Here is a 144,179-nt window from a genome sequence, read left to right as displayed (position 1 = left end):
TTTTTTATATAATTTGGATACTAACCCCTTATCAGATATATCAGTTGCAAATATCTTTTCCCATTCAGTAGGATGCCTTTTTGTTTTGCCAGTGGTTTACTTCATTATGCAAAGATTTTTAGCCTGATGTGATCCCAATAGTTTATACTTGCTTTTGTTTCCCTTACCTCAGGAGACATATCTAGAAATTTTTTTCTATAACCAATGTCAAAGAAATTACTGCCTGGGTTATCTCCTAGGATTTTATGGTTTCAGGTCTCACATTTAGGTCTTTAATCCATTTTGAGTTTATTTTTGAGTATGATGTAAGAAAGTAGTCCAGTTATATTCTCTTGCATGTAGCTGAAGCATCATTTATTGAAGAGACTATCTTTTCCTCATTGTATATTCTTGCCTCCTTTGTCATAGATTAATTGTTCATATAATGGTGGGTTTATTTCTGGAGTCTCTATTCTGTTCTATTGATCTACATGTCTATTTTTGTGCCAGTACCATACTGTTTTGATTGCTTTAGCATTGTAGTAAATCTTGAAATCTGGCATTATAATACTTTGTCTTAGCTTTGTTTTCCTTTCTCAAAATGACTTTGGCTATTGAGGGTCTTTTATGGTTCCACAGAATATTTATCATTATTTGTTCTAGTTTTGTGAAAAATGTTATTGGTATTTTGATAGGGATCGCATAGAATCTGTAGATTGCTTTGGGTAATATGGACATTTTACGAATATTCATTCTTCCATTCCATAAACATATAATATCTTTCCAGTTTTTGGTGTTACCTTAAATTTCTTTCATTAGTGTTTTATAATTTTCAGAGTATAGGTCTTTCATCTTTTGGTTAAGTTTATTCTCAGATATCTTACTCTTTTTGGAGCTGCACCTATTTAAAATATAAAATTCTATAAGTAATTGTAGAAGAGATAAGGTAGAAAGTGAGGTGAGAGAGATCTGAAGTGTGAGAAGCATTTAACAGGCATGGCTGGTCTTGAAGATGAAGAAAAGGGTTACAAGCTCAGGAATGCAAGTGTCCTCTGGAAATTGAGAACGACCCCTGGTCAACAGCCAGCAAACAACAAGGTTGTGGAAATCCTTTCTCAAATATAAAGAATTAAGCAATACATCGCATAAGGGTAATGTATGTTCTCTTTCCCTTTTTCTGTCCTTTTAAAATGTCTATCCCTTCCTACTCATTTATAACAAAAAGTAAACAAGCAATTACAAAAGAAATGGCCAATGTGACTTAAGTCACTTCCTACTTAAATTCTCTAAGTTTGACTGTTTTACATTCTTAGTAAGAAAGTTTCATTAAATTTGTTCTATATTTTTTATATTTTTTACATATTTATATTTTTTAATGAAAATTAAAAAAAACTCTTATGAATAGCAACTCTAACCAAATTTTTTTTTAGTTATCACCAAGACACAGAAATAAAATAAATGATCATTTCCAAAGCCAGATCACATATGCATACATATTCCTTCAGTGTGAATTCTCAGCCAGATTAATTATTTAAACAGTTGTCAGAGTGAAGAAAAGAAGGCTTTATGGGAGTGTGTCTCCAGAAGATATGTTTTAATGCTGTGAGTCCCTCCTCTACCCCTGAGGGACAGGTGGGTTGCAGGGTGGTGGGAGTATTGCAGGGGTGTTACCTCCTTCACCTTAAACCTACTGAGAAGTTAGTTTTTAGTGTCAACAGGCACAAACTTACCCAATTGCCCTTTACCCTAGGGTTTTCTCTCTGGGAATTTTATCTGGAGGCTAGGAAGGAGAACTTGCCTTTTTTCACTTCATCAAGATGACAGTTGAAACAGAAAAATGATACTGAACAGAAATGATACTAAAAGGGGATGAGAAAAAAAGCAGCCACCTCAGTAGTGGTAGCCTATGAACCAAAGGCTCATAAAGTCACTTCTAGGAATTAAAGAGGAGAAAAGTATTAACAACCAATCATAGAGGTGTTACCGACTACTGTCCCGGGTGGGGGGGGGGGGGGCATCTATTGCCTAGAATCCAAGATGAGAAAGATGTCACTGGTGATCCAGAGAACCTCACTGAAGAGAACATGTGAACCTGCACGGAGGACTTCTTAAGCTAGCAGAACAATATGACAAAGACAGGAAGATGTTATTCTGTCACTCTGCTCTGGGAGAACACATATTCACAGTTATTGCAAAGCTTGATGATTAGATGTTGATCATGTCTTTCCAACTGAAAGATTTTTCTCCACCTGTCCCTTTCAAGTGAAAGCTTTAATTGATTAACATGCATTTAATAAGTGCCAAGTGATGAGCTAGATTCCTTGAGAGATCATAAGAAAAAGATAGCACATAATTAAGTTGAAATGGAGGAAATGAAAAGCCAAGAGAGGGCTTCTATGATTTACCCACAGTGAGGAAGGGCCAGGACTGAGTTCCTACCACCTGATCTTCAGTCCAGGTCCTTTCATGTCTGTTGATGATCTTCTACTAGAGATCATCTCAAGACCTCCACATCGTCAGGCCCAAGCTCACTGGTGCAGATGTTTTGTTATTGAGGAAATCCTTTTTCCCGCAGAGACTAAAATACATTCAGAGAGAGCCCACCAATCTGAGCATACATGGAGACCCCAAATAATGCCCATCTGCCCATGTTTCAGAATGACCAAGGGTCTCTCCTTGGATTGGACTTAACCCTATATTTTTAACAGATCCCTTGCACATACCTCAAATAGTCCTAAAAAGACCAAGACAAAAAATTTGATACATATTTCTACAAATTTAAATTGTTCAAAGGATTGTGTTATGTCTCTTCAGATATTCATTTGTTTTCCTGGTAGTAAGTACAAAAGTAAACATCTGAAATGAATATAAAAGATTCTTCAAATATTTTTCTTATAAATTCTCTAAAAAAGAAGTTTTCTTGGGGCCGCTGGGTGGCTCAGTTCATTGAGCGGCCGACTTTGGCTCAGGTCATGATCTCATGGTTTGTGAGTTCAAGCCCCGCGTGGGGCTCTGTGCTGACAGTTCAGAGCCTGGAGTCTGTTTGGGATTCTGTGTCTCCCTCTCTCTCTGCCCCTCCCCCACTTGAGCGCACGCGCTCGCTCTCTCTCTCTCTCTCTCTCAAAAATAAATAAACGTTAAAAATTAAAAAAAAAAAAAAAGAAGTTTCTTCCCTCATTCACTTCACTTCTCTGGGCCTTGGTTTTCTTATTAAATGGCAGAGATTAGATTAACAAGTTTCTGATGATCTTTTTAGCAATAAAAATGTAATGATTATAAACTGAAATATTTCTTCATCCCACTTGATCCCCACTGTTTTTGTTGTTTGTTTTTTGTACATTTTCTATTTTGGCTTCCTGAGAAACCTCTGTTTTTTTCTTATTTAACTCACATGCACAATGAATACTCACTTATCATGTGATCTTTTCCCCAGTAGAGTTCATTGAGATCAAGAATCTTACATTTTTAAAAAGTTTTAAGTATCATCCATTTGCCAGATTAAAAAACAAAACAAAACAAAACAAAAACCTGCAGCTAAACAATGAAGTAATCTTTCCAAGATTGTACAACTAGAATTGGAGGGACAGAACTAAATTTGAACATAGCACTTGGGATTCAGGACACTCTCCACTTATACCAGATTTTCCTTCTTTCTGTGAAGAAAACCCCATTCCTGCTCTCTCAAAATAGTTATTTTGAGTATGCGTTTTGTTGTTGATGGCAACAACAGTATCCACCTCTGTGTTTTTTGTAATGTGACCTTGACACCTCTCCCAGCCTATCTAGAAGTGGAGTCACTCTCTGCTTGAGGCAGGGCAAGCTTGTGAATGCTTCAATAAATAGAATACAGTGAAGTGATGCTCTGTAGCTACAGGGCTCAATCGTAACAGTGATATGCTTCTTCTGAGTTCACAGGAACACTTGGGCTTCAAGCCTTATGCTACCATTTAAGAAGTTTGGCCACGCTGAGAACGCCATACTCAGAGGAAGCCAGGCCACGTAGAGAGGCCATGGGTGGTGTTCTGGTCACCTTCCCTAGTCTTCGATCAACCCAAACCATAGATGTGAATAAGGGAGCCTCATGCTTCCAGCCTCTAACCATCAGGTCTTCCCAGCTAAGGTCCCAGACATTGTGGACAGGCATCATGTCATCCCACTATGTCCAAACTACTAAAGTTCTGACCTTCAGAATCCATAAGAATTATAAAATGTCATTGTTTTAAGCCACCACGTTTGTAAGAAATTTATTACACAGCATTAGAACCAGAAAAACCAAGAATAAACAGATTCACAGAACTCTTTCACTGTGGGATTTAATATCTTTAGAGTGATAACAAAGATGTTAACCTGATCATCCTCCAGATCAGCAATAATAATGCCCTCTCCTTATACCTCAGATGTAACTTTATGGAGGATGCCTGCTTTTCATTTTGAGGATCCCCGACGTGGGTTCAAAGTGAATTGCATGCACACCATTTAAGCTGTATTTCAAATCATGTCATGTCAAACATATCCTTCATATTTTAACCACTATGCCATGTAACCAAACCAAACTAGAAAAATTTTAAACCATTTATATTTGTTTTTGAAAATTAGTCTCATTTCTTCTCTTTTATTTGGCCCATGGACACTTACACCCCCTCTATATTCAGGAATGAGATTTTCCTAGACAGATTATTATGCCAGTCATTTACTTATTACCTTTGAGATCCAAATCTACTCTTTTATGCTCTACTCTAATATTGTGAGGCAAAGACTGAAAACTTCACTTCCAAACTGCCTTCTCATCTGCCTTCATTTGGGTCATGCTAAAGCAAGCTTTCTCAACCTCAGCACTGTTGACATTTTAGGCTAGATGATTCTTTTTTTTTTTAATCGAGTTTTATTGAGATATAATTGATATACAGTCCCATATGTTTAAGGTATACAGCATAATGAGTTGACTTACATATATTGTGAAATGATTACCACAATTGAGTTTAGTTAACATCCATCATCTCATATAGATACAAAAAAGAAAATAAAATGTTTGTCTCCTGTGATTAGAGCTCTTGGGACCTACTATCTTAACAATTTTTAAATATACCATACAATGGTGTCAACTGTAGTCATCATGTTGTAAATTATATTCCTAGTATTTATTTATCTTATTTATATCCCTAGTACTTATTTTTCTTACTTACTTGTAAGTTTGTACCATTCCCCCTTCCTCCATCCCCACCTCTGTTCTCTTTTTCTAGGAGTTTGGTTTGTTGTTGTTGTTGTTGTTGTTGCTTATTTGTTTGTTTTTATTCCACATGTGAGATAGTACAACATTTGTCTTGGCTGACTACTTAGCCTAATGCCCTCAAAGACCATCCATGTTGTCACAAAAGACAGGGTTTCCTTTTTTTTTATGGTGAATAATATTTCATTATACATATATATATATACACCACAACTTCTTTACCCACTGATCCATCAGTGGAAATTTAAGTTGTTTTCATGTCTTAGCTATTAAAAATAATGCTGCTATAGGGGTTCCTGGATGGCTCAGTCAGCTATCGGCCTTCAGCTCAGGTCATGATCTCATGGCCCGTGGGTTTGAGTGCCACCTTGGGCTCTGTGCTGACAGCTCAGAGCCTAGAGCCTGCTTTGCATTCTGCGTCTTCCTCTCTCCCTGTCCCTCCCCTGCTTGCGCCCTGTCTTCTCTCTTTCAAAAATAAATAAACATTTAAAAAAATGGTTTTTTTAATAATGCTGCTATAAACATGGGGATGCTTTTCTTTCAGATATGTTCTTAGAAGTAGAATTGCTAGATCATATGGTATTTCTATTTTTAATTTTTTGAGGAATGTTTGTTCATACAGTTTTCCATAGTAGCTGTAACGGTTTACATTTCCTCTAACAGTGCACAAGGATTCCGTTTTCTCCACATCCATGCCAGCATTTGTTATCTCTTATCTTTTTGATGATGGCCATTCTAAGTAATATGAGGTGATATCTCATTGTGGTTTAATTGACACTTCTCTAGAAATTACTGATGTTGAACACTTTTTCATGTACCTGTTGGTAATTTATAAATCTTTTGCAAATGTCTATTCAGGTCATCAGCCCATTTTAATTGGATTATTATTATTATTATTTGCTATTGAGTAGTATGAGTTCTTTATATATTTTGGATATTAGGCTCTTATCAGATATACAATTTGTAAATATTTTTTCCCATTCCATCGTCATTTCATTTTGTTGATTGTTTTGCTTTGCAGAAGCCTTTTTTGTTTGATGTGGTCACACTTATTTATTTCCAATTTTGTTGCTTGTGCTTTAGGTGTCATACCCAGAAAATCATTGCCACCACCCATGTCAAGGAGCTTTTTCCTATGTTTTATGATTTCCAGTTTTACAGTTAAGTCTAATCCATTTTTAGTTCATTTTTGTGGGTGCATAGTATAGGCGTTTAGTTTCATTACTTTACATGTCAGTATCCAATTTTCTCGGTACCATTTATTGAAAAGACTGCCTTTCTCCTTTGAGTATTCGTGGCTCCATTATCAAATATCATCTGACCATATATGGGCTCTCAATTCTCTTCCATTGGTCTGTGTATCAATTTTTATGTCAGTACAATAGTATTTGATTACCATAGCTTTATAATATCATTTGAAATCAGGAAGTGATGCCTCCCACTTTGTTCATCTTTCTCAGGATTTCTTTAGCTATTTGGGTCTTTTGTGGTTCCATATAAATTTTAAGGTTTTTTTTTCTTCTTCTTTCAAAAATACCATTGGACTCTTGATAGGAACTACATTGAATCTATAGATACCTTTGGTAGTATGCATATTTGAACAATATCAATTCTTCCAATCCATGAACACAGGATGCCTTTCCATTTATTTGTGTCTTCTTTGATATGTTTTATCAATGTCTTATAGATTTCAGTGTAGATATCTTTCACCTCTTTAGTTAGGTTTATGCCTAAGGATTTTATTACTTTCTGTAAACTTGTAAAAACATTTATTAAATATAATAAAACCTTGGATTGTGAGTAACTTGTTCTATAAGTGTTCTGCAAGATGAGCAAACATTTCTCTTTTTTTAAATTTTTTAAATTTTATTTTTTTAATTTACATCCAAATTAGATAGCATATAGTGCAACAATGATTTCAGGAGTAGATTCCTTAATGCCCCTTACCCATTTAGCCCACCCCCACCTCCCACAACTCCTCCAGTAACCCTCTGTTTGTTCTCTTTATTTAAGAGTCTGTTATGTTTTGTCCCCCTCCCTGTTTTTGTATTATTTTTGCTTCCCTTCCCTTATGTTCATCTGTTTTGTATCTTAAAGTCCACATATGAGTGAAGCCATATGATATTTGTCTTTCTCTGACTGACTAATTTTGTTAGTCACTTCCATCCACATAGTTGCAAATGGCAAGAATTCATTCTTTTTGATTGCCGAGTAATATGCCATTGTGTGTGTTTCTTCTTTATCCATTCATCCATCGATGGACATTTGGGCTCTTTCCATACTTTGGCTATTGTTGATAGTGCTGCTGTAAACATTGGGGTGCATGTGTCCCTTCAAAACAGCATACCCATATCCCTTGGGTAAATACCTAGCAGTGCAATTGCTAGGTCATAGGGTAGTTCTATTTTTAATTTTTTGAGGACCCTCCATATTGTTTTCCAGAGTGGCTGCACCAGCTTGTATTCTCACCAGCAGTGCAAAAAAGATCCTTTCTCCACATCCTCGCCAACATCTGTTGTTGCCTGGGTTGTTAATGTTTGCCATTCTGACAGGTGTAAGGTGGTATCTCATTGTGGTTTTGATTTGTATTTCCCTGATGATGAGTGAGGTTGAGCATTTTTTCATGTGCTGGTTGGCCATCTGGATGTCTTCTTTGGAAACGTGTCTCTTCATGTCTTTTGCCCATTTCTTCACTGGATTATTTATTTTTTGGGTGTTGAGTTTGATCAGTTCTTTATAGATTTTGGATACTAACCCTTTATTCAACATGTTGTTTGCAAATATCTTCTCCCATTCTGTCGGTTGCCTTTTACTTTTGTTGATTGTTGCCTTTGCACTGCAGGAGTTTTTATCTTGATGAGGTCCCAATAGTTCATTTTTGCTTTTGTTTCCCTTGCCTCCATGACATGTTGAGTAAGAAGTTGCTGCAGCCAAAATCAAAGAGGTGTTTGCCTGCTTTCTCCTCGAGGATTCTGATGGCTTCCTGTCTTACATTGAGGTCTTTCATCCATTTTGAGTTTATTTTTGTGTATGGTGTAAGCAAGTGGTCCAGGTTCATTCTTCTGCATGTCGCTGTCCAGTTTTCCCAGCACCACTTGCTGAAGAGACTGTCTTTATTCAATTGGATATTCTTTCCTGCTTTGTCAAAGATTAGTTAGCCATACATTTGTGGGTCCATTTCTGGGTTCTCTATTCTGTTCCATTGATCTGAGTGTCTGTTTTTGTGCCAAGGATTTTACTATTTTTGATGCTATTGTAAATGAGATCAGTTTATTTCTTTTCCAGAAAATTCATTGTTAGTGTATAGAAACACTACTGATTTTTGTGTATTAATTTTGTATTCTGCAAGTTAACTGAATTTATTGATTATATCTAACAGTTTTTTGGTGGAGTCCGGGATTTTCTATAAATAGTATCATGCCATCTGCAAATAGTGACAGTTTTACTTCTTCCTTTCCAATTCCGATGTCTTTTATTTCTTTTTCTTACCTGCTTGCTCTATCTAGAACTTTAGGTACTAGGTTAAATAAAAGTGGTGAGAGAGGACACCCTTGTGTTATTCCTGATCTTAGAGGTAAAGCTTTCAACCTTTCCCTACTGAGTATGGTTTTAGCTGTGGGCTTGTCATATATGGCCTTTATTATGTTGATGTACATTCCTTCTATACCTAATTTGTTATGAATTGTTATCATAAACAGATGTTGGATTTTGTCAAATGATTTTTCTATGTTTATTGAGCTAATCATATAAGTTTTATTTCATTCTATTAATGTGATATATCATAGTTATTGATTTAGGTATGTTGAACTGTTCTTGCATCCCAGGGATAAATACACCTGATTATGGTAAATTATTCTTTAAATTCACTGCTGAATTCAACTTGATAGTATTTTATTGAGAATTTTTGCATCTATATTCATCAGGAATATTGGCCTGTAGTTTTCTTTTCTTATAGTTGCCTTTTCTGGCTTTGGTATCAGAGTAATGCTGGCCTGGTAATGTGAGCTTGGGACTGTTCCTTCCTCTGATATTTTGGAGAAGTGTGAAAAGAATTGGTGTTAATTCTTTAAATGTTTGGTAAAATTCATCACTTGAGCCATCTGGTCCTGAGTTTTTCTTATTTGAAAGACTTTTGATTACTGATTCAATCTCCCTTCTAATAATTGGTCTGGTCAGATTTTCTATTTCTTCCCAATTCAGTCTTGGTAGGTTGTATTTTTTTTTTAAGAATTTTTCCATGTCTTCTAGTTTTCCAGTTTGATAGCATATAGTTGCTCGTAGTAGCCTCTTAATGATTTTTTGCTTTTATGCAGTATCAGTTGTAATGTCTCCTTTTTTATTTATAATTTTATTGATTTGGGTCTTCTCTTTTTCCTTTGGTTAGTCTAGCTACCGTTTGTCAGTTTTTAAAAATCTTTTCAAAGAACCAACTCTTTAGTTTTGTTAATCTTTTCTATTATTTTCCTATTCTTTCTTTCACTTATTTCTGCTTTAATCTTTATTACTTCCTTCCTTCTGCTAATTTGGGGCTCAGTTTGATCTTTTTTCTAGTTCCTTGAGTCATAGAGTTAGGTTGGTTATTTGAGATTTTTTTGATTCTTAAGATAGGTGTTAATTGCTATGAACTTCCCTCTTAGAACTGTTTTTGCTGCATTCCTTACGTTTTAGTATGTTGTATTTCCATTTTTGTTTGTTTCAAGATACTTTTTTATTTCCCCTTTAGGTGTCCAGGCCAAACTTTCTAGTCATACAGGGCCACGAACTACATTCAGGAGTGGGCATGGCTATTAATTAGCTCTCCTGCCTGGGCAAAATGGAAAGGCCAGTCCCAGTAGCCTCTCAAGGGTTCTCAGTCAGGTTTCCTGGTTTGAAGAAGCCCAGGAGCTGCATTCTGCAGTAGGAAGGACTATGAATTAGCTCTCTTGCCTGAGTGAAACATGAGGGTCAGCTTCAAGCAGCCTCCCAGGTGTTCCCAGTCAGGCTTTCTGGTTCAGAGGGGCTGAGAGCTGCACTCAGCAGTGGGTAGGGCTATCAATCAGCTTTTCTGCCTGAGTAAAACATGAGGACCAACTCCAAACAGCTTCCCAAATGTTTCCAATCAGGCTTTCTGGTTGGGAAGGGCTAGGAGCTGCACTCAGTAGTGGGTAGGGCTATAAATTAGTCCTTCTGCCTCGGTGGGACAAGCATACTAGTTCAAAGTTCTAAAAGGTTGTTTGTCATCTTAACTCAAGCCAACCTGCTCCTCCAGTTTCCTGACCAATCTATGTGACTGGGCTCTGCTCTGGGGACCTTTAGCTCTGCTTGCTGAACTCTTTAGCCAAGTGTTGCCGAACTACACAGCTTCTAGGTGTTCCAACCAGGCTTTTTGGTCAGTTAGGGCTGGGAGATGTACTCAGCAGTGGGCCAGACTATGACTATGCAGTTGGCCTATGTAGCTACCCTCAGCTGTGGGTCTAGGACTATGACTCAGCTCCCCTGCCTTAGCAGGAACAGACCAGGCTCCACAGCTATCAAGACTCTTCATCTGAGAACCCAAATCAGGCAGACCTGCACCTACCAAGTTTCCTGGTCATACTGCACCACCATCTTGTCTCTGCAGATGGACAAAACTGCTGATTGGGACTACTACTTGAACACTGCAGGTAGGAATTCTGTCTTCCATGATCTGAGTGCTGGTTATTGCAAACTCCTCTCCCTGTCTCCATCACAATGAGATTCCCAGTGGTCAAGCCCTACAGATTCCCCCACAAGCCCTGTCTAACAGGACCAGAGTTGGGGTCCCAATAAGTGACCCACAATGCTGAGGAAGCTGGATGTCCACCCTGGATTCTCTTTTCCCACTGGAGGAACATAGGCTCATGGGAGAATTATGTGGTTCTGCACCAGCCTATCTTTGCTTCTGTGGTGCCAGGATGGTGGGGGAGTGGAGGTACTTCAGCCTCACCCCTATGTTCTAGGATTTTCTGTGGTGTCTTTTCCATGGATAGTTGTTAGTTATGTTTCTTGTGAGGTGAGAGCAACGTCAGGAATGACCTATGTCACCATCTTGGTGACATCCTTCTCCTGTGTTGGGTAACATTGTGATAGGGGACTTCCACTGTCTGGCCAGAGCAGAGGAACTCCACATTGTTTACTTGAGGTTCACTTGTCTCTACCATTAGATGTCAATAACATTTTCCACCCCAGTGTGACAAGCAAAAACGTCTCCAGAAGTCGCAAATATCTTCTAGGAAATAAAATCATGCCTAATTGAAAAACACTGTACTCCAAGGAGACTGAAAGGAGGGGCAAATGGAGAAGAACACCTGTCAGCATTGCTTTAGTGGTAGTAGTTGCTCTCGTTTCCAGTTTCCTTTAACACTACCTGAGTCAGAGACACTCTTCAGCCCCTCTTTTGGTCCTCGGGGACTCTGCTGTGACCTGCAAGGTAACCCCAACTGTTACTCCAACTGTTAACCCCTAACCCGACTATTTCATCAGCTCCAGGGGGCAATGGTGGAATGGTTTCTTCCTGGAGCTATCATCTCCAGCTTACTTCAGCATCCCCTTGCTGTGCTTCCACCTTCTATCACTCATGTAAATATTTCTTTGTATTAAATCCCCTCTGTTTGAAATACCTTATATAGTTTCTGTTTTCTGAAATGGCCTCTGACTAATAGAGTGATAATGACTATAACTTTGACAAAGACCAACATTATAGGTGGCAGGAGCCTAGGATGTTTTTCTTTATTCGACCACCATTTATTAAACATCTATGATTTGACAGGCAGTGTACTCAACTTTGAGAATAAAAGGTAAGCAATATGCAGTCTCTGCTATCTGGGCAATAAAGAAAAGGCCTATCAAGAGCCAACTGTAGGTGAATTAAGTACCTCAAAATTGTTTTTAATCTATTACTTCATCTGGCAACCCACAGATTGGGGTCAAGAGGAGCACTGTATTTTTTTTTCTTTACTAGTTTTGATTATTTTGGGTACATGTCCTATTTCTTCAGCATGACTTTTCAATTGAAAATATACTTCTTCTGAAATATACATATTTATCTTTACTAAAGCTGAAAGTAATTCAAATATTTTGTAGTTACCAAATCATCCACAAAAGTGGAAGGAGCTTAAAAAATTATGTATTCTTTGTTCAAAAATCTTTGTTTGTTGCAACTTGAGGAAATAGGCCAGATTTATTGAAAGAAATTGATGGAGAATAAAAGATACAACAGAGAAACCAGTGATGTTAAATGTTTAAAATTTTACAAAATCAAAATTTGAGACTTCATAAGCTGAGTAGTGAAGAATTTGAAGACACACATTTTTTTGTATCTTCTAATTTTATAAGAATGAGTATCTGAAGTAAAAATTCAAATTCTCTCCTTTGCCTGAATATGCCTGGGAAGACCAGAAAAGGACCTTACTTAGTCACTGTCTTAAATGCTGTCTTGATCATTGTTTTGAGACTAGTAACAAATGGGTTTTTTTGTTTGTTTTTTGGGGGTATTTTTTTTCTTACCTTTTGTGATGTAGTAGCCCTGCCAGTGTCTTAAGTAGGACACTTGCTAGCAAGTAATAGAAGCTGAACTCAAGCCAACAAAAGCCTAAAGGAGAATGTATTATGAGGATGTTGGGGGATCACACCACCATGTTGGGTTTCAGGAATATTGGAACTGGACTCCTGAACTTCATTAGGAATTGATACTTACTCTCCTTGTACTTCTTTACCATTATTTTCTCTCCTTCTAGATCAGCTAACTAAGAAAAGCTTCCAAGTTGTATAGGGTCCACCTTCAGCCACCAGAGAGAAACTTGATATGATGTGTTCATTCTCAAGTCCAAAACTATGAGGGAAGAAGCTCAGGTTTTAACAGCTTGTGACCAATTCGGTCCACTTAAATTAATATAAGAATAATTATTTAAAAAAAAATATAGAGCCCACTTAATAGAGACAGTTAGTAATTGTACCTGAGGACATCAGGAAATGGTAACAGAGCATCTCACCTAAGCATTTAGGGATGCGTAGGAGTTCTCTCCAAAGAAAGGCACACCATACATACCTGACCAAAGAAACCACCTCTGCAAAAGTACTGAGGCCTACAAGGATCTGGAGTATTGATAGAGTGGTTTTCAGGGTGACTGGAACTTAAGATGCCTGGTACGTGGAAGCAGGAGATCAAGCTGCAAAGAGCTAGAAGCTACTTTGCAAAAGGCTTTATCTGCTGTAAAATTTCTCATATGACATTAAACTAGATTACACAAAAACAGGAGATAAGAGAGATCGCAGATAAAAGGCTACCACAATAGTCTCCAGGCTCTAGTCTAAGACAGGGACTCTTAAATGGGGGTAATATTGCCCTCCAACACCCCAGGACATTTTGTAACCAAACTAACATGAGTTTGCTCCTTGATGAGTTACAGGTAGAAACTATACCAGGTGGAGTTGTCACACAAAGGAAACTTTATTTGCAGCAAGTAAGATGATCTTAGGGAATAACAGCAAAGCTGTGAATCTCCTAGGCAGGATGAGTGGGTTCCTTTTATTTAGGGTTATGATGAATATTCAGAAAGGGAGATTTTGTCATCGTATGTAGAGGTGGTTATATGATCATGTATATATACTTAGGAAACATGCCTATACATGCATCACATATTATGTTAGTGAGGTTTGTGCTCCTTCTTGGGCAGAGATTTTAACATTATAATGAGTAGAGGTAACTGTTGGACACTTCATGGTCCATCTGTGCAGGTGTGAGCTGATGGTTGAACTTAAACTGGCCAGATGGAGCTTTTCCTGTTGTTTGCCTGTAAAAGATTAGATTAACGTTCCTGTGAAGAAGAGGAGTTGGGAGTGGGGGTCTTATTGGTGACAAAATGGCAATATCCAGAAACATTTTTCATTTACACTATGCAAGGAGTGATACTGACATCCAGTGAGTAGAGGCCAGGGATGCTGTTAAACCTCCTGCAATGCACTAGACAGCCCCCATGACAAAGAATCATCCAGTCCAGAATATCAATAGTGTCCAGGTTGAGATCATGACTGGTCTGAGATCATGGCTATGGGGACTAAATGCTTTTTGTAGAGATCCAAAAGTGAATTGAATGTGGGAGTAAGATCATGAGAAAGGTCCATAGTGACTCTGAGGTAGCTGTCTGAGGAGCTTGGGTGGTCATTGATGCCATTAACTGAGACCAAGTGAAGCAGCTTTTGGGGGATGATAATGAAGCATTCTGACAGGTTCCTGTCCCATTGCTATGATGATGCTACCAGCAAGATGGGGATGGATAATCAGCCAAAGGAGAAATTGTGTTATTTGATTATTTATCATCTCTGCTACAGTAATATAGGGATTAGTTCTTCAGTCTCTAAATTCTCATACAAGTAATGAATGAAGCCCACAGAATAGGGGTGACTAGGTGGCTTTGTTGTTTAAGCATCTGATTCTTGATCTCAGGGTTGTGAGTTCAAGCCCTGCACTGGGCTCCACACTGGATGTGGAGCCTACTTAAAAAAAATGTTTTAAGCCCACAGAATATTGGTCATCTTATGGCTAAAGGAAATACTCTTAATGTTACATTCAGGGAGATGATATTTAATACCACTAATATATATTAAAAGAAATAGTATGTATACTGTTTTTGCTCCTCTGGTTATTATCTCTTGGTTTCCAGACCTTTGGAATAAAGGTATAACAAGCAGGGATTTGAAATTGTTTTATTAACATGCTACTATATCCTTTATGGTATCATAAATATTACTTCTTTATACTGATTAGTGAAATATATTTAGGAATTGACAGGGACTCTCTTCTTGACTAACTTTAGTCAGGCTCCTCCAAGTTCCCTAGGCCTTGATCTTGATATTCATCTATGTCAGTCCTGCATCACTTAGTTGTAGAAAGAATCTTGCTAAGGCAGTTTATTATTTTTTTAATATGAAATTTGTTGTCAAATTTGTTTCCGTACAATACCCAGTGCTCATCCCAACTGGTGTCCTCCTCAATGCCCATCACTGACACTCCCCTCCCTCCCACCCCCCATCAAACCTCAGTTTATTCTCGGTTTTTAAGAGTCTCTTATGCTTTGGCTTCTTCCCTCTCTGTAACTTTTTTTTACCCCTTTCCCCTCCCCCATGGTCTTCTGTTAAGTTTCTCAGGATCCACATAAGAGTGAAAACATATGGTATCTGTCTTTCTCTGTATGGCTTATTTCACTTAGCATAACACTCTCCAGTTTCATCCACGTTGCTACAAAAGACCATATTTCATTCTTTCTCATTGACAAGTAGCATTCCATTGTGTATATAAACCACAACTTCTTTATCCATTCATAAGTTGATGGACAATTAGGCTCTTTCCATAATTTGGCTATTGTTGAAAGTGCTGCTATAAACATTGGGGTACAAGTGCCCCTATGCATCAGCACTCCTGTATCCTTTGGGTAAATTCCTAGCAGTGCTATTGCTGGTCATAGGGTAGGTCTATTTTTAATTTTTTGAGGAACCTCCACACTGTTTTCCAGAGAGGCTGTACCAGTTTGCATTCCCACCAACAGTGCAAGAGGGTTCCCGTTTCTCCACATCCTCTCCAGCATCTATAGTCTCCTGATTTGTTCATTTTAGCCACTCTGACTGACATGAGGTGGTATCTCAGTGTGGTTTTGATTTGTATTTCCCTGTTGAGGAGCGACGTTGAGCATCTTTTCATGTGCCCCTGGGCATCTGGATGCCTTCTTTAGAGAAGTGTCTATTCATGGCTTCTGCTGATTTCTTCACTGGATTGTTTTTCAGGTGCAGAGTTTGGTGAGTTCTTTATAGATTTTGGATACTAGCCCTTTGTCTGATATGTCATTTACAAATATCTTTCCCATTCTGTCAGTTGCCTTTTAGTTTTGTTGATTGTTTCCTTTGCAGTGCAGAAGCTTTTTATCTTGATGAGGTCCCAATAGTTAATTTTTGCTTTTAATTCCCTTGCCTTTGAAGATGTGTCAAGTAAGAAATTTCTGCAGCTGAGGTCAGAGAGGTTTTCTCCTGCTTTCTTCTCTAGGGTTTTGATGGTTTCCTGTCTCACATTCAGTTCCTTCATCCATTTTGAGTTTGTTTTTTGAATGGTGTAAGAATGATACTTCTGCATGTTGCCGTCCAGTTCTCCCAGCACCATTTGTTAAAGAGACTGTCTTTTTTTCATTGGATATTCTTTCCTGCTTTGTCAAAGATGAGTTGGCCATACTTTTGTGGGTCTAATTCTGGGGTTTCTATTCTATTCCATTGGTCTATGTGTCTGTTTTTGTGCCAATACCATGCTGTCTTGATGACTACAGCTTTGTAGTAGAGGCTAAATTCTGGGATTGTGATGCCTCCCGCTTTGGTCTTCTTCAATACTACTTTGGCTATTCGGGGTCTTTTGTGGTTCCATACAAATTTTAGGATTGCTTGTTCTAACTTTGAGAAGAATGCTGGTGCAATTTTGATTGGGATTACACTGAATGTGTACATTGCTTTGGGAAGTATTGACATTTTAACAATATTTATTCATCTAATCCATGGGCATGGAATGCTTTTCCATTTCTTTGTATCTTCTTCAATTTCCTTCATAAATTTTCTCTTTTTTTTTAATTGTTTTTTAATGTTTTTATTTATTTTTGAGACAGAGACAGAGCATGAGCAGGGGAGGGGTGGAGAGAGAGGGTGACACAAAATCCGAAGCAGGCTCTGGGCTCTGAGCTGTCAGCACAGAGCCCAACACGGGGCTCGAACTCACGGACAGCAAGATCATGACCTGAGCTGAAGTCGGACACTTAACCAACTGAGCCACCCAGGCACCCCTCCTTCATAAGCTTTCTATACTTTTCACCATACAGATCTTTTACATCTTTGGTTAGATTTATTTCTAGGTATTTTATGATTCTTGGTGCAATTGTGAATGGGATCAGTTTCTTTATTTGTCTTTCTGTTGCTTCATTAGTAGTGTATAAGAATGCAACTGATTTCTGTACATTGATTTTGTATCCTGTGACTTTGCTGAATTCATGTATCAGTTCTAGCAAACTTTTGGTGGAGTCTATCGGGTTTTCCATGTATAATATCATGTCATCTGCAAAAAGTGAAAGCTTGACTTCATCTTTGCCAATTTTGATGCCTTTGATTTCCTTTTGTTGTCTGATTGCTGAGGCTAGAACTTCCAACACTATGTTAAACAACAGCAGTGAGTGGACATCCCTGTCATTTTCCTGATCTCAGGGGGAAAGCTCTCAGTTTTTGCCCATTGAGGATGACATTAGCTGTGGGCTTTTCATAAAGGCTTTTTTGATGTTTAAGTATGTTCCTCCTATCCCGACTTTCTCGAGGGTTTTTATCAAGAAAGGATGCTGAATTTTGTCAAATGCTTTTTCTGTATAGATTGACAGGATCATATGGCTCTTATCTTTTCTTTTATTAATTTGATGTATCACATTGATTTGCAAATGTTGAACCAGCCCTGCATCCCAGGAATGAATCCCACTTGATCATGGTGAATAATTCGTTTTATATGCTGTTGAATTCGATTTGCTAGTATCTTATTGAGAATTTTTGCATCCATATTGATCAGGGATATTGGCCTGTAGTTCTCTTTTTTTACTGGGTCTCTGTCTGGGTTAGGAATCAAAGTAATACTGGCTTCATAGAATGAGTCTGGAAGTTTTCCTTACCTTTCTATTTTTTGTAACAGCTTAGAAGGATAGGTATCATCTCTGCTTTAAATGTCTGGTAGAATTCCCCTGGAAAGCAATCTGGTCCTGGACTCTTATTTGTTGGGAGATTTTTGATAACTGATTCAATTTTTTTGCTGATTATGGGTCTGTCCAAGTTTTCTATTTCTTCCTGTTTGAGTTGTGGAAGTGTGTGGGTGCTTAGGAATTTGTCCATTTCTTCCAGGTTGTCCAGTTTGTTGGCATATAATTTTTCATAGTATTCCCTGATAATTGCTTGTATCTCTGAGGGATTGGCTGTAATAATTCCATTTTCATTCATGATTTTATCTATTTAGGTCCTCTCCCTTTTCTTTTTGAGAAGCCTGGCTAGAGGCTTATCAATTTTATTTTTTCAAAAAACCAACTCTTGGTTTCATTGATCTGCTCTAGAGTGCTTTTAGATTCTGTATGTTTATTTCTGCTCTGATCTTTATTATTTCTCTTCTTCTGCTGGGTTTGGAGTGTCTTTGCTGTTCTGCTTTTATTTCCTTTAGGTGTGCTGTTAGATTTTTGTATTTGGGATATTTCTTGTTTCTGGAGATAGGCCTGGATTGCAATGTATTTTCCTCTCAGGACTGCTTTTGCTGCATCCCAAAGCATTTGGATTGTTGTATTTTCATTTTTGTTTGTTTCCATGTATTTTTTAATTTCTTCTCTAATACCTGGTTGACCCATTCATTCTTCAGTAGGGTGTTCTTTAACCTCCATGCTTTTGGAGGTTTTCCAGACTTTTTCCTGTGGTTGATTTCAAGCTTCATAGCGTTGTGGTCTGAAAGTGTGCATGGTATGATCTCAGTATTTTTATACTTATGAAGGGCTGTTTTGTGACCCAGTATGTGATCTATCTTGGAGAATGTTCCATGTGCACTTGAGAAGAAAGTATATTCTGTTGCTTTGGGATGCAGAGTTCTAAATATATCTGTCAAGTCCATCTGATCCAATGTATCATTCGGGTCCCTTGTTTCTTTATTGACCGTGTGTCTAGATGATCTATCCATTTCTGTAAGTGGAGTGTTAAAGTCCCCTGCAATTACCACATTCTTATCAATAAGGTTGCTTATGTTTCTGATTAATTGTTTTATATATTTGGGGGTTCCCGTATTTGGCACGTAGACATTTGTAATTGTTAGCTCTTCCTGATGGATAGACTCTGTAATTATTATATAATGCCCTTCTTCATCTCTTGTTACAGCCTTTAATTTAAAGTCTAGTTTGTCTGATATAAGTATGGCTACTCCAGCTTTCTTTTGACTTCCAGTATCATGATAAATAATTCTGCATCCCCTCACTTTCAATCTGAAGGTGTCCTCTGTGTAAAATGAGTCTCTTGTAGACAGCAAATAGATGGATCTTGTTTTTTTTTTTATATCTATTTTGATACCCTATGTCTTTTGGTTGGAGCATTTAGTCCATTTACATTCAGTGTTATTATAGAAAGATATGGGTTTAGAGTCGTTGTGATGCCTGTAGGTTTCATGCTTGCAGTTATGTCTCTGGTACTTTGTGGTCCTTGCAACATTTCACTCACAGAATCCCCCTTAGGATCTCTTGTAGGGCTGGTTTAGTGGTGATGAATTCCTTCAGTTTTTGTTTGTTTGGGAAGACCTTTATCTCTCCTTCTATTCTAAATGACAAACTTGCTGGATAAAGGATTCTTGGCTGAATGTTTTTTCTGTTCATCACATTGAAGAGTTGCTGCCATTCCTTTCTGTCCTGCCAAGTTTCAGTAGATAGGTCTGCCACTAGTCCTATTGGTCTCCCTTTATAAGTTAGAGCCTGTTTATCCCTAGCTGCTTTCCAAATTTTCTCTTTATCCTTGTATTTTGCCAGTTTCACAATGATATATCACGCAGAAGATCAATTCAAGTTATGTCTGAAGTGAGTTCTGTATGCCTCTTGGATTTCAATGGCTTTTCCTTCCCCAGATCAGAGAGGTTCTCAACTATAATTTGTTCAAGTACATCTTCAGCCCCTTTCTCTCTCTTCTTCTTCTTCTGGAATTCCTAGGATATGGATATTGTTCCATTTGATTGCATCACTTAGTTCTCTAATTCTCCCCTCATACTCCTGGATTTTTTTATCTCTTTTTCTCAGCTTCCTCTTTTTCCATAATTTTATGTTCTAATTCACCTATTCTCTCCTCTGCCTCTTCAATCTGAGCTGTGGTCACCTCCATTTTATTTTGCACCTCATTTATAGCAATTTTTAGCTCCTCACGACTATTTCTTAGTCCCTTGATCTCTGTAGCAATAGATTCTCTGCTGTCCTCTATGCTTTTTTCAAGCCCAGCGATTAATTTTATGACCATTATTCTAAATTCTTGTTCTGTTATATTGCTTAAATCATTTTTGATCAATTCGTTAGCTGTCGCTACTTCTTGGAGTTTCTTTTGAGGAGAATTCTTCCAATTCATCATTCATTCAGTCCCTGCGGTAGCTCCAAACTATAGGGCACTTCCCCTGTGCTGTCTGGAGTAACTTGTATTGGTGGGTGGGGCCGCAGTCAGACCGGATGTCTGCCCCTAGCCCACTGCTGGGACCACAGTCAGACTGGTGTGTACCTCTCCTAGGGGCAGGACTCACTGCGGAGTGGTGTGGCCCCTGTCTGGGCTACTTGCACACTTCTAGGCTTGTGATGCTGCTTTGATGGGATCTGGCCAAGAGCATATTAGCCGGGATGGATCCACAAGGTGCACAGGGGCGGGAGGGGCAGATTTAGCTAGCTTTGCTGTCGGTGGCCCCCCATGAGAGGGACCCTGCAGCATCGGGAGGGAGGCAGGCCCTTCAGAGGGACAGATCCACAGAAGCACAGCATTGGGCATTTGCATGGTGCAAGCAAGTTCAGTGAGGGAAACTGGTTCTCTTTGGAATTTCGGCTGGGGGATGGGAGAGGGAAATGGTGCTGGCCAGCACCTTTGTTCCCCTGCTGAACTGAGCTCTGTCTTCCGGGGCTCAACAACCCTCGCTCCCAGCGTCCTCTCACCCTCCCCACTCTGAGAGCAGAGCTGTTGACTTTTAACATTCCAGATGTTAAGTCCCACTGGTTGTCAGAACTCACAGAGTCCGGCCCTTCTGCTTTTTCCAGCCTGATTTTGGGGGCTCCACCTTGCTGGGCGGGCTGCCCCTCCACTGTCCCAGCTTCCTCCCACCAGTCCATGTAGCATGAACCGCCTCTCCACCCTTCCTACCCTCTTCTGTGGGTCTCTTGTCTACGTTTGGCTCTGAAGAGTCTGTTCTGCTAGTCTTCTGGTGGTTTTCTGGGTTATTTAGGCAGATGTGGATGGAATCTAAGTGATCAGCAGGACAAAGTGAGCCTAGCATCCTCCTACGCTGCCATCTTCCCAGGTGTCGCTAAGGCAGTTTATAGAGCTACTCCCCTCCCTTTCTTGATATCTGATCATCTTGATATCTGATGAAATTCCTCACCCCCAATCCTTGACGTCTGATTACTTTGTCTTGCCTTTAGCAAGAATCCTGTTAGGGTTCCCTCCTTCCTCCTGATATTTCCCTCTTAATTAATTTACATTCACTGATCCCTGCATTGCTCCTTGGGTATAAATCTCTACTGACAAGACTGTATTTGGAACTGACCCCAATTTTATGCTGAGGTCTCTTTTTCCCTACCCCAGTAGTTCCTGAATGGAATCTGTTTTTACTTTTTACCTGCTGTCCAGCTCTGGGTTTCTTTAGCAATCTCATCCTAAAGTACAAGTTTAAGCAATCTCAACAAAGCAAAGCAAATACTTAATATGTACCATTACAATGTTATGGGGTCATATCAGTTAGGGACTAAGCAGGAAACAGAGCCACCAGAACTTGTAAAAGATTTAATTTAATGCAGGGAATTGGCTACATGGGCACTGAAGAGCTGAGAAGGTAAACAGGGCATACTAAGGCAAGGCAGAGATTCCTAAAGCAAAAAAAAAAAAAAAAACAAAAAAAAAAACAAAAAACTAGGATTAATACTCATAGGCTAAGGGGAGAGAGAGGAGGTGGAATTACCAAATCCCAGGGGCCAGGGATCACATGGAAGAAGCTAACACCATGGTTTATCTAACCATCAGGAAATGGGGCAATGAAGGAGACAGAATGTACCAGATAATATCACCCAAGGCAGAGAAGACAGGGAAAATACCTTGGCTCCTCTCTTAGTATACCTCTGATCCCAAATCAGTGTTCCCCATTGGCTGATTTCCCGCTTGAATCTGGGAACCTAGGGAAATGCAGACTGCAGAACTCCACACACTTGCAACAGAAGAGCAAAGTGTGGGGAAGGCAAGAAATGGAACTGAGGCTGGAAACACTCCAGCCTGGTAGAGTGGTTCATTCAGTATTTAATTTGTGCAACACTCACTGAGGTATTGTTACCCACCTTACAGCTGTGAAACTGAAGTTCATTAAGAGAGAGACCCAGGGGGAGAAGTCAACATGGCAGAGAAGTAGGGGGACCTGAAGTTCCCTCTTCCCTCAAACACAGCAGTATTGAGGCCAGAAGTCTTGGAATTCCAGGAATCCAGGTTACAGAGTGACCAAAACATATCCAGGGGCCCATGGGGACAATTTGGTGAGCCATAGGTGCATTATTGTGAATTGGGAGAGACAAAACAGGTTGTGTAGGCACAGAGGGAAAGGATACCCTTCTGTGGAGAGACAAAAGGAAGAGGAAGAGAAGCTGTGGAAGTGTAGGACTGTATTTGGACAAGAATAAGACCTCCCCAGACCATGGACCAGGGTATGGGAAAAAAGAGAAAGAACCAATTTCTAACATGATCCAGAGTTGCAGGACTTTCTCTGGACTAGGGCCTGCCACCCTGTACATGCACCTGGGGAGGGAGGGAGCCAGCCCCAGTCTCGGGAGCAAGCTCAGAGAACAGTCCTCTTCCTTGAGTGCTCTGGGAAGAAGGTATATAGTGGCTCCAACGACAAAAGACCCTGTAGGTGCCTGTCAGTCAGAGGCCCTTTGTTGGCTGGGCAGAGTAGCAACACCCCTGAACCAGGGCACGTGGAATGGGATCCTTTAAGGCATAAGGGTTTGAAACCCAGACAAGTGCCTAGAGGGTGCGGGAGACTGGGGAGTAGAACAAACCAGCCAGCTTGTGCCCACACAGCACTGTGAGAACTGCCTGAACAGAGTGGTTTGGGACACTAGACCAGGGAGGAGAGACTGGGGTGTCACCATTTTTCTCCCCATCACCAACAGGGTGGGGCTTCTGGGAATGCACAAGGGAATCACAGTGGAGGCAGGACCCACCTACACCAAACCACACCTCTCCGTGCCTGGTAACTGCATATCTAACAAAGCAAGATTGACACTGACTGAACCAGACAGCCCCTCCTCCAGACCAGCACAGCCACTGGTTCCAAAGCACCATCAGATTTTTGGTCCAGCAGTTTTGCATTTTCTGATTTGATCCTTCTCTATTCTGGTTATTCTGGTTTTTGGTTTGTTTCAGCAGACATTTTAAATCTATTCTTTTATACTTCTTCTGTATCTCCTTCTTTATTTTCCTCTCTCTCTCTCTCTCTCTCTCTCTCTCTCTGTCTGGATTAAGCAGTATAGTTTCTCTGACTCTCTGCCTGGTCATTGTTTTTACCTTTTCTTTTTCCCTGCCCCTGTCATTTCTCTCTTTGTATGGGATAAGTCTTCTTCCACCCCACCATACCTTTTTAAAGTTTTTTCAGGGTTACTTCAACAAACAAATTAAAGCACACCTGGTGGAAGGTCCCAATCACCACTACAAGTAGGGAGAAAGAGCAACCAAAGTCACAACAGAGAGCACACAACATACTCCAAAAGCACCTTGTGAAGGAACAGACCCTGGACAGTATTTGACCCCTTTTTAAAATAGTAGTGATCACAGGTGTAGGACACATAGCAAGTTATTAAAAGATGTAAAAGACAGCCAGCAAAAATGATGAAACAGAAGAATTCACCTCAGAAGAAATTCCAGGAAGAAATGACAGCTAGAGAATTGCTCAAAATAGACGTAAACAATATATCTGATCAAGAATTTAGATTAATAGTCATAAAAAAGCTTGAAAAACATAGAAGACAGCAGAGAATCTATTGTTGCAGTGATCACAACAAATTAAGAAATGTTGTAAATAAAGTACAAAGTAAACTAGATGCAGTGATAGCAATGATGGAGGAAGCAGAGGGGAGAATAAGGAAAATAGAAGATAAAATTATGGAAAATGATGAAGCCGAGAAAAAGATAAGAAAATACTAGACCATGAAGGGAGAATTAGAGAACTAAGTGATTCAATGAAACATAATAATATCCATAACATAGGTTCCAGAAGAGTTCCAGAAGAAGAAGAGAGAGAGAAGGGGGTAAAAGGTTTACTTAAACAAATTATAGTTGAGATCTTCCCTAATCTGGGGAAGGAAAAGGACCTCCAAATCCAGGAGGCACAGAGAACTCCCTTCAGATTTAACAGGCGTAGATCTCCATGGCAGATCATAGGGAAACTAGCAAAATACAAAGATAAAGACAGAATTCTGAAAGCAGCTAGGGACAAACAGGCCTTAACCTACAAGGGTAGACACATAAGGGTAGTAGCAGACCTGTCCACTGAAACTTGGCAGGCCAGAAAGGAGTGGCAGGAAATATTCAATGTGCTGATTAGAAAAAATATGCAGCCAAGAATCTTTTATTCAGCAAGGCTGTCATTCAGAATAGAAGAGAGATAAAGGCTTTCCCAGACAAACAAAAACTGAGGCATTCATGACCACTAAACCAGCCTTTCAAGAATCTCTAAGGGGGACTCTGAGTGGAATGTTTAAAAGACTACAAAGGACCAGAGGCATCACCACAAGGATGAGAAGTACAGATAAACACAATGACACTAAATCCATATCTTTTAATAATAAATCTGAATGTAATGTGCTAAATGCCACAATCAAAAGACATAGGGTATCAGAACAGGTAAAAAACCAAGATCCATCTATATGCTATCTGCAAGAGACTCCTTTTAGACCTAAGGACACCTTCAGATTGAAAGGGGATCTATCATCTCTGGAAGATCTATCTGTCATGCTACTGTAAGTCAAAAGAAAGCTGGAGTAGCCATACTTATATCAGACAAACTAGATTTTAAACTAAAGGCTGTAACAAGAGATGAAGAATTACATTATATCATAATTATGGAGTCTATTTATCAAGAAGAGCTAACAAATGTAAATGTTTCTGCCCCCAACTTGAAAGCACAAGTATATAAATCAATTAATCACAAACCTAAGCAATCTTATTGATAAGAATATAGTAATTTCAGGGAATTTTAATACTCCACTTACAACAGCATCTAGGCAGAAAATCAATAAAGAAATAATGGCCTTGAATGATACACTGGACCAGATGGACTTGACAGATATATTCAGAATTTTTCATCCCAAAGCAACAGAATATACATTTTTCTTGAGTGTACATGGAATATTCCCTTAGATAGATCACATACTGAGTCACAAAACACCCCTCAATAAATATAAAAAATTTGAGATCATACCATGCATATTTGCAAATAACACACTATGAAACTTGAAATCAACAACAAGAAAAAATTTGGAAAGCCTCCAAATGCATGGAGGTTAAATAACATCCTACTAAAGAATGAATGGGTCAACCAGGCAATTGAAGAAGAAATTTAAAAATATGGAAGCAAATGAAAATAAAAACACAAGAGTTCAAATCCTTTGGGATGCAGCAAAAGCAGTCCTAAGAGGAAAATACATTGCAATCCAGACCTATCTCAAGAAATAAGAAAAATCCCAAATACAAAACATAACTTCACACCTAAAGGAATTGGAAACGGAGCAGCAAAGGAAACCCCAAAGCCAGCAGAAATAAACAATATAGAATTAAAAAAAAAACAACAACAGTAGAACAGATCAATGAATCTAAGAGCTGGTTTTTTGAAAGAATAAACAAAATTGATAAACTCCTAGCCAGACTTCTCAAAAAGAAAAGAGAGAGAATCCAAATTGATAAAATCACGAATGAAAGGCGAGAGGTCACAACCAACACCACAGAAATACAAACAATTAGAGAATGCTTTGAAAAATTATATGCCAACAAACTGGACAACCTGGAAGAAATGGACAAATTCCTAGACACCCACACACTACCAAAACTCAAATGAGAAGAAATAGAAAATTTTAACAGACCCATAACTATTGAAGAAATTGAAGCAGTTACCAAAATCTCCCAATAAATAGTAGTCCTGGGCCAGATGGCTTCCCAGGGGAATTCTATCAGACATTTAAAGCAGAGATAATACATACTTTTCTGAAGCTGTTCCAAAAAATAAAAAGGGAAGGAAAGCTTCCAGACTCATTCTATGAAGCCAGCATTACCTTGATTCCCAAACCAGAGACCCCACTAAAAAGGAGAATTATAGGCCAATATCCCTGATGAACATGGATGCAAAAATTCTCAACAAGATACTAGCAAATCAAATCCAACAGTATATTAAAAGAATTATTCACCATGATCAAGTGGGATTCATTCTTGGGATGTAGGGTGGTTCAATATTCGCAAATCAACCAATGTGATACATCATATTAATAGAAGAAAGGATAAGAACATGATCCTGTCAATAGATGCAGAAAAAGCATTTGACAAAATACAGCATCTTTTATTAATAAAAACCCTCAAGAAAGTTAGGATAGAAGGAACATACCTTAACATCACAAAAGCCATATATGAAAAGCCCACAGCTACTATCATCCTCAATGGAGAAAAACTGAGCTCTTTCCCTTTGAAATCAGGAAGATGGCAGGGATGTCCACTCTCACCACTGTTGTTTAACATAGTGTTGGAAGTTCTAGCCTCAGCAATCAGACAACAAAATGAAATACAAAGCATCAAAACTGGGAAAGAAGTCAAACTTTTACTTTTTGCAGATGATATGAAACTCTACATGGAAAACCTGAAAGACTCCACCAAAAAGCTGCTAGAACTCATATATGAGTTCAGCAAAGTTGCAAGATCTAAAACCAGTGTACAGAAATAGGTTGCATTTCCATACACTAATAATGAAGCAAAAGAAAGAGAAATCAAGAAATCAATCCCATTTACAATTGCACCAAGAACCATAATTTACCCAGGAATAAACCTAACCAAAGATGTAAAAGATATGTATGCTGAAAACTATACAAAACTTACGCAAGAACTAAAGAAGCCTCAAAGAAATGGAAAAACATTCCATGCTCATAGATAGGAAAAACAAATATTGTTAAAATGTCAATACTACCCAAAGCAAACTACACATTCAATGCAATCCAAATCAAAATTGCACCAGCATTCTTTTCAGAGCTAGAAAAAACAATCCTAAAATTTATATGGAACCACAGAAGACCCTGGAAGGCAAAGTAATGTTAAAAAAGAAAACCAAAATGGGAGGCATCACAATCCTGGACTTTAGCCTCTACTACAAAGCTGTAATCATCAAGACAGTATGGTATTGGCACAAAAACAGCCACATAGACCAATGGAATCAAATCAAACATCATCCAATGAAAAAAGGCAGTCTCTTTAGCAAATGGTGCTGGGAGAACTGGACAGCAACATGCAGAAGAATGAAACTGGACCATTCCTTACACCATACACAAAAATTAAAAAATGGGTGAAAGATCTAAATGTGAGGCAGGAAACCATCAAAACCCTAGTGGAGAAAACCGGCAACAACCTCCTTTACCTCAGCCACAGCCACTTCTTATTCAACACCTCTCCAAAGACAAGGGAAATAAACTTCTGCACTGCAAAGGAAACAATCAACAAATAAAAGGCAACTGACAGAATGGGAGAAGATATTTGTAAATGACATATGGGATAAAGGGTTAGTATCCAAAATCTATAAAGAACTTACCGGGGCGCCTGGGTGGCACAGTCGGTTAAGCGTCCGACTTCAGCCAGGTCACGATCTCGCGGTCCGTGAGTTCGAGCCCCGCGTCGGGCTCTGGGCTGATGGCTCAGAGCCTGGAACCTGTGTCCGATTCTGTGTCTCCCTCTCTCTCTGCCCCTCCCCCGTTCATGCTCTATCTCTCTCTGTCCCAAAAATAAATAAACGTTGAAAAAAAAAAAAAAAAGAACTTACCAAACTCAACACCCAAAAAACAATCAAGTGATGAAATAGGCAAAAGACATGAATAGACACTTTTCCAAAGAAGACACCCAGATGGCCAACAGACACGTGAAAAGATGATCAACATCACTCATCAGCAGGGAAATAAAAGTGAAAACCACACTGTGATACCACCTCACACCAGTCAGAGTGGCCAAAATAACAACTCAGGAAACAACAGATATTGGCAAGAATGTGGAGAAATGGGAACGCTTTTGCACTGTTGGTGGGAATGCAAACTGGGCAGCCACCCTGGAAAACAGTGTGGAGTTTTCTCAAAAAAATCAGAATTACCCTACGACCCAGCAATAGTACTACTAGGAATTTACCCAAGGGATACAGGAATGCTGATTCATAGGGGGCACATGTACCCCAATGTTTATAGCAGCACTTTCAACAATAGCCAAAGTATGGGGCGCCTGGGTGGCACAGTCGGTTGGGCGTCCGACTTCAGCCAGGTCGCGATCTCGCGGTCCGTGAGTTCGAGCCCCGCCTCGGGCTCTGTGCTGACGGCTCAGAGCCTGGAGCCTGTTTCCGATTCTGTGTCTCCCTCTCTCTCTGCCCCTCCCCCGTTCATGCTCTGTCTCTCTCTGTCCCAAAAATAAATAAACGTTGGGAAAAAAAAAATCTTTAAATAAAAAAAATAAATAAATAAATAAAATAAAAAAAAACAATAGCCAAAGTATGGAAAGAACCCAATGTCCATCAACTGATGAATGGATAAAGAAGATGTAGATTATATATACAATGGAATACTACTTAGCAATGAAAAAGAACGAAATCTTGTCATTTGCAACAACATGGATGGAACTGGAGGGTATTCTGCTGCGTGAAATAAGTCAGTCAAAGACAGATATCATACATGTTTACTTCTATGTGGAATTTGAGAACTTAACAGAAAACCATGGGGGAAGGGAAGGGGAAAAAATAGTGTCAAACAGAGATGGAAGCAAACCATAAGAGACTTAAATACAGAGAACAAACTGAGGGTGTTGGAGGAGGGGCGGGAGAGAGTGGGAAATGGGTGATGGGCACTGAGGAGAGCTCTTGTTGAAATGAGCATTGGGTGTTGTATGTAAGCAATGAATCATGGGAATCTACTCCTGAAGCCAAGCCCACACTGTATACATTGTATGTTAGCTAACTTGACAAAAACTTAAAAAAAAAAAATAATAGGGGCATCTGGGTGGCTCAGTTGATTAAGTGGCTAACTTCGGCTTGGGTCATGATCTGGCAGTTCATGGGTTTGAGACCCGCATTGGGCTCTGTGGTAACAGTTAGGAGCCTGGAACCTGCTTCGGATCCTGTGTCTCCTTCTCTCTCTGCTGTTCCCCCACTCACTTTCTATCTCTCTCTGTCTCTCAGGGGTGCATAGACATTTAAAAAAATTGTTTTGAAATAAAAATAATAATAATAATTTAAAAAGAAAAGAAAAAAGAGAGACAGACGCTAAGTCACAAGGCCCATAAAGGGGTAGATCTGGAAGTTTTATAAGGTGTCTCTCTCCTGATTCAAAGGCCCTGCAGCTTGCTAGGCAGAGACTTGAACATCACAGCCATGTTTTCTATGCTGTGAATTCTGATTAACAGTTCCACGGAGGGCTGATAGGCTTTTGGGAAACAAAATAGGGAGATCATCTAAGTCATAGAGTAACAATCTTACAATGCAAGGCTACAGGACCTAAGAACCCAGCAGCAGACCCGTGAACCTTTTTATTGAACAAAACAAAGATTCTGGCTTAACTGCTTACATAAATCATTATTGTTCTGCTTAATGGGGCTGCCATAAACCTAATAACCTGAAGGATTTGAAAGCAATTTAATGAAAAATACACTGGCATTTTAGAGGAAAGTAATTTGGCCCAGGGGGACGGTTTGGATACAAGGTAGATTTATCCTTTGTAGTCAACAATAAGCCCTGTTACCTGGGTGAAGTCACACATTAGCACAGATGAGTTTATCTGATAAGCTGCTGCCAGCAAAGAGCAAAACCCAAAGACATGTAGAAGGGCACAGGAGAAGTGGTTTTTATGGAGTCTGAGAAGAGGTAAGGGGGAAGGAAGGAAGATTAGCTGTCTTGCAGAGAGATAAGGACTCCCTCAAGAATTACGGAATTGCTAGGGAAGCTTATTGGTTTTGTTATTTGTTTTCTTGTTTATTTATTTAGGAGATTTCCCATGTACTTATTAAATGTGTATTACATGATCTTCTGGTTGTCAGTCCATATTAGAATGTGATCTCGTATGGATCTAAAGATTGAGTAATGTGGAAAACTGTTCTTGGATGATTGTACAACCGGCATCCACACATTCTGATCTTTGTAGCCCGAAGGGTTAGTAGGCCTCAGACAATCCATGGTTATAGCTATTTCCCCTGGAGCCATATGACAGTGTTAAAATTCCTGATTTACGGCTCTTTGTACTCTTTGTACTTGGGTGTTTTATTGCTTGCTTGTTTGTATTGTGGAGACCAGCTAGGCTCTGAATCCCCCTATGGGCTCTGTTTGGCCTCCTCTAATCTAGTATCAGGCCGAATCCCTACTCCACAACTGAACCATTAGAGAAACTTGCTCATTTGGCCACAGTGATTAATAAGAGATGATTGTGCACACACACACACACACACACACACACACACACACACACACACACACAAAGATGAGCACACAAATCAAGTCAAGCCCATCTGCACCATCAGCTGATTTTTTCCAACTTAAGCTAATCACAAAGCTGTTAGGATATAATACTGTAAAGTGTTGACCATCACATTATAGCAGATGGAGAAATTCAGTGAGCATCAGGAGAGAATGAAGCTGATACACTAGCAATAGAGAATCAATAAAGCATGTGCGTCAGTGGTGTTTAAGTTCTCCTTCAAGCTCCCAGGTCCCAGATTCATGCAGCTCAAACCCTTTAAACAAGTGCTTCTGTCACTTGCAATCAAATTCCTTGCTTAAAATAGTTTTTAATGTGGGTATAAAGCTAGTGACTCTAATGTGAGTGAAATTTCCTGACCACCCTCCAACTCTGTTCTGAACCCATCACTTATGAAAACCAAAACCATGCACAACCCCTCCAAAGACATTAGTCAATTCCTGCAAAGTTTACATTATCTCCACCACTCCTGCAATGGGGACCCAGCATTGATGGGGGCCCAACATCCTGCATATTTCATGTATCACTCCATGAACAAACCCCAGCACATGACAGCCTCTTCTATCAACAACCTCTCTAAAAATCACATTTGTGAGTTTAGAAGACTGCACTACAGGTTTGAAGAAGGCTGTGTCCTGAGGCACAGCCATGTTGCATATCTCATTGCCTTTTAACATCATTTCATTCTCTCCCATCTCCTACCCTTTTCTTTCTCCTTTTTCCCTTTCTCATTAGTAATACTAAGAAAATTAAATCCATTTCCCTGTACATGGAGATTTATTAATCACAATCTGTTGCCTTTACATCTCACTTATTCAACTTCACTTCGAATGTCTTTTTTTTTTTTAAATAAAACATGAACAAAACTTTATAACCCATAACAAGGGGATCTGGTGGTATAGTGTCAACATTCATTCATTTGTACATTTTTATTACTAATTTAATGTATACCAGACAATGGTAAAAAATTTCAGTGGTTCCTGTTGTCTGTTAGATCTGTGGTTTTCAACTGTAATTGATTCACCTAGAAACCTGTATTTGTCTTCCAAGATTTTATTTAAAGTTAGTTAACATAATGTAGTATTGGTTTTTATGGATAGAATTTAGTGATTCTTAACTTACACGTAACACCCAGTGCTCCTCACAAGTGCCCTCCTTAATACCCATCAACCATTCAGCCCATCCCCACCCACCTCCTCCCAGCAATCCTCAGTTTGTTCTCTATAGTTGAGCCTCTTATGGTTTGCCTCCCTTTCTGTTTTTATCTTATTTTTCTTCCCTTCCCCTATGTTCATCTTAGTGAACATATGAGTAATATCATATGTAATTGTCTTTCTCTGACTTATTTTGCTTAGCATAATATACTCTATTTCTGTCCATGTCATTGCAAATGACAAGATTTCATTCTTTTTGATGACTGAGCGATATTCCATCTTACATACATATCACATCTTCTTTATACATTCATCAGTCAGTGAACATTTGGGTTCTTTCCACAGTTTGGTTATTGTTGATAGTGCAGATAAAGATCAAGGTACATGTGTCCCATCAAAACAGTATTTTTGTAACCTTTGGATAAATACCTAGTAGTGCAATTGTTGGGTGGTGGGGTAGTCCTACTTTTAACTTTTTGAGAAAAACTCCATATTGTTTTCCAGAGGGGCTGCACCAGTTTGCACTCCCACCAACAGTGCAAGAGGATTCCTGTTTCTGCATTCTCACCAACATTTGTTGTTTCCCGAGTTGTTAATTTTAGCCATTCTGACGGGGGTGAGGTGGTATCTCATTGTGGTTTTGATTTGTATTTCCATGATGGTGAGTGATGTTGAGCATTTTTTCATGGTGTCTGTTAGCCATTTGTATGTCTTCTTTGGAGAAATGTCTGTTTATTTCTTCTGCCCATTTCTTAACCAGAATATTTATTTTTGTGGTGTTGAGTTTGATAAGTTATTTATAGATTTTGGACACTAACCCTTATGCAATATGCTATTTGCAAATATCTTCTGTCATTCTGTCAGTTGCCTTTTAGAGCTGTTGATTTTCTCCTTCATTGTGGAGAAGTTTTTTTATCTTGATGAAGACCCAGTCATTCATTTTTGCTTGTTTACCTTGCTTCAGGAGATGTGTCTAGTAAGAAGTTTCTCCAACTGAGGTCAGAGAATTTTTGCCTGCTTTCTCCTCTAGGATTTTCGTGGTTTCCTGTCTCACCTTTAGGTCTTTCATCCATTTTCAATTTATTTTTGTGCATGGTGTAAGAAAGTTGTCCAGTTTCATTCTTCTGCATGTTGGTGTACAGTTTTCCCAACATTTGTTGAGGAGACTGTCTTTTTTCCATTGGATATTCTTTTCTGCTTTGTTGAAGATTAGTTGGCCATACATTTGTGGGTCCAATGCTGAGTTCTCTATTCTATTCCATTGATCTATATGCCTGTTTTTATGCCAGTACCATAGTTTGTAATACAGCTTGAAGTCCAGAATTATAAGGACTCCTACTTTGCTTTTCCTTTTCAACATTACTTTGGCAATTTGGGGTCTTTTCTGGTTTCATAAAAATTTTAGAATTATTTGTTCTAGCTCCATGAAAACTGCTGGTGTTTCCAAATGTCTTATTAGGATAACTTCCTAATAAAATTCTCTTTCAAAGTCTGATGCCAGCTAGGATTTTAACATATTGTATAACATTTTCTGCTAATTTCTTTTTAAAAAGTAAAGTTTTGGATATTTGAGGTAATAAATCATACCCAATTTCATATTCTACCTTATTCACCTCACTTTAGACCATAAGCATTTTCCCATGTGAATAAAAGTTCTTCATAATAATATTTAATATCTTCATAGTATTTTATTGTATGAATATATGCTAGTGTACTTACAAAATTATTATTTCCATCTGAGTGAAGGTAAAAGCAGAATAATGATATCAATATATAATTGTTTTTAAAATATGATTTTAAATATAATTCTTAGAGAAAATTAAGGAGTACAGTTGCCAAAGCCTCTCTTTAAACCACTTACAATGCTTATGGCAATGTTGAATTTTCTTATTTATTAAAAGTTACATTTCTAACTCAACCCATTATATTTGGTTTTTGATGACAATGAACTGACTGCAGTTTCTAATTTCACATCAGTTTAAAAAGTTAGTATGCTTGCCTTCAGACCTAGGATCAATACTGGTTAACACCAAAGTGAGAACACTTGCTAAGGGACAGATGAGTTGTACTGCTTTCTTTAGCTACCTACAATGAGTCAATTCTTAGGAGTCATCATTCCAGAGTCCTACCAGGAATGCTGTAGAAACCACTAGTTAAATTGCTACAAAGAAGTTCACTCCTTTCAAAAATCTGTCACTGCCTCCGACTCTGCAGTGGGCAGATTTGACAAATAGGTCAACAGGCTCTCCTGCTTTCTTAATGACTCATGGATGCTGGGTAAATCTGGGGGCTTAGGTGGCTGCTATCTTTGTAAAACATGGTCTTTGGGTAATTAAATAAGTACCTTTAGCCCAGTATTCAACATAGATTGAAATTATTCCTTGAGAACTAAAATACTCAAGGTTAAAATAGGGGGGAGATGGGGAGCCAAAACCTGGAGAAAAGAGAATAAAAAAACTATGCAAGAAGGATTGCTTAATGAAGGTTTTTCAGAAACAGTTGGATAGTAGATTTCTTCTCATCATCCCAAACTTTAATAACCCTGTTAGGCCTCATTAGGAATTATCATACAGCTGGGGCTGGCCATTTGTCAGATCACTGGGGAAACCATTAAAAAGCATGCACCTGGAAGAAATTCAAAAGCAATGGTATGGAAACCACAATTGAAATTATCTAGACCCACTGCAACAAGCATGGGGTGAAATCATGAATTTCTAAAATCGTAAACCAAATTTTCTCATTGATTAAACATTTTTAATTTATTTTTTGACTTAAATATGTTTAATTACTCACTTTCCCAAAGCCTCTGTATCTGAAGATATTGAATACAGATACCCAAGAAAAGTTAACCAAGCAATAAAATAAAAGCAATAATTGAGAAATATAATTATGTCCAAAATTCCATCTGTTTAAAATCCTAGAGACTTGGGACATATATGACAAGAAGTCACCACCACCACCACCATCATCAAGAAGTATGTGGACAATTCACTACCTGTGCACGTAAAGCAGATTTAAAAAGTGGTTAAGAGCTCCCTAGAGTCCATACTGCCTTGGTTCAAATCCAGGCTCTGCCACTTACTGCTATATAACTAAGGCAGGTTACTTAAATTCCATGTCCTAGTTTCCTCTTTAGTAGAATAATAGGATTGTTATGAGAAAAGAGTTAATATGTAAAGTACTAGAACAATGGCTGGTACATAGTAGGTGCTATTTACGTATTAGCTGTAATATTGTTATTACCTTTAAGAAATAGATTTTTGAAATGCCTGTGGCTCCTATGTACTTTAAGGCAAAGATTCCAACCTGTAATTTAGATGAATGTGTAAATTTAACATAGTGTTGTTAGTCTATCTTCTATTTCAATATCCCAAGGGGTTTATTTGTTGTTTTTGAAAGAATTTTCTGTCCTTAACTTACAGAAAGTTTTCAAAGAAATTTAAAAGCTTGGACCTCTAGCACAGGATGTCCCAATTTAAAGACGATGTATTCCTTCTACAAGTTGCCCCTAATCCTGAGTGTATGAATCTAAGCAGTCTGGTTGCAGTAGCCAGGTGCTGAACCACTATATCATGATCTATTGCTGCTATTACTAACGTGCAAATATCTAGCCAACTTCATTCCATCTCCCCTCATCCCTGAGACTTTCAGAATCAAGCTTTCTGGTTTTACCAGTTGCCCCTGTGAGATAGTCTACCTTACTCTCATATAACTGCACCCACTTTGCAGCTGCTCTCAGATATAGTGCTTCAATGTCACGTACTGTGTCTGTCCTTGGAGAATCTCTGGCTTCCAATCTCATTGATTCTCTTTACTCCTAACACTAGTGCCTACAGCCATGAAGAGAACCTTTCTCCATGCCTCTTAGGCATCAGGAGCTCAGTTCAAGGTTCTTGTCCCTTTTCCTCACTGGTATCCCACCACTAAATCATCTGTCTACACTGCTCTTTACCCTGTTCCAGTAGCAAAGGACAGGTGGAAAACCCTGCTAGCTAAGCAGAAATCTGACTAAAAAACAAGTGCAATTATTCTTCTTTGATACCTCCAAGCTTTACAAGGAATTCTCAGCATCCCCTTAGGGAGGAAAACTTGTCAGGCATTCTCTCTCTCTCCCTTCTCCAACTGGGAAATTTCTCTCTCCATCTAAGTTCTCTAAAATTACCTGGAGGTAGTAGGAGTATGAATGCTGGTAGTATAGGTTCTGGGAACACTGGCTTCTCAGCAAGCCCTGGTGCCCTCAACAGCTGGTTCCTCAAGGCTACAAGTAACCTGCTTAACAATCTTTATTCTCTTTCTGTGAGCTTAGAAGCCAATTATAGGGGAAAAAACTTATCTAACATCCAACATCATGCTGTTGTAATTATTTCTTATTTATTGGTTGTGTATTCTTTAAGACACTATAAAGCCTTTTGAGGAAACCAGTATATATGGATAATTAGGCACTCTATATAATCTATAATCCTCACAACTCTGTGGGGAATGTATTATTGTCCCCATTTTACAGAGTAGGTATTGGAGAAAAGCCAACTCCCTAAATCATGTTTATTTTATTAAACAAAACTTGAAGATCTGTGTTCACATTTTGATCATCTTTGACACTTAGCAAAGTTACTCAAAAACAGCATATTTTCAAAGTTCATACATGCTGTAGTATGTATGCCTTTTTGTTGCCAAATAATATCCCATTGTATGGATCTATCACATATTTATCCATCCATCCATTTGTTATACTTTTGGCTATTATGAGTAATGCTACTATGAATATTTATGTACTAGTTTTTATTTCTTTTGGGTTTATACCCAGGCTTGGGATTGGTGGGTCCTATGGTAATTCTATGCTTAACCTTTTAAGGAACTGCCAGGCTGTTTTCCTTTTAGCTTTCCGTTTTGTTTGCCATTCTTGATTTCTCAGTTGTTTTTCCTCCTATCTGGTTCCAACTGGGTTCCCGAAGTACCAGTAAAATCTACTATACCAACATTAGAGGATACACTTCATACTTTTATTACCTTGTACTTCCATTAAGATATCCTCATTCTTTTTTCCTTTAGCAAGGTATGTATTTGCAGACAGAGAAAAACACTGAAAACATATGTGCTATTGAGTAAAGGACCAGAGAAGAATAACATTTATTTCAGAGTTGTTCGTTTCATAATTTCAGTGACTGAATTAACATTGCATGCCAAACCATATTTTTCCTGAGGGAAATACACATGGCAGGTAAAAGAGCAATATTTGTTTTAATGTCAAGAATATATTCAATCTTCTTCAATATTCCCCTGGTACCATTTTTCCAGAAATAAATACCTTTAATGGATATTTTAGCAAGCATTGAAATGAATTTCAAATTAAAAAAAATAATTATAGAAAAAATTTAAATGGCTTAAAAATACAATATTCTACAGATTTTTCTCCCATTTAGAGTAAATTTGTAGTGTGGGCACATGGAAAAAATGGCAAAGTCAGAAAATATAGTTTCAGAATTGAAGGATCTCATAAATCTTTTATCTTCCCTCCCTGGTACCAAATAAGTTGTTTTCTAAATTTATCTTCATAAATATACATTTTTGAGGAGAGTAGCAGAACTATTTTGACATGGAAAAAAATTTCCCCTTCTCAAAAGCACTTGTAATTTATTTACATACCCATATTTATTGCTGCTGTTGATAAAAACATAATTTAACTATCATCCATAAACTCAGATGTAAAAATCTAGAATAAAATCTCAATGTGAAGAGCATAGTTACATATTAAAAGAATTTCTCATCTTGGAATCAGGCTTCTTTCGACCAAAAGTCTTAGGCAAAAAGATAACTTATGACTCACATTACCCAAACATCCAAGAATAGATCTAGCTTTATGCACTACTAGGTACACTAGATGATATAATCAGGGTCTATTTTCTCTCACACAGCCTCTTAGCTCCATCCCTCTGTTGGTCCCATATTTTGAGACATTCTCAACTTACTATAGTGACAAATTTGGTTCTGTTTATATCGCTTCATTCTCCTATCCAGCAGCATGTCTTTGTGCCAGAAGTTACAGTAAATGCTCATCGTGAATCATTGGTTCTGAATGAATCAGGTGTCCTTTTATGAGCCAATCACCATAACCAGTGCATGGCAAAGTACTGATTAGTTTAGCTTTAAGTGATGGTGCCAAGAATGGAGCCAGTGACATACAAGCACATGGTTTCAGAAAGAAATTACGGGATAGCTACTAAAATAAAGGGGCATGGATACTGATGCCCAAAATATAGGAAATGTGTACCAAAATGCTATTGCAATACAAGTTATTAATAAAAGAATAGGGTAAAAAACATGATTATACCAATAGAATGACATTTTGATAAAATTCAAAACCTAATCCTTAAAATTTTAATAGCATTATGGACATAATTCATTGATATAAACTGCACATTTAAAGCATACTCTTGAATAAAGTTTGACTTACATATTCCCTCATAAAACTATCACAATTAAGACAACACATCTACTACCTCAAAATGTTTCCTTATGACCCTTTATAATCTTCCTTTAACCCCTCCCACTTAGCAACCTCTGATCTGTTTCTTATCAATATAAATTTGTTGGCACTTTACAGAATTTTATACAAATTAAGTAATTTAGTACATACTTTGGCTTGTTTCACTCAGCATAATTATTTTCTGATTCATCCATGTTAATTATATCAATAGTTTATTTTTTATTACCATGTCACAGTCTATTGCATAGATATCTCACAGTGAATTTATTCATCTGTGATGGACATTTGGTTTATTCTCAGGTTTGACTATTACAAATGATTTGGCCATGTATAAGTCTTTGCATGGGAATATACTTTCATTTCTCTTGGGTAAGAGAATGGGTAAGTGAAATGGTTCAACCATGAGGTAGATATGTTTAACATTCTAGAAAATTGCCTATTTTCTAAAGTGATTTTCCATTTCACAATTCCAGTCAGCAGTGTATGAGAATTCCAGTTACTCCTTGCCAATGCTAGATATGGTCAGTCTTAAACTTGAGGCATTTCAATAGCTATGTAGTCATATCTTATGTTTTCATTTTGCAATTTTCTAACAAGTAATAATGTTGAGCATCTTTTCATTTGCATACTTACTACTCCTATATCTCCTTTGATGTGATGTCTGTTTAATACTTTGGCCCATTTAAAAACATTTATTCATTTGATTATTTTTTTTTAAGTTTATTTATTTATTTTTGAGAGAGACAGAGCAAGTGGGGGAGAGGCAGATAGAGAGGGAGAGAATCCCAAGCAGGCTCTATGTCAGCTGACTTGGGGCTCCAACCCACGAAATCGTGAGACCATGGCCTGAGATAAAACCAAGAGTTGGACACTTAACCGACTGAGCCACCCAGGTGCTCCTCGTTTGATTATTTTCTTACCGATTTTTGATGAGTTTGAGTGAGTTATTTATAACTTTGGATACTAGTCCTTTATTAGATAAGTGATTTACAAAAGTTTCTCCCAGTCTGTGGCTTGTCTTTCATTCTAAATCTTACAAAGAACATAATTTCTTAAAGTTCAATTAATCAATTTTCTCTTCAATGGATCTTCCTTTTTGGTGTCCTAAGCAAGAAATCTTTGCCTAGCCTCATGTTACAAAGATTTTCTTTTATTTTCTAGAAGTTACAAAGTTAAAATGTAAATTTTAAATCTATGATCCGTTTTAATTTTGGTACAAGGCTGTTTCTTATGACCACTATAATAAATTACCACAAAATTGGTGACTTAAAATTATAGAAACATATACTCTCATAGATCTGAGGTCAGAAATTAAAAATCAACATGTCAGGAAGGCCATACTCTCTTTGCATGATCTGGAGGAGAATCCATTATTTGCCTCTTCTAGCTTCTGGTGGCTGTCAGGATACTTACCTTGTGGACATCACTCCAATTTTGGTGTGCATCTTCACATAACCTCTTCTCTGTGTTTATAATCTCCCTTTATCTCTTTCTTATAAAGGCACTGTCATTGGATTTAGGGTCCACCTAGATATCCAGGATAATCTCTCCATGTAAAATCTTTAACATCATCATTTTTTCTTTATATGGTAATATTTGTAGGTTTCAGGGATTATTACCTGATATCTTTGGGTAACCATTATTCACTCTAATAAAAAGGTGAAAATAGATATCCAATTGTTCCAACACCATTTTGGGAGATGAAATTATCCTTTCTCCAGTGAATTGCCTTCATATTTTTGTCTAAATTCAATTGATCATGTATGTCCATATATCTACATCTGTACTTGGACTCTCCATTTTATCAATCACTTCATCTGTTTTGATGCCAATACCATGTTGTCCATTGTCTTGATTACTGTAGCTTTATAATAAACCTTAAAATCTGGTGGTTTAAGACTTTTTTATTCTTTTTGGTATTCTAGGTCCTTTGTACCATATTTTATCTAAAAAGAAAAAAAGCATGTTAGGACTGTTTGATTGATTGAATCAAGTCTATAGATAAACCTGTGGAAACATCTCACCACAACTAACTGTGCTACTGTTTTTACATCAGTTTCTGATTGTTGGTTGGTAGGATATGGAAATAGTTGAGTTTTGTATATTGATATTGTTTCCTGCAACTTTAATAAACTAACAGTTGTAGTAGTTTGTTTTTATTTTGTATTTATTTATAAATTCCAAAGGATCTTCAACACAAATGATCATGTTACATGTGGAGAAAGATAGCTTTACTTCTTTTCAAATCTGGATGTCTTTTATTTTTCTTGCCTGAGTGTACAAATTGGAACCTGGTAGTACAATTTTGAATAGAAATGGTGAGAGCAGACATTCTTACCCTGTTTCTGATCTTGGTGGGAAGGATAGGGGAGTGCAGCAGTGGGGAAAGCGCTAAGTCTTTCACCATTAAGTATTATGTTACCTGTATCAGGTTGAAGAATTTCCCTTTCATTTCCAGTTTGCTGTAAGTTTTTCATGAGAATGTTAGATTTTATCCAAAACTTTCTAAATACCTACAGATAAGATCTTATGTTTGTTAGTTTCTTTAGTCCGTTGATATGGTAAATTTCATTGAGGTGTATTTAAAATCTAAAACCAAACTTTCATTGCTCAGATAATCTCTACCTGGCCATAATGTATTATCCTTTTTATATCCTTTATATAATCCTTTAAGTTGCTAAAATTATGATAAGAATTGTTGCATTCATGTTCACGAAGGATATTAGTATATAGTTTTCTTTTATTGTATTGTCTCTGCTGGGTTTTGGTATCAGGATAATGCTGGATTTTTTAAATAGATGGGGAATATTCCCTCTTTTTCAATTTTCTAAAAGTTTGTGTAGAATTGATATTATTTCTTCAAATATTTGGTAGAATTCACTTGTGGTGCCATCTGGTCTGTGAGTCTTTGTGGGAAGATTCTTAACTATAAGTTTCATTTTAGACATAGATATAAAGCTTCTTGACTCAGCTTTGGTCACTTGTGTCTTTTAAAGAATTTGTCCATGTTTTCTGAATTGTTCCAATTATTGGAATAAAGTTGTTTACATTCTCATATTTTAAAATATCTGTAGAATTTGTAGTAATTTCACTTCTCTCATTCCTTTATATTGGTAATTTTTAAATGAAATTTATTGTCAAATTGGTTTCCATACAACACCCAGTGCTCATCCCAACAAGTGCCCTCCTCAGTGCCCATCACCCACTTTCCCCTCCCTCCCACCCCCCATCAACCCTCAGGTTATTCTCAGTTTTTAAGAGTCTCTTATGGTTTGCCTCCTTCCCTCTCTGTAACTTTTTTCCCCCTTACCCTCCCCCATGGTCTTCTGTTAAGTTTCTCAGGATCCACATAAGAGTGAAAACATAGGGTATCTATCTTATTTCACTTAGCATAACACTCTCAAGTTCCACCCAAGTTGCTCAAAAGATTTCATTCTTTCTTATTGCCAGGTAGTGTTCCATTGTATATACAAACCACAACTTCTTTATCCATTCATCAGTTGATGGACAGTTAGGCTCTTCCATAATGTGGCTATTGTTGAGAGTGCTGCTATAAACATTGGGGTACAAGTGCCCCTATGCATCAGCACTCCTGTATCCCTTGGGTAAATTCCTAGCAGTGCTACTTCTGGGTCATAGGGTAGGTCTATTTTTAATTTTTTGAGGAACGTCCACACTGTTTTCCAGAGTGGCTGCACCAGTTTGCATTCCCACCAAGAGTGCAAGAGGATTCCCATTTCTCCACATCCTCTCCAGCATGTATCGTCTCCTGATTTGTTCATTTTAGCCACTCTGACTGGCATGAGGTGATATCTGAGTTTTGATTTGTATTTCCCTGATGAGGAGTGACGCTGAGCATCTTTTCATGTGCCTGTTGGCCATCTGGATGTCTTCTGTAGAGAAGTGTCTATTCACATCTTCTGCCCATTTCTTCACTGGATTATTTGTTTTTCAGGTGTGGAGTTTGGTGAGTTCTTTATAGATTTTGGATACTAGCCCCTGTCTGATATGTCATTTGCAAATATCTTTTCCCATTCTGTTGACTGCCTTTTAGTTTTGTTGATTGTTTCCTTTTCAGTGCAGAAGCTTTTTATCTTGATGAGGTCCCAATAGTTCATTTTGCTTTTAATTCCCTTGTCTTTTAAGATGTGTCAAGTAAGAAATTGCTGTGGTTGAGGTCAGAGAGGTTTTCTCCTGCTTTCTTCTCTAAGGTTTTGATGGTTTCCTGTCTCACATTCAGGTCCTTCATTCGTTTTGAGTTTATTTTTGTGAATGGTATAAAAAAGTGGTCTAGTATCATTCTTCTGCATGTTGCTGTCCAGTTCTCCCAGCACCATTTGCTAAAGAGACTGTCTTTTTTCCATTGGATATTCTTTCCTACTTTGTCAAAGATTAATTGGCTATACTTTTGTTGGTCCAATTCTGGAGTTGGCAAAAATGGAGTCAAGCTTTCACTTGTTGCAGATGACATATTATATATGCAAAACCCAATAGACTCCACCAAAATCTGCTAGAACAGATACATGAATTCAGCAAAGTCGCAGGATACAAAATTAATGTACAGAAATCAGTTCCATTCTTATACACTAATAATGAAGCAACAGAAAGACAAATAAAGAAACTGATCCCATTCACAATTGCACCGAGAAGCATAAAATACCTAGCAATAAACCTAACCAAAGATGTAAAAGATCTGTATGCTGAAAACTATAGAAGGTTTATGAAGGAAACTGAAGAAGATACAAAGAAATGGAAAAACATTCCATGCTCATGGATTGGAAGAATAAATATTGTTAAAATGTCAATACTACCCAAAGCAATCTACACATTCAGTGCAATATCAGTCAAAATTGCACCAGCATTCTTCTTGAAGCTAGAACAAGCAATCCTAAAATTTGTATGGAACCACAAAAGACTCTGAACAGCCAAAGTAATATTGAAGAAGAGCAAAGTGGGAGGCATCACAATCCCAGACTTTAGCCTCAACTACAAAGCTGTAATCATCAAGACAGCATGGTAGTGGCACAAAAACAGACACATAGACCAATGGAATAGAATATATTGGTAATTTTTATCCTCCTTTTTTCTTTTTCTGATGAGTTTGGCTGCAGGTTAATTTTATCAATTCTTACTAAGAACCAAGTTTTGGTTTCATTGATTTTCTTGATTCCTATTTCATTGATTTATAATCTAATAATTACTATTTCTTTTTGGCCACTTACTTTGGGTTGAGCTTCCACTTTTTCTAGTTTTTGAAATTGGAAGCTAAGGTCATTGACTTGAGATCTTTCTTCTTTTCTAACAAAAGCGTTCAGTGCTACAAATTGCCTTTAAATACTGCTATAACAACATCACAAATTTTAATAGTTCTCATTTATATTCATTTTGAACATTTTCTGATTACTGTTTGATATTTTTTATTTGAATTATTTACAAGTCTGTATGTAATTTCACAGTATTTGGTGCTTTTCTAAAGGGCTTTCTGTTACTGATTTCTAATTTAATTCTATTTTGCTCAGAGGACATGTCTTGATACTTGTTGATTTATTGGGATTTGTTTTATGGTCCAGAACACAGTCTATCTTGATAAATATGATGTTTGCACTTAAGAATGTTTATTAAGATTAAGAATATTACTCGGGGTGCCTGGGTGGCTCCATTGGTTAAGCATCTGATTTCGGCTCAGGTCATGATCTCATGGTTTGTGGGTTCAAGCCTCGCGTCAGGCTCTGTGCTGACAGCTCAGAGCCTGGAGCTTGTTTCAGATTCTCCCCATCTCTCGGCCCCTCCCCTGCTCATGCTCTGCCTCTCTCTGTCTCTGAATAATAAATAAATGCTAAAAAAAATTGTTTAAATAAAAAAAAGAATATTCTGTTGTTGGATAGTATGTTTTTATAAATTTCAATCAAGTCAACTTGGTTGATCGCATAACTTGAATTTTCTATATCCTTGTTGATTTTCTGCCTGCTTATTTTTATCAATGACCAAAAGAAGTGTATTCCAATCTTCACTGTAATTATTGATTTTTTGTTTATTCTTATAGTTTATTAGTCTTTGCTTTGTGTATCTTTAAGCTTTGTTATTAGATACATAAACTTTAAACATTTTTTTATGTCCTCTTGCATAATTGACCCTTGTCATGAAATGGTCTTCTTTATCCTTGGTATAATTCTTTGGTCTGAAATTGATTTTGTGTGATATTAATATAGCCACTCCAGATTTATTTAATAGTGATTATTTCACTAAGTATATACGAATACACATGTAATATACATTACATATTATTACATATGTATAATTCATACCAAAATATATTAAAATGGATCCAATTGTGCATGTTAAATAAGCATAATTTATTATGTACAAACCATACTTCAATAAGGTTTAAAATTTCCAGTATAATTAACATGGTGTTGTGTTAGTTTTAGATGTACAATAGAGTGATTCAACAGTTCTGTATATTACTCCATGCTCATTATGGTAAGTGTACTGTTAGTTCCCCTTACCCACCTCCCCCTGCCAACCACCAGTTTTCTGTTTTTAACAGTCTGTTTTTTTGGTCTGTAACTTTTTTCTTTGTTCATTTGTTTTGTTTCTTAAATTCCACATAAGTAAAATCATATATTTGTCTTTTTATGACTGACTGATTTCACTTAGCGTTATACTGTCCAGATCCATCCATTTTCCATCCATATTTCATTCTTTTTTATGCTGAGTAATATTCCATTATATATAATGGTGTGTGTGTGTGTGTGTGGCACACACACCACTTCTTGCTCCATTTATCTATTGATGGACACTTGGGTTGCTTCCATAGTTTGGTATTGTAAATAATGCTACAGTAAACATAGGGGTGCATATATCTTTGAATTAGTGTTTTGGTATTCTTTGGGTAAATACCCGATAATGGGATTACTAGATCATATGGTAACCTGCTCTTAATTTTTTGAGGAACCTCCATACTATTTTCTACAGTGGCTGCACCAGTTTGCATTCTCACTGCCAGTGCACAAAGATTCCTTTTATTCTACACCCTGCCAACATTTGCTTCTTGTGTTTTTGATTCTAGTCATTCTGACTAGGTGTGAGGTGATACTTTGTTGTGGTTTTGATTTGCATTTTCCTGGTGATTAGTGATGTTGAGCATCTTTTCATGTTGGCCATCTGTGTCATCTTTGGAGAAATATCTGTTCATGTCTTCTTACCATTTTTTTATTTTTTAAGTTTATTTATTTTGAGAAAGAAAGTGTGAGTGGGGGAGAGGCAGAGAGAGAGGGAGAGAAAGAGAATCCCAAGCAAGCTCCACACTGTTAGTGCAAAGCCCAATGTGGAGCTTGAACTCACAAACCATGAGATCATGACCTGAGCCAAATTCAGATGCTTAACCAACTGAGCCACCCAGTTGCCCCATCTTCCCATTTTTTAATTGGGTTATTGAGAAGTTTTTGGGTTTTTTTTAGTTGAGTTGAGTGTTAGTGGAGTTATACATTTTGGATACTAACCTCTTTTTGAACATGTCTTTTGCAAATATCTTCTATTATTATTTTGTTGATTGTTTCTTTTGATGCATAGAAACTTTTTCTTTTGATGTAGTCCCAACAGTTTATTTTTGTTTTTGTTTCTCTTGCCTCTGGAGGCATAACTAGAAAAATGTTGCTATGGCTGACGTCATTGAAATTACTACCTGTCTCTCTTCTAGGATTTTTATGGTTTCAGGTATCACATTTAGGTCTTTAATGCATTTTGAGTTTATTTTTGTGTACAGTGTAAGAAAGTGGTCCAGTTTCATTCTTTTGCATATAGCTGTCCAGTTTTCCCAACACCATTTATTAAAGAGATTTCTTCCTTTTGTATATTCTTGCCTCCTTTGTCAAAGATTAATTGACCATATAATTGCGGGTTTCATTCTGGGGTCTTTATTCTGTTCTACTGACCTATGTGTCTACTTTTATGCCAGTACTGTATTGCTTTGATTACTGCAGCTTTGTAGTATATCTTGAAATCAGGGATTATGATACCATGTTTTGTTCTTTTTCAAAATTGCTTTGGTTATTCAGGGTCTTTTGTGGTTCTATACAAGTTTTAGTATTATTTATTCTAGTTCTGTGAAAAATGCTGTTGATATTTTGACAGGAATTGCATTAAATGTGTGGATTCCTTTGGTTAGTGTGGACATTTTAACAATATTTGTTCTTCCAATCCACAGGCATGGAATATCTTTCCATTTGTTTGTGTCATCTTTAATTTCTTTCATTGGTATTTTACAGTTTTCAGAGTACAAGTTTTTCACAATTTTGCTTAAGTTTATTCCCAAGTATTTTAATATGTGGTGCAATTGTAAAAGGGATTCTTAATTTCTCTTTTGGTTATTTCATTATTAGTGTATATAAATGCCATGAATTCTATATATGGATTTTGTATCCTGCAATGTTACTAAATTCGTTTATCAGTTCTAGTAGGTTTTTGATGGAGTCTTTAGGGTTTTCTATATATGTAGTGTCATGTCATCTGCAAATTGTGAAAGTTTTATTTCTTCCTTACCCATTTTTATGCCTTTATTTTTTCTTTTTGTTTGATTGCTGTGGCTAGGACTTCTAGTACTATGGTAAATAGAAGTGGTGAGAGTGGACATCCTTGTCTTATTCCTGATCTTAAGAGGAAATCTCTCATTTTTTCACCATAGAGCAAAGTGCTAGCTGTGTGTTTTTCTTATATGGCCTTTATTATGTTGAAGTAGGTTCCCTTTAAACCTAGTTTATTGTGGGTTTTTATCATGAATAGATGTTGTACTTTGTTGAATGTGTTTTCTTTATCATTGAAATGATTATGGTTTTTATCCCTTCTCTTTTGATGTGATGTATAACATTGATTGATTTGCAAATATTGAACCGCCCTTGCATCCTAGGAATAAATCCCACTTGAGTATGGTGGATTATTACTTTTTTTTAATGTTTGTTGGATTTGGTTTGCTAGTATTTTATTGAGGACTTTTGCATCTGTGTTTATCAGAGTTCTCTGCTTTTTTTTTTTTTTTTTTGTAATATTTTTATCTGGTTTGGGTATCAGGATAATGCTGACCTCACAGAATGAATTTGGAAGCTTTTCTTCCTCTTCTACTTTTTCGGATAGTTTGAGAAGAATAAGTATTAACTCTTATTTAAATCGTTGGTAGAATTCACCTGTGAATCACTCTGGTCCTAGACTACTGTTTGTTGGCAATTTTTTTTTTTATTACTACATCAATTTTATCCCTAATAATCAATCTATTCAAATTTTCTGTTTCTTCCTGATTTAGTAGGTTATAGGTTTCTAAAAATTTATCCATTTCTTTTGGTTGTCCAATTTGTTGGCATACAATATTTCATAGTATTTTCTTATAATTCTTTATTTCTATGTTGTCAGTTGTTATTTCTCCTCTTGCATTTCTGATTTTATTTATTTGAGATTGGTCTCTCTCAGTGTCTCTCACTCTCTTTGAGTCTGACTAAAGTTTTGTCAATTTTGGTGATCTTTCCTAAGAACCAGCTCTTTGTTTTATTAATCTGTTCTATTTTGTTATTGTTTCTGCCATTTATTTTGGCTCTAATCTTTAATATTTCCTTCCTTCTATTGATTTTGGGCTTTGTTTGTTCTTTTTCTAGCTCCTGTAGGTGTAAGGTTAGGTTGTTTATGTGAAATTTTTCTTGCTTCTTGAGGTAGACCTGTATTACTATAAATTTCCCTCTTAGAACAACTTTTTCTGCATCCCAAAGATTTTGGACCATGTGTTTTCATTTTCATTTGTCTCCATTTATTTTTTATTTCTTCTTTGAGTTTTTGGTTTCCTCATTCATTGCTTCATGTTATTTAACTTCAATGTAGTTGTGTTCTTCCCAGATTTTTTCTCGTGGTTGATTTCTAGGTTTATAGGATTGGGTCAGAAAAGATGCATAGTATGACTTTAATCTTTCTTAATCTGTTGAGACTTGTTTTTTGGACCAATGTATAATCCAGTTTGTTCCATGCGCACTTGGAAAGACTGTGTATTCTGCTGTTTTAGGATGGAGTGTTTTGAATGTATCCATTAAATTCATCAGGCCCAATGTGTCATTCAAAGCCCCTATTTTCTTGTTGATTTTGTTTGGATGATCTATTCATGTAGGTGAGGTGTTAAATTCCCCTACTATTATTTTATTACTATCGATTACTTCCTTTATTTTTGTTATTAGCTACTTTATGTACTTGGGTTCTCTCATATTGGGGGCATAAATATTTACACATATATTTGTATATTATATATAATATATATATTTTATATATAGTTATATTTTTTGTTGGATTGTTTCCTTTATGATTATGTAATGTCCTTCCCTGTCTCTTGTTATAATCTTTGTTTTAAACTCTATTTTGTCCGACATAAGAATTGCTACCCCAGCTTTCTTTTCCCTTCCATTTGCATGATAAATGCTTTTCCCACCCTCTTCATTTTAGATCTGCTTGTGTCTTTAGGCCTGAAATGAGTCTTTTCATAGGCAGCATATAGATAGATGGGTCTTGCTTTTTTACCCATTCTATCACCCTCTGTCTTTTGATTGGAACATTTAGTTCATTAACATGCAAAGTAATTATTAATAAATATGTACTTACCACCATTTTGTTACTTGTTTTATGGTTGTTTTTGTAGTTCTTCCATGTTCTAGTTCTTGCTCTTCTCTCTCATGGTTTGCTGGTTTCCTTCAGTGATCTACTTGGATTCCTTTATCTTTATTTTTTGTGTATCTATTACTGGTTTTTGATTTGTGGTTACCATTATGTTTATATATAACATCTCATACACATAGCAGTCTATATGAATTTGATGGTCACTTAAGTTTGAACCATTCTAAAAGCACTAAACTTTTACTCCTCTTCCCCCAGTATGTAGTGTCATACTCTACATCATTTTATTTTGTGAATCCCTTGATGGATTTTTATAGATATACTTAATTTTCCTGCTTTTGTGCTTTCTAATTTTCTTATTCCTGCTTATGGTCTTTCATTTCCAGAGTCCCCTTTAAAATTTCTTGTAAGACTGGTTTAGTGGTGATGAATTACTTCCACTTTTGTTTGTCTGAGAAACCTCTCCTATTCTGAATGATAGCCTTGCTGGATAGCGTATTCTTGGTTGCAGGTTTTTTTCTTTCATAACTTGGAATATATCAGGACAATCCCTTCTGGTCTGCAAATTTTCTGCTGAAATATCAGCTGATATAGCCTTATGGGATTTCCCTTGTATGTAACTTTTTTCTTCCTGCTTTTAAAATTCTCTCTTTATCACCATTTTTTGCCATTTTAATTACTATGTGTCTTGTCACGGACCTCCCTGGGTTGATTTTATTGGGGGCTTTCTGTGCCTCTAAGATTGAGATTTCTGTTTCCTTCCCCAGATCGGGAAATTTACAGCTATTATTTCTTAAAATAAACTTTCTGCCCTCTTTTCTCTTTCTTCTTCTGGAATCCCTATAATGGGAAAGTTACTACGCTTAATGGTGTTGTTGAGATCCCTTAATCTCTTTTCATTTTTTATTCTTTTTTCTCTCTCTTGTTCAGCTGGATAGCTTTCTTTTACTCTGTACTCCTGGTTGCTGATCCATCTTTTTTCTCTAGTACTATTTATTGAGTACTTCATCTCTGATTGGTTCTTTTTTAAGCTTTCTATCTCTTTGTTGAGAGTCTCACTGAAGCCCTCCATTCTTTACTCCAGTCCAGAGAATAGCATTGTGACTATTACTTTAAATTCTTTATCAGGTATATTACTTATATCCACTTCATTTAAGTCTCTTTCTGTGCTTTTTTTTTCCCTGTTCCCTCATTGGGGACATACTCCTCTGTCTTCTCATTTTGCCTAACCCTGGGTCTATTTCTGTGTGTTAGGAAAGTCAGCTATGTCTCCTGCTCTTGAAAGTATTGGACTTACAAAGCAGAGGTCTTGGAGTGTCCTGCACTACAGTGTTCCCTATTTACCAGAACCTGGCAGTTCAGGGTTGTCATCCTGTGTTTTGCATGCACCCTACTCTTGTGGCTGAGTTGCATTTGCCTTTAGTCCAGTCAGCTGCAATGGCTCTCTTTGTCTATTGTGGCAGGGTTTGGTTCCTGTGTTAGTGGGCCAGTATGGGACTGCTTTGGGCTTGAGTAGGGTCAGACCAGGCATTTGCCAGAGCTGCAGCAGCATAGAACTGCAGGGTGCTTCACTGGTGTTGTCCCTGAGACGTTGTCATTGTTGGGAGAGGCCTGCAGTCCACTGCTGGGACCACAGGAAGGGTGTGTGGTGGTGGTTATCTTCTCCTCTCCCTGAGCAGGAGTCACTTTGTGGTGGTGCTGACCCATTGGGGCTGCTTGCACACTGTCAAGCTTGTGACACTTCTTTGGATGGACTCATACCAAGGGTGTTTTGGAGGGGGCAAGTCCATAGGAGAATGCAGGGCTTGGGGCATGCAGTGTTAGGTTGGTGCTGGTTTGCTGTGGGAGGAATCTGAGATGGGGGCAGATCCGCACAAGTATGCAGGTCCAGGGCATACTGTTAGCAAGCTAAGTGGAAAGTGTTCAAGCTATGCTCATTCCCACAGGTGTCCATGTATCTAGGCTGTGGGAGGGGGTGGGGATTAAAAGGAGAGACCCCCCCCCCCCCCCCGCACCACCACCAGCTCCTTTGTTCTTGGAGAACTACCCATCAGCATGGGCCTCAAGATTAGCAAACAAATCTCCCTCCTGTACCCCCAGGAGTCTTTCAATTTGCTGTTTCTGTGCTGTATCTAAGTGGGGCTGTTTGTGGTACTGCCTCTTCAAGGGCAGGGACAGTTTCCTGTCACTCTCTGGCTCTCAGAGCTGAGCCCATGATTTGTAAAGTTCCAGGTTTTAAGCCTCACTGTAAGAACTTCAAAAGCTAAGCCCCTCTGGTTTTCAAAGTCAAATGTTAGGGTGTTCATCTTTCCTGTGCAGGTCCCCTGTGCCTGAGGTGCCTGGTGCAGGGCCTGCTCCTTTTGCCTTTTGTGCCCATGGTGTCCCTCCTGTGGACAGTTGCCTGAACACTTTGGCTCTGAACCATGTCTCTGCCCTTCCTACCCTCTTCAATATGGCCTTTTCTTTACATTTAGCTGTGGACAGTCTGTTCTGCCAGTCTTTGGGTCATTTTCTGGGTTATTTACACTGATGTGGGTTTTATCTAGGTATGTCCATGGAACAAGGTAAGCCTAGGATCCTCCTATGCTACCATCTTCCCCAGAAGTCAAAAAAGTTCACTTTAAAAGCTGATGCAGGGGCACCTGGGTGACTCAGTCAGTTAAGCATCCAACTTCAGCTCAGGTCATGATCTCACAGTTCGTGAGTCTGAGCACCACGTCAGGCTCTTTGCTGACATCTCAGAGCCTTGAGCCTTCTTCAGATTCTGTGTCTCCCTCTCTCTCTGCCCATCCCCACTTGCGCTCTCTCTCAAAAAATGAATAAACATTAAACAATAAATAAAACAAAAGCTCATGCAATGACATGTATGAACATCTGAAATGGTAATAATTATACATTTTGGATATCAATGACACAGTATAGTTTTCTAAAATAAAAATTGTCAATAATTTTTTAAAGAAAATTGAGTATAGCCCTTAATTATAAATGACATTCAGAGTATGCACATACCTCTTAGACTTTACATCAGTGTGTTGCAAATAGGTTACAGGTCACCTAGATATTTAATCCCTTGGTCCTTAGATAGCCAAGTCACTTCTGGCCAAGAGCACCCCTAGTGTGCTATAAGTATAATTTTCTGTGTGCCATGAAGTGAGGGGAAAAGGCTAGAAATCTACATCGTTTGGACATAGTATGGGGTACATGTAATAGATTTCAAAAATGGTTCCATTTCTTCGCCTTCCTCATATCTAGGTCCTCTGCCATGGAACTTTGCAGGGTACTCCACTCTAACTCTGGGATAAGCTACGTGATGTGCTTTGGCCAGTATGATATGAGAAAATGTGACACAAGCAGAGGCTTGATAAATACTTGTGCAACTGATCTTGCCGGTCACATTCTGACACAGTCATATTGTATGCCTGGGTTAGTCTGCTGAAGGAAAGGACAGGTGGAACAGAATCTCAAGATGGATGTGGCTGGTAATGGATCCAACACAAGTGACTTCTCTTGGAACATGGCTTGCCTCCTTTTAAACCCAAAACACTTGTTCAAAGCAAAGTCATGGGGTTGGCTCTTTTTATTTCCTTCCCATGGCAGAAACTTAGGAAACAAGGCAACATACAATCTTAACTTTCCTATTTCCTTTGAGGCACTAAGGGATATTTCCCTCTTTAATATATACATTAACAATTCAAAAAATACGTTTTTATGGACAAAGAAAGAGTTCTCACAGGCATATCTATCCTTTTGGAAAACACACAGATCCTGTTGTAAATTGCCCAGGTGTTAAAATTTAACTGCATCTTTCTCCTATGAGAAAGCGGAAAAGTATTACTTACATACTGGGTGTCAGGGAGTTTTCAGACCCATAAAGAGGGATGTAACTTCAAGCTTCTAATAAACACTGATATATACTATTCTAATGTAAAAATATTACAATTTAGTTACTTCCCTAAGATGGAAATTTAGATTTCTCCAAATTTTTATGAGAAACATCATCACAATGCATATTCTTATATATACTGTGCTGGGCACATGTTGAGTGTCTTCCAGCATTTCTGGGATTATGGAAAATGCACTATTTATTTGAATACGTATTTATAACTGTCCTTTGGTACCCACTGACACTCCCACCAACAGTGTAGGAGAGTTCCCATTTTCCCCCACCTTGGTCAATATGTCATATTCTAAAAATTTACATTTTTTACCAATTTCCCTGATTACTTGGGAGACTGAGCATCTTTTTAAAAGTAAATTGGCTATTAATATCTTTTATCTGCTTCCCTATTTTGCAGTTTTTTTATTATGAAAAAATAGTGTTTTGACATTCTAGATTATTCTAGATTTTAACCCTCCTCTATTATGCGTTGACAAATATCTTCTCTCAGTCTGTTTTCTTTTACCAGTTATAGAATCAGGTCATAAAGAAATTTTACATTTTATAATCCATTAGTTTCTCTCATATTTTTGTTTTCTGGGTCTGAGATTATACACATTTAAGTAAATAAAAAAATGTCTATTTACGGATCCAATGATATACCAACTTGTTTACCACTTCATAATATATCTTGGTACCTGATTGGTTACCTTTTATCTTCATTGTTTTTGCTCATAATTCCTTCATACTAATTTGAGAGGGGCTATTTTTCATTTATTATTCCAACATTCTAATATTAGGCATAATTTTTAACAGCTAAACTACATTTACTTGTTTGGTAAGACACCCTTAGTACTAAGATGTAATTAAAATATTCTTCCAGTAATCAGCAATGACTAGTACAATACTAGTTTTATTATATTATTTGCCATACATAAACTTACCATTTGTTTTATCTCTTTAATCACATATAAAATGTTAGAAATGCCTGTGCAATGGTGATTTAATCTGTATAGTAATTTCCTTTGTATGCAGAAACCTGACAGTTGTATATTACTTGAAAGCCTCCGTTTTTACCATTCTTAATTTTTGAATTCCCTTATCCTCTTTCTCCCCTTCCTATTGGCAACACTTCTGTCTGCTTCTTGTATGGGTTCCGGACTTGGTCAGACTTCTAACAGAACCACTACTCCATCTACCCCCTCCCACTTTTTTTTCCTCCAAAGAGAAACTTTACCTGGAAAACTCTGTAAGGTAGACTCTGTCTCTTTATACTTAGCAATGCATTATCCTCAACATTGGAAACATGAGGTTATGGTATATAGTTGATGCTTACTAAATGTTGAAATAATGAATTTTTTTTTTAAAGAATACAGGGTTTTTAAAATTTTTTTTAAATTTATTTTTTTCAATATATGAAATTTATTGTCAAATTGGTTTCCATACAACACCCAGTGCTCATCCCAAAAGGTGCCCTCCTCAATACCCATCACCCACCCTCCCCTCCCTCCTACCCCCCATCAACCCTCAGTTTGTTCTCAGTTTTTAAGAGTCTCTTATGCTTTGGCTCTCTCTCCCACTCTAACCTCTTTTTATTTCCTTCCCCTCCCCCATGGGTTTCTGTTAAGTTTCTCAGGATCCACATAAAAAACATAGGGTATCTGTTTTTCTCTGTATGGCTTATTTCACTTAGCATAACACTCTCCAGTTCCATCCACATTGCTACAAAGGGCCATATTTCATTCTTTCTCATTGCCACGTAGTACTCCATTGTGTATATAAACCACAATTTCTTTATCCATTCATCAGTTGATGGACATTTAGGCTCTTTCCATAATTTGGCTATTGTTGAGAGTGCTGCTATAAACATTGGGGTACAAGTGCCCCTATGCATCAGTACTCCTGTATCGCTGGGGTAAATTCCTAGCAGTGCTATTGCTGGGTCATAGGGTAGGTCTATTTTTAATTTTTTGAGGAACCTCCACACTGTTTTCCAGAGCAGCTGCACCAATTTGCATTCCCACCAACAGTGCAAGAGGGTTCCCGTTTCTCCAAACCCTCTCCAGCATCTATAGTCTCCTGATTTGTTCATTTTGGCCACTCTGGCGTGAGGTGATATGAGTGTGGTTTTGATTTGTATGAAATAATGAATATTGTTAAGTGACTCTTAATATGAAAAGCACATAAAGTACTACTTTATTACTATCATAAATTCCTGCTCATAATTTATGATAAAAATCGACAAAATACGAGGTAGTTGTATTATGCCATAGACTTATAGCATATACCTTATTATTTTTTTAAATTTTAGTTAACATACAATATTGGTTTCAGGAGTAGAATTCAGTGATTCATCACTTGCATACAATAGTGCTCATCATAAGTGCCCTCCTTAGTACCCATCACTCATCTAGCCCATCTCTCACCTACCTCCTCCTTTTAACCCATAGTTAGCTATCATTAAGAGACTCTTGTGGTGAGCCTTATTTATTTTTTAAAGTGTAGAAAATTGTTTCAGTTGATTTATAGGCTTATGGGATTCTTAAAACATTTCGAGAAATCAGAGCTTAGAATCACTGCTCTGGATGTATTACGCTCTTAAGATAGGTCAAGATGCAAAAATCAGGACTACTTATCCTGATAGTTTCCAATTCAACATTATGTTAAAAATCACAGGAAGAAAAGAAAATTTATTACTACCTGGAACTTTGTGTGTATATGCATACATACACACATAGCCATATGGTTAACTAAGGAGCCCATTAATCTGCATTTTTCTTATATTTCCTAAGAGGGTACTTATGATCCTTGGGGAAAATTTTAAAGATTTAAATCTCCTGTCACATAATAAAGTTTTTAATAATTCACTGTCTCAATAGTCTTTTGTGTCAAGTTTTACAGAAAAGTTCTGGAAATACAGTTTTGTGTCTTGTTTTTCTGTGTTCTGACCTTATGATGCTTGAAACCCAGTCCACCTCATTCCTAAATACTAAGAGCACTGTTAGGACTCTGGCTTTCATTACCAGTTCTCTGGACTTCCCCAATTTTTTATGTAGCATCCCAATACTTCTCTCTAGGAAACTGCATTTTAAGTGTTTAGAACATGCATGTAATCTCCATCTTTTTCCTCGAAAGTAAACAATTTTCCAGGTAAATGCAAACCCCAAAAAATCCAAGGAAATGAAAAACTACAATTCATGACACAATATATTTAATGTATAAACAGGGTTATTTTTTTTAATGTTTACTTTGAGAGAGAGAGCATGAGCAGGGGAGAGGCAGAGAGAGAGGGAGACACAGAATCTGACGCAGACTCCAGGTTTCAAGCTGTCAGCACAGAGCCCGACGTGGGACTTGACTCAAGAACTGTGAGATCATGACCTGAGCTCAAGTCGGACACTTGACTGAGCCATCCGGGTGCCCCAGGGTTATTTTTTTTTAACTGTAGAAGTTTAAGGAAAACTACCAGGATAAATCATAATTTGTGTGACAGACTGTCACATTAATGGCGCCAATGAATTATATACCTCCTGCTGTGTTCCTGTGCAGTCCCTCTCACACTGACTCTAGACTTGACCATGTGACTTGCTTTGTTCAATGGAAGAAGAGCAAATGTGATGGAAACACAGGCTTGATAAGCTCTTGTGTATCAGTCTTGCCCTCTTGCAATGTCTGCTCTATCACAGGAATAAGACAAGTCTAGCCTACTGGAGCCATGCAGAACAGAGCCACATCAGTGAATCATAGATTTTCAAATAGTCTTGTTTTAATGAGTTTTGAGGTGGTTTGTTGTATAACAATGGATAAGAGCTACACTTTATGGAACTTTATCATCTCTCTTTGTCTATGCCTGTTGGAAGAGCAAATGAATAAAAATTAAATAAATGGAAAAAATTTTTGGAAAAAAACCCCAAATCTTAGTATTTCAGCAAACTTTAACAATAATGGACCTGCTGTACTTCTGTTCTAATTTCCCCCCTCTACCTCAGCTATTCAGTCCACTTAAATGAGTATTTACAAGAACCAACAGTTTAACTGTAATCCAAAAGTTCTATAGGTACAGAAGGAAGAAACTATCAATGAACAAAGAGTATGTGATATTTTTATTTTTAAACACTGAATTGTACATCTTTCATATAAAAGATGAAATTCCAGACTTTTTTTTAAAAAAATCATTCTACTAATACTTTACATTTTTTACAGAAGTAAATTTTCTCTAAATTTGCAGCTTCATTCCATAGCTTTTATAGAATCATAATCTCTTGAATATACTTCCAATTTCCTTTAAAAAATAAAAAATTCATATAAGATAATTTATTTAACATAGTAAAACTTAACAGGTTATAGTATAACTACTAAGCTTTCTGGCTACCACTGAATACTTTTCTCAGTACAGAAAAGCCAACATGTTGGGGTGATCAATTCTCTGTATTTACTTTTATTAAAAACAGGTTTTTGGTAGTGAGAACAAATAATCTCTCATTTGTTGCTTGAAAGCCTAAAATAGGATCATTGGTTTCTAGGCTTGCTACTTGCTGCTTAGCAACCTGCCCTACTTGCCGGCCTTCCTTTCTGTTGTAAAGTACAGTGGACATGGGAGTGGGCTGGCGGTAGATGAACACTCGACGGAGGCACTCACACAGGGCTGCATACGAGTAGTTTGGAGCACAAGCAAAAAATTTTTTGTCTCTCTTTGATGCTTGGACATAGCCTGTTATGAGACAAATAAAAACCCATATATTAAAAAGAAGGAAAATGTGATTACACATTTAGTATTTCCCAGTTTTTATTATAAATTAAAATGCCTCGATAAAATATACACCATACATATTCAACAGTGTTTGAATTCTGAACCATTAATGACTACTTACAATTTCTCCCAATTGGTGCCAAAATAGAGCTTTAATTCTTAAGGAAGAAAATAGGTAGGGTTTTATCTCTTTAAGAAAAACACAATATAGGGGCGCCTGGGTGGCGCAGTCGGTTAAGCGTCCGACTTCAGCCAGGTCACGATCTCGCGGTCCGTGAGTTCGAGCCCCGCGTCAGGCTCTGGGCTGATGGCTCAGAGCCTGGAGCCTGTTTCCGATTCTGTGTCTCCCTCTCTCTCTGCCCCTCCCCCGTTCATGCTCTGTCTCTCTCTGTCCCAAAAATAAATAAACGTTGAAAAAAAAAAAAAATTTAAGAAAAACACAATATAGTTCCTTATTTCTGTGAATAATTAGGACACTAAAAATCTAAAAATCAAAAGGACTAAAAACATGTCAAACTATCTTTAAATGCCAAATAATTAAGCTCATCAATCACAGATGTGGCATTACAGAATCTTTTTTATCAAATAAATGGGAAAATATTTATAGGATACCCTATAAAGTTATTTCAGGAGTGTGTTCATAATATAGCCCCCAAGCCTAAAAATGCTAATGTGACAATGCATTCTCTTATTATTTCTATTATGTTAGTGGTATTTTTATACACCAGTGCCCACAGTGTAACAGGATTTTGTTGTACTTCAGCTCCCAGAAGTAGAACCTTGAGATCACTACAAGTTGGAATGAAAATTTAAGCATCTAATTTTAAAAACTTAATTAGAACATCCCTTGAAAACTAATTAAACTCTTGTAAAATCTTATTCTTGTCTTTTAAAAAAATTATCTTTACAGGTTAAAAGGGTATTTATGTTCTGAAGTATAAATTAGGATTTTCAGACTGACATGGTTACTGAATGTTATAACATGTGGGATAAAAACAGAATAGTAACGTAAAGTGATCTCATCAAATAACGAGCAAAGGAACTCTAGGTAGAGCACAGGAAGATCAATATTGGTTTTATCATTAAACAGGGTTTGAAGAGGAAACAGTGAAGAGGACGTAGATACCTGAGTATTTTAGAATTAGCTCTCTGGGCTAACCTTGAGAAAATTAACAATGTATATAATGTCTCGAGACTATGTATCAAATGTAATGTTGATTTAACTTAAGCAGAATTCTATAACAGACTTAGGGATACAAATGGAGAATCTAAGCATATAACAATTATGTGACAGAGATTTCCTTACTGAAAAAAGAAGATTCAGAATTAAAAAAGAGGAATTATATAGAGGCCAGAAATTTTATATTCAAATTTTTCAATAAAACTCTTTATTTCAGGTCATAAAAATCCATTTGGAGTCTGAATTAACCAGCTTAGCAGCCTACATTATTAACTATAAAGGATAACTGACCAATCTCCTCTATAATTAAGGTTGTATTCAGAATATATAATTTTACTTCCTGTTCCCAGTTTAAAATAATCACTCAATAAAGCAGTAACTGTGCCTAATTTATATAAAAAAACTTCTCCCATACAACACTAATATAGTTTGACATAAAATCAATTATTGCGTAAGTCTACAATTATGTATCTTAACATTTTTCAAGCCCTAGTTTTAAAATGCATTTCCTTAGAGCAATTCTATGATGTTTTTGATGATTACTCTGAAGAAACATGAATACAAGTTCCATGTAGGGTATTGTCAAACCCACTGTTCATATTCTAATACCGCATAGCTTATTTGGAATAAACAAATGACTGATTAGAAGAATCAAGTGGTGAGATAACCACTTTGATTTCTATTCTGTGCTGATCTTCTGTACAAGCATAAAAATAGATTGGTTCTGTTCCAAAAGTACTAACATTCATCAACTATAGTAAAAGCAACCAAATATAGCACAAATCAATCCAAAGGTAATTAAGACAGATCAAATTAAAAAAAAAAAAAAAAAAGAAAGAAAAGAAAAAGAAAAAGAAAAAAAAGAAATAAACTTAAAAAAAAAATGACCCTAATTTCTGACATAATGGAAAATGCTGTCAAAGAGCTTGCTTTATACCTAAAGCATTGAAAGTTGCAATGTGCTCCCACATATCATCTTGTTTGCTGGAGTGTGGTTGCCAGAGCAGGGCATCAACATCATGGCGTAAACAGAAGCAGGGCATTTCTTTAGGATCCACTATGACAGAGAAAAGGTACTGGTTGCTTCCAAGATTCACCTAAAATAGTGACAAAGAATAATTTACTCAACAAATTAATAATGATGATGATGACAATAACTGACACACAGCTCTATATGTCAGCAAGTTTTCTAAACTGTTTATACAGGCAGTTTGATTACCTCTTCAGAAATGCCCCTGGGAGAAATGTGCTACTGTTATAGCCATTTTAAAGTTCAGCAAAGTCACTTGCCCAAGGTCAGCCTGGTAATAAGTTGTGGGGCTGAGACTGAACCCAGCATCTATGTTCCTAACCACTAGAATACTGCCTCTTAACTCTTAGTATCCTAGTTTAAAACACAATATAAAACACTCATTTATAGGCAGAATACTTTTTAAACCACAGAATTACAAATATGAAGTTTACAAATGGGAACTTGTAACAATTACTAAGTACAATGATAGCTAAGATTTATGAGCATGTGCTATATATACAAGGCATGTTATAAATATTAATTTCAACAATCATCACGCTTGTTATTATCTGCACTTAAGAGATAAAAGAACATGGAGAGTTTGAGAACTTGTTCTAGGCTACAAAGAAAAACCACAAAGCTGAGATTCAAACTCAAATCTGTTTACAAATTATTTAAGTTGATGTACTGTTTAATTTCAGTATCAATGTCAAGAAGGTTTATTATGCTAGTAATTTTTATTGCAATACTCATGACTAAAGGAATTCATTTTTAATACAAAACCATCGGATTGAGATTCATATTTGAATTCTACCTATAGGAATACTTCTTTAAGTGAAAATAGGTTGAAATGATATTCTGTATAGAAATGTTATCATCAGTTAAAAATGCCTAAATACCACACCAACAAAATCACATCAAATGTAGAAAACATGCATAATACTTGATAAATATTGAACTGCTTTCATGAGTTTCAGGGAAGACTGGAGAATAAAATGTTGGGTTCCAATGAGAGACCTGACCTGTATTCAGTAGGGAAAACTGTGAAGTGGCTCTCCAGGAAGAGGATTTATTGGTACAGCTGAGCAGGCATAGGCTCCTGGTCACAGGAGAATTCTGTGACAGAGCAACCCAATTTCTGTTGCCCCAGCAGTGCTTGGGGATAGAACTTTTGTCTTCCTCAGAAGGGGAAGAGGATGGCAGACAGTGTTCACAAACTGTAATACATGTTTTTTATGTAAATACACCTACAACGATGTTTACTGCAGCTTTGTTTATATAACATTGAAACACTTAAAACTGGTACATTTTTCTTAGGAAAAAAAAAATGGGCCCCGTATTCTGACTTAAATATTTCTTCTCTTCCACTCTCACTTACTTTATACATATCTCCATTAGAGTCAAAGTACTACATTTTGTTTATTTTTGAGAAAAAGAGTGAGCACGAGTGGGAGGGAGGGGCAGAGAGAGAGGGAGACAGAGAATCCCAAGCAGGCTCTGCACTGTCAGTGCAGAGTCTGATGTGGGGCTTGAACCCACCAAACTATGAGATTGTGACCTGAGCTGCAATCAAGAGCTGGACCCTCAACCAAAGGAGCCACCCAGGCATCCCAAATCCCATTAAAATATTTTTCTTTTGTTTATTTTGTGAGTGAATGGGGGAGAGGGGTGAGGGTCGGTGGGGGGAGAGAGAGAGAGAACCCCAAGAAGGCTCAACACTGTCAGCATGGAGCCCAACATGGGGCTTGGACCCATGAACCGTGAGATCATGACCTGAGGCGAAACCAATCAAGAATCGGATGCTTAACCAACTGAGCCAGCTAGGCGCCCCCACCCCTGCAAAAGCCCATTTTATAGTAATTATTATTATTTATTTTTAATTGAAGCATAGTTGACATATAATACAATATTAATTTTAGGTATATGACATAGTGACCCAACAATCATATACATTACAAAATGCTCACCATGATTAGTTACAAAAGTCACCAAAGTTGTTATAATTTGATTGACTATATTATTCCCTATGCTGTACTTTTGATCCCTGTGTGTACTTCTTAATCCCCTTCACTTATTTTGTCTATCTTCTAACCCCCATTCCCTCTGTCAATCATCAGTTCTTTGTATTTAGGAATTTATTGTTGTTTGTTCATTTGTTTTGTTTTTAGAGATTCCATATATAAGTGAGATCATATATTTGACTTATTTCACTTAGCATAATGCCATCAAAATGCATCTATGTTGTCACAAATGGCAAGATTTCCTTCTTTTTCATGGATAAAAAGTATCCCATTGTATGTATATACATATTTTTAAAATCCATTGATCCATCAATGTACACATATTGTTCTCCTATGTTGGCTCTTGACTATCATAAACAATGCTACCATAAGCATGGGGGTTAGTGCTTTTTTTGATTTTGTGTTTTTATTTCCTTTGAATAAATACCCAGAAGTGGAATAACTGGATTATGTGGTTATTTCTATTTCTAATTTTTTGAGGAACCTCCATTCTTGCATTTTGCATAATGGTTTCACCAATGTACATTCCAACAAGGAGTGCACAAGCGTTCCCTTTTCTCCACATCCTCACCAACACTTCTTACTTCTTTTTCATACTGGCCATTCTCACTGGTGTGAGGTGATGATTCCCTGTGGTTTTGATTTGCACAGGGCTCTGTGCTGGCAGCACGGAGCCTGCTTGGGGTTCTCCTCCTCTCTCTGTCCCTCCCCCACTTATGCTGTATCTCAAAATAAATCAATACACTTAAAAAATAAAATAAAATGGGCTTTGGGAGAACATGCTGCAGTGGTGATTAAGAACATGGGTTTGGAAGCACATCTGAACTGAAATCCCAGTTGACATTTACTAGCTTCCTAACTTAAATCTCTTCACCTCTTAAGTTTGAGCTTCCTCTTCTATAAAATGGGATCATATTCCTAATTCTTAAGTAGTGAAGATTAAATAAGGTAGTTGTAAAATAATAGAAAATATGTATATATTGTGTTCTGCCTCTGGGTCCTGGCACACAGTTCCTGAAACTCTTATAATTTCCTAAGTGATAAGAACACTAGGAACATCTTTTGTTGTAATATTTGATCTTTGATCCAGGTTCCTGACACATAGCTCCTAACCCCTTGGTATTTGACTCTAAGTTATAGGAGTGTCTTTTGTTCTAATGAGATGACTCTTGGTGGGCTCCTGGATGGCTTCAGGATAGGGGGTGTTTGCCAGAAAGACCACACCATGATTAGGAGCTTGGAACTTTCAGCTCCACCTCCTAACCTTTAGGACAGGATCATGACTGATCATGCCTGTGTGATGAAACCTTCACAAAAGTCCCAAAAGTACAGGCTTCATAGAGCTTCTGAGTTGCTGAACACATGGAAGTACTAGGAAGATGGCATGTCTGGTGAGGGAATGGAGGTTTTGTGCACCTTCCTCTATAGTTTGCATTATGCATCTCTTTCATCTGGATGTTATTATCCTTTATTGTATTTTTTATAATAAACTGGTCAATGTGCATTTTGTTAACTGTCTTGGCAAACTATAGAACCCAAGGAGAGGGTTGTTGAAACCCTGATGTATGGCCAGTCACAGGTATAGATGAACCTGGGATTTGTGACTGGCAGCTGAAGTGGGAGTTTGGGAGAGTCTTGCGGGAGTGAGGCCTTAGCCTGTGGGATGTGACACTACCTGCAAGTAGATTGTGTAGGATATCCTACTAGTCTCAGAAAACTACTTGATGTGTGGAAAACCCACACATCTGGTATCAGTAATGTTCTGTGTGGTAGCATTGTGAGAGTAAAGGAGAAACACAGGGAACTGTTTTTCTTTATACAGTTGTAGATGCATATCAACCCAATACTTAATGCATAGTAAGAACAGTGTAAATTTTAGCAATTTATTCTATGTACAGAATGCTTGAATTTGGAATTCAATAATAGGCTTTGGAATTAAAGTTTCAGGTCATTAACTTTTCAGTCTGGCCTCATAAAAATACTGTTTCTGAACAGACAGAATCTTTTTCTTGATACTCATTTTTAATTTAATTTGGTAATAGCAGTTATTAGAGGTTCTTTAAATGTCTTTACTTTGACATTTAATCTTCAAAAGTCTTTAATTGCTAAGTGTTCTACAAAGAAAAAAAAAGTATCAATTGACTACTTGAAATGCATTTCAAAATTTTCTCCAGAGAATATTTTACTCTAATTGTAGTTTTCACTAGTACTTTAAAGATAAATACAATCTTTTCTTTAATAAACATGAAAATAGAAGGAATGTGGAATTGTATTTTATTGGCCAGTTTATGGGTTTAGGATTTTTTTTAAGGCAATAAATTTGGCATTAGCAAAGAATGAGTTTTCCAAATTAGTAAATTGTCTAGTGTAAATGAGTTCTTCTCATTTAAGTGCTAAGACTATGTTTCAAGCCTTTTTTAAATGAAATCTTGCTAAAATTTACTATTTGCACATCTTATATAGAACATTCTGAACAGAAAGTAACATTTTATTGATGGTTGAATGTCATCAGGGTAATCATTAATGTATATGTCTATGATAATACCCTTAGAGACATCTGAAATGAGTAGAGCTCTTTAACACTACACTAAGTAACCTCAGCCTTCTCCATTTTAAAAACGTATTTTCTGGTTATGCGTGGTTTGTTTTTGTTCCTTCCTTCCACTGCTAATAAGCTATTGGGGGCTACTTCTTTTGTCAGCATTTGCCCAAAGCAGCCATCCTTTCCTTCTTTCTTATTTGCTGTCTCATTTTGCTCTTGGATACCAAATTGTGACCTTCGGCTTTGTGGTACCTGTTCCTGACTATCCATTGCAACTTAGAGCATCTTACTCTTGACTCTTACAGGTAATTTGCCCGTGCCAGGTAAATGGATAATGTTTCACTTTCCCCGTTTTGTCTGCTTCAAATATTTTTGTTTTTCTGCATTTTCTTATGTTGATGCTTTTTTTTCTATAGGATCATACAAAAGTGCACTTGATTTTAAGTGTACTTTTTTAGTTATCATACTTCATTTTCATTTACTTAATTCACTTAGCAAAACTAGTTACTTTAGTTTGTAATCTTAATACTGATTTGTTTTGCTTTTGGGTAAAATTATGTAGTGTGGATTTTTAGAGTTTGCAGGGAACAGAGAAAACCTTTGGAATTATCTTGAGGTGGATGTTTAACGTGAACATATGTGAAGATCACAGGAACAGTGGAAACAATCAGATCTCATGAAGAACTGGGTCATTCTACAAACAAATGCACTGGCAAGTCAGGTCTAAAGGAGAAGTGGAATGTTGTTTAGAAAATAGTACCTAGTTTTGATGAACATGTAATCTACTTATCTCTTGAGAACCAAATGTCCCTTGTTCTGTACTTCACTGTGGTGTCATTGTGATCATATCACCATCTTCTTTCCTTCTGCTATTCATACCTGTATCCACCTCAGTCACTTTCTACCTCCTACCATGGTTTCTACTTACTTTATTCTCTCTGGGTATGTCTTTTGCCCTTCTGTTGGCTGAATAATTGTGTTTATTGTTCATTTTGGCATTTAGACTTCCCAAACAAGATTATTTTATTGTTTTGGCCAGCCAGCATCCAGTATGGGAAGCACCTGTTCAAGAAAACACTATAATCTTGGATAAAAGATGGTTGCCTCTGAGATGCCCACCCTTGATTTTTTTTTTTTTTAGCATAGGTCAGAGGAATGGAGTTTTACAGTACATAATTTGCCTACTTGTGTATATGGAACCTCTTGTGAATACTGAACCATCACCAATTTACTGATTACAAGTTGAAGTTCTAGGCTTTTTAGGCATGTTTATTGATAGTAAGCAAAGGAATTCCAGATTCTGCCTAGGATGAAGAAAGCTGGAAATAATGTCACTCCAAATGTAACAAGAAAAGGCTGGGTAATTTGTAGAATCATTACTTTAAAAAAAATTCATCAGAGAGCTGAGGTTACAAGGAAACCAACTAGCTTGAAATCTGAGGAAAACCAGGTGTCACCAAGGAGATGGGCTAGGGGAACTGTTCCATCTGAGCACAGAAAGAAGTAAGAACTGCATAATTGAGAATTCAACTAACAAATTGCCAAAGCCTAGTGTGGGACAGCAAGTATAGAATTCTTTGGATTTACACATTTTCTTATGATCCTTGACCAGTTCCTAGCAAAAAAGACCAGGAGAAAGGGAGCTGCTCTAATGGTACCGAGTTTTAGGAAGGAAGTGTCTTCCTCTGTGGAAAAATCAGAATGTTCTTCTTGGATTTTTTTCTGTAAGTGTCAAAAGTCTTAAACCATTGGGAGAGAGCATTAAATCTTAGCATCCCAACGGCTCAGAACACGACCTGTTGCAGATGAGGCGAAAAAAAATTAAAATTTTTAAAAACACCATCTCTGTGCCTGGAGGAGAAATTAAATCATCCTGGGCCTAGACTATTACAAATTTTCTAGAGGAAGGGCAGTATCACTAAAAAGTCCCAAACCCTGAAACCCAAGAACACATGGCCCAGGACTGAGGCTGAGCCAAGAGTCTGAACCCCTCATCCGTGAAACACCCCCCACCCCCCAATCAGGCTGGGAAGCACCAAGTAAGTGACAACAGCAGTCTACCACTAGAGAAGGAGTAAGAGCATAGAGAGATTCTCTCTGAGAGGCAGATGTACAGTGAAAGCCCAAAGCTTAGGGCAAATTAGCAGAGTTGGGGAAAATCTTCCATCAACTCAGCCTCCACCAGAGTGTAACTTAACACTAGGGGAATTTGAAGCGAGGGATGCACTGAGGGTAACCATAACAACAAAACTCAAGGTTAGATCAGCCTTTTTACAACCCTCCTGTCATAACCACCCACACTAATGACCCAGCAGAAGTATGTCCACTCCCAGGCATAAATACTATTTACCTCGGTCTCTACTGTTCTCACATCCAGTATTCAATCAAAAATTGTGAGGCACAAAAAAATGAAGAAAGTAAAAACATCCCACTGTCAAGAAACAAAGCAGACCAGGTAACCAGATTCAGATGATCTATATTTTGGAAATACAAGACAAGGAACTTAAAATAACTATGGGATTTTAAAGAGTTTAATGGAAGAGATGGGTTATGTACATAAATAAATGCAGAATTAGAGCATAGAGAAACTGCATAGGGTGAAAAAAAAATCCTAGGGGAAAAAAAACACAGCAAGAGAAAAAGGCTTCAACAAACTCATCAGTATACTCTATGGAAAAAGAATTAGTGACCTTGAAAATAGGTTATTAAAAATTAGTAGAACCTAAACCAAAGTGGGGGATGGGGCAGGGATTAAAAACAAAAAACTGAGCATCTAAATGCTGTCAGGCAATATTAAAAAGTCTAACACACATCTGATTGGAATCCTAGAAGAGATATGGAACATTCACCAAAATAGACCATATTCTGTCCTATAAAAAACACATTTAAAAAATAAGAATCATAAACACAATGTTCTCTGAGCATAACAGAATTAAATTAGAAATTAGTAGGGGCACTTGGGTGGCTCAGTTGCTTAAGCATCTGACTCTTGATTTTCACTCAGGTCACAATCTCTCAGTTCATGAGTTCAAGCCCCACATCAGACTCTGTACTGACAGTGCAGGGCATGCTTGAGATTCTCTTTCCTTCTCTCTCAGCCCTTCCCCACTCACACATGCTCTCTCAAAATAAACATTTTAAAAAATTAGATATTAGTAAAAAAGAAAAATTTGGAAAATCCACAAATAATCTGGAAATTAAACAACATGTTTCTGAATAACCCATGAGTCATAGTGGACCTCACAAAGGAGATTAGGAAATTTTGTGATGAATGAAAATGAAGCATAGTACATGTGAGATGCAACTAAAACAATGTTTAGAGGGAATTTTATAGCATTACGGGTTATATTAGAAAAGAAAAAGTGAAGTAGTATGAGCAACTCTTTCATATATTTGATAATTTAAGTTAAATTCCTTGAAAGACAAGCATTACATTTCACTCAAGGAGAAATAGATAACCTCAGTAGTCCTGTATCTGTTAACAGGATTGAATTTATTGTTAAAAACCTTCCAACAAAGAAATCTCCAGACCTAGAATGCTTCACTGGTGTGTTTTACCAAACAAAGAAACAATATCAAACTGTTCCAGGAAACAAAAGAAAGGAATAACTCTCAACTTATTTTATGAGGCCAGCATTACTCTGAGAGCCAAAGATATGACAAGAAAAGAAAAGAGAAACTATTATTCCTGATGAATATAATGCAAAAAATCTCAGTAAAATATTAGTAAATCAAATCCAGTAATAAGTAAAAAGGATAATACATCATGACCAAATATAGTGTATCTTGGGAATTCAGGGCTGATTTAGCATTCAAATTATCAATCAGTGAAATTCAGCATTACCAACAGACCGAAGAAAAATATTTTAGCCTCCATTTATGATAAAAATGCTTGGCAAACTAGAAATTAAAGGCAACTGCCTCCCTGAGGAACCTAGAATTAACACTGTACTTTATGGTAAAAGACCAAATGCTCCTCCCCACTAAGACTGCTAACAGGAAAGGGTATTTGCCCTCATTACTCCTAGTCAGTATCATGCTGGAAATCCAAGCTATTGAAGTAAGGCAAGAAAAAGTAGGAAAAAGCATACAATGGAATATTACTCAGCGATCAAAAAGAATTGAAATCTTGCCATCTGCAACAATGTGGATGGAACTGAGTATATTATGCTAAGTGAAATAAGTCAATCAGAGAAAGACAAATATATGATTTCACTCATATGTGGAATTTAAGAAACAAAACAAATGAACACAGGGGAAGGGAAGAAAAAATAAAAGAGAGGAAGGCAAACCATAAGAGACTCCTAAATACAGAAAACAAACTGAGGTTGCTAGAGGAATACTGAGTAGGGAGGATGGGCTAAATGGGTGATGGGCATTAGGGAAGGCACTTGGGATGAGCACTGGGTGTTGTATGTAAGCGATGGATCACTAAATTTTTCTCCTGATACAATTATTACACTATATGTTAACTAAATTAGATTTAAATAAAATATTGAAAAGCATAAATAATTATCAAGAGATTCTAATACTATCATGAGAAAGTGAAACCAGACTTTTTTAGGTGTTATCCTAAATCACTGTTTATACACAATTCCTTTAGCTACTCTTAGTTTGCAACCTTTGAATAGAATTATAAGCCTATTTTCCTATCATGGCCACTGACCAACTGAGGAGGGATCAAACATCTTTTAGTGGCTTTTTTTTTTTTTTTTAGTGGCATGATCTACTTACCTTGGGGAATACTAGGCAGGCTGGAATTTATTAAGTAAAATGAATATTATACAATCTCTTACTACACAGAGAATTCTAAATTATTTACTTCATCTAAAGGGTATTTTTTGTCTTACAGTATACTATTATTTGCAGTTAGTATTATCAGACTAGTTAATCTTGATTTTAAAACTTCCAGAAACTTGGTTTTGAGTATATTTAAAGCATCCAAAGCTTATTTCAAGAATAACTTGTTCACTTTTTATGGGCAGATCTACAAACTACTGAAATATATGCATTATAGGAAAGTATAAAATTGAAAGTGATGGGCCTACAGTTAGAATTATAGATAAAATATAATTTATTTGACAATACAGTGACAAACAGAATAATGAATTTTGCATTTCTTATTTTTGAAATGGTGCAAGATTTTAGAAATTTGTCTCTAAATTAAATATGCTAGATTAACACAGAGTCAGGTTTTTTTTAATAGCTATTCACAAATTTCTCAGGCATAAAATTGTTTAAATGCTTTATGATCTCCATAAAGATCACTCTAAAGTTGCTGTGTTTTCCCCACTAATGTTGCTCATTTCATTTGTTTAATTTGGGATGACTATAATATTTAAGGCAGAATGTATAGAAGATGCCTAGAATGGTAATAAAGGATATTTGCATTTACTAAGGTCTTTCTAAGTGCCAACCCCTGTGTAGGTGGCTTGAAATATATTTTACTCATTATAATAATTGTGAAATAAGTACTATTATTATCATCATATTTATAGAATAAGATAGGGGCTAAGTATCTTACCCAGAGTCATCTCAAAGAACATAAAAGGAAATGAGGTAAGTTCTACAGGAAAGATATAAATTATTGATGCATCATTTCTTTTTATTAACACTGGAGAAAGTTCTCTTTGAATATGGCATACAGTACAGCATAGCTCATTTTGTGCTTCACAGATGCAGCTTTTTTTGTTTTTACAACACAAAGTTTGTGGAAACCCTGTGCTGAGCAAGTCTATTGGCGCCATTTTTCCAACAGCTTTTGCTCAGTGTCTTTTAGTCACATTTTGGTAATTCTTAACAATATGTCAAACTTTTTTTATTATTACTGTATTTGTTATCATCATCTGTGATTGGTGATCTTTGATGTTAACTATTGTTATTGTTCTGGGGTGCCACAAACCTCACCCATACAACATGAACTTAATTAATAGGAAGGCATCTTAAAGGCTGAGAAAGGCCAAAAGCTAGGCCTCTTGCCCCAAATGGTTAGCCAAGTTATGAATGCAAAGGATAAGTTCTTGAAGGAAATTAAAAGTGGTACTCAAGTGAACATACCAGTGATAAGAAAGCAAAGCAACCTTAACTGATAGAAAATTTTAGTGGTATGGATAGAAGATGAAACCGGCCTCAGCATTCCCTGAAGCCAAAGCCTAGGGAGACTCTTAACTCTCTGCAATTCTTTGAAGGCTGAGAGAGGTAAAGAAGCTGTAGAAGAAAAGTCTGAAGGTAGCAGAGCTTGGTTCATGAGGCTGTTTCATAGGTACCTTAGTCGTCTGTGTGTTTTCTTTAGAAAAATGTCTGTTCAGGTCCTCTGCCCAGTTTTTAAAACATTAGTTTTTTGGTGTTGGGTTCTAGGAGCTCTTTATATATTTTGGATATCAATCCCTTATTGGATATATCATTTACAAATATCTTCTCCAACTCAGTAAGTGACCTTTCATTTCGCTGATGATTTCCTTTGCCATGCAAAAGATTTTTAGTTTGATGTACTCCCAATTGTTTACTTTTGCTATTGTTTCTCTTGCCTGAGGAGACAGATTGAGAAAAATATTGCTAAGGCTGATACATAAGCCTTTACTGCCTATGTTTTCTTTTGGGAGTTAAATGGCTTCAGATCTTATATTTACATGTTTAATTCATTTTGAGTTTTTTGTGTATGGTGTAAAAAAAATGGTCTAGTTTCATTCTTTTACAATGTAGTTTTCCCAGCACCATTTAATTTTCCCCATTGTATAGAGAATATACATATTCCCTATTTGTCATATAATTTGTCATGTATTAATTGACAAGATCAGCTTGGGTTTATTTCTGGACTCTCTATTCTGTTCTACTAATTTATGTATCTATTTTTGTGCCAGTACCATACTGTTTTGATTACTATGGCTTTGTGTAGTATAGTCTGAAATCTGGGATTGTGACACCTCTAGCTTTGTTCTTTCTCAAGAATACCTTGGCTATTAGTAGTATTTTGTGAATCATACAAATTTCAGGATTTTTTTGTTCTAGTTCTGTAAGAAAAATGCTATTGGTACTTTGATAGGCATTTCACTGAATATCTAGATTACTTTGAGTATTATGGACATTTTAACAATCTAAATTCTTCCAATCTACAAGCATGGTGTATATTTCCATTTCTTTGTGTTTTCTTCAATTTCTTTCATCAGTGTTCTATAGTTTTTAGAGTACAGGTCTTTCACCTCTTTAGTTACATTTATTCCTAGGTATTTTATTATTTTGGTGACAGTTTTACCTTTTTTTTTTAAATTGAAGTACAGTTTAACATCTAATGTTCTATTAGCTTGAGGTGAACAACATAGTGACTTAACAAGTCTTTATGTTATGCTATGTCTACCACAAGTGTGGCTACCATCTGTCACCATACAGTGTTATTACAATAGCATGGACTATATTCCTTATACCTGTACCTTCCATCCCCATGATTTATTCTTTTCATAACTAGACCTGTTTCTTCCACTCCCTTTCACCTATTTTGGCCACTCCTCCCCTTTTCACCAGTTTGTTCTCTGTATTTACAGATCTGGTTTTGCTTTTTACTTATTATATATTATATATTCTACATATAAACGAAATCGTATGGTATTTGTTTTTCTCTGTTTGACTTACTTCACATACCCTCTACCAATGTCCATACACATTGTCAAAAAATGGCAAAATTTCATCCTTTTTCTAAGATTTTTTTAAGTTTATTGTAGTGAAAGAGCAAGCAAGGGAGTGGTGGCAGAGAGAAGGGGAGAGTGAGAATCCCAAGCAGGCTCCACACTGTCAGTGCAGAGCCTGATGCAGGACTTGAATTCATGAACCATGAAATCATGACCTGAGACAAAGTTGGATGCTCAACTGAGCCACCTAGGCACCTTTTTAAATTTTTTTTTTTTATTTTAGAGAGAGACCACAAGTGGGGAAAGAGGGGGAAGGGAGAGGAAGAGAATCTTAAGCAGACTACATGTTTAGCACGAAGTTCAATTTCACAATCTTAGAATCATGACCTGAGCCGAAATCAAGAGGTGGACGCTCAACCAACTGAGCCACTCAGGTACCCCCAAGATTTCAAGATTTCACCCTTTTTTATAGCTGAGAAATAGTCCTGTGTGTGTGTGTGTGTGTATGTGTATTCACATACCACATCTTCTTTGTCCATTCTTCTATCGATGGACACTTGGGTTGCTTTCGTATCTTGGCTATTGTAAAAAATAATGCAATGAACATAGCAGTGCATTTATCTTTTTGAATTAGTGTTTTTGCTTTCTCTGGGTAAATATCAGTAGTGGAATTACTAACTTTTACTTCTTCCTTATCAATTTGGATGACTTTTTCTTTCTTTTTCTTGTCTGACTGATGCAGCTAGAATTCTCAGTACTATGCTGAATAAAAGTGGCAAGAGTGGGCATCCTTGTCTTATTCCTGATCTTAAAGGAAAATTTTCAGTTTGAGTATGTTAGCTGTGGCCCTGTCATATATGACATTTACTCTGTTATGTTCCCTCTATACCTAACTTCATTGAAATTTTTTATCATGAATGGATGCTAAATTTTGTCAACAGCTTTTTCTGCATCTATTAAGATGATCTTAGCATTCTTATTCTTCATTTTGTTGATATGGTTTATCTCATGTTGACAGATTTGTAGATAATAAGCCATTCTTGCATTTCTGGAATAAATCCCACTTGATCATGGTGAATGATCCTTTTAAGGTATTGTTCAATTTGATTTGCTAATATTTTGTTGAGGATTTTTGCATCTATATTCATCAGAGATATTGGTCTAATTTTAAGTGTCTTTGCCTGGTTTTGGTATCAGGGTAATGTTAGCCTTATGGAATGAAATTTGTAAACATTCCTTCCTCTTCTATAATTTGGAAGTTTGCAAAGAGTAGGTATTACTTTTTCTTTAAATTTTTGGTAGATTTTACCTTTTGAAGCTATCCATTCCTGGACTTTGGTTTTTTGGGAGTTTTTTGATTAATGATTCAATTTCACTACTAGTTATTAGTCTGTTCAGATTTTTTTCTTTCTGATTCAATCTTGGAAGATTGTATATTTCTAAGAATTTACCATTTGCTAGGTTATTCAATATGTTGGCAAATAATTTTTTGCCATCGTCTCAGTCCTTTCTATCTCTGTGGTGTCAGTTTTAACTTCTCTTTAATTTCAGATTATTTATTTGAGTCCTCTTTTTTTTCTTGATGATTTTGGCTAAAGGTTTATCAATTTTACCTTTTCAAAGAACGAGCTTTTTGTTTCATTGGTCTTCTTTTTATTCTCTATTTTAATTGTTTCTGCTCTATTCTTTATTACTTTCCTTCTACTAACTTTGGGCTTTTTCTTTTTCTTGTTCTTTTAGTTGTAAGGTGAGATTGTTTGATATTTTTCTTGTTTCTTGAGATAGGCCTGTATCACTATAAACATCTCCCTTAGAACGGCTTTTCCTGCATCCCAAAGATTTTGAACCATTGTGTTTCTATTTCATTTCACACAAAGTACTTATTAATTCAAAGGGGAAGATGATAACTTGGGTGAATACCACCCAATTAAATTTCATGCCATAATAGTACGGAAAATTGCCATGAAGTTCTCCTTCATGTTAGACACTAAAAAGGAAATGTCATTTATGTGGTATTCCTGGCAAAAATGTAGCCAGTGAATCTGATCTTGAGGAAATATTGGAGACAGTCCATAAAAGGTACAAAATAAAGTCAACAACATAAAGACTGGGTAACTGGATGTTCCAAATTAAAGGAAACTAAAGAGACATCACAACTAAGTGCAATAGGTTTCCAAATCAGGGAAAAAAATTGCTATGAACTATGTTAGATAAAAGTATTATATCAAAGTTAAATTTCCTGACTTGTATTGTGCTTATATAAGAAAATGCCTTCATCTTTAGTGCACATGTGAGATATTAGGGATGAAGGGACATGGCATGTGCAACTGTTCCTAAATATTTTAGCAAAACGGAGGTAGAAAAACAAAGAAAAAATAAATGTGACAAAATGTTAATAAGTGCTAAAATCTAAGTGAAGGATATTTTTATGGGCTAAGCTGTATCCCTCCCAAAGTCATATGTTTAAGTCCTAACCCCACAGTACCTCAGAATGTGACGTATTTGGAGACAGAACCTTTAAAAGGGTAAACTGAGTCATTAGGGTGCGTCTTAATCCAATATGACTGGTGTTATAAGACATTAGGAAACAAACACATGCAGGGGGAGGACCATGTGAAGACTAAGGAAGACAGCTATCTACAAGCCAAGGAGAGAGGCTTCAGAACAATCTAAACATGCTAACACCAAGATCTCTGACTTCTAGCCTCCAGAATTGAGACTATAAATTTCCATTGTTTCAGTCACCCAGTCTGTGGTACTTTGTTATGGCGGCCATAGTAGCAAAATTGTATAGCTTAAATTTTTTTGCACTATATCAAATTTGACCAAGTATTAGAAATTGATACCCCAGGGAACGTAAGAACGTAAAGGGATCCTGAGACCAAAAAGCTTGAGAACCATAGGCTTAGATACTTTTTATCTAAATAGTATTTCCTTTCTAAATGTATTTCTAAATACATTCTTTCTAAATGCATTTCCTTCCTCTGAACTTCTGATCTCATCCTTAATATCTTTTGGAAAGAATTAGTGTATCAGATACATGCCTTTTGTACTAGCTTTCATAATGACATTAACTTAAAAGAATTATTTCCTCTTTGCAAATCCTCTGCTTCCAATCTTGATGGCTTTATTTATCTATAAGTTGCAAATACTTTTTTCAGCTATTTTAATTTTCTGTTTTAAGCAGTATATGATGAATACCATCTCAACTGATCTTAGAAACTCACTGTAATTTAATTTTTAAAAATATCCTATCACCTTTTGATTGCTCAAGCCTTTTAATTTGATCACTACAGATTACTACAAACCACATATGTAATTCTGAATTTTCTAGTAGTCACATTAAAAATAAAAACAGGAAAAAGGAGTCTTAGTAATATATTTATTTAACCAAACATATAAAAACTATCATCTCATAAAAATTCATATAAAAGTGTTAACGTATTTTATATTTTTTATTCTAAGGCTGCAAAATCTGGTTGTGTATTTCACACTCATAGTACATCTCAATTCAGACAAGCTACAATTTCAAATGCTCAATAACTACTAGGTGGCCAGGGGCTAATATTTTGTATAGTACAGATCTAGAGAGAAGCAAAAATAACTCATCAACTGTATTTGAATTCTGACTTGAGTTTTACTCAAGTGACCACATCTTATTACTTTCCTTTCTCAAATTTAAAATTTAGTATTTCTCTTTTATTGTGCTGCTGCATATATTCATTCACTATTTTATTTTCAAAATGCTAAATTCTAATCCTGATTCCCATTTCTTTCAGGGAACTTCTATTTTGAAAAATCTGTCATTTACAATATAGAGTTCTGACCTTTTTCTTACAGTATTATTTCCTAAAACTATAAGGACATATACTGACCTTTCCATGTACAGCCAAAGTCATGAAAAATGAAATCAAGAGAGAACTTGGAGTAAACACTGCAGAAAGAAGTACAAATTGATGATAAAGTACTATTTGATTCCTAGAATGGATGTAGCAGTGAACATCTGAAATATTATAGCCTCCTTTGTTTCCTTCTTCCAATGACAAGCCAACTGGTACCCCCCTGGGTATACCAAGAAAATACACATTTGACCAGGTAGACCTTGATTTTGACACAATACACTCACAAGCCAATTCTGCCTTTACAAAGATGTACTTATTAATTCGTTGGAGCTATTCCATTTATACCCATTCCACTTATACACAAACAGCAATGTTTATACATTTTTACTTCAGACAATCTTTGCATATTTATGCAAAATGTCTAATAACAGAAAACTGTAAAAAGAAACTTTGGTCTCTGGTCTCAAAGACCAAACTTTGGTCTCAAATTTAACCCAACTGAGACAAAGACAAGATATTTAGGAGATTCAGTTCAAGATGGCAACGTAGAAAGATCCTGAACTCACCTCCTCACATGGACACACTGAATCTATAGCTATGTATGGAACAATCTCCTCTGGGACAAAAACCCATACCAAAGCAGGCAGGCATAATCTCACCATAAACCGTACCCCTGTTATGGTTACCTATAATCAGGAGGGAACCTGAAACACTGACGGGTTTAACCCCACATCAGGCACCCCACCTTTTGAGACCTGCACTTGAGAGATGAGCCTCCAAAACTTCGATGTTTGAAAGCCAAGGGAGCTTGAATTGAGAAACTGTTAGTAAAGGGCCATGGGACACAGACTCACCAGTCACAGAGGCAGCTGACTGCAAAGTACCCAGATTTTCGGTAAAAGAGGCTCATTTGAACACTCATCTAGAGACACACTGTAATATTCTCAAGGGACAGACACCAGCGGGTATCAACTTTACATTCTCCGTCTGCCTCACCCCAGAGCACTGGTACCTCTCAGAAAGGAGTTGTACCCCCATCTGGTGCCCCAATTTTTGTGGCTCCCATACAGGGGAGACCTCTAGGGCACCTGGCTCTGGCAGCTAGTGGGGGTTTATACCTGCAGGCCCCCTAAGCCCGTACAGGACAAAGAGTTAACTGGCTACCATCCCCAAGGCCAAAGCACAGAGGCAAAAAACTGCAGTATCCAGTCTTTCTGTAAAAAAGGCCCATTAGCTTATCTTCACTGCTGCAGACCAAGGGGGCAGGTTTCTCATTAAACACATCTAAGAGCTGGTTATAACTCTCTAGAGACCTCAGAAGGTGGGTGCTATCTTTGCACTCTCCTTCTGCTGTGCTCCAGGGCACAGCATTTCCAGAAGAAAGCTTGCCCACACATCTCACACCCCAGTTCTTAATCTGGTGGTCTCAGTTTTTATGGCTGCTACCCAGTGGATGTCCCCCCTAATTGCCTATCCAGGGGAGCTTTTATTTCCCCGTCCCACCTGACACTAAAAACTGGAGATACAGTTCTTGGCCAGCTACCACCATAAGGGCATTGCACTAACAGAATGAAACCTAACCCAAGTCTTTCTGTGAAAAAGGCTTATTTGCTTGGCCTGGAACCTCAGCCCCAGGGACGGACTTTTAATTTAATATACAGGGGCTTACTGAGATACTCTTGGAGACGGAGACCAGTGGGCATTATTGCACTATCCCTCTGCATTCTTCCAGAGTGCCAGGATCCCCCGGAAAGATACTTGTACACTTTCTTGGCACCCTGATTTTTATGGCTGCCACCCAGGGGACACCTCTAGTTTACCTGGTTCTGGCAGACAGTGGGACTTCTGGTTATGACTATATATTTTGCATACCTTAAAAGCTGTTGCCTGAGGCTTCCAATCAGTCTGAATGTAGGTGCTGACTGAGATCCTCCCCTTAGGGACACTGACAGTTCTTGGTACACCCCTAAATGCTGAGCCACTAAAAGTAAAATAGGCTGCTTGGAATATCAAAAAAGTTTGAGAGAAAACCAAGAGGTAGGGAAGAGCTGAACAATAAGGTTCACTTCCTACAAGAGACCATTCCTTCAAGACCTGGAAAGTTGGCTGTTTTACCTAAGGCAGAGAAACCAATACAGAGTGAGGAAAATGAAGAAACAGGAATATGTTGCAAAGAGGAAAGAACAAGGTAAGACCTCAGAAAGAGATCTTAATGAAATGGAGGTAAGTGGTTTGTTTACCCAATGAAGAGATCAAAACAGCAGTCATAAAGATATTCACTAAGCACAGAAGTATGGATAAACAAAGGGAAAACCTGGGGAAGGAAGGGAAGGTTCAGGAAGCCCAGAAGGTTGGGCTCCAGAAAGTTTGAAGTAATATGAGCTCAAAAAGACCTACACCAAGACATGACATGTTTAAAATGTCAAAAGTTAAAGACAAGGATAGAATCTTGAAAGCAGGAAAAGAAAAACAACTTGTTATGTATAAGGGACCGCCACCACCCCACCACAACTATCAGCAGTTTTTTTCAGCAGAAACTTTGCAGGCCAGAACGCTGTAGCATGATACACTCAAAGTGCTGAAGGAAAAAACACCTCCAACCAAGAATACTCTACCTGGCAAAGATATCATTCAGAATGGCAGGAGAAACAGTTTTCCAGAGAAGCAAAAGGTGAAGGAATTCATCAGTCCTAGACTGGCCCTATAAGAAATGTCAAGGGACTTCTTTAAGCTGAACAAAAAGGATGCCAAATAGTAACAGAAAACCATATGGAAATATAAACCTCACTGGTAAAGGTAAATGCACAATAACTTTCAAAATCTAATGTGAAGATAGCAAGTTAATCACCTAGAAAGGTAGCATAAAAGTTAAATGACAAACGTTACAAAAACGCAACTACAGTAATTTATTATGGGATACACAAGATAAAAAATATAAATTGTGACATCAAAAACATAAAATGTTTCAGGAAGTAAAAATGTATAGCTTTAAAATGCATTCAGACTTAAGCTGTTATCAACATAAAACAAACGGTTATAAATCTAAGCTTTTAAATATAAACCTCATTGGGGCACCTGGGTGGCTCAGTCGGTTAGGTGTCTGACTCTTGATTTTGGCTCAGGTCATGATCTCACAGTCATGGGACTGAGCCCCATGTCAGGCTCTGTGCTGAGCATACAGCCTCTCCTTGGGATTCTCTCTCTGCCCCTCCCCTGCTCGTGCACATGCTCTCTCCCTCTCAAAATAAATAAATAAACTGAAAAAAAAAATAAATGTAAACCTCATGATAACCATTAAGCAAAAACCTACAGTAGATACATAAGATAAAGGAGTTTAAGCATACCACTATAGAAAATCATCAAATCACAAAGGAAGACAGAGAAGGAATAGAAAAACTACAAAACAGCCAGAAAATTAAGTAGCAAAATGGCAATAAGTACACACCTATCGATAATTAATCTGAATGTAAATAGATTAAATTCTCAATACATAGAGTGACTGAAAGAAAAAAATAAGACCCATCTATATGCTGCCTAGAAGAGACTCCCTTCAGAAGTAAAGACACACAAAGTTGAAAGTGAAGAGACCGCAAAAGATATTCCATTCAGTGGAAACCAAAAGAAAGCTGGGGTAAGCTATACTTACATCAGACAACAGACTTGAAGACAAAGACTGTAATAAGAGGCAAATCATTAAATAATGATAAAAAGGTCACTCTAACAAGAGAATATAACATTTGTAAATATTTATGACACCAACACAGGAGCACCTAAATATATAAAGCAAATATATATATTTGCTTCACTGCAGGTAACCTGCAGGGATGAGGTTTACTGCAGGGATGCAAGGAGGGTTTAATATCTGAAAATTAATGAGATATTCCACATTAACAAAATTAAGAATAAAAATTGTATGATCATGTCAACACATGCAGAAAAAGCATTTGACAAAATTCAACATTTACAAAATAATGCCATATATGACAAGCCCACAGCTAATATCAAACTCAACAGTGAAAAGCTAAAAGCTTTTCCTCTAAGATCATCAACAAGAAAAGGATGCCCACTCTTACCACTTTTATTCAACATAGTATTGGAAGTCCTAAGCAGGGCAATTAGATAGGAAAAAGACATAAAAAGGCATCCAAATCAGAAAGGAAGAAGTAAAACTGTCACTATTTGCAGATGATGTGACATTATATAGAAAACCCTAAAGACTCTACCAAAAAAATGATTAAATTTAATAAATTCAGTAAAGTTGTAGGATATAAAGGTAATACACAAAATGCTGTTGTGTTTCTATATATCAGTTACATACGTACAGTATACATACATACTGCTGGAAAGAGAAATCAACAAAACAATCTCATTAGCAATTTCATCAAAAAGAATAAAATAGGGAGAAATTTAACCAAGGAGGTGAATAACTTCTAAACTGAAAACTATTAAAACTCCAATGAAAGAAACTGAAGACAAAAATAAATGGGAAGATATTCCACATTTATTTATTGGAAAAAATTGTTAATATGTCCATATTACCAAAGCAATCTACAGATTCAATAAAACTATCAAAATTCTAAATGGCACTTTTCCAAGAAACAGAACAAAATCCAAAAGTTTGTGTGGAACCAGAAAATATCCCAGATAGCCAAAGCAATCTTAAAAAACGTTTCCTAAGTTCAAACTATACTACAAAGCTATAGTAATCAAAACAGTATAGTACTGGTATAAAAATAGACACAGAGTCCTGGGGCATCTGGGTGGCTCACACAGTTAAGCATATGACTTTTGATTTTGGCTCAGGTCATAATCTCATTGTTTGTGGGATCGAGCCCTGCATAGTACAGAGCCTGCTTCGGATTCTCTCTCTCCCTCTCTCTCTCTGCCCCTCCCCTGCTCATTCTCTCCCCCCCCCCAAATTAAGTAAATATTTAAAAAAGTAAAAAATAAGAAATAGACACAGAGTCCAAAGGAACAGAGAGCCCAGAAGTAAACCTATCCATACATGGTCAATTTATGATAAAGGAGCCAAGAATATACAATGGGGAAAGGACAGTCTTTTCAACAAATGGTTTTGGGAAAACTGGATAGCCACATGCAAAAAAACAAAACTGGACCACTATCTTTACATCATACACAAAAATGCACTCAAATGGATTAAAAAGTTGAACATAAGGCCTGAAATTCCTAGAACAAAACAGAGCCCGTGAGCTTCTTGACCTCAGTCTTGGCAATGGTATTCTGGAGCAAAAGCAACAGAAGCAAAAGTAACAAGTGGGACTATTTCAAACTAAAAATCTTAACAGCAAAGGAAATGGTCAACAAAATGAAAACGCAACCTACTGAATGGGAAAAAAATATTTGTAAATTATATATCTGGATGAGGGGTTTACATCCAAAATTTATAAAGAACTCCTGTAACTAAAGAGCAAAAAATAATGCAATTAAAAAAAATGATTAGAGGGGCGCCTGGGTGGCGCAGTCGGTTAAGCGTCCGACTTCAGCCAGGTCACGATCTTGCAGTCCGTGAGTTCGAGCCCCGCATCAGGCTCTGGGCTGATGGCTCAGAGCCTGGAGCCTGTTTCCGATTCTGTGTCTCCCTCTCTCTCTGCCCCTCCCCCATTCATGCTCTGTCTCTCTCTGTCCCAAAAATAAATAAACGTTGAAAAAAAAAAAAATGATTAGAGAAACTAAACAGACCTTTTTCCAAAGAAGACCTAAATATGGTCAACTTGTACATATATGAAAAGGTGCTCAACAATAGTAAGCATCAAGAAACGTAAATCAGGGGTTCCTGGGTGGCTCAGCTGGTTAAGCGTACAACTCTTGATTTCGGGTCAGGTCATGATTTCATGGTCATGAGACCGAGCCCCATGTTGGGCTCCATGATGGGCACGAAACCTGCTTAAGATTCTCTCTCCCTTCCTCTACATCTCATATCTGATGGTGGCTGGGGGATGGATTAAGGATGTCAAAGGTATAATCTTCCATTTATTATAAATAAGCATAGGGGATTATAATTTATAGCATGATGACTATTAGTTAATACTGTACTTAATATATGAAATTGTTAACAGAGTAGACCTTAAACGTTCTCATTATATGAGAAAGAATTTATAGGTATGTATGGTGAGAAAATTTAACTAGACTTATTATGGTGGTCATCTTGCAATATATACAAACAGCAAATCATTGGAGTTAAACCAGCAATTAACACTGACCTGTGACTAAACAGTTTGAGTATGTGCAAAATGCTGGAAATGTTTTATCAAACATTGTCTCTAAAAACTATGGTACAATGAGGGATTATATATACATTTCTTAACTTTCTGATGACAGAACCCACTTATAAGAGAAATCTATCATGCATGCTCTTTAGGAACACATTTTATGAAGAAGTAAGGTCACACAAGTCAGTCAGAAACACCAAAATAAATAAATGAAAAAATTCTTCACAAAAGAAATAGTCAAAAGTAGTATCATGAAATAGTCAACAGTCAACAGCAAAAAAAACAGACTAAAAATCCTGTATCTTGCACACCAATTAGTAAAGATCAAACATAAAAACGAAAGGACAGGTAAAGATGCAGCGAAATAGGTAATAACTGCAAACATTATTAATGAGAATATACAGTGGAAATCGACTTGTCAGAGTCTTAGTCCAGGACTCATTAATTTGACTTCTGTAACTCTATTAGATAAAACCCCTGAATACAGAAATGGCTTTACATAAAGCAGGGATTCTTAAAAAATAGCATATAAATAATGCAATTGGAAAAAATTTACTGAAGATACATACTATAATCTCTAGGACAACCACTACATATACATGCACACATGAACACCAACAATAACATCGTATAGTATTACCTAGCTGTTAAACCAGGTGAGAACATAAAGAAATATGTCATAATTTCAAATGAAAAAATGAGGTTATTATAAATTAGTTGTAACCACATATAAAAACCTAAACAGAAAAAAGCTTACCACAAGATATCAAATATGCAACAGTACCAAAATAAGGCAACAGTGTTTCATTAGGGATGGTGATACAAACTGCCACTTCATGAAGTAATGAGTTTTAGATGATAGCCACCCAACCCCAAACACCAAATATTATAAAACAGTCAACAGTAAAAAACAAACCAAAAACAAAAACAGACTAAAAATCCTGTATTTTGCACACCAATTCGTAAAGATCAAACAAAAAGTTCAAGGGTTTTCTTGTCATTTACTTTGCTGTTCAGCTTTGCAATCAAGCCAGGTTTGCAAATTATATATGTGGCCAGTTAATTATTATCTATATAATTTGTACTTATTCATAAATTTTTAGAAATATGATGATCAAAAACTTACCACATGAGTAGTTTTTAATGTAATGCCATCGAATCTGCATAAACTGGAGCTCTCTTCAAAGAAAATATCACATTCTTCTAACTCTTGAGCATTACAAGGAGGTTTTTCTTTATCTGGATTTGGATTCTTAGACCAGAAAACAAAATAAACAAACCATCAACAATAAGAGAATGGGTTTCTTCATACTTAAAATATCAAGATTACAACAGTAATTAAAAACTAAATTTCAGACCCATGACTGATAAATCCTAATCAACAAAACCCAGAAATGACAGAATGATGAAATCACCACAAAGACATTAAAACAGTTATTACAAAATCAAGGATGTACAGAAAAATACATATATGTTGAGAGAGGTATGGAAGATATAAAAAAAGAACCAAACTGAACTGTAAATATGAGAATATAATATCTGAAGTGGAAAGCAAAAAAAGATGGGATTGACAGCTAATTAGACACGGCAGAAGACCTGTGAGCTTGAAACACAGCAAGAGAGTCTATCTAAAATGAAACACAGAGAGGACAAAAAATAAAAACACAACTGCAATGACCTGTGGAACAAATATCAAATGGTCTAACACATGGGTAACTAGAAGAGGGCACAAAGAATGGAAAAACAAAATTGAAGAAATGGTCATTAAATGATGAAAACTGTTAACTCTATAAATTGAAGAAGGTCAAAGAAACATCTAAAAAACCCACTGCAAATCACATTATAATGAAATTGCTGCGAACTAGTAATAAAGAGAATATCTTAAAAGTAGTGAGAAGAGGAAAAAAACACATTATGAACAGAGGAACAAAGATACAAATGACAGCCAACTTCTCATCAGAAACTATGCAAGCCAGAAAACAATGGAGTATAACAGAAGTTCTGAAAGGGGGAAAAATCCTATCGACATTGACTTATATACTTACCAAAAATATTAAAAAAGGAAGACAACCTAAGTATTTTTACAGCAAACAAAAGCTGAGAAAATTTACTCAGTAAACCTACACTACAAGAAACGCTAAAGGACACTATTCAGCCAGGAAAAAAATGACAACAGATGGAAATATGAATCAACACAAAGAAATGTAGAACAGAGGAAATGTGTAATATGTGGGCCAATGTAAGACCCCCCCCCCATTTTAATCTCTTTAAAAAAGAACTGACTGATTAAAGTTGAAATAATAACGTTATTGAGTTTATAACATGTAAAAATAAAATGTCTGACGAGAATAATAGAAAGGATGAAGAAATGGAAATATATTGTGAAGCTCTTTAGTTACAGTGAAATGATGTAATAATTTTTGAAGAAAGATGGTGATGAGTTAAAGATGTACAGTGTAAACTCTAGAACAACCACTAAATACACACATACACACTAATACAAAAACAAAGGTGTAGCTAATAATAAGCCAAAAGTAGAGATAAATGTAAGGTAATTTTAATATGTTCCATTGCTTAAATGCAAGAAGTACTCTCTGGCCTTATATCCCTCACAGAGTATAAGCATCACAATGCTGAAGTGATAAATTGCACATATACATGCATTATGAATTGTGTATACACATGTATGTAACAGAACCATAATTCTACAACTGACCAAATGTCCACACACCTCGTTTGCCAAAATGCAGTCAGGTTATTGAAAACTTGATGAAATGACCTGAGAAAATCTCTGAAACTAAATCTCTGGAGTTATAGAAGTGATAGAAGATGAACCTTGTCCATGTCCACCTGGGATTTGGAGCCACCTAGTTTAGTCAGCCTAAATATCAATGGAAACAAGTCTGGTTGCTATAATTGGCTGGGAAGGCAATATCAGCAATTAGCTGGCGCCATTTTTTGAGCGATTCAAAAATATATATATGTCCAGTAGCATAGAGAAGGCACCCTCTGCACTCCTCCCTCCTTTCCCTTTTCCATTAACTATATGTTAAAGACAAGAGGACAAAAATGAAAAGTTCAGGACTATCAGGGCACCTGGGTGGCTCAGTTAAGTATCCGACTTCAGCTCAGGTCATGATCGCACGGTTTTTGGGTTCAAGCCCTGTATTAGGCTCTGTGCTGACAGCTCAGAGCCTGGAGCCTGCTTCAGATTCTGTCTCTGTCTCTCTCTCCCCCTCCCCTGCTGTCTCTCAAAAATAAATAACATGTTAAAAAAAAAAAAAAAAAAAGTTCAGTACTATCAAGGCAGCCAGAATTTAACAGGACAAGTTTACAGAGAAAGGGGAACAGCAGAGAAGAGAACCCAAGATTCTGCTACTTGTCTTTAGGCATTTACTGATTTTCAAGCTGTGCTGGAAAAGACAAGTGGAAAGAAGCAGGCAAGGGGCTCAAAAGCTGAGTGCTGATATTAATAAAGTGCTTGGGAGACAAAAATTAGAGATCAGAGCCCACACCGGAGAAGCCCTGGTAAACATCCTAGACTTTCAGTTGAGATTCATGAAAAGGTCTGCCCTAGTAGAAAGAACGAACAAGGAATAAATATCAGCCACATAAAATACTGAAATACAGCACCAAATCAAATCATCCTTAATGGGATTAAGAAGACAGGCTGAAATTTTGGAGGAGGTAGGTCAAGTAGTGTTTGGAATAAAGTATATAGCATTAAATGCTTTCAACAGAAAAGTAGGTTAAAAAAAATCAATCATCTAAACTTTCACTTTTAAAAATAGAGCAAAATCCAAAGTAAGCAAAAAGGAGAAAATAATCAATGTAATAACAAATGAAACTGGAAACTGAAAAAAAGCCAAAGGAAATAGATGCCCAGTATAATCCTGTATTTAATAAAGAAATTAAATTCATGGTTAAAAACTTCCAAAAAAGAAAACTCCAGTCCAGACAGTTTCACTGGAAAATTCTATATTTAAAGAAATAATGCCAACTCTACACAATCTCTTCCAGAAATAGAACAAGCAGGAAACACTTCCCTTTTCATTTGACATCAGCATTACCCAGATACCAAAACTGAATAACGACAGTAAAAAGAAAAAACGAAGACTACAGACCAATATTCCTCACAAATATAGATGCAAAACTCCTCAATAACATATTAGCAAACCCAAACTGGTAATACCTAAAAGGGATTATACATCATGACCAAGTAAGGTTTACACCACAAATGAAGTGTATTTGACAAAATTCTATGTGGCCTTTCATGATTAAAAACTCAGTATAATAGAAGAAAATTTCCTCAACACGACAAAAATAATCCATACTTAACAGTGAAATATTCATTTTCCCAAGCTTACAAATAAGGCAAGAATGTCTGCTTTCACTATTCACCATTTCTATTTTACAATGGATTAAAGGTTCTAACCAATGCAGAAAGATAACAAAAAGTATAAAGATTTGAAACACGCAAGACAGCCTTCAGCTGCAGATAACAAGATTCTATGTTTTTCCCAAATACACTGGTGTTCAGACATAAATAATTTACTCATATATACCAATATTCACTTGAAATAATCAAGTTTAAAAGGCAGTTAGCAGCAATAATCTACAATATCGTAACAAGCCCCACTACTGTAACTATATGATTATATCCCAGAGCCCTATCACAAAAAATACTTGCTGAATGAATGAACAGAGGGCAATGCAGTCTGCATGGGTTTGTTTTAACACCAGGGCTAGGAGATCAAAGTTTCACAGTCTTACAAATGCTTTCCAGTGATCCTGAAATTTTTTTTTTCAACATTTTTTACTTTTGAGAGAGTGTAAATGGCTGAGGGGTGGGGGGCGAGGATCTGAAGCAGGCTCTGTGGTGACAGCAGTGAGCCTGATGTGGGGGCTTGAACTCAAGAACCGTAAGATCATGACCTGAGCCGAAGTAGAGCACTCAACTGACTGAGCCACCCAGGTGCCCCCTGAAATTTTTAACTTGCTGGCAGACATGAAACTTGGTTTCTCCATTTTGGCCATGTTTTCTTTTGACAGAGACATTTACTTTCAATATTCTAATTTCCTTTCCACTTTAGGATATAATTAACCCTATAGTATAAACTACCTCCTAACAGTTTTTTCCTCATCACTCTAACTCCAAATGGCAATAAGTCAGACATTGTACATGTGCTGATATAATTTTTGGTGAATAAACATATAACTGAAATTCTGGTATAATGTTTTATTCAATTAAAAAAAATTTTTTTAATGTTTATTTTTGAGACAGAGAAAGAGCACGAGCAGAGGAGAGGAGGAGAGAGGAAGACACAGAATCCGAAGCAGGCTCCAAGCTCTGAGCTGTCAGCACAAAAACCACACAGGGCTTGAACCCGCGAACCATGAGATCATGACCTGAGCTGAAGTTGGACACTTAACCAATTGAGCCACCCAGGCACCCCTGCTTTATTCAAATTTTTAACATTATCTTAAAAGTTATCAGATTGGAACATTTTCAACAAAATGTCACAGTTGAATGAGTAGTGTATTATCACTGTAATCATTACAATGAATTATTTTGTCAATCATAATTAATTGTAGTATATATATACCCCTGTGATATCCTAAGATAACCTAGAAAATTTTACGATGACAATAAGATTATTGGCATAGGTATACAGTAAAATCCTAATTTTGTCCCGGCCAATATCGGTTTGATTCTTCTAAAGGAGAATATATATGTATCTATGTGTGTGTATACATATATATAAATATACACATGCACATCCACCTTATACAGCAATCCCACACACACAGATATGTATTCACATAGTGTAAGGAATGAATATTAGAATTTTAACCTACATTCAAACACCAGTCTGTGCCTCATCTGTGTCTCTAACATTAGTAAATGTAAAATAATGTTTGAAAAACATGGCACAACCCTCACATAACATACTTCCGGACTTTTAGAAAGTCACCCTACTATTACAATTGCTTACCAGTTCTTCAGAGGTCAAATGCATCAAACGTTCAGCTATAGCAGCACACTGGGCTGAGTCTCTTATAAACTCTCCTTGTTTATCACCAACCACTAGCTCTGGCCATGTTAGTCCTTCATTCTTTTTAATCAAGAAAATCTCCAAGCTAGAAATTAAAAGAAGTTACTTGTAACATGCTTAATGTGACATTAACCAACTATACAAATTATATAACCAACACCAACCAGAAGAATCTTCCATTGAATCTACCCACCCTGGTGTCCAGAAGATACCAAAACTTGTGTTCATTTTGGTATTGCATATGATGGAAAATCTATAATCCAAGGGTAATAATTTATACTTACTAAACAATCAAGAAAGTACCACTGGAAATGGTATGCCACATGACCTGATGAGAAGAGTGATTGGCAAGAGTAAGACCACCTAGAAAATACTGTTGTAGTCCAGGTATGCAGTGTATTACTGAACTTGAGACAGAAATGCAGGCACCAAGATTCTGAGATATTTTACTAGGGAATGGTGGTGGTAACGAGAATGGTGGTTGGGGCGGGCACGTGAAATTAATTGACTATAACTAAAGGTACTTCTTTATGCATGAAGCCAATAATTAGCTTCATTTTCCTAAACTAGTAGCCATAATATATATTAATGTAAACATCAGGCAGGTTAGATCAGCACAAATATCAATTCTTAAAATACAGATTTTAATGAATTGAAAAGAAAGTAGAAATTATAAAATAATTAAATTTGGTAACATAAGAAAAAAGTTGTTAATGTGGTCTGTATCAAATGAAAATCTAATTCTGTACATTTAGGCCACTGAACAAATTCCAAATACACTAAAAGGGGCCTATCACGGAATACTGAGATTAAGGTTTCATGTGGCAGGAAAGAGAATGAGAGCTGAGCCGGGGCAGACCGTGGACACAGGAGCACAGGGAGTTGCCCCACGTGCCTCTTGAATAGGAAGAGAAATTCAAGTAATAAGCTGCTTTAGGCGCAGCCGTTGCTAGAACACAGAGAAAAGTGGGGTGGTGGTAGCTGTCCCATAGGAAAGCAACCCTTCCCATGTGCCACCTTTGGTACACGTGTGCCATACTAACCCATGCCCTGGAACACAACTGCAAGGAAATAATTGCAAGGACACAATAATAACTATAATCATAATTATCAAATAGAACATACAAACTTATCAGTTATTTTTCAAGGCTGTTATTATCTTCACCTCATGAATTAATTACAGCACTTTTAACTTTTCCTGAAACTACTTATTTTGAGACGATGCAAAACATCTTTTCTATGTAATGAGTTCCTATCATTAGCATTAAAAATTACCATTATAATCTATTCTCTAAAAGAGAGCTAATCTTGAAAAGGATGATGATGATGAAGATAATAATCGCGACAGCAACTCATACTTATCTAATGCTTCCCATATGCCAGGTGCTGTCTTAAGCACTTTACATGTTTTAACTCACTGATTGCTCACCACAACCAAATAAAGTAAGTACTATTTTCATCTTCATTTTACAAATTAAGAAAAGAAAAGCACTTAGAGGTTAAGTAACTTGCCAAGGTCATGAGTTAGTAAAGCAGTGTGGCTCCAAGTCAATGCTCTTCACTACTGCACTATTCTGCCTCTCTGAATAAGTACGTGTAAATATTAAAGAAATTTTACCATGACCAGAATGTATAAATACTGTTTTAGTCAGCTGCTACCTAAAGAAGTTAAAAACAGTTCACACAATGTCAGTTATAGAGAATTTCTGAACCATCGTTAAGTTTGCACGCCTAATCAAAGCAATCCTTTAAGCACAACTGCATTTCTACATTTTAAAATTAGGATCATGTCCTACCATCCAGACAAAAAGAACATATAACCCCATACATTAATAACCTACAGACTAGTTAACAAATCCTCCCAAAGTGAGAAGGAACATTAACCATTTGAAAATGAAAAATATGAATAATTTAATCAAGCACAGAAAATCATGTTTTTAAACCAATGACCCCACCTACACATCACTGTAATTATCCTTTGTAATGTAAAATAGTAATCAAGTACCTCAAATTTAATGGGAAAACAACACAGGTTTATGCTCATGTATTAAATGCTGAAACTATTTGTGTGAGGTCCAGCTATTCTAAACCTTTGCTAAGTTACTGTTTGATGACCTACTTTAACAGTATGTTATAGCTGCTTTGACAATTTATAAATGCTACCCTCAATCTCTCTCATGGACATAAAATATGTTTAAGTAGAATATAAAATGTTTCTTAAAGAACCGTTCACATAACTAAGCTTTTAAAGTATATTAAAAAGTGTAAAGGGAATTAAGGGTACACTTATCATGATGAGCACTGAGTAAAGTATAAAGTTGTTGAATTATTATACGGAACACCTGGAACCGATATAACAGCATATGTTAATTATATTTCAATAAAAAATAAAAATAGGGATGTCTGGGTAGTTCAGTTGAGCGTCTGACTCAAATTCAGCTCAGGTCATGGGATTAAGCCCCATATCAGGCTCTGCACTCAGCGTGGAGCCTGTGTGGGATTCTCCCCTTCTCTCAAAATAAAAAAAAAATGTTTTTAAATAAAGAGTAATTTTATCAGATTCTGTTACGAACTCAGTGTGTTAGTATGCCAAATTCATGAAGAATGAACCAAAAACCATGTGTTTTACTGTGGTAACCTAGCTACAGTCAGACGGTGATTAGTGGACACATTAGATTCCAGGGTACTTCTCATCTGGGTGTCCTTTTCCACATCTTCATTATCCAGGTAAATGGATAAACTGTTAACAAAATCAGGTATTTATTCAATTGGTATAACTGAGTATTGGTCAGGACTCTAGAAACCACTTTTATCACCTTGAAGGTGAGATTGCCGAAAACTATCATGTCCATGAGATTAGACTTTAATCTAGCTCAGATCTTTCACTCTCCCTCTGAAACAGTAATACTTTCCTGAGAATTACAATAAAAATATTTTTGTAAACATTTGCAGGAGTGATTATGAAAAATGTGGAAGGACTGCAGTGATTATTTAAATATACCATGATTAAAACTGGTTAGCAAGAATTATTAGAACAGTTAAAAAAAAAAATCCATCCAAAAAGAGAGAAAGACAAAGCATCAGATTCATGGAAATCATTATTCTTTTTTTGTTGAATTCATTGAATATTGGATTCTTAGTTCAATAATTCTCAAAAAATTATAAACAACATCATTTACTCATGAATCTATTTATCTTACCACATTAAAAAAGAAAAGTCGCCAAATTTCCCCATCAATAAAACGAATTCAGGATATAAAAGCATACAGCTTCAAATTTTTTGAACTAGATACCTATTTCTCAGACTTCCAATATTTAGACTCAAATCGAAGACTCATATGTGTCCTATATTACAAATTGTAAATTATATTTAAAGTAAAAATAACTAATTTTAACCCACTTCTGACCAAATCTGACCATTTCTTTTTTTTTTTTTTTAATTTTTTTTTTTTTAACGTTTATTTATTTTTGAGACAGAGAGAGACAGAGCATGAACGGGGGAGGGTCAGAGAGAGAGGGAGACACAGAATCTGAAACAGGCTCCAGGCTCTGAGCCATCAGCACAGAGCCTGACGCGGGGCTTGAACTCACGAACCACAAGATCATGACCTGAGCCAAAGTCGGATGCTTAACCGACTGAGCCACCCAGGCACGCCCCAAATCTGACCATTTCTTAAATTAAGTGCCCCAAACCATCCATTAACCCATCACAGAATGTAATAATTACTAACAATCTATAATGAAAGATTTACAAAGGGGCAAAAAAGTAGGAGCAAAGGGTTATAGTTTTATAAGAAACTTAATCTTTACCTATTTTTCTGCATATTCCTTTCACTGAGGTTTTTACAGACTAAATTCAGATTTGAAGTATAGAATTCATGGAATTTCACAAATGCATATACTCTTATCACCCAAGGAAGCTATTCAATCATCCAGAAAGTTCCCTTGTGTCCCTTTTCTAGTCAGTCCCCCTACACCCTAGAGGTAACCACTGTCTTGATTTGTATCACCAGAGATGGTTTTGCCAGTATGCCAACTCTGTATGTTTGGACTCACACTGTATGCACATTTTTTGTCTCTGGCTTCTTTCACTCTGCATGTTTCTGAGATTCATTCATACTGCTGTGTTTATCACACCATTCTCTTGTATTGCAGAGTAGCATTCTATTGTGTACTACTGAGTACTAATATCTAGTAGAATTTCTGGGTTACTAAGTGGGTCTATATATGCTTAGCCTAAGAAACTGCTAAACAGTTTGCCAAAGTGACTATCATTTTTCCCTCCCACCAGCAATGTACAAGAGGCTGGTGATCCACATTCTTGTCAACATTTGATACCATAGTCTAGTTTTAGCCATGCACTGGTGTCTCATCTAGCTTTAACTTGCCTTTCCCTCTATTTTTTCATATGCTTAAGTAGCTACTCAAATATCATCTATCATGATGCGTCAATTCAAATCATTCGACCATATTTAAAATTGGGTTATCTTTTAATTATAAATTTCTAACAAGGTTTCTTATATATGGAGAATGCAATTCCTTTGTTTTATATGCATAATGAAAATATTTTTTTCCCAGTCCATGGCCTGGTTCTGTTTTCTTAATGGTTTTTTTTAGAAGAGAAGAAATTCTCAGTTTTGCTGTACTGAAAAGTTCTGTTTGGATAAGTTGACCATATCATCTATTTCTCTTGTGTCCTGAACACACAATTACAAAAAAATGTACACGGCTAACTTACATTAAAAAAATATTCTCTATAATTTTCAAAGAAATATTGACTCCACTTGTAGGAGTCCTCCATATATATTCCTGCACACATGAAATTCTTTTATATACATATGAAAGTTATTCACTGTAGCAAAAGACTGCAGTCAAAATATCGAACAATAAAGGACCATTTTTTAAAAATGATTGTGGGTGACAAAGTAAAATATCATAAATAGCCATAAAGGAGAATAAAATAAATCATTATATATACATTATAGAAAGTTCTTCAAGATTTGCTATTGGAAGTCAACAAAAGCAAGCTGTAAAACTATGTATAGTTATGTTTTAAAACCTTTTTTGTTCAAAAAACAGACATATATCTGCTTGAATATGCATAAAATACCTGTAGAAGGAAAACTATGAACAGTGGTTATGGGCATGAGGGGAAGGATGGCTGGAGGGCCTGGGCTGGAGGGAGCCTTCACACTGTGTACCCTTTTATGTATATTAAAATTTAAAGAATGGGAATGTATTATCTAGTTGGCAAATTGAAGTCAATAAAAAGAGATTTTTCTCTTAAAAAATTTTAGAGTATTAATTAAAACAAATAACCATTTTTATCTATTATTACTGTTACTACTGTCATTATTTTTCCAGAGCTGATAATAAAAACTCTACCATAGAATACAAACTATAACTTTCTAGCATTTTTAATCTTAATGATAATCATGTATTTTGATACAGTAATTCCATTTTTAATCTGTCTTAAGAAAGAATCAGCAATACAGACAGACCTATTGTAGTAGTAGTCAACTTTGGTGTAACCACTGTAGAAGGGATAAGAAAAAAAAGAGAAAAAAATTTTTAAATATAAATACAACTCTCTCTGTATACCTATTATCTTTAATCATCCATGTACTGCTGTCTTGATCAATAGATGAATAGAGATTTCCTTCCAAAAACCTCTGACCCTTCAGCACAATGTTGATGTGATCAGGCAAAAACTGTACTTGAATGTCCTCCTTAGAACTGCCTTCTGGAAGTTGTATTGTTACTGTCAAATCATCTTCAGTCTGTTGCCAGTAATACAGAGGTTCTATTGGGAAAAGAAAAATACATTATGTAATAAAAAAGTGGAGACCAGAACACACAAAATGAGACCATGGAGCACACAAAGAACACCTATCTAAAGGAATCTTAGCATAATTTCTAGTGATCTTCTTACAAAACAAAGTAATTATAAACAAACACACACAGATCTTTTGGGGGAATTTTCAGAGTTATAACAACTGCACTTGACATTTCCTCTTCCAGGCTTACCTAATGCTCCAAGACATAAGCACTCATAAAATACTAATGACAGCAATCCTTTATCCCCATTCATTCTCTCCCTGCCTCCCAGTTTCCCCTTTTCTTCCTCCTTTCTCTTCCCTTTACACACACAGCAGATTCCTACTTCAAAGGAGTAACAAATATGTCATAAACCACTGTCTGAAACTTTCACCATTGCTTTGATTTGCCCTAACAATGTAACTCTGTGATACAGAAGACAACTATTATTTGGTGAGATACATACCCACATAAAAATAAAAGATATATATATTTATAAATTCTACTCTGCAACTTTGTGCATGAAAGCAATTTCACAGGGAATTCAACAGCTGCCAGTGTATTTTGTCCAAGTTCCCAATAAAAGTATCCTCCCTTCACCTCCTTCTTGATCTCCTTGGCTTCTCTTAGAAAAAGCTTTAAACTCATCATGCTACAGGTTGAAATACCCATAGGATGAAATAAGAAAATAGGGCTTAAATGCAAAAAGAATAAATATTTGCTAAGAAGTAAATAATTATTTGCTTAATGATATCCATAAGCATTAATCTGTCCACACACTCATCAGAAAGGAATATAACATAGTCGTTAGTAACTAGTACTCCAGAGGTGACTAGTCCTAGGTCTTGAATCTTGGCTCAGCCACTTATTAATCTTGGTATGCAACTTTATCTACTACCCTCTTTTTCCTAATCTGTAAAATAAAATAACAAAATATGACATTATCTCACAGAACTGTTAAAATTTAAATGAGTTAATGCATATAAAATATTTAATAAATGAGTTAATGCATATAAAATATTCAATATTGATCCTGTTATTACATATATTATAAACTCTCAGTAAATGCGGGTTATTATTCTTTTCTGAGGGGGGTATCATTCTTTTTATTTTTGAGCTGTTTTGTGTAAAAACTTTGTAAGTACTAGCTATGCTCAAAGATATAATAGTAAGTATGATGTATCTTTTTAAAGGGTCACTTCTATTTGATGTTAAATAAAATTTAACAAGCATGATACTATAGGAATAAGCATAAAAAATGCATAAATTTTCAGAATAAAATTGTTACTTTGGATTAATTTCTAACTTGCATCATATTCCTTTAAGCAGGCTCTTAGATCTTCTCTGTTATCTCTTTAAAAGTACTTTTAGTATAAATTCACTGAGAAAGTTTGAACTACAGCTTAAAAGATTGATAACTATAAGCTCCTTAAGGCAAGTTACCTGTTTTACTCAATTTTCTGTCCACCACAAAAGTTAACAAGGCAGTTTATATGTAACAATGATTCAATGGGTAACTTCTGCCAGATATGGAAAGGGAGGAGTCTGCAAAATCACATGAGCTTCTAGTAAAACTTCAAGCCAGAATTTTTTAAGCTTCTCTCCACTAAAAGTTATACAAACAACTAAATAATTTTTTCAATTGTTGGTTGCTAAGTGCCTATGTTTTGGAAATTGTTTTAAGTCTTTCTAAGAAAATGCTCTTACTTATATCATTATGACAACACCAAACTGGCAACAGACAATATCAGTCTTCTTGAGGTTTATAGAAAATGAAACCCATATATATTCTCAGATGATTACTTAAAAGAAAGCATGCTATAATTGACAAACTATCCATAATTTTTTAAAAATTACATTTCTCCTTTATAGGTAAAGTGTGTTTATTACAAGGTACACAGAAAAATACAGGGGATTTGAGGTTCACACTAAAAGGGAAGGAAAGATGTTAATGGATTCAGAAGGAAATCAAAATATAATGTGAGATGTCAACAAGAAAAACAACACCTGAACTGATAGTTATGATTTAAACAGATGTTGTATCCCTCCTATGCTACAATCTGTCTTGGAACCACATAGTTTCAGGTACTAGGCAGAATGTTTCCAGAGATTAGGGCATTCTTTCATTTCCTTTGCAATTGCTCACCAAGAGTTCTAAGGGGCATGTGGTCTAGAGATATGAATAGCTGTTTTGGCTAAGCTCTAGAAAAGTTTAACAATATAATTAAGACAGAGTAGAACTTATTCAGAGAGGGATCTTAGAGATAATCTAACATTAAAATACATCACATGGGAAACCAAGTTGTTAAAAGGCTAAATAAAAGGCCATCAAAGCACAACTCTCTTATTCAAAGGTGCATATCATTTATGAACCTGTGGAAAATATTTTTAAAATATTTATTACATTAATGTTTTCAAATACTCTTCTTTTTTTGTCTGTTTGTTTATTTTTGAGAGAGAGACAGGCATGAGTTGGGGAGGGCAGAAAGAGAGGGAGACACAGTATCTGAAGCAGGCTCCAGGCTCTGAGCTGTCAGCACAGAGCCTGACATGGGGCTCGAACTCATGCGCCCTGAGATCATGACCTGAGCCAAAGTCAGATGCCCAACCAACTGAGCCACCCAGGCATCCCTGTTTTCAAATACTTTTCAAAGAATTTTTTTCTTTAGAAAGTTCTAAATAAATATAGTGAAACTAATTTTTATTTTATATAATTAACAAAAAAGGGACATTCAAAGATTAATATGTATAATTGAAAATATTGCAAAAATCTCAAGTAAAATATACTATTCTCTGGTTGTAAACATCAGAATTATGAATAGAAATGATTACGGGGGGATATTCTCTTGAATGTAAGAGTATTCTTCCTATGTAAATATAAATTTTAAAGACTTTGTTACTGTCTTCATTCTAAAACATTAACTTCATCTGTTTATTCATTTAACATTGGAAAAACCTAACAATTAGGCCCTCAAGAACTTTTTTTTAAAGCTTAGTACTAAAAATTCAGAACACGTACACTGGTATATACCTATAATCAACACAGTTTAGCTTATTTTAAAAGATTAATATATTCAATACTAATATGCTAGCTTCACAAACACCAATAACAAACAGACATTATTTATTCATTTAATAAGTATTTACTAAACATCTCATAAAGGCATAATTTTTTAAAAACATTTTTGGTAATTATGAAATTACTGATTAAAACAATTCACACTATTTAGGTAGCACATTTTACAAAAGACAATTCTGAGAAATACAAAGGAAAATTAAGCCTCTATCTAGTCCTGGTAGAACCCATAACCTAACCAGTAAGACAAACCAGATATAAATGTACATAAACACACATGAGCTCTATGAAGATGAACACTAAAATTACCTTTGATTTTCTCAGACAAGTTCTCATTCTTATTTTCTTCAAGATCTTGACCAACATGTACAAATGTGAAGGACTTGTAGGAGACAATCATCAGACCTTTCCCATCAGGCTCAATAGCGGCATAATGCGGCACCGACTTTCCACGGAGAGTATCACGCTTAATGATTTCATATTTTTTGTCTGTAAAAAAAGAAAGTATTTTAGAACAAAAAATTATAAATAAAACACTACATTATAAAATATCCTGAAAATATTTGCATATTAATTTAATTAAAATTAAGTATTTTTTTTAACATTTATTTATTTTTGAGAGAGAAAGAGAGCACGAGCACGGGAGGGGCAGAGGGCAAAGGAGACAGATTCCCAAGCAGGCTCCAGGCTCTAAGATGTCAGCACAGAGTCCAGTGCAGGTGGGGCTTGAATTCAGGGACAGGAAGATCATGACCTGAGCCGAAGCTGGATGTTTAACTGAGCGACCCAGGCGCCCCTAAAATTAAGTATTTTAAGTGTACTATTATTAAAAGGCATGCTATCAAGAGTCTTTTCATAGGGCTAAAAAAGTTTATAACCTAATTTTCTATAAATTCACCCCTACTTTAAAATACCAGCTCTGATGAAATTTGCTCTAGATTGCGCTTTCCAATGTGGTAGCTACTGGCCATAGTGGCTATTTAACGAAAATTAAGTAAAATTTAAAATTCAATTCCTCAGTCACATTAGTCACATTTCAAATGTTCTACAGCCACACATGGGTAGCTGCTACTGTATTAAATGGCACACACATAAAACATGTCCATTTTGCAGAAATTTCCATTGGATACCAGTGCTCTAGACTTTAAAGTGACTGACTTACCTAAATATCAGCTTCTGAAGAATCTACCTTTTCCTTTACTACAGCCTTTCTACTTCCCCAGCAGGTACATGATAGGCATCTGCTCAAAAGAGCCACAAACGAAGGATAAAGTAAAGGTATGGTGTGGACTATTTTTCTGCTCATTCTAGCTACTTAAGGGGGTTTCCTTAAAATGAAATGTTTATGGTAGAAATGATTCAGACCTATATGCCTAATGAATCAAGCATAAATAATGATACTTAATTTTTTTTTTTAATATTTATTTATTATTGAGAGACAGAGCATGAGCATGGGAGGGGCAGAGAGAGGGGGAGACACAGAATCTGAAGCAGGCTCCAGGCTCTGAGCTGTCAGCACAGAGCACGACACGGGGCTCAAACTCACAAATCACGAGATCATGACCTGAGCCAAAGTCGGACGCTTAACCGACTGAGCCACCCAGGTGCCCCAATACTTAATTTTTTAAAAAATGTTTATTTACTTAGTGAGAAAGCACGCATGTATACTCATGGGGGAGGGGCAAAGAGAGAGAGGGAGAAAGAATCTCAAGCAGGCTCCCTGCTGACAGCACAGAGACCAATGCAGGGCTCAAACTCATGAACTGTGATATCATGACCTGAGCTGAAATCAAGAGTAGGACAGTTAACCAACTGAGCCACCCAGGTGCCCCAATACTTGATTTCAAGATATAAAATTTAAGATACGAGATATAAAGAAAAGATATAAAATTAACTGTATCATGAAAATTACTGGTAAAATAACTGAATTTATTCTTGAAAACAGGTTTGGTTTTGTGTGTGCCCTTACCTGTACTTACACTGTTACTCTATTAGAGTGAGCTGTACTACTTTAGCAAGCTTCACAATAAGTAGTCAAAAATTGTAACCCAATGTCACGTGTTATACATAATGATACAATCTGTTTTAAATATATGTCCTTGTTTTCCTCTAAATCTTCACCTACATTCACCTTCATTTCACACATATTTAAGAAAAGACTTGTAAATTTACAAATGAACTAAAAACTCCTATGCTTCCTGCACAGGTACGTGTAAGGGAAAGAGTCCTACTGGACTCCAAACACCCAGACTTAGATACTACATGGTTTACAGGGTGGCTTTTCCCAACATGTGTGCAACAGAAAATAACATGCGGATTTCAAGTGAACTCCATGGTTAAATGAGCTGGGAAATGCTTCCTCTGTCTTTTTTTTTTTTTTTTACTCAACATTTTTAGCATCTTCAACATGTTTAATGTGAAATAGGGCTATTATATGCCCATATTTTCAATTTAACTACAAAACATTGTTTATCAAATGTTCCACTCAACACAGTTTAGAAAAGCACTGCTGTTATATTCATTGAAAAAGAAAAAGGAAAAGAATAACAATTATATAGATAATACTTAAGGGGGTGAAAAGAATGAAACCTTAAGAAATGACATGAGAGGGGCGCCTGGGTGGCGCAGTCGGTTAAGCGTCCGACTTCAGCCAGGTCACGATCTCGCGGTCCGTGAGTTCGAGCCCCGCGTCAGGCTCTGGGCTGATGGCTCAGAGCCTGGAGCCTGTTTCCGAAACTGTGTCTCCCTCTCTCTCTGCCCCTCCCCCGTTCATGCTCTGTCTCTCTCTGTCCCAAAAATAAATAAACGTTGAAAAAAAAAATTAAAAAAAAAAAAAAAAAAAGAAAAAAGAAATGACATGAGAGATGCTGGGTGGCTCAACTGGTTAAGCATCTGCCTTTGGTTCAGGTCATGATCTCATGGTTCAGTTTGAGCCCACATCAGGCTCTCTGCTGTCAGCACCCAACCTGCTTCGATCCTTTGTCTCCCTCTCTCTCTTCCCCTCAAAGTTTCTCTCACTCTCTCAAAAACAAACATTAAAAAAACAAAAAAAACACAGATCCCCCATGCAGCCAAAAATCTGCATATAACTTTTGACTCCCCAAAAACTTAACTACTAATAGCCTACTGCTGATTGGAAGATTTACTGATAACAAAAACAGTCAGTTAACATATACTTTGTATATATATTATATACTGTATTTTTAAAAATAAAGTAAGCTAGAATAAAGAAAGGGTTATTCAAGAACTCATAAGGAACAGAAAATACATTTACAGTAATATCCTGTATCAAAAAATATCCATGTATACATGGACCTGAACTCTACAGTTTAAACTACACAATTAAACCTATTGTTCAAGGGTCAACTGTAATTTAAGGCCCGTAAGTTATGTAAGTTAATAAAAACTTAGAAAAAGGGCAGAGAGTCATGGAAACAAGCTCCCTTAGTTTTCAACAATAGTAAGAACTAAGCACTGGTGAAGAACAAGGCCACACCATTAAAGGAATCCTAATTAATACAGTGAAAAATAATTTCTAATGTCCAAGTTAGAAGTCTGATAGTTTCAAACAGCCCAAGAGTCAAGACTTTTCTACAATTTATAATTTACATTTAATTATATACATAATCCTTGTATGTGATACATATACACATTAGAATGTATGTGTACAGTCTTGTATATACTGAAATTATACACTTTAAATTCTTTCAAAATTATGTAAGAATGTCTCCTTTTATACAAAAAGGCATAACTGACTGTGGAAGTTATTGTTTCTTTTCTTTTTTTTTTTTTTTAACATTTATTCATCTCTGAAAGGCAGAGAGACAGAGCGCGAATGGGGGAAGGGGCAGAGAGAGAGGGAGACCAGAATCGGAAGCAGGCTCCAGGCTCCGAGCTGTCAGCACAGAGCCCGACGCGGGGCTCGAACTCACCGACCGCAAGATCACGACCTGAGCCGAAGTCGGCCGCTTAACCGACTGAGCCACCCAGGCGCCCCGCAAGTTATTGTTTCTATAACAATATATACCTGAGGAGAAATTATCTATAGGAATTCATCCCACTAGATGTGGGGTATTAGAATCACAGCAACAACAGCATTTACAGGAACAGCTTTGCATTTCAAAATCTAAATGGCACCAACCCCTGTGGATTCACATTGTAGTTATATTTTACCTTTATTTTTCTTACTGATAGTGACCCACTCCAAAGAAACGTAGAATCCACTTCCTTTCATATCCAATTCTTCTTTCTCTATTCGAAGAAGTAAGGTAGTTATTGAATGTTCTTCAGCGTTCATCAATGAGATACTGTGAATTATGATAAAAGGATTCCCAAGCTCTTCATTAAACATAATCTAAAATAAAAAAGATTACACACACACACACACATAAATGTACATATTACAAACACAGCACAGCGGGAATGCACAAAATTCTGACAATATAACAACTAACTGGATGCTATTTATTACAAGGAGTAGAAAAATGCGAAAAGCCTTTAAATAAAGGTTGCAAGTTCAACTAATATTCTTTGAAAAAGAACTTCTGAAAGACACCTATTTATTTCACAGAGAAAACTGGCCAGTACTCTTGGCTTAAAAACAAGGTAAACAATAAGGCATCCAAACAGCATCAAAAGGAGAAAGAGAACTAGAAGTGACCTCCTAGAAAAGAATTACCAAGTTACAGTGCTCTAAAGAAGAGAAGCAGGTCTCCCTCGTCTCTTCTCCTATCTCATATATGATTTATTTTTCCTTTGTTCCTCTTACTTTCTGAATATTGTGCATACTGGTGCACAGGTGTGCACATGTGCATGTGTATGTTTTTTTCCTATTGTTTTTGTTTTGGTTTGTTCCTGTTTGTTCCTGGAAGTCTGCAAGGTCAGAGGCAAAGGAATTGGAGAATATATCACTAAAACTTATTTCTCTAAAACAAAAGAGCCCATTTATATTTAAAAGTTATAATAAAAAACTTATAATTCAACAAACTCTATTTAAATATATTAAAGTTTCTTTTTAAAGAGCAAGTTTAGGTATCATAGAGACATAAAATCTTAACAAATTCTTTTTTATATCACAAACACATAATCTAAAAGACTACTGTATTTTATTTAGGAGTAAATAACAAATCAAAGATATTTTAAGACTGTCGGCTAAGCAAGATTTTCAAATAAATGAGTTGAAGGAAAACATCCAAATGACAAAAATTAGTTTAAAAAAAAAAACTTCTTCTGGGGGGGCGGAAATCCTTTTATCTAGAATCTCTTACTATCTGCTCCTAGTTGAAAGCCTTATAAAGAAAAGTGTGCTTTAATGTCAATTTCCCTAAATGTTTGAGCACCTCTTCTCAAATTATTCAAATAGTAGACCTTTGGAATCCATTCTACAGTCTTCCATAAACAGAAAACAGCAGTAACAACCAAAAATACCTCACATACTCAAAACTGAGATGATAAAGATAGGTTTCAGTTGGTTGACACTGGGAGACAAAAAGGAGGAAGGAAAAAGGTTGAGTTTTGTCAGGTACAAATAGCTAATTTATTGCTTCCTCCTCTTCTCTAACTCTCATGTGAGTGAAAGGGGTGGAATGAGACCGCGGAGTCGATGTCTAAACTTTTATAAAGGGTTAGGCTGAAGGCTCCTGTCTCCTGAATGAGCCTAGCAACTCAAACATGGTACTGCTGATACACAGCAACCCATCATACTAGAGGCAACACATCTGTAAAGCAGGCAGTCTTTCTATCTCCCTTTGTTTCTCTTCCTACACTTCAGTCATCACTGCCCTTCCTTGGCCCCCGTATGCTCTACTGTGCCCCCTAACCACTCGCACCTTTAGCCTCCTCTCTGTTACACCAATTTCCCCAAAGTCTCAAAACTCTCCTAAGTTGCTTCTTTTTTTTTTTTTTTTTTTAATTTTTTTTTTCAACATTTATTTATTTTTGGGACAGAGAGAGACAGAGCATGAACGGGGGAGGGGCAGAGAGAGGGAGACACAGAATCTGAAACAGGCTCCAGGCTCTGAGCCATCAGCCCAGAGCCTGACGCGGGGCTCGAACTCACGGACCGCGAGATCGTGACCTGGCTGAAGTCGGACACTCAACCGACTGCGCCACCCAGGCGCCCCCTAAGTTGCTTCTCTTAAAGTGACCAGTACTCCACAATATCCCTCCCACCTCAGTGAAAGCCCAAGTCCAAACCCTATCCCGTTCCCCCTCTTCCCAGACCCCAGTTAAAACTATTACTCACTGCAAACATCTCAGAGTGTGCTTATTTCATTACACTAGTGTATACTAAAGAGGGCATGAAGTAGATTTAAATTTATGATTTAAAAAATATTACTAAAAACTAATATGCATCATGGGGATGTACACAGCAGAAACCAAATAAATTATAAACCCATATGAATTTCCTTCTGGCAGAGTATGTGGTGCTATTTTTAAGCTGAAGGTGAGTTCAGTCAGTGTGTCTCTTCCTCATCAAAACCAACAGAATCCACAGCTTGATAATAATAAGTTCTCATTCATATCTCTCCTGCCCATCACTTTCCTTCCAAGTGTTTCAGGTAGCTATGCTATATACCACACTACCTCAGTAGAAAGAAAGAAAAAAAGAAAGAAAGAGAAAGAAAGAAAGATAAGAAAGAGGAAGGAAGGAAGGAAGGAAGGAAGGAAGGAAGGAAGGAAGGAAGGAAAGAAGGGGAAAAAAGAAAAAAAAAATTATCACTGGAGGCCAAAGCAGAAAATGTCACAATGTCCAATTAATATCTGAATCTGCCACTACAAAGGCCTGCAAAGGTCCCCTCTAAACAGGGTATCGTTGTTCTGGTTATTTATCATGTTTTTTGTTTAGTTTTTTGAATTACTACAATTTGGTAGTATACCATTTAATAGAACTTAGGAAGGTAAGCCATTTGGTTCTAAGGCCTTCTTGGTTTTTCTCAAATAATTAAAGCCTGATCTTTGTAGGTATCTGATCTGATAAAAATATTTTATAAGATATAAATATATTTATTAAGTTCATGTTTGTTTACCTGGAACTAAAGGCCACCTGCTGAGATTTAGACAGAAGTATCACAATATACTTATTAGTGTAACTCTGTGTCATTCTTTCCCACCTTCAAAAACTGTGGCTCTGGAGAAATTAATCCCTTACTTACTAAAATCCTAATTTGTCCCTTAGATTTAAAAATGTTACATTGTTGGGGCGCCTGGGTGGCTCGGTCGGTTAAGTGTCCAGCTTTGACTCAGGTCATGATTTCACGGTTCGTGAGTTCGAGCCCTATGTTGGGCTCTGTGCTGACAGCTCAGAGCCTGAAGCCTGCTTCAGACTCATGCTCTGTCTCACTACCTCTCAAAAAATAATTTTTTAAAATATTACATTGCTTTAAGAAAACTGAAATAGGGGGGCGCCTGGGTGGCGCGGTCGGTTGGGCGTCCGACTTCAGCCAGGTCACGATCTCGCGGTCTGTGAGTTCGAGCCCCGCGTCGGGCTCTGGGCTGATGGCTCAGAGCCTGGAGCCAGTTTCGATTCTGTGTCTCCCTCTCTCTCTGCCCCTCCCCGGTTCATGCTCTGTCTCTCTCTGTCCCAAAAGTAAATAAACGTTGAAAAAAAAAAAAATTTAAAAAAAAAAAAAAAAAAAAAAAAAGAAAACTGAAATAGGGGCACCTAGGTGGCTCAGTAGGCTGAGCGTCTTGACTTCAGCTCAGGTCATGATCTCATAGTTCGTGAGTCTGAGCCCTGCCTGCTTCAGATGCTCTGTCACCCCGTCTCTCTCTGCCCCTACCCCACTGGTGCAGGCACGCAAGTGCAGACTCTCTCTCAAAAATAAACAAACAAAAGAAAAAAAAAGGAAAACTGAAATAAAAACAGTATCTTAGAGACTGGCACATTACTATATGCGTATTACAGTGTATTTTTCTAAATGGGGACTACTCTGGTCAACTCACTGACCAATGGCAACTTACCAGACAGCAAGCAGAGTGGTTATGCAGAAGTGTGCTGGGCTTATAAAGATATCAGCAAATATAACATGAGTAAAGGAGAAAAGATATTCCAATGTAATTTTTGGCTAACTCTTCAAGAAGGAGGCAATACCAATGCTTAGGGTACTGCTTTACACACATATAAAGCACTCAACATGCAATGAAAATATGAATGCAATTCTTGACAACTTGCAACCACCCCTGATCAAACCAGAAATGGTTAATGTATCAGTTTTGTAAAAGGTACATACTATATAATTAAAAATTTCCAAAACATGATATATTATAAAAACAAAGAGGTCACATATAAGCTATGCCCAGAAAGTGATATTTCAAAATCACTAAGGTCTATATTATATATACTTTCCAGACTTTGCGTAAGTCTTAAAAATATATAACAAAAACCGCACCTCCCATTTCTCAGAAGCACTATTTCCACGTTCACCTGTACCAATGAGATACAATCGTCCAGTTCCATCTGACAAGGTAACCCAGGTAGAAGATGTGAAATGGATAGATGCACAAAGGCGATTGTCGTATGTTGTCAAATCTGTGGGAAGTCGAAACACCTCTCGTGGTTTTCCTAAAGCAGTATCCTAAAAAGAAGCCCAACATTATTAATGAATCCTTCCTCCCCCTTCATCTGTACACACAGAATAAATATCTGCAGTGTAGTGGTTAGTCTCTTAAGAGAAGGTGCCTAGAGGATGAGCTGTACTAGCGACTCTCTTCTAACTAATAAAATATGACTGAAGTGACGGTATGTGACTTCTCAAACTTGGTCATAGTTTCTATCACATCTTCTATCTTGCTCTCTTGGACCCACATGGAGAGGGCATAAAGGCTCCTAACAATAACCAGCACACAGTGAGCTGTTTTGGGAGTATATCCTTCAGCCCTAGTTGAGCCTTGAGATCACTGCTCTCCAGGCTGACATCTTGGCTTACAATGTCATAAGAAACCTTCACAGGAACCACCCAGCTATGCCACTCTGATTTCTGACCTACAGAAACTGAGTGAGATGACAAATATTTTTTATTTCAAGTCACTACATGTTGAAGTAAGATACTACACAGCAACAGACAACTAATACATTGTAGTAATCCGGTCTTCATTCTTCTCTTTTTTTTAATTAAGTTTATTTATTTATTTTTGAGAGAGAGAGTTAAGTGCAGGGTGGAAAGAGAGGGAGACAGAGAATCCCAAGCAGGCTCCACACTATCAGTGCAGAGCTCCACGTGAGGTTCAAACTCAGGAACCATGATTATGACCTGAGCTAAAATCAAGAATCAGACTGAGCACCCAGGTGTCCCTCTTCATTCTTAAGTTTAGAGTTAACGATCAGTATTTTTAACTAATTGGAAATACTACATCATGTTCTAAATGCCTCCCTAGACATCAGCCTAGACATTTAGACTATTAACAACTTAGATTATTGTTAACACATTTTTACTGTTATCTACATCCTTACCATTTAAAGCTGTAAGATGGCTCCATCATTAAAATGTTTTACAAGAAAATATATAAAAAGGTCTACATTTCTGGGGCACCTAAGTAGCTCAGCTGGTTAAGCATCCAACTCTTGACTTTGGTTCTGGTCGTGATATCTCAGTTTGTGAGTTCAGGCCCTGCATGGGGCTCTGCACTGACAGCACAGAGCCTCCCTGGGATTCTCTCTCTCCCTCTCTCTCTGCCCCTCCCTTGCTGGCACTCTCTCCCTCTCTCTAAAAATAAGTAAATAAACTTAAAAAAAAAAAAAAAAAACCAAAAGGTCTACACTTCAGGAAACAGACTTCACCTTATACATCAAAATGTACTCAGCTCAATAATTTGTTGGTGGTGGTGGTGGTATAGCTTTAGTTTTCAGTTAACAGATTTTCCTACAGGCCCAAAATAATTCTTGATTCATGTATTTCATTTTCTGTTCCTATAATTACTTAGATCTGTGTATATATTAACAAAATTTAAGTAAACCATACAAAATGTCGTTACTAGCCACAAGTTTTGTAGTGACCCACTGTCTTTTTCTAAAGCACCCAGTTTAGTTTTCTTTGAAATGGCACCTTCCCTTCTTTTTGTATTCATATTTTACTGATTTACACAATACTGATTAAATAATGAAAATACAATGACAAGCACAGCCGACAGAAGGATTTTAGAATGACCAAATCTGAGTATTAGTGATGTAAAACTTCATTAGCAGAAACAGAATTGTTATTGCTTAGAAGTACTGAGTGGCCTACTAGCAGTAAACATTAAGCTTACTTTGGGCTTCAATCAGTATATTAAATAGAAGAAATAGAGAATACCAGTTACTCCAGTCACTCAGTTAAATGGAGTCAATAAAGAGATATTTTACTGTAGGTTGATGCCTACGTAGGCATTTAGAACATCATGTGGTATTTCCATTTAGTGAGAAAACAATGGAGTGGTCAACAAATACTAGAGATTTTCTGGAAAAAAATTACTCTCTCCCTGACAGCATGCACAAATTCCACATTCCAGATAGATTAAAAATATAAATGTTTTAAAGAAAAAGTAAAGTAACTTTGTTAGAAGATTAATCATGTTTTAATCTCAGGGTGGAGAAAGTCTTCCTGTGAAAAATAACAGACATGTAGGAGACAGGGAGAAAAATATTTGCCACAAAAATAACACAGGACTAGTACGATAGCATATAAAGAGCCTTAACAACTCAACCAGAAATACATTATCACTCAAAATGTTTACTTGGAAAAAGAATATGAGTAGGAAAACTAAGGTTAAAAAAAATTAAGCAGAAAAAAAATCACCTAATACAAGCCCAATCCTATAATCCTTTCTAACATCCTCTTACTGAAATACTATGTGGTTCTCCATGGTGTGGATTCTCTTCTATTGTAAAACGTCATAAATACAACGTGTTCAACTACAGATGAGTACCTGGCATCTCTGTCTGGAGAGCACTGGTGAAGGAATGGTTAATTGTAAAATTCCATCCTTTGGAATACCAAACAACTGTTAAATACACTGAAGTGGATTTAAAAAGATCTCCAAAATAGTAACTGGAAAAAAAAAGATGCAGAATATATACAGTAAGAATCCATATATGTTTAAGCAACTAAATGTTGTGGTATGACAGCACAGAATAAGGTGTATACAGACACACACTAGTCTGTTAGAAAGGAAAAAAAGATCTTTACACAGGGCTTAAGCCTGTTAAATCACTATTCTTCACTTCATACAGAATCACGAAGGTTGTTTTAAACCACTTTCTTTTATTTTTTTTAGTGCTTATTTATTTTTGAGAAAGAGAGAGAAAATGAGGGGGGAAGGGGCAGAGAGAGAGGAGAAAAGAGGATCCAAAGCAGGCTCCAGGCTGACAGGACAGAGCTCAACGCAGGGCTTGAACTCATGAAAAGCAAGATCGTGACCAGAGCAGAAGTCAGACGCTTAACCAACTGAACCCCCCTAAACCAACTTCTTTTAAATGTAAGGTTACACATAACTGAGACTGCTGGAAGTCTAATTATCAGATAAATGATTTCATATCCAATATAATGACTAAGACATTCAAATATGTAAATATAAAGCTAAAATAAATTAAAATACAAAAGAAAACACAGTATCTCTCTTACATAAGTTAAATGATAGTTTAAGTGAAAGCAATCTGAATGTTCCTAATTTTTGAAATCTAAGTCTCAAAGGGTACATCTAATTTTAAATGGACTGTATGCAATAAAAATATTTTCTTCTGTAAATCTTAGAGTATTAAATTATTTCTGAATAACTTCCATTGACAGTTTTACACAGTGTCCTCATAATAATACTTTATGATACTGGCATCTATAATGTCTTGGTCCCACCCAGTCATTTTCTTCTTCCAGACCAAAAAAAAGGTTTATTTAACTATATTCAAACCTATTGAAAATAATCCTGCAGTAACATTTCACAGCTGAATTGCAGAAGAATTAAAATTTCATTGATGAATGGAACATTTACTGAATGACTACATGTACAAGTGTTATATTAAATAAGTGCTTTGACTTTTTGCCATCTCATTTAACTATTACAAAATCTTATGAAATTGAAATCATTATGCACACTTTAAGAGAAAAAGAGCTCTGTTCAAAAAGATTAAATAATTTGCCTAGAATTCCACTGGTAAGAAAATGGCAGGGCTAAGATTCAAATCCTGGTTGACCCCAGTCCAAAAATTGTCTCTCCTGTATTCCACACTTTCTTGAGAAGAAACCACTATCCAAGTTTTTCTAAACAAATGATACCTCAGATCTCACTGCAATTTCTGGAATACTCCCCTCCCCCTGCAAGAACAAAGCAAAACAAAACAAAAAACAAACAAAACATTATGAATTCAACTACCATATTCAGTTTTTCTTCAGGCTAACACATTATATAAAAATTTTAATTAAATTCCTGGGTAAATAAAATGTAATACAAAAATTATAAGGTCAATATAGTGTATATAAATGACACAGTAAATCATATATGAACTGTATTTAAGAAATGGATGCATTTAAGAAAACATCTCTAAACAGGACTTTGAGGGCCTCTTAGTTAACAGCTAAGAAGATGAGGTTTGAATTGACGAGGCATTTTTCTAATACACGTACGTTTACAGAAAGCACTACCCAAGTTCAAGGCAAAACGGTCAAGCAAATTAAGCAAGGAAGCCATTTACTAGTATTATTACACACTGACATTTAAAATTTTGCCCTTTTATAAGGAAGTGATCTTTTCTGGAGAAAGGCTTTCATCACTAATAACTGTTAAGCTTATTTGAAAGAAAAACAAAACATCCTTTTTGCTTTTCCCTTTCTCTTTTTTATGCTAAAGCTTAAAAAAATGATGTTTCATTAAGTGGAATTTGAATGCATAATGTCTCTATATAACATAAAACTTTTAATAATTCATGAAGAACATATAGTTCAACCTTACCCCTCCCTTTTTATTTTTGTCTTTAACCGGGTAAATAAGTGGCTCCCTATTAATAAATGCAATTGTAGAAAATAAGGTAAGATGCAGGTTTAGAGATGCTAATCTGGAGATACTGGCAGGCACCTCAGCTAGACTAACAAGCAGTTAAGGCAGGCATGTCATTAAGTCCATGACAAAGCCTCACAAATGCTGGTTTCATATGGAATCCACTAACTCTCCTCCCATTCTAAGTGCGATTTAAAGACGCACTATGAGATGACACACTTTTTTAGGATAAACAAAGTAGTTTTTCAGATAAATGGAAACATAAAGACTGAATGAATTCTCTAAATATTAAGAAACAAAACACATTATTTAAAAAGAGGTCCTAATACCTAACAAAATGACAACATAAGAATTAAATTTTAAGAACTTTTTTTTTTTTTTTTTTTTTTGCTTTCTTAAAGGCATTTTCTACTTCTTAAAAGCACTCTTCCACCCAACTGGCATTTCTATAAAATTGAGGACTGTAAACACACACTCTGACTTGGAAGTAGAACGCCTTTATAAACCTGTGTGTTGGGAACTGCTGCCATCTGCTGACTCCTGACAACATCTCAAGGTCAGACACGTGGATTTCCTTTCTTGGGCCCTTATAGCCTTCTCTTTGACCACAACAGTGTTTAGCGCAGATTTAACAAAGGGGAGGTGGGAGTTATTTATAAACCAGCCACAGCAAAAGAACCTCTCAGGGTTTTGTGCATGTGTGCCTTTGACTCAAAAAAACAAAACAAAACAAAACAAAACAAAACACAACAACAGAAACAAAAACACAAAAATCAGACAGAAAAATGGGTATCAGAACTTTTCTGCTTAAAAAAAAAAAAAAAAAAAAGCCAATGTGTAGCCAGTGGCTAACACTCTCCACCTTTCTCCAACACATAACTTCAAACAGCAAGTCAATTTCTTGCTACTGATCCGAAAAATAAGAAGCACGGTATTCTTCTACACCACAGTTGCAGAGTTTTTCAAAACTTGGTCACTGATGGGGCTCCTGGGTGGCTCAGTTGGTTAACCATCTGACTTCAGCCTAGGTCATGATCTCTCCATTCCCGAGTTTGAGTCCCGTGTCGGGCTCTATGCTGACAACTCAGAGCCTGGAGCCTGTTTCAGATTCTGTGTATCCCTCTTTCTCTGCCCCTCCACTACTCACGCTCTGTCTCTGTCTCTCTCTCAAAAGTAAATAAACATTTAAAAAAAAATGTGGTCACTGGACCACAGTCATTTAACATACCTGATAAAATGCAGATTCTCAGACCATGACCAACCTGACATACTGAATCAGAATCTTGAAGAACCATAAACTTAAATTAGCCTTTCTTTTTATCAATTACTCCAAGTGATTCTGATGTGCATTACATACAGTTTGAAAACCAAAGACAAAAGCTGAACTAAGCAAAAAAACTAAAACAATCCCAGACATGGGTCTTTAAAAATAACATAAAAATATCCTTCTAAAGTTTGATTAAGGAAAAAGAAAGAACAGAGAAAGGAAAAACAGAAGATAATCTTAAGAGCATAAACATGCAAATTTATAGCAACAAATCTGAAAACTTAAGAAGAAATGAATGATCTTCTCTAACAAAAAAATATATTACAAAATTACCCGGAAAACAGAGTTTGACTAAACCAATTACCATAGAATAAATTGGATAGGTAATTGGAAGACTAACACTGAAAAGGACAAAGGGATAGAAGACAGGTCCAAAAAGGATCTTTATTTAACATAGAAGGAACAGATCATTCCAATCTTAAATTGTTCTAGCTCCAGAAAGCTCTCCTTTAGGCCAGCAAAACTTTAATGAAATTCTGACATATTCACCAAAAAAAAATTAAAGAAACCACTATAATTTGTGAAAGTACAAATATTTGAAAAATAAAATATCAGAAAATAGAAGCCAATATTGTATGAAAAGAATATATTCTTACCAAAAAAGGTTTATCCCAGGAAATTAAGCAATTTAATAAATGTATCAATTTAATTCACTACATTGATAATTAATGAAAATCATATAATCATTAACAGTAAGTGGGTGCTGAAAAGCATTTGATAAAATACAGCGGAACAGAAACCGAAGGAAGCAACTTTAAAAAAATGAAGGGGCACGTGGGTGGTTCAATCGGTTAAGTGTCCGACTTTGGCTCAGGTCATGATCTCATGGTTTGTGGATTCAAGCCCCACATAGGGCTCTGTGCTTGTGCTGACAGCTCAGAGCCTGGAGCTGCTTCAGATTCTATGTCTCCCTCTCTCTCTGCCCCACCCCACTCATGCTCTGTTTCTCTCTGTCTCTCAAAAATAAATGTTAAATAAACAAACATTTAAAAAAATAAAATAAAATAATAAAGGCTATTTATCAAAACCAACAGTATTTTAAGTGAATTTAAAAGCCATTATAATTAAAATCAAGAGCTAAACAAGGATACCTGCAACCTCCATTATTATTCAACATTGTTTCAGAGGTTCTATCTTGTAACAGCAATAAGACAAAAATGGAATAGCAGGGGAATGTTATTTCCATGTTCAAAAACATTAGAAAAGGAGAGATAAAACTGTTTCTTGTTGCTGACGATGTAATTGTACCTTTTGAGAACCTAAATGGGAGTAAGTAAAAATTACTAAATTATCAAATAAGGTGGCTGTTATTTCAATGTTTATACAATAAGCATCTAAAAAAATAGCAAAACTTTATTAACAATGGGCTGAAACCTCAAAATTCTTAAGAATAAATTTAATAAAATGAGCATAAAGTCAAAGGAAAACTAGAAAACTCTTACTTAAGGACATAAAAGCATACCTAAATAAATGGAAAGACATACCATGTTCTGGGGTGGAAAAAAAAATCATAAAAATACCATTTCTCTCCAAAACAATATAAATTCCCCACTGCAGGAAAAAACTGGAGATTTCTCTAATTTTAACTAGACTGACTCTGGCCACCAGGCCCAGCTAAACATAGGGGTAAAGAACTCTACTGAAAGAAAAGAGGGGAATGAGTTAGATCCCCACATATTAAAAGATGGTACCACAAACTTTTTCCTTTTGCTTGCATCTCAGAAAACAGGAACATGCCTTATACGCCTCAGACAAGAACCTAGAGGACTCCTCTCTGGGGACAACTCTCCAGCCCAGGAGATAAACCTGCAAAAACCAAAATTTGGAGCCAGGGATCCTCAAACATAGTGTCACCTCACCAGCTGAAAAAAAAAAGGTATATGGTAGGTCTTTTCCATACAAGATCTAATACATTACAAGATCTAATAAATTAATATTAGAGTGTGTATTATACACGTTTTCTTTTTTTTTTTTTAATGTTTATTTATTTTTGAGAGAGAGAGAGAGAGAGAGAGAGACAGAGTGTGAGCAGAGGAGGGGCAGAGAGAGAGGGAGACCGAATCTGGAGCAGGCTCCAGGCTCTGAGCTGTCAGCACAGAGACTAATGCGGGGCTCAAACTCACAAACTGTGAGATCATGACCTGAGCCAAAGTCAGACACTTGACCGACTGAGCCACCCAGGCACCCCTATTATACCGAATAATTCAAGGACCTTAGCTAAACAGAGAATGCATATGAAGTGCTCAAAGAGTTCAAGGATGAGATGATAAATGAGAACTATGAAAGAAAGCAACTTGAGGAAACTTTCAAGCCCTGTGTTCTAAATTATGATACCTTATTGCTTGTCAATAAAAATTAAAAAAAAAAAACTTCCTAATTTTATCAGGAAGCTAAACAAACTTAAATATACATTATACATATGGAAAGGTGTATACTTTTTTGAACAAAAGAGATTGTTATTTCAACGTCAAGTTCAAACTGGGGAAGCAAGAGAAAGAAATTCAGTTGACCCTTGGACAATGAAGGTTTGAGCTGCAACAGTTCACTTATAAGTGAATTTTTTACAATTCAGTACTGTAAACCTATTTTTTCTCTTATTTTCTCAGTAACATTTTCTTTTCTCTAGCTTACTTTATCGTAGGAATACAGTATACAATACATACAACATATAAAATATGTGTTAATCAAGATTTCTGGTCAACAGTATGCTATTAGTTAAGTTTTGGGGGAGTCAAAACTAGCACTTTTCTATTGCACAGTGGAGGAGGGGTTTAATGCTCAGATTCCCAGTGTTGTTCAGGGTCAACTGTAGTTCATATTCTGCTGTGAATTAATAAACTGGAAGAGACTATTTTGTATGATGCAGAATTCCCAGTGCCTATGACAATGTGTAACATATAGCCGGTATTCAATAAATATGTTGAAGATTGAGTGAATAGTACAAATCAGACTATGTGACTGAGTTAGGCTCTGGAAGTCAATATTCTTAGGGAATTTACAGATATTAGATTTGTCTTCCTAAAAAAACAAAACACAACAGAATCTAAAAAATATAAAAGCCCTTAAAGTTAAAAGACACAATAAAATACGAATTATGCATATGTAGATTATCGACATGTATAATCATGTATAGGTAATACACTGCACATGTATGTCAGACATTTGGCTCATATGTACAGGCTATCCTAGTACATAGTGTATATAGAGTGTGTATGTATATAGTGTTTTTATTTTTAATGAGCCTATAAGTAGAGAAACTAAACTAAATAAGGAATTGTAACTAGTTATTCTAATATGTCCACAGAAGCTAGCAAATGGGTCAGGAAAAGGGATCAAAGACATATTAGTCTTTGTCCAGATTCCGTGTCAAATAAGCACTCTTATTAAAATTACAGTATTTGAGGGGTGCCTGGTGGCTCAGTTGGTTGAGTATCCAATTTCTGCTCAGGTCATGATCTCACAGTTCCTGGGTTTTGAGTCCCACATTGGGCTCTGTGCTGACAGCTCAGAGCCTGAAGCCTACTTTGGATTCTCTCTCTCTCTCTCTCTCTCTCTCTCTCTCTCTCACTCTCTCTCTCTGCCCCTCCCCCACTTGTGTGCATGTGCGCTTTCTCTCAAAATAAACACCAAAACAAATTTTTTTAGTAAAATTTTTTTAATTTACAGTATTTGATTTCCTTTGAAAACTTTCCAATGGGAGAAGAAAACTATATTGACCAGTCCACACTGTTTATAGTATTTCAAATGCTACCATTAAACTTTCTTTCCACATTTCCAATCAATCTTGTGATTTAAATTGGAAATTAGTATCCCAAATCACAATTATCAACAAGTAAACTGATAAAACCAAGCTTCTGGCCCAAAACTGTGACCCTACCATATCCTCTCCCAGCCAAGCATAGTACAAAAGTGAATCAATCAATTATCTTTTTAGTATTTCTCTTGGCTTAACACATGACTGTTCCTCCCTCCCTTCACACCCTGGCTTCTGCTCACCTTGCCATCCTCATCTCCAACCAAAGCCTGCATACATACTATTTTGGTCCTTCCATACATACACTGTGTTTTAGCAAACCAATCTAGAGTGCCTGTAGTGCACACATGTGCCTGTGGAAGTTTGCTGAATGTGCCTTTTAAGTCATGTGCAGACACAGCTGCCTCAATCTGCATGGCAAATTAACTGATCCTTCAAAATTCTGTTAAAGTGACAACTCCTCTGAAACTTCTTGGAACACTTCATCTCTCAACATTTATCATCTCCTCCTCTGTACTAGGTCTGCATCTTATCCCTACTTCCACTGTTACATGTTATCAATTTATTTGTGTATGTGGCTACTAAGCATAATAGCATTCAATAAATGTTTGCTGAGGAATATATATATATATAAAGTATATATTTGTAATATATAATAGATATTCATACGTATAATAAAAATATATAACTAAGTATATATAATATAGAAGTAAATATTTATTATTCAGTAAAGTTATTTATCTCAATAAACCAAAGACTCATACCTGAACCCAGAGAAGAAATAAGAAGAGGAAGATCCTATCAAGAATGAAAAGACAACTACAAAGGATAAGAACAAGCTTTAAACAGTTGTTGTTATTTCAACAAACATACTGACCAAATCTTCTGCTGGATGGCAGGATTACAGAAAAATAAGAAAAACCCAGGGCCTAGACCAAGGGTTGGCAAACTATAGTCAATAGTTTGGAATTGAGCTTGGAATGCAGTCACATTCATTCATTTACGTATCGTCTAACGCTGTTTTCACACTACCACACCAAAACCGAGCAGTTGTGACATAAGACTGTCTAACCTACAAACTGTACAATATTTATTATTTGGCCCTATGCAGAAAAAGTCTTGCAAACCTCTGGCCTAGAAGGAATTAAAAGTCCACATAGATCTGAGAGCCAATGGTTTGAATATTCCCAGAGGAGCAAAGTGAGGATATCAGGGAAAGCTTAATAGAAGAGATGGTTTGCTAGGTCTTAAGTAAAGACCAGGAAGCAACCTGGCAAGAACTAAGAAAAAATGTTCCAGGTAGAGTTAATCACATGAAAAATGAGCAGAGGACAACAGGATACAGGGCATGTCTCAGTAACTGCAAGAGTTGGTATTGCTAGAGACTAGTGTACAAAATGGCAAAACACAAGGTTGGAGAGAAGAGCACAATAAACTGTATATACCAATGAGGAGTTTGTATTTTAAAAATAGATCACTTTGTGTTTACACTTGCTAAAAAAAATAAAAAACAGACATACAGAAAAAACAAACTACCTCTGGAAGGACACACCGGAAACTAATAAAAAGAATTTACAAGAAAACACAAATAAATGGAAAGATATTCCATTCTCATGGATTGGAAGAATCAATATTGTTAAAATGTCTATACTACCCAAAGCAATCTACAGATTCAATACAATCCCAATTAAAACTCCAATGGCATTTTTCACAGAAATACAACAATCCTCAAATTTGTATGGAACTACAAAAGACCTCAAAAAGCTAAAGCAATCTTGAGAAAGAAGGAACAAAGCTGGAGGCATCATGCTTCCTGATTTCAAAATACTTTACAAAGCTACAATCATCAAAACAGTATGGAAGTGGAGGTCAATGAGACAGAACAGAGTCCAGAAATAAAATCACACATATATGATCAATTAATTTACAATGAAAGAGCCAAGAGAATACAATAGGGAAAAGACAGCCTTTTCAAAATGGTCTTCAAAAAACCAGACAGCCACATGCAAAAGAATGAAACTGGACCCCTATATCATACACAAAAATAAACTGGATTAAAGACTTGAATGTAACCTGAAGCCATAAAACTCCCAAAAGAAAACATAAGTGGTAAACTCCTTGACATTGGTCTTAGCAATGATTTTTTGAATCAGACACCAAAAGCAAAGGCAACAAAAACAAAAATAAATGAGTGGAACTACATCAAACTAAACAGCTTCTGCAAAGCAAAGGAAATGATCAACAAAATGAAAAGTCAACCTAGGGAATGAGAGAAAATATTTGCAAATCATAGGGTATCAAAATATATAAAGAACTTATACAATAGCAACCCACCCTCCCCCCCAAAAAAACCCACAAAAAATCTGATTAAAAAATGGGAGTGGTGCCTGGGTGGCTCAGTCGGTTAAGTGTTCAACTCTGGATTTCAGCTCAGGTCATGATCTCACAGTTCATGAGTTTGAACCCCGCATCAGGCTCTGCGTTGACAGCACAGAGTCTGCTTTGGATTCTCTCTCTGCCCCTCCCCTGTTCTGCTCTCTCTCAAAATAAATAAATAAACATGCTTAAAAAATGGGCAGAGCATCTGAGCTTTTTTCCAAAGAAGACCTAGAGACAGCCAACAACTATATGAAAACTTGCTCAATATCACTCATCATCAGAGAAATGCAGATCAAAACCACAATGAGATTATCACTGCATACCTACCTACCAGAATGGTTATTATCAAAAAGACAAGAAGTAACAAGTGTTGGAAAAGATGTGGAGAAAAGGAAATTCTCATGTACTGTTGGTGGGAATGTAAACTGGTGCAGCCACTATGGAAAACAGTATGAAGGTTTCTCAAAAAGTAAAAATAGAACCACCTTATGACCCAGTGATTCCACTTCTGGATATTTATCCCAAGAAAATAAAAACACTAACTTGAAAAGATATATGTAACCTTATGTTCACTGCAGCATTATTTACAATAGTCAAAAAACAAACAAACAAAAAACCTAAGTGTCCATCAATAGATGAATGGATAAAGGAAATGTGTCATTATATAAAAAGTGGAATATTTTATTTAGCCATAAAAAGGAATGAAACTTGCCTTGGCGACAATATGGATGGTCCTTAAGGGCATCTTGCTAAGTGACATAAGTCAGAAAAGACAAATAACCTATTAATCTTACATGTAGAATCAAAAAAAAATTCAATCTATGATTCTGTAGATGCAATGTAGAGGTGTGCTAGAAAGAGCAGAGAGCAGTTAGGAAGCTATTATCATTCTACTGACCGTTTAAAGCAAATACATTAACAATCTATTGTGGAATTTACAACATATGAAGTAAAATATAGGACAAAAATAGCTTGAAGGGTAAAAGGGAAATAGAAGGAATTACTACCGTAAAGTTTTAGTGTTAGAGGCAGACTATTACCATTTAAGGATGAATACTACAATCTCTACATTAACCATTAAAAAAAAAAAATAATAGTACAAACAGGTTTAGATAAAAAGCCAAGAGAAAATTAAACGGAATTTTAAGAAAATTTGACTAATTCTAAAACAGGTAGGAACAAAGGGATAAAGAACAAAGAACAGATGGGACAAACTGAAAAGACAGGAAAATGGTAACATAAACCCAACCATATCAGTAATTACATTAAATATAAATGTCCTAAGCCCTTCATTTAAAGGACAGATTGTCATGCTAGATACAAAACAAGACCCAACTATATGTTGTTTATAAGAGACACACTTTAAAAATAACACTGTCATGTCAGGATGGTTGAGTGGTCTAAGGCATCAGACTAAAAACAACAACACTGATAAAGTGAAAGAAAAAAGACAGAAAAAGATGAATACTACTAATAAAGCTATCACACTATATTAATATTGGAAGATTTCAAGACAAACAAAAATCATTCCCAGAGTCTAGAGATAAAAAGGGCATTTCATAATGCTAAAAGGACAAATCCATAGCAGACAAAATGTTTGTGCCTCAATTAGCATGATTAAAAATACATAAAGCAAGAATTAAAAGGAAAAATAAACAAACTCACTGTCACAGTCAGAGTTAATACTTCACATTAGAAAAAGCAGACATGAACAGTTACATTAACATTGATCTATAAAATCCATTAGAATTGTTGCTCATTGGTGGGTGTGGAGGGGAATAATAAGTGATAAGAACAAAGGGAAAAATTAAAATTGAATTAAACAGAACAGAGCCTTATATAGATTAACGATAGGATTCCATAGATTAAAGATATGTGTACCTCAATTCTCTGGATATCAGATTTTTTTTTTTTTTACATTTGTTTATTTTTGAGAGACAGAGAGAGACAGTGCTAGCAAGGGAGGGGCAAGGGAGGGGCGAGAGAGAGAGAGAGAGAGAGACAGAGAGACAGACAGACAGACAGAATCAGAAGCAGGCTCCAGGCTCTGAGTTGACCTGAGCCAAAGTCGGACGCTTAACCAACTGAGCCACCCACATGCCCCTGGACATCAGATTAAAAATGAAAATTTAGAATCAGATTTATTGGAAAATCCTCTTATTACAGGTATTTTTCTTACCAGCATCACTGTTAAATTCATAACTCTTCCAAGGTTATCAATGTAGTAGACGCTGTCTTGATACCATGAATCACTGTGTAGGTAATTATACATTCCAAAAGCATGCATGTGTTCCAGTGTATATTGATCATCTCGAAGTTTTACTTCTGCCACAGCTGAAATACAAGAAAAATAAACATAAATACAGGTTTCACTTTTGATTATTTCTTTCTGCAGAATGCTCACAAGGTGAAGAAATCACAGAATGCTAATCACAAAGGCTTTAAGAACAAATTCACTATATTATTTATTCTAAAACAATTTTTAGACACCCACTAGGCACTGTGTGTAGAGGATAAACAGTGAATCAAACTGGCATGATCCCTGACAGTGGCCATAAGAGATAGGGTTTTTCATGCCATAACATCTTTTCTTTTAGGCACCTCTTCCTTATAATTATGAATAAAAAGAATGGGGAAATTCTAAAATTGGAAGATTTCCTGTCTCTGGGGCAAATATTAAGTCCATTTTATGTAGAGTTTTTATAGTTTTTAAAATGCTTTCACCTCTATATCTCATTAATTTTTTTTTTACCACACATTAAGAAATAGAGAATGTTTTCATTATTTTGTTTCATAATTATGGAAATAAATATAAGAACAAATGGTGATTTCTCCAATGTTTTATCAAATTTTTCCCAAGAGTACAGAACAAAATATTCTACCTGGACTAGAAACGAGGCTTCCTGAAGAACAGTGTTTTGCACTGGGCATTAAGCGATTTCTATAACTTTATTTTACTTTTCTCCACCTTTATTGTGATATAATTGGAATATTACACTGTGTAAGTTTAAAGTGTATAACATAATATACTTTATATATGAACATATTATGAAATGATTAGCATAGTAAGTTTACTTAACACATCATCCGTCACCTAGTTATTTTTTTCTTGTGATGAGAACTTTTAAGATCCACTCTCTTTACTATTTCCATAATTTTATTCGGCTAAATGTAATCTCACTCTTCCTTCCTTCACATGCAGATAGGAACCCTTACCACTCAGGGCTGCCCATGACATAGAATTAGTTTCTGCTCTGACAGAAAATATAAAAGTAAACTATGCTGGGCCAATACCTTACCTTAATATAAAACTCAACTTACTGTATTCTAATTTCAAGTGTTTTCTTTTTTTTCCATAATGTTCATCTGTTCCTACTTCTATTACCTGCTTTGAGGCCTGGCCGACTTATATTTATTCTCTGATTCATTCAGCAATAATTCAATAGGCACCAATGACACAATGATGAGCAAAGAGCACAGAATCTACCTCTTCAGCACTCACGATTCAGTAAGGAAATGGACATTAGTCAAATAATCCATAAATAAATATATAATGAAACTGCAATAAATGTTTGGAAGAAAAAGCTACTGGGTACCATAACACTGGGCACTGATCTGTGGAGGAGGGGAATTAACGAAAGCTTTCAGAAATATGACCCACGCTAGAAAGGATATAAGGTAAAGTTAACTTATGAAGAAATATATCTACACACACACACACACACACACACACACACACACACACCCCTACTTACCACAGGCAGAAGGAAAAGCAGGCAAAAGCAGGAGGAAAAATTTGTGTTCAAAGAAACAAAAGATGGCTAACTACAAAGCACCATGGAGAACTGTACAAGAAAAGGCTACAGATAAACAGCTACGGAACTAGGAAGGAATTGGATCATGAAAGACCTTGTCTTTATCGGTAAACTTAATGTAATTCATTTAAGAGTTTTTAAGCAGAAGAGTAAAGTTCAGATTCAAATTTATAAAAGATTACTTATAAGTACAATATGTAACACAGACGAAAGCAAAGCAAGGTAAAATCCACTGTGAATATTAATAAAGGGAAATCTCACTAGAAGTACAGAAAGAAGGGAGGCCAGAAGGGGGAACCCCACCACTCAACATCAGTTACGGGAAGAACTGGCAATTGCAGACCACAACAGAAGAATATTCAATAGAAGAATCTTCAATTACAGGCCCCAACAGGGAAAAGATATACACTGCATCTCCTACAAGAAGCGGGACTACTCCTGTAACATAGCTAATGAGAAATCAACATTACCCTGTAGTTTTGCTGTTCTCCAATGACTTTCTTTCATTCAAAACAATCCTTCCCAACTTCCTCCTCCTTCTCCATAAAATAACATTCTTCTCCTTTGCTGGACTTGCCGATGGTTTTGCCAAAGTTTGCATGTCCCGAATTACAATTCTCTAATAATCCCAAATAAACCCATTCTGCTGATAAAATAACTTGGGTTTTTTTAATTTTTTTTAAAGTTTATTTATTTTTGAGACAGAGACAGAGCATGAGTGGGGGAAGGGAAGAGAGAGAGAGGGAGACACAGAATCTGAAGCAGGTTCCAGGCTCTGAGCTGTCAGCTTAGAGCTCAACACGGGGCTTGAACTTAAAAACTGAGAGTTCATGACCTGAGAGGAAGTCGGATACTTAACTGACCAAACCACCAGGTGCCCCGGGTGTTTTATTTTCAAGGTTTATGCCATAAAATCATTATAAACTTAGTTATGGATTTGATGAAGGTTGAGGAAATTGCTATTATATGATTCAAGGAAGTATTTATTTTATAAGGAACAGTTAGAAGTACATATTCCACTGATTAGGAGGGAAACAATCACCAATTCTTGGTTTTCTAGCACCACTGTGTGGATGAAACTCAATACTGCAAGAAATGTACATGGTAAAATAATGGCCCAAAGCAGTAATACTAGACAATGACACGACAAATACATTTACTTCATATTTGTGCCAAAGCCCCCGGGCAATCCCAAACAAGAGGCTTCTTAGCCCTCTGCCTTATTACAACCTCTCATCTGTGAACATAAGGATCTGGAAAACTATTATTAGATGACTATGATATAGTCTAAGTCTTTTGTTGTTGCATTCTGACAAGATAATTTATGTAAGTTATTTGGACACAGAAATGAGGATTGGGCATATTACATACTTAATAGTTTGTAAAAGCTGTTAGTGTACAGAAAAAAGCCGCATCTCTGGCCTCAAATGAGAAAGGTGAAGTTATCAGTGCATTTTTCATGTCAACCACCTTGAGTTTATAAAAGGAGAGGCAGAGTAATTGAAAGGCAAAAGCAGTGGAAAGCCTCCCAAGAAAGGAGGGGGAAAGCAAGGAGTATTAAATCTCTGCTGGGTTCGTGGAAATGGTGGAAGAAGGGGAACCTCTTTAACAGAAGGCTAAGAGGCCAGAGTAGTAAAAATTTTATTATTTATTATTATCTTGCATTAGAAATAAAAGAGCTTTGCTAAAAATTCCTTCTCTTTCAGTCTTTTAAAAAGAACTTAGGGCCTGACAAGAAGAAAATTTCCCTTAATCTTTACCTAAATTTTTTTTTTTTTTATGTTTTTATTTTATTTTTGAGACACACAGTGAGAGCGGGGGAGGGGCAGAGAGAGAGGGACAGAGTCTGAAGCAGGCTCCAGGCTCTGAGCTGTCAGCATAGAGCCCAACGTGGGGCTTGAACTCACAGACTGTGAGATCATGACCCGAGCCAAAGTCAGGCACCCAATCGACTGAGCCACCCAGGGGCCCCATCTTTACCTAAATTTCTTACAAAACCTGTATGAAACCTCAAAAACCTGTATTTCTCATTCATAAATTATGTATTGAATGTCTACTATGTGTACTGTGCTTGGCAGTGGATATAACACTAGTAAGTATAAAACAGACATGATCCTTGTAATGGTGTTAACAATGGTTACAATTACTGCTTCTTGTCCTTTCAAAATACACTACTACATTGAACCATATGAAATTGCCAATATTCAACTCTTTTGACCCAATTAAATATGATTCATTCTAATACCGATAGAAGAAAAGTATAGTACTTTTAAAAAAGCAGGGGTAAAGGCAAAGAACATTAAATGTTAACTTACGGAGGTCACTTCTTAGATTATTTATCTTTTAATCACACCCAATGAATTAAGTCTTCTGGCCAAGTTACTTACTGAGTTTGCTATTTGTGTATAAAAAAAGATAAAAATGCAAAAAAAAAAGAAAAAAAAAAAAAAAGAGTACAGTAGCGCCCCCAGCCCACTCCCCTTATCTGCAAGGCATACGTCCTAAGATCCCCAGTGGATGCTTAAAATCAGATACTGATCCCTATATATATTGTTTTTTCCTATACATACATACGAATAATAAAGTTTAATTTGTAAATTAGGCCTAGTCAGAAATTAACAATAACTAATAATAAAATAAAGCAATTGTAACAGTATACTATCATAAAAGCTACATGAATGTGGTCTCTCTCAAAATATCTTATTGTACTGTACTCACCCTTCTTCTTGTGATGACTTGAGATGATAACATGCCTGTATGATCAGATGAAGTGATGTGAATGACACAGGCACTGTGATATAGTGTTAGGCTACTGCTGATCTTCTGACAGTATGTCAGAAGGAGGATCGTCTCTGCTTCTACACTGCAGTTGACATGGGTAACTGAAACTGTAGAGAGCAAAACTAAAACTGTAACTACTGTGCAAGTCTGTATTATGAATTCTGAAGCAAGATTTATGGAACACAGCAGAAATAGAATTCAGAGCATTGTTCCCACTAACCTATTTTATACAATGTTTCTGCAAAAATTAACACAGTCATCTACTACTCTTCCCCATATTTTCCACCCTAAGAGCAGATATCAATTTTACAGTAAACTCTACATAAATCCAATGGTGACATAGCTCTTTTCTTCCTTTAGTCCAACTATAGCCTAAATCTTCACCGGCTTCTATTCTCCCTCCCCTGAAGAAATAGCCCATAGATCATTAGAAAAGGCATGAGCTTTGGAGTCTGATTTGCCAGTGTCAAGTAGCTTTATTAAGTTACTAGCCTTTCCACCCCATCTCCTCATCTGTAATGAAAATCAATAACACTTGTCCTATGAAATTAGTAACAAGCTTAACTTTAAACATGTAAATGGTGGGGCGCCTGGGTGGCTTAGTCGGTTAAGCGTCCGACTTCGGCTCAGGTCATGATCTCACGGTCCGTGGGTTTGAGCCCCGCGTTGGGCTCTGTGCTGACAGCCCAGAGCCTGGAGCCTGTTTCAGATTCTGTGTCTCCCTCTCTCTGCCCCTCCCCTGTTCATGCTCTGTCTCTCTCTGTCTCAAAAATAAACGTTAAAAAAAAAGTTTCACACATGTAAATGGTATTCTAAACAAGTACCATACTTGTTATATGGTACATATGAAGAAAGAGAAGTGTGATTTTCCTGTTTCTCTTCTTCTGTCCAAGGTTAATTCTCACATGGTTGCTTATTATTCCATTCTCTTCTACCTCTTCTAGAATTAGAGAGAAGTTTTGGGCACTCACACAAGGCTCGGAACTGTGACTGTTACCAACAGGTAGAATGGAGAAAACACCTAATTCACGGGATAATGGGTAGAATACACAGAAAAGTACTGTCTCAGTAGTGGGGAATAATTAGCCCTTGACTGAGCATTGCTCCAGACCAGTGTAACAAATCATTAAAAAGACTAAATGAAATTAATGTTTCCAGTAACTCAACTGTAACCCAGAATCAAGTTCAAGAAGATTTAGAAGAATATAAATCTATTCTCCAGCCAACAAGGTAAAATTCACAATTTCTAGTGTCCAAATGTTACTCGGCAAAGAGGAAAAAAAAAAAAAAAAACACAATGAAGAGAATAATCAATCAACAGAAGCTCAACATAACTGATACATAAGTTATAATTAGCAGAATAGAACACTGAGTTATTATATTAAAGTACATTCCATTGTCCAAAACAACAAAGACAAAAAAGATGTAAAATGTACATTCCATACATTAAAAACAGACGTGAAAAATGTAAAAGATGAAAACTACAACATCTATGATGAAAAATACACATGATGAGAATAACAACAAATCAGACACTGCAAAACAACAGTGAAGCTAAAGGCATGAAAATAGAAATTATCCAAAATAAAGTAGAGGAAAAAAAAGAATGCAAAAAACACACAAAAATCAAGAGCACTGATAACCTGGGGTCAATTTCCAGCAATCTAAAAATGGGCAACTGGGGGTGCGTGGGTGGCTTTGTCGGTTAAACGTCTGACTCTCAATCTCAGCTCAGTCAGGATGTCACAATTCATGGGATCAATCCCTGTGTCAGGCTCTGTGCTGTTAGCCCAGAGCTTGCTTGAGATTCTCTCTCTCCCCCCCTCTATGCCCCTTCCCTGTGTTCTCTCTCTCTCTCTCTCTCAAAAATAAATTTCAAAAAAATAAAAATAAAAGATACAAATGGGCAATTGGATTCCTTAAAATAAAGAAGAGGAAGAAAAAAAACTGAAAAAAAAATAATGGCTGGACATTTTATAAACTTGAAAACTATAAACCCACGGATCTAGACAGACCAACAAACTCAAAAGCACATGAAGAAAAAAAAAACCACAGCAAGGTAATGTAATCAAACTGCTCAAAAGCAATGCAAAAGAGAAAAAATACATGTCATATATAAAAGAATAAAGATGGGAAAACACCAGCTTTCTCATCAGAACCAATAAAAGCTAGAAGAGAGTGGGGCAACATCTTTAAAGTACATTTGACTTTTGAATGACATGGGTAAGGGGCACTGACCCTAGCACCTCGAAAATCCACATATAACTTCCTGACTCCCCATAAACTTAACTACTAATAGCCTTCTGTTGACCAGAAATCTTACCAATAGCACAGTTAACACATATTCTGTATATGCAGTATATACTGTGGTCTTAAAATAAGCTAGAAAAAAAATACTATTAAGAAAATCATAGGGAAAACACAGTTACAGTCCTCCACTATATTTACTGAAAAAAATCCACATATAAATGGACCTGCATATTTCAAACCTACATTATTCAAGGGTCAAATGTACTGAAAGAAGAAAAGGTATAAACCTAGAATCCTACACATGGCAAAATGTCTTTTGAAAATACAAATTCAATAGCATAAAGGCCAGGAGGAAAGAAACAGAAGTATACTATTTTAGGGTCTTGTATTATGAGCAAAGTGTAACATCATTTGAACATACCATGCAGTAAATTAAAGATGTATTATATTGGGGCACCTGGATGGCTTAGTTAGTTAAGCATCTGACTCTTGGTTTCCACTCAGGTGCTGATCTCAGACTCATGAGTTTGAGCCCCACATTGGGCTCTGCACTGGCAGCACAGAGCCTGCTTGAGACTCTCTGTCTCTCTTTCTCTTTGCTCCTCCCTGACTTGCACTCTATCTCTCAAAAATAAATAAACATTTAAAAAAATCTTTAAAGATGTATACCATTAACTCTAAAGCAACTAGTAAAATACAAAGAGCGATAGCTAGTAAACCAAGAAATGTGATAACAATGAATTCTTAAGAAAATACTCAACCCAGGGGCGCCTGGGTGGCTCAGTCAGTTAAGTGTCTGACTTGGGCTTAGCTCATGATCTCACAGCTGGTGAGTTCAAGCCCTGTGTCCAGCTCTGTGCTGACAGCTCAGAACCTGGAGCCTGCTTCTGATTCTGTGTGTGTGTCTCTCTCTCTGCACCTCCCCTGCTTGTGTTCTGTCTCTCTCTCAAAAAGAAATAAACATTTAAAAAATTTTAGAAAAGAAAAAAAAAAAGAAAATACTCAACCCAAAAGAAGGAAGAAAAATGGAAATGGACAAAATGAAAAAAAAAAAAAAAAAGGAAAATTCCATTTTCTCAGAGTAGATAATATAAACAATGCCACTAGCAAGATGAAAGATCAAACTAAAAAAAAGCAATAATCACATCAAATATAAACAGCATAATGAAAAGGTAGAGATTGTCAGGTTGAATAAAGAAACAAGACCCAACTATTTCTGCCAGTAAGAAATACGCGTTAGATACTAAAACACAAAAGGTTAAAAGTTAAAAGGTGGAAACAAATACACACATTATGGTAATATTTAGCAAAAGAGCTGGAGTGAGGACATAATAATCAATAGCGTTTATGCAACACAACAGAGCTTCAAAATATATGAAGTAAAAATGAACAGAACTGCAAGAAAAAAGAAAAATCTACAATCACAGTCAGAGATTTCAATATCCTTCTCTTACGCAGGCACGAGGTAAAAGTAATTATGCTGAGTAAAAGAAACAAGACAAAAAAGAATACATACTGTGTAATTCCATGTATATAAAACTCTAGAAAATTCACACTAATTTATAGTAACAGAGAACTAGCAGCAGTTGCTTAGGGACTGAAGGGGTATGTGGAGGAACAGAGTGCTAGTAACAGAAGGGCACAGGAAGTGCCCATTTTAAGTAGAGGAAGATCTGTATAAAATAGATGCCTAGAGGGGGGTCTGGGTGGTCAGTCGGTTAAGCATCCGACTCTTGGTTTCAGCTCAGGTCATGATCTCACCGTTTGATGAGTCAAGCCCCAAGTTGGGCTCTGTGCTGGCATCGCAGAGCTTGCTTGGGATTCTCTCTCTCCCTCCCCCCACTCATGCTCTCTCTCAAATAAATAAACTTTATAAAACTTTTTGCTTGTTCTTTAGCATAGAAAAACACAAACTGGAATGCCTGAGTGGCTCAGTCACTTAAGTGCCCGACTCTTGATCTCAGCTCAGGCCATGATCTCATGGGTTCATCTCATCAAGCCTGTGTTTGGCTCTGTGCTGACAGCATGGAGCCTGCTTGCGATTCTCTCTCTCTCTCTCTCTCTCTCTCTGCCCCTCCCCTGCTCATGCTCTCTCTCTCTTTCAAAATAAATAAAATTTGGGGAGAAAAAGAAAAACACAAACTGACAGTTTGTACTGTTTATATAGCAAAGGGAACTTTAGAACAATTTGCTAGTATTATTTAAAATAAGAGAATAAAAATGAGCCAGTACTAAAACTCCTCAAGATGAGAGCACATCTTCAACCTCACATTCTAAATGCAAAGCTTCACACACCGTCCACTAATGTTTTTGCTGAAATAATGTAAACTCCTTGGGTAGTATAAAAGAAATCAAGTTGCCAAGAGGAGCTCCTCAATCATACCTCACCATCTCCAGAAATGACAATTTTTAAACAAACTAATCTCAGGGCACCTGGGTGGCTCAGTTGGTTAAGCGTCCGACTCATCATTTTGGCTCAGGTTCAACCCTGAAGGTTTCATGGGTTTGAGCCCCATGCAGGCTCTGTGCTGACAGTGCAGAGCCTGCTTGGAATTCTCTGCCTCTCTCTTTCTCTCTTGTTCTCTCTCTCTCTCTCTCTGTGCCCCTCCCCCACTCACGCTATCTCTGTCCCTCTCAAAATAAATAAACTTAAAAAAATAAATAAATAAAAATAAAAGAATTAACCTCTTCATCATCATTCTCAGGTAGTAATTCTTTTTTATTTTTAAATATTTATTCATTTTTTTTGAGAGAGAGAGACAGATACAGAGCATAAGTGGGGCAGGAGCAGAGAAACAGGGAGACACAGAATCTGAAGCAGGCTCCAGGCTCTGAGCTGTCAGCACAGAGCCCGATGCGGGGCTCAAATCCACAAACCATGAGATCATGATCTGAGCAGAAGTTGGATGTTTAACACACTGAGCCATGCAGGTACCCCATCAGGTAGTAATTCTTAATGCAAGCCCCTCACATAAACTATGGCAAAAGCCTCCAAACTGGTCTCCCTGCCTCTATTCCTCCAATCTCCCAAATTCAGCTGCCACAGATCCTCTTTTTTTTTTTTTTTAAACATTTTATTTTATTTTTTGAGAAACAGAGAGAGACACAGCACAAGCAGGAAAGGAGCAGACAGAGAGGGAGACACAGAATCAGAAGCAGGCTCCGGGCTCTAAGCTGTCAGCAGAGCCCGACACGAGGCTCGAACCCACGAACCACGCAATCATGACCTGAGCCAAAGTCAGATGCTTAACTGACTGAGCAACCCAGGAGCCCCCAGCCTCCACAGATGCTAAGAGTAAACCACTCAATCTCTAAATCTATCTGCTTTCTATTCTTAAAACCCTAAATGGCAGCTCATCACCACCTCCAATTGTGCATCCCAAACACAGATTCCAATACCAAAAATGGTGAAAAAAGGAAAAACAATGACAACTTAGGAACTCGTTAATAAAGTTAATGTATTCAATTTAGAGGACTATTGTGAGAGTTTGCTTCCTGTTTTCTTGATGTTCAAATATCCTTTTACTTATGAAAGAATGGGTGAGGACATCACCGTGTTTAAGAAACATCTCCACTTAGGACGTATTATGCTAAGCTAAACAAGTCAGTCAGAGGAAGACAAATACCATACCATTTCACTCATATGTGGAATTTAAGAAACAAAACAGATAACATGGGAAGAGGGGGGAAAAGAGGGGGACAAACCATAAGAGATTTTTAACTATAGAGAACAAACTAAGGGTTGATTGGGGTGGGGGGGGGGTGGATGGGAGGGATGGGCTAGATGGAAGATGGGTATTGAGGAGGGCACTTGTGATGAACACTGGGTGACATGTAAGTGATGAATCACTAAATTCTACTCCTGAAACCAATATTACACTAGAATTTAAATAAACACTTGAAACAAACAAAAGAAACATCTCCACTTAGCAAATTAAAAAGTTGGCAAACCTTTGACAGCTGAACTTTATTTTTATCTATTTTTTTTTTTAATCTTCATTCATTTTTGAGAGAGAGAGAGAGAGAGAGAGAGAGAGACAGAGTGTGAGCAGGGGAGGAGCAGAAAGAGAGGGAGACACAGAATCCGAAGCAGGCTCCAGGCCCTGAGCTGTCAGCACAGAGCCCGACGTGGGGCCCAAACTCAGGTACCGTGAGATCATGACCTGAGCTGAAGTTGGACGCTCAACCGACTGAGCCACCCAGACGCCCCCTGAACTTTATTTTTAATTGTAAAAGCCCATGAAAAGAAATACTGACTTAGACACACCAGAGGTGCAAAGTCCACAAAACAAACAGTGCCCTCATCTATCTTTCTAACTCATCTCTCACTCCCCAGATTTTTTCCTCCAGCAATACAGGACTGCAGCAGTGTCCTACACAAAACCCAATTACTCTTTCCCTTTTTTACTCACGCTTTCTCAGGAATGGAGTGACCTCAATAACAACTTCTTTTCCTCACTCATTCAATTTATTGAGTACCTATAATCTTAAGCGTTAGGGATACAGTAGTGAAGAAAAGAGAAACATTATCTTCATGGAGTCACAGTCCAGTGGAGGAAAAAGATATCAAATAAATATAGAATTAAAAACTATGATAATACTGCTTTACAGAGAATGGAATGAAGGAGAATGAAATGGCAGGAAAGCTAGTCAATAAGCTACTATAGTTAAGGTAAAAAATAACTGATTTGGACAAGGGTGGAGGCAAGAAGTCAAATCTTGAGCTGACTGTACTTGCTGACAGACTGAACAAGGGGATAAAATACTTCATGACTCCAATATAAGCAATTATGTAGACTTGCACTAATAGTTCCAATTTTTTATGCCTCTCTGTCTTTGCTATGAGTTTGCTATACTGACTTTAAGGCTTGATGATATGACTTGCTTTGACGAATGGGACAAGAGCAAACTTTTTCCTGGCAGCAGCTTATAAAAGTGCCTGTGCACTGCTGGTTTTCTCTTGGAGTAAAAAGCCTGCTAAAGAATGAGACCACATGGAGAAAACCTAACTAAGTAGAAGCCATCTGAAATAATCCTATACCAATCTATAGCCAGAGAACCCCCAAACATATGAGGAAGTCCAGCCAAGAGCAGAGCGACAAAGCAGATGCATAGCTGAACAAAAATGCAGGAATAAGCCCAAACCACGACTAGAAGAACCACCTACCTAACTTACAGACCTGTGAGCAACAATAACTGCTTACTCTTTTGAGCACTGAGTTTTGGGTGGCCTTTTCATGCATAAATTAAACATGATGGTACCATTTACTGACACAGGGTGGGAGAAGGAAAGGAAGGGAATGAAAAGAAAAACCAAGCTCATTTTATCTTACCTGTCAACCCTTACCTATTCTTAAAAACTCAACTTAGATATCAACTTCTCCAGGAAGCTTTCCCAGATCTCCAGGCTGGTTTGGAAAGATACTTAAGTACTAACATTGTGTTCTGTACATAACCAGATCACTGCCTTATCAGACTGCTCTAAATTTATCTGTTTATATTTTTCTTCCCAAGTATCCAACTGCACTTTTATGTTACAGACTGTACCTCATTTATCTTGATAATATCAGCAGGTAACATAAAACAAGGTCTTGATAGAGGTTTCTGAATTTTATAAATCAATTAATAAACACTTATCTGATAAAATTTATTAAGTCTAGATCAGTATTTCTCAAAGTGTGATGCACTCAACACGCATCAGAATCAGTTGAGGTGTGTTAAAAATACAAATCTCTGGGCCCTTTATCTTTAACGAAAATACCATTCATTACGTTCTAAGAACAAGGATGAATATTTTGGTCAGCCTCAAATACACACAAATAGAAGTGTAGGTACTAAACGTTTCCTCAAAATTTCCTAGAGATATTCTCTAAGATAGTGTCCTTAAACTGACAGCACCTATGCAACTGAAAATGCTCTGAATTGCAATGGAGTTTCTAAGAAATGAATCTCCGCCATCTGGGAGGTCCTCCAAGGTGTGGCTTCTCAACGCACACGGTTACCGAGGATGCTAGAGAGCGAAAGCGGGGCCCAGGCCAGGGACGGACAAGCGCCCAGAGGCCAGGCAGCAGTTGCGTGACGGACCCTGGAACTCGGGCCGAGCCAGGCGAAGGAGACTCCCACTGGGTTCCGGGATGGGCTTCCCTCTCCAGAGGCGGCCATCCCCGGTCCACGCTAGCCCGACGGGATATACGGAAGGCCCCGGTCGCCTTGCTTGCCCAAGACAGAAAGGAAGAAAATGAGGAAAGGGTCCGGCTGCCAGCAGCCGAAAGTGGGGAGAGTGCCGGGGGTCGCCGCCGCTTCCCACCTGCGTCAAGCTCCAGCTGGTAACAGGGCAGCGGCTCGAGGGAGAGCTTGTAACCCTCGAAGCGGGGATCCAACAGAGGTCTCTTCACGCGCAGAGAGCAATTAGCAGCCACCTCCATAGCCTTCCTAGGTCGCAGCGTGAAAATTAATAAAGCTCTTGTTGAAAGGTCCGCGCTTCGCTCGTAGCACCGAGGCTCGCAGGCGGCGTGGTTCCCATCCCAGAAAACACTGCGGTGTGGGGCGCCGTCTGGGAAATGTAGTGTCCACGCGAAAGTTGACTCTGTTGCATGCCGGGCTATGTAGTCTTTCGGAGACTTAACGCCCGCACGACTGCAAGGTATGGACTTTCTTACCCAGAGGGCTGAGCTACCAGGAGGCGGCCCGCGCTGGTTAAATTCTCACATTTATAGGCAGGGTGGCGAGACCCCGCCCCGGAAATGCGTGTTTTAGCTTTCTGTGTGCTTAGGTGCCCGAGCTACTGAGGGTCTAAGTCCGGGCAGCCGAAGAGTGTGGTAGGTAACGGTCGTCAGCGCAAGGGTCATTTCGTCGCTGGGAAGGGACGGCCCTCGCCCGCGGTGATGGTGGTGAGCTATGCCCGTGGTCCTCAGGGCCGGGACCCGGGCCCAGCCCAGGCTCCTTTCGATGTGCTGTCTTTCGTTAGCTTCCCCGACCCGCGCTCGCGGGCCTGTAGGGCTCTCCGACAGGGCGTGCAACCGGAGTTGGCCTGAAGCCAGTCCACGCTTTGTTTTCTGGCTCCTCCCCTCCCGCCTCTCCCGCTGTCTCCGCCCTATTCTATTTTCCCAAAGAATGTCTGAACTGGGAGGGATTCCCCTAGCGCCCTTGTTTTACCAGTGAGAAAACTGAGGCCTTTAAGAATTGACTTGTCCAAGGTCACTATCCGTTTTTTAGGGGCCAAGGCGAGATCAAGTTCAATATTCTAGGAATGGTACCGACTAGACCTTAGAGTTATTTTGAAAATGTTAGCCTCCAACGACATAAGCAAACATTACTAAGTCCTTTCTCAACCCCTCCTTTTTCCTGTTCCACTCAAAAAATATTTTTTTTCCCAACTCAAAACTCATTGCCAGCCTGAGTTTTCACATAGGCGAAGATGGGAGACAACAAAAGTAGTCCCGAGTTAGTGACAGATTAAGTGCAGTAATGTTACTGTATTCCAAGTTTTTACATTCTAACCTTCTTCTACCTTTTTTTTTTTTTTTTAACTGAAAATTGAGAATTTTCTGTGTTGGGAATTAGTTCGAGATTTGTTTTCAGCTTTGATGAAGAGCATACACAAACACATACTTGGAGCTAGTTTGAGAGTTGTATTTCTGGGTGCATCCTAGTGAAAAGTAAAGCACTTAGAACCTAATCTGGAAATTTTATTTTTCACCAACAGTACTTGATCTTTTATTGGTATTTAGGTTACATGGCTTCCCAGAAATTTTGAATGCAGGTAAAGTGCAGAAATTATTAGCAGTCAGTTATGATGTGCTGTTAAAGTGTTTGGGGGCTTCTCGGGTCAGAGTACCTGAGTTCAAATCCTGCCTTCACCACTTTCTATCTTTGTGCCTCAGTTTTCTCAATTGTAAAATACAAATTATGTTAATAATTCATACATAAAAATATAAGTTTTGGGAATTAAATGAGGTTAAAAAAAAGCCCCAATGTGTTAACCCAGTACTGGGCACATAAGTGTTTCATAAATGTGACAATAATTATTATTATCTAAGGACTCATTAATAAAGGGTATATGGGGGAAGAAAATTGTGAGTTAATCAGTATGACTTATTGGGATGCAGTAAACGATATTAAGAGTAATGACATTGTTAACACAATGTTGAAATTTATCACTCCTTCATTGATAGAATGTTAAATGTTAAATGGGATGCTTACCTAGAGGATTTAGAAGAAAATGCTTTGTGGGTGTTCTGTATCTGAAAATACATGTTGATGTTCAGGTTAGCAAGATGAACAAAGATGCGCAGATGAGAGCAGCGATTAACCAAAAGTTGATAGAAACTGGAGAAAGAGAACGGTAAGCAATGGATTGTGTTAATAAATTACATTTAACATCTTTAAGTTACAGTTATTTTAATGTAAGAATCTAATATCAAGGAGCAAACTGATGTCAATGGAAGGAATTACAGAAAATTGAGATTATCAAGTTTCAATTCCTAACATCCATAAAAAATAGGGCTGTTCAGTATTGCATGACTTAAACGAAAATGAGTTCTCTAAAAAGATGAACAAGAAATGACTGTCAAAGAATGTATCATCTAACAGAGAAGAAAATATACCCAGATTACTACAGTTTTTAATAGGGAGATAATATGATAGAACCAGTTTCAGTTACCAAACTATTAATCTCAGAGCAGCTGTGCTGTTCTTACTCTCTGAGACATTCTTCTTCCCTGATCTTTACTTCTAGCTCATCTTTCAGGTCTTAATTTAAATATCATCTCTTACAGGAATCCCTGAAGTCCAAGATGCCTTGTTCTATCCTAGCATTTAATCACATTGTATTATAACCACCTGCTTTGCTTATTTGTGTCCTCCAGTATATTCTCAGTTCCTTGACAGTAGAACTACCATTGTATCCCCAGCATTATGCCTAGCACATAACTGACCAGGTAAATATTTGAAGAATGAACAGGTGTAGAAGTACTAAGCAGAGGCTCAGGAATCAAGAAAGGCTTCCAGAAGTAGGGTGAAAAATTGCATAAGAGAAATATATTTAAGGAAGAGGAGAGATCTTTCAACTGTACTTGGGGCTTAAAGTAATCAGTTAGAGTAGTATAAGAGGTATTTCAGTTCTGGGAGAAAGATTAGCAGTTCTTCCAGCCAGTAAAGCAGAGAAGACATTCAAGGAACATGGAACAGAATGTGCAAAGTCACAGAGATTTGTTACAACATAATAATGTTCTGAGGAACTGTAAAATTAAAGCTGGCAGGTAAAGTATGAAAGTGATATTGCTGGAACAGTAGACAGGAGGGGTAGATTTGGTATAAGTCAGAATTCTTTCATTTGTAAATGGTAGAAAGTGAACTCAAAAACTTGCTTAATCAGTGGAAATATATAAGCTCATCTAACTAAAAAGTCAAGAGCTTGAAATTACTTCAGGCTCCACTGGGTCCAAGCACTCAAAAATTGTTACCAAGAATATGTTTTTCTTTTTCTTTCTCAGCTCTCTTTTCCTCTGTGTTGGCTTTATTCTTAAGCAGACTACCCACAAGGTGGCAGAGATCAGCAGTTCAGGATTCACATCCCTCTGGCTCAGACTACCTTTCTTCTAGTAGTTCCAGCAAAGTACCTGGCTTGATTACCATCTTACTTAGGTACATAGGCCAGTTATGATCAGCCTTGCCTGGGTCTCATTTCCATTGCTGGAACCCTGCACAGATTTATTACACTGAGAGTGGTGTCAAAGAAAGGGCAGGAAAATGGGTGATGGGTTTGCAAAAACATCTGACTTTATCCTTGGGTGGGGGGAGAAGTTAAAAGATTCTAAGAAAGGGGATGACTACATCACATTTGCTCTTTAGGAATACTATTCTGGCAATGTGAGGATAGCCTTAAAGGGCTAGAGATACATTATAGAAGAATGTGTTAGCAGGTTATATCAGATTAAAAATGAAAAACAGCAAAAATGGAAATAAGAACTTAAAAATTTTTAAAGTAAAATCAGCAGTCCTCAATATGAGAAATGAGGAAGAAGACATCCAGAATGGTGCCTTGGGGAACTGAGACGATAGTATTGGCAGTAATGTGTAAAGGGGATTATTTATTATTGTTTATTTGTCTCTTCATTCATGCAGCTTAAAGTTACTGAGTTTCTAGCATATGCTATGTCTTGTTAAGGTGCTGGTGATACAGTAGTGAACAAAATAAAGTCTGTCCTTTCATGGAGCTTACATTCTAATGGGAGGAGACAGACACTACATCTGTTTTATGTAGATGGTGGTGAGTTCTAGAGGAAAAATAAAGCAGAGAATAATGGGTTGTGTATTTGAAGACAAAAAAATAAAGAAGGCTTAACTGGTAAGAAATCAGAAGGATATGAGTGAATGGGGAGGACTTTCAAGAGCCAAGGATCTAAGACAGGAGCTTGCCTGGTTTTTTGAGGAGCACATAGAATTTCATCAGCCTGAGTAAATTGAGTGAGAGGAAGAAGAGAGACCTGGGGAGGGGGAAGATCATGGAGGGTTATTTAGGCTAGTTAGGTTAGTAAGCCTAACAAAAACTGGAATTTTAGTCTAAGTAAATTGGGAAGCACTGGGCCATTTTGAGCAGAAGAAGGAGAGCGAAGTATATGAGCAAAGGAGTAGGGGGACAAGTTTAGGGGCATTGGTAGTGGTCCAGTCCAAGAGAAGAAGATGGCTTGGACTAGGGGAGTAATGGCACAGATGGTAAAGAAAACATTTGGATTGTAGGTGTATATTTAAAACTGGAACCAGTAGGAATTGCTCCTGTGGATTATACATATGGTGTTAACAAAGTTGAGTGAAAGATGCTCCTAGGTTTTCTAGCCTGAGGAACTTCAGGTTAAGCGTCCAACTTCAGCTCAGGTCCAACTTCAGCTCAGGTTAAGCCTGAGGAACTTCCGTTAAGCGTCCAACTTCAGCTCAGGTCATGATCTCACGGCTTGGCTCGGCGGTGTGAGCCCTGCTTTGGGCTCTGTGCTGACAGCTCAAGCCTGGAGCCTGCTTCTGAGTGTGTGTCTCTGCCCCTCCACCGCTCAAGTGTGCATGCTCTCGCTCTCTCTCAAGTATAAATAAACAAAAAAAAAAAAAAAAAAAAAAGGAAGACCTAATTAAATACCAAGATGGAACTGTCACATAGGGGATGTCTAGGAATATTGAAAGAGAAATGGTTTGGTTTGGGACATGACGTGTTCAAGCTGAGACATGATTTAGGTTAAAGATTGAAGACTTGTAAGAGTGGGTATGGCAAAAGGATAGGAAATATTTTATTATACCCATGATGCAGTTAGTTGTAATACACACCATTATTTTTTTTAACCTGTAGGGAAAAAGAAAATTCTGCCAATTAAATTATGACAGGCATAGGGCGCCTGGGTGGCTCAGTCGGTTAAGCGTCCGACTTCGGCTCAGGTCATGATCTCGCGGTCCCTGAGTTCAAGCCCCGTGTCGGGCTCTGTGCTGACAGCTCAGAGCCTGGAGCCTGTTTCGGATTCTGTGTCTCCCTTTCTCTCTGACCCTCCCCCATTCATGCTCTGTCTCTCTCTGTCTCAAAAATAAATAAACATTAAAAGAAATTTTTTTAATTATGACAGGCATACCAATTACTGAATTATTGGAATGTGGGGGAGAAACAGGCTTAGAATCAATGAAATACCATACTTAGTATATAATTTGGAAGCTTGTTGGAAAAAAATGAGGGGAAAGTTTTTGAGGTTAGAAATATGGGGAAGCAAGAGAGCTAAAGGAGAAGAGTTTGTAGTCAAAGAATAGATTTTGAAGATTTTGAGGTGCACCTGCTTCGAGTTCAACTAAAACTATCTAGAAATTGTACAAGACTCACAGTATTCCTGTTGGTGGAGGGGAATAGAAAGTGTATGAGAAGGCCAGAGAGTAGAGTTTCTTGAGAAGTACTTCTCCCTCATCCACTTCATTTAACTTTATAATGATGAAAATGAGGTCCAGAGTCTAAATTATTTGCATAAGATCAAAGAATTAGTAATAGAACCAAGATTAGGCCACAATTAAAGTTTTTGTGTTTAGAAGGCAGGGAATTTTTAATTGAACGTTTGAACTTTTGCTTCAAACATCCTATCTAAAATATTGTACATTGTTGTAGTTTAATATGAAAATATTTCTTTTTCAACAGCCTCAAAGAGTTGCTGAGAGCTAAATTAATTGAATGTGGCTGGAAGGACCAGTTGAAGGCACACTGTAAAGGTAATCAGTTTCATTTACAAGATAAACTAATTCCATTGTTCTTGTTGGTTTGGAGTTCACTAGAAAAATCATAGGCAGTATTTTAAGATCTGTTGAGTGCCGAGCATAATTTGAAACATACGGAAAATTGAATCTTGTAGTAATGATTTCCTCCTTTTGTCTCCTTTTGGTAGATGTAATTCCTGAATCTTTAGAAATTTTCTTTGTATTTTTTGTAACCAAGTGAGGCAAGATTTTCTCTCTCATCAGAGTATGGAATCCAGCCTTTTTTCAGTGTCCCTACTCAAAGTGAAACATTAATTATTCCAATGTTTTAACTTTATAACAAATTGAACACTATCATTGGCAGACTTTATAGGAATTACATCTCTGGCTTTAACAATATTATTTTTTGAAGAATTTACCTACAAAAGTCCTAGATAATTACACTAATTTTTTAAAATGTGGGGTGGAAGCTTGTTAAGTTACTGGGTGTTGATGAGGATACCACTAGATAAATTATACATGTCAAGAGATGAGCCTCCTTTTCTGGCTCAGCTTTGGTATAATGCAATTCTGTATATTTTCAATGAACTCCCATTATATTGCAATTGTTTCTACAATTAATGATAATAGAAACTATTTATATCATTAATCCTAAGAAGGCAATGTGGTGAGTTAGTAAAGGCATAGACTTTGAGGTCATACAGACCTTCACTGGAAGAGAATACAGCTGGACTTCAGCTCATGTTTGGATGAGTATTTAATCTTTAAGCCTCAGTAGGCTCACTTGTGAAGTGGAAAAATGCCTGGCCCATTAGATTGTTGTGAATATTAAATGCTGCAAAACACCCAGCACATAGCGTTCCAATAATGTTAACTCCTTTCCCTCTTCTTCTTTTGGCCTAGCCTAGAGAAGAGAAATGAACAAAAGAGTTGTTCTATAGTTTAATTTAGGGATATGAAATTACAAGTTAGACTCAAATAATAGCTTTTACCTCCCTCCATACATTCAGGAACTGCTATTATAGTGAAATAAGATCTGTACAGTTCTAAGTTTCCAGCTTTTTACATATTTTAGATTTGACTTTACAGTTCGAATTCATTCTGTTATATTTGTTAAGTTACAAGTGATTTAGCTGAGAGATGAATAAGTTTTTAAGATTTTGGTCTGGTGAATACTTAATGTGTTTAAGGTTGAACTAAATCTTCAATAGAAAAGAAAAAAAGAAGTGTCCTCTTTTTTTTTAAAGACCAGTCTGCACTCTAAAAACATGATCTTAACCCTTCCTCTATGAAAATCTTTCTTACAGATAATGATTTTAAATGATATGATTTGTTTTTTGCTTTTGCATAAGAGGTAATTAAAGAAAAAGGACTAGAACACGTTACTGTTGATGACTTGGTGGCTGAAATCACACCAAAAGGCAGAGGTAAGGAATACAAATTTTGTGGACGGAAACGTGTGAAGACATGATTTTTTTCTCTCTTGCTGGTTCAGTTTTTCTTTCTTTTTACAGGGAAAAATACCCTTTCTAAAATTATTTGGGTACTTGAACTTTCCTCAATGGGAAAGATAATTGCTACCTGCCTCTCTAGCATAGTCTTGAGTAATAAATATGATGAGAAGTATAAAATGTTTTTGCAGTCTATAAAACAGTATAGAAACATAAGTTCATAATGGTTGTTAAGACAGATAGTTTTTAAAATATGGGATTTTGTAGGGTCAAGTATTACCTGAAGCTAGGATTCATAAGTTTTATTAGATATGGCCTGATTTCAGTAATCCAAAGTTTTACTCTAGCCCCACAGTCAATGCTCTGCTGTTGTTTTTCTTTTTAAAAATAAGTAAAGTTCTGGGGCACCTGGGTGACTCAGTGAGTTGAGCATCCAACTCTTAATTTCAGCTCAGGTCATGATCTCACGGTTGTGGGCTCCGTGCTGAGCGTGGAGCCTGCTTTGGATTCTCTCTCCCTCTCTCTGCCCTCCCTCACTTAATGCTGTCTCTCTCAAAAATAAATAAATAAATAAATAAACATTTAAAAAAGAAAAGTTCTGTCTTCTTAACTGTCTAAGAATTGGGCAGCTTCAAAACTTCATATTCAGGGTAACCTGTATTTAAAATTCACACTACAAACATCTTTATTTCCTTTCAGAAGGCAAAGGAAGGAGAGGAAATATATTAACATTGGTGATATGTAATAAATACTGAGTTAGGAGTTACATTGTTACCTCAGATGCAGCTATGTCATTTTCATTTATTTTGAGAAAGGGGTTTTTCTGGTCATTTTAAGTGTAAGCAGATAAATTAGATGATTCATTATCTGTTTTCTCACATAGAAATAGTGAAAAGAATTTAAGTGTGAAAAGTAAATGAGTTTGAAAATTATTGCTAGAGAATACTAATTCTCTGAACTATCTGCTGGGAAAGAGCTACAGAATCCCATCGTCCTTTCCAGCCATCTGTAGGCCTGTTCACAGCTAAAAAAACATGACTTTTTCATCAAGCATGTCTCAGGGAAAAGAAAAACAAAACAAGAAACAGTATGTATTGTTCTCCCCACGAATTTACACTTTAAAATCGTTTTCTCCAATTTCTTTTTCTATTTTCTGTCTGTAATTTATGTTTAATCTATTAACATTTAGGAGCTGGTTATACAGGATGGAAATTTCCTTTGCTTCTCTTTCAACACTTGTATCCTGGACATTTCAATCCCGTATAACTCCACTGCTGGAAAATGAACAAATACAGAACAGAGAAGTCAAAATAAATCCTTTCTTTTATGTTCTTAGTCTTCTTTCATAACAGAAATATTTATTTTCTTTTTTTAAGATACAGTAGAATTGACTTTTTCTTAGTGTGCAGTGCTATGAATTTTATACACATGTGTAGATTGACGTAACTACCACCCCCTATCCCTCAAGCTATCCTTTTATGGTCACACCTTATCCCTAACTCCAAGGCAACTAGACTGATCTAGTCTCCATCACCATAATTTTTATTAAAGTATGTTTAATGTACCTACTGATCCCATTTCTAGTGATCTTAATTATGTAGCCTTTATTTCTCAGAGGCTTAAATTAAACAATTTGTCAAGGGGAATAGGTGTCTTATTTAACTTGCATACTTATTTATGGAATTCACTATACAAATGTTGAACTGTACCTGAAGTTTTTAGTTTCCTTTAGATACAAGCAAGTAGCATTAGAAGTTCTGGTTCATTCCCGATTGTCCTTATTTATTAGTAGCCACAAAAGGAAAAATGGTAGTGTAGATTCGTGTATTGACATTTAATAGTAATGAAAATTTCAAAGAGCAGGGCTTTTTTGTTTTTCATTTTTAGTTTGATACTCTGAATAGATAATAGTCACATGGTTCAACATTGAAAAAGTAAAAATACCATAAATGTAACCCCTGTCACAGTTTTTGCATCTTTGCTGAGTCAGAGAGTATGTGCACTTACTTCTACAGTATTGCCAAATTAGCTGCCCAAAAATGCGGTACCAATTTATATTCCCCACCAGCTAATACAAGAGCACCAGTTTTCCCTCAATCTTGCCGGCACAGGATACTATCGACTTTTGGTTTTTAGCCAATATGATTGGTAAAACATGGTATCTGAATGTGGTTTTAATTTACATTTCAACTATGAGGCTAAACCCCTTCTGTGTTCAAGAACTGTGTTCCTCCTTTTCTTTATCTCTTTTGCTTGTTTTTCTTTTAGTCTGATCTTTTTCTTATCAATTTGGAGAAATTATATAGTAGAGAGGTCAGCCCAATTCTGTAAGTGTTTTCCCACTTTTGTCTTTTGCCTTTGTTTATGGTGATTTTGACCAACTTCTTGAATTGTCACTGTTGCATTTAAACCAAATTTATTAACCTGCTGTACCTCTGTATTTAAAAAAAGCCTTTTCCATTCCTAGTTTAAAGAATTTTCTTATGTTTTCTCATCGGTGTGCAGTGTAGTTAGGTATTGGACAGTTCACTCAAATAATGAATTGCAAATATACTTTTTCAGGTATCTTTACCTATTTCTTTATTGAAACGTGGGTTATTCATGAAATTATTAATTGAGAATAAGATATCAAATATCAAATTGACATATATTAATTGGAATCTTCTTACTCTTATTTTATTTTTATATTTCAGCCCTGGTACCTGACAGTGTAAAGAAGGAGCTCCTACAAAGAATAAGAACATTCCTTGCTCAGCATGCCAGCCTTTAAGATTGAATTAGATTGTGTCGTTTTGTGGTTTTATTTCTGAAAGTAAAACTTGCCATAAATTAGGAATCAATTTCCCAAAATAAAATCCTTTTTTGTATGATGGTATACAGTTTTCAGTAATGATGTATACATTGTATTGATTTTTTTCCCTAAATGTGTTATTTTAATAAATATCTCATGAATGAGTTTGAAGTTTCCTTGGATTTGCGAATAAAAGGGACTTTATTAATAATTTGCCAGATTTGTTGAAAAAGTCAGCAATTAATACAGTTTAAATGTTAAGTATGTGCATATATCTGTGCTAACAACCGAAGAGAAGTAAGCAGGCTCTTCTATTGTCTGGATGTGGTGTATTCCTCTTTTGAATCTCTATGATATTTTATAATACATGTCCCATCTTGTACTACAGATGTCTAATTTCTGATTTGTTATAAATGCTGAGGGTTGGGACTGGGTCTTAATCATCTTTATGTGCCTTCCTTATTCCTCAAAGAATTTACCATCCTATTGGAAGAGAGAACATTTGCAAACTGGCTTCATACCACGCTCCTCTCACATACTCTACTCATCTGAACTTTGAGAGCAGAAGCTCTAAATTGCATCCCCACATACTAAGGTCAAGAAAGAACTTGCTGGGAAATAATCTCCACCTGTAGCTTTACTCTGACATCAAGATTGCCAAATCCAATGGACTCTTACCTATTCTTATGTGACCTCTGCTGGAATGAGAATGTTGACCATCCTGCCACTTGGAACTTTCTTCCCACTCCTCACATTGTGTTTTCCTACACTGGAAGTTCCTTCTGTTTCTTGTGGATACCTTTTGCTGTATGGGACTTTAAATAATGGTGTGTTTTAGTGCTCCCTCCTGGGCCCTCTGCTTGACTAATGATACACTTTTCCTGGGCAAATCCCAGGACACTTGGGTTGGACTGTGGCTTCAAATATAAACTTGGTGATAAATGGTAAATTGTATCTCCAAACCAGACTTCAACCCAGCCTCCAGACCCGAATACCCAACTGCTGTGGATCAGCTTTCTTGGATGTTCCATAAACACTTTAACCTGACCACATCTAAGACAGTGACTTCTTTTCCTCCAATAACTGCCCTTACTGTGTTCCTTATCTCTGTGAGTGGTACCTCCCAGATCTACAGATTAAAATACTAATTCAGAAGGTAAGAGGTATGGCACAAGATTTCTCTATTTCAGACAGGTTCTCAGTCAAGGTTTATGCTGCTGAGGGAGGGCACTGTGTAGCAAGGTTGTAAATTGTCCACTTCCTGCCCTCTTGACTGCCTTAGGTCAGACTGATAATTGCAGTAGGCTCCTATTTTAGTTGTCCATGCCTCCTCCAATGACTCTTCCACAGGATTACCTAAGTGATCTTACTAAAAGTCAAGCCTCATCATTTTTTTCTGCTTGAAATTTCTCAGCGGCTCTTAGTTTACAGAGTAAAATTCAAGCTTGACCATAGCAC

General features: G+C 36.7%; 2 protein-coding genes across 3 annotated transcripts; one reads left to right on the top strand and one right to left on the bottom strand.

The window, feature by feature from the left end:
- Positions 1–56,593: 56,593 nt before the first annotated feature.
- Positions 56,594–132,959, bottom strand: NUDCD1 (NudC domain containing 1). The gene is made up of 10 exons (XM_045453888.1): positions 132,574–132,959; positions 119,600–119,754; positions 105,388–105,573; positions 101,171–101,351; positions 97,307–97,486; positions 93,706–93,907; positions 88,045–88,189; positions 83,175–83,300; positions 59,717–59,876; positions 56,594–57,560 (listed from the first exon to the last, which is right to left on the bottom strand). The coding sequence occupies exons 1-10, from the start codon at positions 132,689–132,691 to the stop codon at positions 57,268–57,270; spliced, it is 1,746 nt and encodes a 581-aa protein (XP_045309844.1). The 5' UTR covers positions 132,692–132,959; the 3' UTR covers positions 56,594–57,267.
- A 22-nt stretch (positions 132,960–132,981) lies between these two features.
- Positions 132,982–143,768, top strand: ENY2 (ENY2 transcription and export complex 2 subunit). 2 transcript variants are annotated; one of them, XM_045453890.1, is made up of 5 exons: positions 132,982–133,084; positions 134,534–134,610; positions 138,424–138,494; positions 139,832–139,906; positions 142,624–143,768. In XM_045453890.1, exons 2-5 carry the CDS (start codon positions 134,543–134,545, stop codon positions 142,698–142,700), a joined length of 291 nt encoding a protein of 96 aa, XP_045309846.1. In that variant the 5' UTR covers positions 132,982–133,084; positions 134,534–134,542; the 3' UTR covers positions 142,701–143,768. The 2 variants fall into 2 exon arrangements, with proteins under 2 accessions (XP_045309846.1, XP_045309845.1); XM_045453889.1 differs by having other exon boundaries at positions 132,988–133,156.
- The last annotated feature ends 411 nt before the right edge of the window (positions 143,769–144,179 follow it).

The sequence above is a fragment of the Leopardus geoffroyi genome, chromosome C3 (genome assembly GCF_018350155.1).
Source record: "Leopardus geoffroyi isolate Oge1 chromosome C3, O.geoffroyi_Oge1_pat1.0, whole genome shotgun sequence".
Lineage (NCBI taxonomy): Eukaryota > Metazoa > Chordata > Mammalia > Carnivora > Felidae > Leopardus > Leopardus geoffroyi.
Note: the sequence above shows the minus strand (reverse complement) of the source record. Positions and strands in the feature narration are given on the sequence as shown.

Coding starts and splice junctions, on each gene's coding strand:
- NUDCD1 (XM_045453888.1), bottom strand. CDS start 132,691: ATGGAGGTGGCTGCTAATTGCTCTCTGCGCGTGAAGAGACCTCTGTTG. Junction 119,755..132,573: donor CCAGCTGGAGCTTGACGCAG/GTGGGAAGCGGC, acceptor CTTGTATTTCAG/CTGTGGCAGAAGTAAAACTT. Junction 101,352..105,387: donor GTGCTTCTGAGAAATGGGAG/GTGCGGTTTTTG, acceptor TTTTTATTTTAG/ATTATGTTTAATGAAGAGCT.
- ENY2 (XM_045453889.1), top strand. Junction 134,611..138,423: donor GAAACTGGAGAAAGAGAACG/GTAAGCAATGGA, acceptor CTTTTTCAACAG/CCTCAAAGAGTTGCTGAGAG. Junction 139,907..142,623: donor AATCACACCAAAAGGCAGAG/GTAAGGAATACA, acceptor TTTATATTTCAG/CCCTGGTACCTGACAGTGTA.